The sequence below is a fragment of the Ambystoma mexicanum genome, chromosome 2p (assembly GCF_040938575.1).
Source record: "Ambystoma mexicanum isolate Mex_15411 chromosome 2p, UKY_AmexF1_1, whole genome shotgun sequence".
Classification (NCBI taxonomy): Eukaryota; Metazoa; Chordata; class Amphibia; order Caudata; family Ambystomatidae; genus Ambystoma; species Ambystoma mexicanum.
Genome location: NC_090923.1, coordinates 440853655 through 440997833, shown reverse-complemented (window position 1 = coordinate 440997833; position 144179 = coordinate 440853655).

The following is a 144179-nucleotide window of genomic DNA, read 5'->3' as shown; positions in this document are numbered from 1 at the left end:
TTTCTCACGTGGCACTTCATGACGATTGTGTCATGTGTTGTGCATATGGATTGATGTTCTGCCGTTGCATACCATGGCATGGTGTGGCAGATGGGGGTCATGGGGTTGGAAGGGTGTGGGTGGCATGCCAGTACTTTTATGCCCTGTTTGGCAGGGGGTGGGTGGGATATGCACCTTGCATGTGTTCCTTTTGGTCACACGGGATTGGTTGTGTTTAAATAGCTAAGGATGCAGACAATGTGGCACTTCCGTGGACACATTCTCAGGGTGGTAAGGTTGTGACAGTTAACTGTCCCTTTCTCATCATCGATTGTCACCTGGTATGTGCCAGACCTGTGTGCACTCCTCTGGGGTTGGAGTTTAGGTGAAAAATTGAGCCACAAGCTAGGTACGGCTTGCCACGCCACGTGCCCTTTCCCCTCCCATGCACAGCGCCTGTGCGTGTGGTTGGCGATGTGGGGGGCACCACCATGTCCACTGGTACGCCCACCGTATTGCAACGTTTCGCAGGACACATGCTGCCACAATGATCCTGCACACTACTGGGGGTGCATATAGTAGCTGTCTGCCAGAGCGGTCAAGGGAGCGGAAGCGTGACTTGAGCACTCCGAATGTGTGCTCCACTATGGCCCTGGTTGCAATATGGGTTTTGTCGTATCTTAGCTGGGGTGGTGTGGTGGGGTTCTGTATTGGCATCTTCATGTAGGTGCTCAGAGGGTAGGCACTATCCCCTGTTAAGGTGATAATGGTTGTCATTAGTTGGGCTTGTCTATTTGTCTGTGTGTGACATGCATGCATGTGCACAGGCATTTGTACTCACCTATGAGCCATGTGTTGCCATGCTTCCCAGCTTCCAGGGCCCGCCTCAGGGTGGGCATTCTGTATATGAAACGGTCATGGGTGGACCCTGGATAGTTTGCAGAGACAGTGGTGATGATGACCTTGGCATCGCATACAACCTGCACATTGATGGAATGCAAGTGCTTGCGGTTGTGGTAGATGTTCTCAGTGGCCCTAGGTGGACGTAGAGCCACATGGGTGCAATCTATGGCACCGAGTACTTTGGGGAAGTGTACCACCCTGTAGCAGTCCTGGACCATGGCCTGCCTTTCTGCAGGTGTTTGGGGCATGTATATGTACCTGCGGACTGAGGGGTGCGCTGTGATGATTGCCAACACCTGGTGTAGGCAACTTGACTGCATTGGTTGTGAGACGCCCCCCCACTACGGCAGCTGTCCGCTGAAATAACCCAGTGGCCAAAAAATGCAGTACGTTGAGCACCTTCTCCAAGGGGCCCAATGCTTGGGAGCACAGGGTGGGTGATGTGAGTTCATTCTCCCACTCAGTGATCAGGTCTAGGATGATATGAGGTGGCAACCTTTACCTGCCATAGGTTTTGTCATCAGGCATCCCAAAAGGCTGGTCCTGGGTAAAAAAATGTGGGGCCTGGCTATTCTCCTCCTGCGGTGTCCCACGATCACTGATGCGAGGAATGGGACATTCATCATAGCTGTATATGCTTGTTTGCTGTTTGCATGCACTTTTATGCTGTGCGGGGGCGCTTCCGCCTGCTTTTGTGGGACAGTCGTATGTGTGCAGGTGCGTACGTTTTGACGTGCACAGGTTTCCCCTATTCGATTCCATGAAGTTGTGCATTTGTAAAGTCGCAGTGATGTGTAAGGTAAGCGCCGATTTGGCTCACATCCCGGGAAAAACACACGCAGAGCCTTCCATGAATCGCACGCATGCGAATCGCACACGTGTGCTTGCTTTTTCATGCTTGCGCCACAAATTTCGGTGCACAATTATTCCATGAATTACCCTCATTATTATTATTCATTGTGGAGGGAAAAGTTTAGGGCATGTGTCTGGAATCTCCTTGCAGTTTGCAATGAAAGAAGGACTTGAGCAAGTCACGGACATGTTTCCAAACTCCCTAGTTATTTTTTATCGTATTGCGCAGAAACAAATGTGGCTGCATTCTTCTTCATTTGGTCCACAAATGGAGAAAGCGAGGTGCAATGTCAACAAGGTTGTTTGCACTTTTTTGAGAAATGTTGGTATGTCCTCTTTTCACAATTAAAATATGTTTCGTAGCACACACATTTGGCAGTATATCTTACGCATGCTGGGAATCTGATTTTTCTGCGAAATATACAAAATACATTGCAACCCTTTTTGTATAGCAATCCTTTTTCGAGTAGGTGTTGACCACGTGAACTTTTTGAAACACAAAAAAACACCACAAAAAGGCTATTTTCAGAGCCACCACTTACTCCCAGAGAAGAGTGCAATGGTTTTGGTAGTGCCATATCCCAAAAATGTCCACGGACTTCTAAAAATACACAAGGACATGCAGCATTTCATTGGCACTTATATTTTTAAACTGCGAAAGGTGGCTCTGAAAAGGGCCTTTTTTTGTCGTATTTTTTAACAAGACACACAAGGAAAGGAAGGGAAGGGAGGGTAAGGAAGGGGCAGCAACCACGGGGATAAGAAAGGGCAGGTGGGTAGAGTTAGATCTTGGGTGGTCCTTCATCAGGTAGGTGGCAGACGTTCTCATGCTCCCTGACCGTAGTCTCGAAAGCACTTCGAAGTGTCTTCCCTCTGCAGAGTACCGTATCACAGTACATACACAATACAGTGACCCTTGAAAGGTAAGGGTCTACTGTATCACCTATGGCCTGCGAGGCTGGTTCAGGGAGGCGCTGCCCCTCAGGTGTGTCTCTTGTGGTAGCAGGAGCAGACACAGAGCATGTTGTAGAGGTATGCAATCTACTACTTTCAATGAAGGGGACAACCCTTCAAACTGCCGCCTTGTGAAAAGGCCTTAGGTGTTGACGCATGGAAGTGATCCCGTAGCTGTACAGACCCGGTTTGCCACGACTGAGCACTAAGTCACACTCAGTGCAACGCATCTTGTCTGCAGGTGCCTTGGGTACCCTTCCAACGGTGGCAAAGAGCCTCCACACCCAAGACTCACGCTGCACCTCCACACCTGTTCCCCTCTCCAGGCCCTTGGGAAGGTGGTGAAGGGGGTGGAGGTGGTACTGAAGTCAAGGCAGCTGAAGAGGTGGAAGCCATGGTTACCATCTGGGATGTAGCACAGGAGGCAGAGGAATGGCACAGCAGACACAGCACAACAGGCAGGGGTCAGCAGCCAATGCAATCTAGCACACCAATATTGAGCAATGCTCTCTCTGGTAGCCAAAAACAGAATGAGGAGCAGCTCTAGGGTGTAGCCATTTATAGCAGTGCTGGAGCACACTTCGTGGACAGCAGATCTGTCCGCAAACAGTTTTGACACCAAAGAGGGCTCAAAAAGTACTAAAAAGTAACCAAATTGCTAGGGACACGGTCTGGAACATGTGCAAGGGTGAAGTTTCAGAGAAAAACACCTTGGATTGATCAAAAAAACACTTTTTTAGTGTCCGGTGGCCCAGACTGTGCTCACAGACAAGGGCCTACGCTCAGCATGGTAGCGGTCACATGATGACGTCACATACAAGTTTGCGAATGGGACGGCTGTCTATAGGACACCTATTCCGCGGGATCGGTTGTATGCATGCAGACGTGTGGTCTACGGACAGGGTTTGGGTCCCAAACTAATAAAGTGTGCCAACATGCGGCATACAGTTACAGACAAGCGCGATCTTTGTAGGACCCCGAGGGTGGGGTGCAATGCGCACGTGTCAGCTAGACAGGATTTGGGTCCCCGAACTGAACTAATTAAAGGTGCGTCACAACTTTGCGGACATGCAGACGGGTTATGCATTCTACGGACACCTCCATTTTAAAAAACATTTTATTGAACTCTTTGTCAGATATATTACATGGCCACGGTAGTGGCCATGTAGTTATGGTTAAGTTGCAGTTTCCATAGGAAGAGCACTTTTTGGGCGGCTTATAACTTCACTCCCCCTGGACGAATCCTCACCAAACTTTGCAAAAAAAGTACATGGCCCACTCTGAATTTTTTTGCAACGTTTGGTGAGGATTCGTCTAGGAGGGGGCAAAGTTATAGGGGGGTCCCAAAACTTTTTTTTTTCCCATAGACTGAAGGGGAAAAAATGTTTGCCTCGCGCCTACAGCCCAAACCGCTGGATGGACTTTCACCAAATTAGGACCAGGACCAGGAGCAGCGGCTTGGTCCCAAAAGCGTCCTTTTACAAATTTGGTGAAAATCTGTCCAGTAAATGACCAAAAAATAGGTAAAAAAAAATTAGTGATATCTGTGTTCGGTCCGCGGACACACTTCCCTGTTCGCTCCGCGGACAGTGTCCTGAATGGCCGAGCAGCTTATGTCATGTCCCCGGACATGCAGCATGTTCGCTGATTGGATGGTGTGAAGCATGAAGTGTGTCAGATTTTCAGTAGCGCCCGCCATCTTGGATTCGGGGACAGCGCAGTCAAAGTTTGTTCAAAATGTCTATTTAGTAGAGTGTGTTGTGTGTAGGAGTGTTTGGGGAGGATGGGAGGGTATGAGTTAGGTTAAATGTTGTGCTTTTTTTATGTGGTAGCGGTTCTTTTTGTGTTCGATTTGTCTGCGGACATCATGGGTGTTCTGAAATGTTCTAAATAAACTGAATGGGGGGTGTTCTGAGGACTCAATATGTGTCTGTTTTGTTCACAAGCAAGCTGAAACTGTTCTAAGAACACTCGCGGTGTCCTGAAATGTTTGCAAATAAACAAAATGGGGGTGTTCTGAGGATGCTGTCCGTATTGTTCTGTGGCAAGCTGAATGTGTTCTAAGAACACTCACGGTGTCCTGAAATGTTCGCAAATAAACAAAATGGGGGTGTTCTGAGGACGCTGTCCGTATTGTTCGTTGTCAAGTTGAAAGTGTTCTAAGAACTCTAGTGTTGTCCTGAAATGTTCGTAGGGGGTGTCCTGACGACGCTGTCCGTATTGTTGGTTGTCAAGTTGAAAATGTTCTAAGAACTCTTGCGGTGTCCTGAAATGTTCGTAGGGGGTGTCCTGAAGACGCTGTTCATATTGTTCGCTGGCAAGTTGAATGTGTTCGCAGAACACTCGTGGTGTCCTGAAATGTTCGCAAACAAACAAAATGGGGGTGTTCTGAGGACGCTGTCCGTATTGTTCGTTGTCAATTGAAAGTGTTCTAAGAACTCTCGCGTTGTCTTTAAATGTTCGTACGGGGTGTCCTGAAGATGCTGTCCGTATTGTTCGCTGGCAAGTTGAAAGTGTTCTAAGAACACTTGCGGTGTCCTAAAATGTTCGTAAATAAACAAAATGGGGGTGTTCTGAGGACGCTATCCGTATTGTTCTTTTTCAAGTTGAATGTGTTCTAAAAACACTTGTGGTGTCCTGAAATGTTTGCAAATAAACACAATGGGGGTGTTCTGAGGACGCTGTCTGTATCGTTCAATGGTAAGTTGAATGTGTTCTAAGAACACTCGTGGTGTCCTGAAATGTTCTTGGGGAGTGTCCTGAAGACGCTGTCCGTATTGTTCTTTGACAAGTTGAAAATGTTCTAAGTACTCTCGCGGTGTCCTGCAATGTCTGCAAATAAAGAAAATGGGGGTGTGTTCTAAGAACTCATGCATTGTCCTGAAATGTTCGTAGGGGGAGTCCTGAAGACGCTGTCCGTATTGTTGGCTAACAAGTTGAAAGTGTTCTAAGAACACACACGGTGTCCGTATTGTTCTTTTTCAAGTTGAATGTGTTCTAAGAACACTCGCGGTGTCCTAAAATGTTCGTAAATAAACAAAATGGGGGTGTTCTGAGGACGCTGTCTGTATTGTTCGTTGTCAAGTTCAATGTGTTCTAAGAACACTCGTGGTGTCCTGAAATGTTCGTAGGGGGTGTCCTGAAGACGCTCTCCATATTGTTCGATGGCAAGTTGAATGTGTTCTAAAAACACTTGTGGTGTCCTGAAATGTTTGCAAATAAACACAATGGGGGTGTTCTGAGGACGCTTTCCGTATTGTTCAATGGTAAGTTGAATGTGCTCTAAGAAATCTTGCGGTGTCCTGAAATGTTCGTAGGGGGTGTCCTGAAGACGCTGTCTGTATTGTTCACTGGCAAGTTGCAAGTGTTCTAAGAACACTGGTAATGTCCGCGGACATTACAAATTTCCATAAGCCATAGTTGAAATGTTTGACTCTATGGGTGTGATATGCTGCGGTGGTTGTGGCCAGGGCATTGAGTGTTGGGTGCATGACCACAACCACCGCAGCATACCACACTTATAGTTGTTTATAACTTTGGGTCAAAAACACATTTATAAGGAACAAAGTTATAAGATATTATGGGTGTGATATGCTGCGATGGTTGTGGCCATGGCATAGAGTGTATAATATACTTACTGTTTGGTTTAGTAACTGGAGTACATGTATTTCTTGTTAATTTCTGTGATAAAAGAAAATAGCATGTTAGTATTAGTATTTTTTAATGACTTATTGCATTGTATATTCAACCTTTTTTTTTTGGACACTCATATTTAGTAGATTAAAACCAGAGTACTGTGCAATTACCTCAGTTTCTGTGTTCGTTGCTAAAATAATTGGGTCTGTGGGAGAAAAAAAAATCCATGTTGGATTAAAAAAAAACCCTTTTTCTGTTATGCTACAGTTTATTTGTTTGTTTGTTTTCAGTGTTCACTTGTCGCTTCTGGCTAATGCTTTATACATTGGGTTGTTGCATTTTTTTGGAGCAGTAACATATTATTTATTTGTTTGGATATTATAAAATTTTGGAGCAGTTAGATACCAGTAGATGTATTCTAACTGTGTATTTTTTTGATATATTTTAGTGGTATTGATTTATCTGTTTGGATATTGTTACATTTTTGGGCAGTTAGATACCAACTGGTGTATTCTGTCTATTTTTTGATATATTTTAGTGGTATTGATTTATCTGTTTGGATATTGTTAAATTTTTGGACAGTTAGATACCAATTGGCCGTATTCTAACTGTCTATTTTTTGCTCTAATTTGATGGTATTCATTTATCTGATTAGTTGTTGTAGAATCTTTGGGCAGTTAGCTTTTGGAATATTCTAACACTTTATATTTTTTTTACTACAAGTTTACTTAGGGTTGAAGTACAGTTTAGTTATCAAATTTTGTTTTTGAGAACATTAAATAAGCGTTTGTAAGATTTGCTAGTAATCTCTGCTTTAGAGTAAATTACATTGAAACCATCCACATTTCTTTTTTATAAATGCAGTGTAGTGCCCTGAATTGGTTGTGGCTCCTGCTTGGTAGATTATACCTATTGTTGTGAAGGTTTTCTTACCAAGTGATATTTGACCATGTGTGAATCCAGTCAGCTTGCAGTTGTTTTTGGTACCATCTGCATTGTAAAGTAGTAGCATTAGTATTACGTATTTACTATGTGTTTGTATTACTAACGTGGAGCGATTATCTGAATTGCAGGTAGAACATAATCTACCATGGTTTGCATTTTGTACAAGTTGCTGAAATGGAATGGATTCACAATTAGGTATTGATATATATACGAAGCATTCATTGGGGATTTGTTCTTCTGTCACATTGTTGCAGAGAGTGCATTTATGTTTCCACATGTATGAAATCTGGAAGATTTCATTTATAGGTATGTTTTTGTTTTCCAGTACTTGTGGTAAGTACATTAGAAATTCTTGTGGATCTTCCTGTGAGTTTATAGTGAATTTCACCATTCCAGCAGAGTAGTCCAATTGTTGTCTTATTCCATAAAAACTATAAGTGTTGTCAGGATTGTTTGCTGCATTTTACTTTTTGTGGAACAGAATATGTGTTTAGATGGAGGGTGTATAGTGAGCAAACTCTATTGTATTCTAAAATGCAAGGAACATCAGCGTTCACTTTACTTGCATCAAAGTTGATTAGAAATAGACCGCCAAGTGTACGTAAGCGTGATAGTGCTACATAGCTCATGCCTTCTTTAAAGACTTTGTTACCAATATCTATCATTGCTTTGCCTAGGGTAAGACCTTGTGATTTATGAATTGTGACTGCGTATGCAAGAGTTAGAGAAATTTGTTCGCTGCATACATACACGTCTTTGAAGAGAAGGAATCGAGCCGTTGAGCGTCCTATCCTTTTTACTTCTGAAAGTGTGTCAAAGAGTATATTGATAAACTGAATTTTGTTGTCACGTGGGTATGTTTGAAAGCTAACAACTGTACCCAGTGCTCCATTAACTAGTCCTTGGGCCACGTCAAGGTTACTTTTAAACATTACTCTGCAATTTACGGATAATTTTAATAACTTTTCTAAGCCTGCTGTGTTTGAGATTGATTTTTCTAAACTATTTAGTCTTGTTGTGGCTTGGTCACACATAGGTAGTGTCATACTTTGTACATCTAGTTTGTCTGTGGCGCTAATTTCCATTATTTGTTACATTTCTTTACTTAACATTATTTCATTGAATTTGAAACAGCTTGCAAGAGTTGGCATTAAACCCATACAATTGACATTTTTGTGGGCTAATTGTTCCATAACATCTGTAGCACATGCATTATCACCATAAAGTGCATTAATGTGCCAGGTTTTCAATATTGTTTCTGCTTCTTTAGAAAGTATACCAACTCTGATACTTTTTAAGATGTTGGCATAAGTGAGATCTGCAGATTGCCGTATGTTTTCTGTTAATTCTCTGTATTGGAAATGTGGCCAAAGGTTTACATTTCCAATGGTGCCAACAGTTTTACGGCAGAGTTTGTGTCCTAATGTTTTATAAATAGGCTCACCTTTTACTGGTGTCAATTGAAGAAGATCTCCGAAAACAATGTGTTTTCCTGCAAAGAGCTCTTTATAGTTTGTTTTGAGTACTTCTTGTAATCTGAGGTGAATCAAAGCCAACATTAGGTTGGAGACCATGCTCACTTCATCTATTAGAAGCATTTACATTTGTTTCAATACTCTGCGTAGTTCCATTGCAGCTTCTGCAGAAAGTTTGTAATAGTCTAATTTGTTCTGGTGTTCTATTAGCAATAGGAGTAATCAGTGTAACATGACACCACCTATGTTGTAGGCAGCTAAACCTGTGGGGGCAGTGATAACAGCTGACAGTTTGTTATTTGTCAGTTGTTGAAGGAACTTACTGATGATTTTGATTAGGAATGTTTTGCCAGAACCAGCTTCACCACTGACGTACAGTAGTATAGGTTTATAATTATGGCAGGAACATTCTTCATTTTCATGTTGTACATGTGCAATTTGTTTTGTTACTTCTTGAAAAATATTACGTTGCTCATTGTTTAGTTTTGATTGTCGTATAGTTAAGTCTTCTTTATCTTCATACTGACACATGGTGTTTTCTACTTCTATCATAACTAATTCTCCCTCATTTATTATTAGTGGTTCTCCCAGTGGTTCTTGGCTTCCTGTCACAGAAGTTTGACTACTGTTTGGAGTTTCTTTATCTAGTTGGGCCTGGAGTTCTTCTTCGTGTTGCTGTTCATTGTGCAACATTGTTTTGTACCGTGTAAAGTTTACATCAGTTATAGTGCTTTCATTTGCTTTGAAAGCATCTTCATAAGAGTCATAGTTATCTAGTATTTCTTCTTCTTTTCTCCATGGTTTAAAGAGTTGTAGCAGGGACATGTAATATACTTCTTTATGTTGAGGAGTCTTTAATGACAATTTGATATGATTAATTAAATTTGGTTTAGTGAGTTTAACTAAGCTGCCTTCACAGTTTGTCACTCTGTATTTACCTTTTTTTCATCAGGTTTTATATTATTTTTGTATGTGTAGTTTTGGCCTATGTGGTATAGACACATGGTTCCAAAGTATTACTTCTGTTTGGGTAGTATGTGTCCAATAAATTGTTTTTTAAAATGTCTTGGCTATTGGGATCACGTTTGGCTATTGTTTCTATATATTCATATGATTTTATAACTCTTTTTCTAGATTTAGCTGGACCAAGACTTAGCCATACTATATATTCAGATTTACCATACAATGCAGTACCAGTTAAACAATCAGCTGCTTCATATGATCCACATTCTCTATGGGAGAGCATTTTTATGCCCAAGCTGTATAATTTCTGAGACACTGTTTTATCTGATGACAGGTCTTTCCAGAGGTCTTGAAGCTCTGTCTTTTCTGCTTTGGTTAAGTATGCCGTGACATATTGTGCAACTGCAGTAGAATTGTCTGCAATGTACTGCACATCTATGTTTGCATTCCATAAGTGGGCAATGATTGCATTATAATCATTGATATATTTTTCTTCTTCTTTTCTTTTTATGTAATATGTTTTTTTAGGTGACTTGCCTTTAACACTATGTCTAACTGAAGACATGAGGTTGTTCACTTGACCTGTATTTGTAACTGGTCTAGGGAAACCAAATCGGAATTTGGTGTAGTATTTCCCTTTGTTTTTGTATTTGCCACGACAATATTTTCCACATTTGTCTCTTTGAAATTGTACAATTTGTACATGAAGATCACTATGTGTGGCTTCTGATGGAATTCTACAAGTGACATATTTTTCACTAAACTGTAAAACAGTGGCATCACTGTCTTCACCAAATTTAGGAGCATCTTTAATCCACAAAAGCATGTGGATATGTGGTGCTCCTCTGGCTTGGTATTCTTTTCTCCAAAAGAAGTGTTGCACTTCTCCAAGGGGAGGAACAGTTTTATTACAAATAAAATGTAGCATAGCAATGAAGCAATGGTGAAAATATATTGAAACATTAACAGGATCCAAAGTACAAAGTTCTCCAGGTGTTAGTATATCTATGTTTGTTTTGTTTTTGTTTGATATGCGTGGGAAATCATGTTAATCTTCCCATGCATATTCTGCACAACTTAATGTAACAGACCAAGTGGGTGGGCTAAGGTTTCTGATCATACAACGTACATCTCCATGACATCGAAACCAGTACTCTTTAGTACCACACATATTTGCTAATAGATTTGTAATATTTGATTGTAAAACCTCGTCCTTTTGTTGCATTTTTTGTAATAATTGTGTAGCTATCATATTTTGAAAGTGTGGTCCTGATTTTAATATGTGTGCAACTCCGTAACATAAAGTTGCTAGTTCACTTTCAAAGAGTAGGTGGAATATGTATTCCACATTTTGTCTAAATCTGGGATCTTCAGAATACATCCGTAATGAGTGGTATTCTGATGATGATATTTGAATAGGTCTATCATCGTACCTTCCTCCTTTGCCAGTAGGAAAGAGTAGAGGAAAAGCACGTGCTTCTATACTTTTTTCCCATATGCTGATTGGTGATCCTTTTGTTTGACGCATTTGGTTCTTCCAGTGCATCTTCTATGGTGTCATTATAGTGCAAAGGATGAATTGTATAATGATGTAAAGTATTTGATATTGTAGCAGGATGTAGGAGCTCAGATTGACCACTTTCTTGTGTTTCTTAAATTATTTCTGTTGTATCCTTCTAGTTTTCTTCAATATTATTTCTTTGTAATATTCATTATTCTCTTTAAGATATTGCAAGGCTTGTCTAACTTTATGTAAATCTACCAGCTGTTGCCATATTTTTTTTAGGTACTCCATTTACTAAGATAATTAAGGATTGCTGCATTGGACGTTGCACTCCTAGAGTAAGCACATTTTCTTTTAGATCTAATGGTAAATGAACTACTTTTCCACTAATGCCTTTTACCAATTCAGAGGGAGGTAATTTTGCTGTTTTTGGTTGAAGGCATATTATTGCTTGAAATTGGTGCACTGTTTGAGTTATGATGCCCTCATATACATTAAGTTGTTGTAGGGGTTTTGGTAGTGGGTATAATTCCAAATTATTTGTGATAGCACATGAAGGAGTTTGATTGTTGTCAAGTTTTGTAGTGCAGTAGCTGCAAAGTATTAAGGGGTCAGTTATTTCGTATTTGTTTTCTGCTACAAGGTAGAGAGCTAATTCAAACCATTTAGAATCTTCATTGTCTTCTATTTTGTATGATAGGTCTACAATTTTTGTTTTCCTTTTATAAAAAGTTCTGCAGCAACATACACACACAATGGTTTGGTACTTCAGCTGATGTACTTTTAAATTGCATTATTTCTTTTTTGTATGTGTTTAGTAAAAGGTTGCCATGTGTAGAATTGTTGCTAATTTGGTTTAAAGCTATTTCATTCTGTAAGTGGCTTTCACTTCCAAAATATTTTTTCTGGATATAGTCAATGTCTTCAAGTAGGTCTTTTGCTGTACCATGTAGAAGAATGTTATTTAAATTTGCTAGTGCTAAAGCAGGACTTTTAGCATAGTACATTTTATAGACTAGATTTCTTATAGTTGAATGATGTGTTGATATCCTTTTGATATCATGGAAGGTGGTTTTACAAGTAGGTCCTGTAATGCAGGCCAATGAATGTTCGTGTAGTCCTGTGTACTTGCACACTGGACAGGTATCCATATTTTGCAGTAGTTTAATTTTGATTTTGTCTTTGCTTTTTACATATTGATTGAGGAATTGGCATAAGGACTTGAAAAATTGTTTTGGAATGTTACACATTGATGTGCATGGCCATTTGTACACTAGATGTTCTGATTCAGTTGAATGGAGGGGTAATTCTAAGTTTTCAGGGCATATTTTTGTAAGGAGTACTTCTTGTTCCATTATGGTATTCACTTTTTCATAACCTCGACCACTGCTATGTATGGCAATTGTATGTGTTTGCTTTTGTTTGAATGCTTCTTCGTTAAAGTATGGGTCTGTGCTCATAGTGTGATTCCATTCACCTCCGCATATACTTAAGAAGTTCTTTCTGTTGACATTTTGTTTATTGAGAAGTCTTTTTAGTAATTTAGTTATTAGTTTTGTTAGTGGTTTCATTTTGTTTAACATTGAAATAGATAACTTTCTGTTGAGAAGAATTGCACTGTCTATCAACGCTTCTAAGATTTATTTCCTACGATAGGTTTTAAGGGTTGAACCTGGTTTCTCTCCTGTTTTTATAAGATTTTGAAGGACTCTGTGACGGAACATTTTGGCTAAAATACTTTTCTTGGTATGCTTACTTTGAACATTATCAAGATTTATAGAAGCAGTTTTATCTGTAGTGATAGCTGATTTTTTGTTAATTGTTTTCTGGTTTGTTTTACATTTTGATAGAAGAGGCAACGTTTTTCCACTTGAAACTTCTTTTGTTTCACTAAATGATTGTATTAGCTGTTTTGTTTCAACTTCTTTTACAAATTCCGCTAGATCTGGATGCTTATTTTGGACACTTTTATTTTCATTTGCTCTACTTCTGCGTTGCTTTCTACGGACTTGACTTTTGGGAGGCATTCTTTACGGTCTGTTGAAAAAAATAAAGTAGGTATGGGTTGGGGTGTTCTGCAATGTATGTGTGCTGTGTGCATGAGTGTTTCAATAAGATTATAAAGATGTATGTAATGGTGTGTGATTGTGCATTGGGAACTACAACCAGTAGGGATGGGTATTCTTGAATTTATATGCTACTAAACTAGGGTTCAGATGACAGAAAAAAGTAAGCTAGTGGTGTGGAGAAGTACAAATAGTAAATCTAATGTATACAATTAAAATTGAGCCGGTCAAGTGGCACAGCGAGTAGAGCGCTCACTTTGATATCTGTGCAGAGCCTGCTAACGCAGGTTTGAATCCCGGCAGGGCCAAACTCAGCCTTTCATCCTTCCGAGATCGATAAATGAGAACCACACACCGTGGGTAATAATAAGCAGCGCTCAGATACCTGAGGGTTCGTAGCGCTATATAAATGCCAAATTATTATTATTATTATTATTATTATTAAAACAATTGCTTGTTCTATAATATCCAAATTGTAGCGGTTCAGTTGGGTAATTTGTGTGTCCAAAAATAGGAATTTGTGGCCATTCTGTCTGTAAATCGCTGTTTAAGACATGGGGATTTGCGGACAGAATGGTGCACAATCTCTATTTTTAGGCACAGAAATAGCATGAATTAACTTTACAGTGTGTTTCAGTAATAATACAAATATTATTGTGATATTCTACTTACTTTTTTTTCAAATGAACATGTTAATTCTTAGTTCTTCTTTGTTCTTCAAATTCGGTTGCTTCTTTTCAGGAGAATGGTCTTCACTGCAATTGTAAAAGAAGCAAATCAGTAATTTTGTTTGTATATAGTACTGTTTTTAATTTAGACATTGATTTTTTTAATTGAAATCCTCAAAACCATTAAAAAGCGCCTTCCACAAAACCATTAAAACTATCTTATTTACATAAGATACGTCGCACAAGTTCAATACACATGATATGTTCTTAATGAACAAATTGTATTGTAATGACTAACTTTAGCAAACAAAATATCTTTACTATGTTTGTGAAATTCACAACGTACCACTGAATACCACTATTTCTGTAACTAAGCTATTCCAGGTAATAGTGTCTCAATGTCATGCTTAAATTAAAGTAATTGAATAAATAAAGAAATAAAACAAAAATATTAAGTTAGTTTGAAAATGTGTTCATGTATTGTACAGAAAATATGCATACCTGTAGTTTGTGTTCATACATTTGGATATGTATGGAGATGCAAGTAGAAATCTTGGAGACTTGTACAGTATTTCTTGTAGATGGTGCTTGCCAATGATATGACACTTGTACTCAGAGAGATTCACAGTACATTTGCAGTGCTGATCTATGATGATGCAGTTAGATGTAGAGGTCTTGAATGTGATTGGTGGATGGTCATGTGACTTCTTAGCTACATCCATTGAGGGAATGGCACAGAGAGTGAAGTGGAAATGGTAGAAGGGTTGTTCATGTTACGATATGTCGGCGGACATGGCAGTAGTTCGCGGACATCGGGTGTTACATTCAGGGATGTTTGGGTTCAGAAGTCATGCACATGAGAATGAGCACTGAAAGGGATTGGTCAGGAAAGTTTAGTGGGTGTGTTGTGCCAGAAGAGAGTTTCTCAGATACTCTTTTTGCTGAGAGAACAACAGATAGCTATGGCTGTGTGTTTCAGAAAAAAGATTGTTTGGATTTTGCGAGATTCATGGATACATTGGTTGAAGGTGCATGCAGAAAGCTGTGGAGTAGCTGTAGATCTTGGATTTCCACATGTGGAAGTACACTGGCATGGAGTACGTGGAATGAAGTGGTTGGACTTGCTACCTCTTTGTGCTAGTTTGGAGACAGAGCAACATCCAGACATAATTGTAATTCATTGTGGAGGGAACAGTTTAGGACACGTGTCTGGAATTTCTTTGCAATGTTCTATGAAAGAAGGACTTGGGAAGATCATGGGCATGTTCCCTAATTCTCAAGTAATATTTTCACGGATTGCACAGAGACAAATGTAGCTTCGTTCTTCTTCATTTGGTCCACAAATGGAAAAAGCAAGGCGCAATGTTAATAAGGCTGTTTGTGCCTTTTTAAAAGATTTTGGCATGTCCTTTTTTCACAATGAAAATATTATGTTTCGTAGTACATACATTTTTCGCAGAGATGGAGTCCATCTTACTTATGCTGGCAATCAGATTGTTTTGAGTAATATACAAAATGCAATACGACCTTTTTTAGAATTACAGCATTCCTTTTTTAGAATGACAGCATCCATTTTGTAGTAGGTGTTAGGTATTTATAATTTTTGACATACAAACACCTCCCAAAGGCTCTTTTCAGAGCCACCACTTCCTACCAGAGAAAATTGCAATGGTTATGATAGGGTAGCAACCCAATTTTTTAGATGTCCACGGACTGTCCGCGGACTTCTATAAAATACAAAGGGCCCTGCTTCATTTATTTTCACTTCTATTTTTTAACTGTGAAAGGCGGCTCTGAAAAGAGCCTTATTTTTTTTTATTTTTGTAATTTTGTATTTTTTTTTTTGTTTTTTATAGACGACACACTAGGAGAGGAGGGACGAGGAGGGTAAAGGGGGGACACCAACCACAGGGATAAGAAGGGGAGAGCTGAGAGAGGAAGATGTAGAGTGGGTTTTATTTGGGTAGTGAGCAGGTCTTCTCATGCTCTGAGACAATAGTCTCAAAATCACTGCAAAGTCGCTCCCCCCTGCAGAGTACTGTGTCACAGTACATACATTTTATTGTGACCCTCGAAAGGTAAGGGTCATCAGAATTCTGTATGGCCTGTGAGGCAGCTTGAGGAAGACGCTGTCCCACAAAGGTGGTCCTTGTGGTGACAGGATCAGAAACAGAGGATGAAGTAGAGGAAATCAACCTACTACATTCTTCGAAAGGTACAACCTTGCAAATAGCCCCAGAGTGAAATGACCTCAGGTGTCGTTTCATGGTAGTGATCCCAAAGCTGTAAGAACCGTGCCTTCCGCGAGTATCATTTTGCACTCATTGCAGGTGACAAGGTTCGCACAAGCCTTAGGACCATTCCCATGAATTGTAAACAACCGCCACACCCAAGACTCACGCCTAGTGCGGGTAGTAGGGATTTCCTCTACCTCATTCTCCTCATCCTCTTCTTCCTCCTCTGCATCCTCACTCATGTTCCCCTCTTCAGGCCCTTGGGGAGGTGGTGGTGGTGGTGGAGGGGGTGGGGGTGGTGCTGAGGCAGACACAGCACCAGGTGGCAGCAGTGGAGCCACAGAAGCCATCAGGTTGAAGATGGAAATCTGCAGGTTGCAGCAAAAATCTCTGTGCTCTGTAGAATAGCCAGAAATACAATGAGAATAAGCTCTAGGGTGTGGTCTGTTATAGGGGTGCTTGTGCGCGGTCCACGGACCTGCGCGCTGTCCGCAGACAGATCGAACACAAAAAAAGGTTCAAAAGGTTTCAAAAAGTATGTATAAACTTATAATTAGTATGTGGGACTTGTGCTATGGTGAGTTTTTATTGGAAAATATTGTGGATTACTTGAAAATGTACTTTTAAATTGTTCGGGAACACAAACAGTGTCTGCATTCAGAACACGCGATCAGCGTGGGTGCGGTCACATGGTCGCTTTGCGAACATGTCCGCGAAGGAAGCGGCTGTCCGCAGGACACCAAATAAACGGGCATTGGTTTGGGCATGCGCGTTGATGTTCTACAGACGCTGTTCGGGTCCTGAAGTAACTAACAGTGCGTCAGACATCAAACCAACAATTACGGACAGGCGTTTGTCCTTAGAACAGTGTCAACTTGCTTGCGAACAATACGGACAGAAATTGCGTGCTCAGAACACCTCCATTTTCGTTTCTTTACGAACATTTCAGGCCACCGTGTGTGTTCTTAGAACAGTTTCAACTTGCTAACGAACAGTACGGACAGGTATAGTGTTATTCAGGACACCTCCATTTTTGTTTATTTACGAACATTTCAGAACACCAATTGTGTTCTTAGAACAGTTTCAACTTGCTAGCGAACAGTACGGACAGGTATAGTGTTCTTCAGGACACCTCCATTTTTGTTTATTTACGAACATTTCAGGACACCGCGTGGGTTCATAGAACAGTTTCAACTTGCTAGCGAACAGTACTGACAGGTATAGTGTTCTTCAGGGCAGCTCCATTTTTGATTAATCACGAACATTTCAGGACACCAATTGTGTTCTCTGAACAGTTTCAACTTGCTAGCGAACAGTATGGACAGGTATAGTGTTCTTCAGGACAGCTCCATTTTCGTTTATTTACGAACAATTCAGAACACCCGCGCTGTCTGCGGATACCCACATTGTTTTTATTTTTAAAAAACGGAAACTAATTACAACTCAATATAAAAATGTAACTTTCTTTAACATATATTAATAATTTATGACAGAGAAGGGGCGGCAGAAACGGAAACAAAAACAAGAGAATTAGGGGTTTCAACATGATTGGTATCAGGTGAAGAAGGAATGGAAGTCTCATCAAAACGGTTTGGGTTATGGAGAGGGTTTGGGGATAATTGACTGGAATATGGTGAGGGGGACAAATACATGTGGGGCAACGGTATGATGATTTTGTTTTAAAATGATCTTCAACAAAAGTTTTCAAATGATTAAAATTGGTCAACAATAAATCCATTTTTTCTTTTATGCATTCAAGCGTGTTTTCCATAACAGCTTCTTCAGAGGTATTTTCTATTTTGGTATGCTCTGTACAAAAGAAATATATATATGTTAAATGTATATAAAATAATAATAATTAACTGGTTTATATTGTAAAGTGTTTACCATTAGTTTCACTATCTTGTGACATTTCCCCATGTGGGAAATGCTCCTCTAGCCATTCCAGAGTACTAGACATTTCTGTGAGAAAAAAAAAGATATTATATTTTTTTTATCTAATACAGAAAGTTTATAAATATATGAGTAAAATGAAGTACACTTACTATTTCAGGTAGAATATGTTCTAAGTACTGTGTAGGTCTGGTGTTGTTCTTAGTTCTGTAGTGTCTGTGAGGTAATTATGTTGGAAGCCAATTTAACTTCTTCTGGTATATTTCATTTTAGAACATATTGTATTTAAATGAATGGTTAGTGTGTTACATATATGGGTTACATTTCTTATGTATTACTACATATAATGTGTATGTGTGTTGCTTTTTGAATTTGTTAAATGTTCCTATGTTATGATATAACAATCAAACATACCCCCTCCCACAGTTTTAAGGTAGTGGTACTGTTCTCCGAACATGTCCGCCGACATTAAAAGAGTTTGCGGACATCAAGTTCAGTAGAAGAGGTTCAGTATGTTCCATATTACATGTACATAAAGTCAAAGTTATTATTGTTAAGTTGTGCTACTAAAATCCTATGACATTCAGTGAAAAAACTTTGTTAAAGGATGTTATGGTTAAGTTGTGCTACTAAAAACCTATGAAATTCAGTGACGTTATGGTTCCAAGTAAAACCGAAAAACCCTTGAAATTTGCCAGTTATAGTAAGCTAAGCAACCATAACCTTGCGCCGCCACCGTGCACTACTAAGACTAACACCCAGGACATCAAAGATGACAAAGAGGGGTAATTAAGTACCTGAGGTAGGTCACTGTTGTTGCACGAGTCACAGAGACCGCTTGCATGTTGTGTTGTTATCTGATTCTGATGGTGTGATAATATATGGATCTATCAAAAAACATCCCAAGGAACACAGTGCCTACATAAGAAATGTAATGAATAGTAATGGAGCCGCACTTACCCCGAGGTAAGAACCAATGACTGGCCACTCATTTCCAGGTGCTGGCTCCCTGTAATCAAAAAGGATTGAGGCATGAGATGGATGCCTGGAACCCTGCCAAGGTGATTCCTAACGGGTGAAGCTGAAGGTGTAGTCCTAATTCAGTGGTGATCAATGCCATAAAGTACATGTTAGGATACACTAAGCATAGAGTACCCCTGTGGTGGGGCCGGCCGATGACTCAGATAGGAAATTCATGATACGAGCGCTAATGCTGAACAAACAAAAAGGAGCATTCAGACAAGAGTGAAGACATGCTGCAAGTGGAGCGTTATGTCAAGAGCATACTAAGATAAACTAAGCTAAAGTGACCCTTTGACCCAGCTGACAAGACTAAGACTGGAGCAGGCAGCCAAGAGTGGAGGCCCGCTGCAAGTGGAGTTCATTTGCAGGGGAAACAGAATCCATGTTCATGCAGAACAAGAAGGTTGGCTTTGTACAGACAAAATGCAATTCCTTAACAAGATACATCCCAAGAATACCCACCTTCTACATTCTTACAAAGGTGCATAAGAACTGCACAAACCCTCCTGGACAACTGATCGTATCAGCAGGTGACTCTTTACTTGAACCACTGTCACTGTACAAAGACCATTTTCTGGAACCTTTTTCCATGTGCATGACCTCCTACATGAAGGACAGCACCAATCCTTTGACCATTTTACAAGCCATTACCACAGAGGGGCCTTGCATTTTATTAACCCTTGATGTAGAGGCACTATACAAGTCCATCCCCAAGACCAACTGTCTACAGAAATTATGTGGGTTGAATCAAAGATTTACAACCAATACAGTACCTATTAACTTCATTTTTTTAATGTTTCAGGTTGGCGGTGACCAAAAATGTCTTCCTTTTGATATGATATGATATGGCATTTATTGTTTCAAGAAACTATATAAACAAAGGGCCTGATTCACAGAAGTATTTATAATGGTGCAATCCCATAGGAAAATGTTCTGTGAATCAGGCCCAAAATGTGTCAGCATGAGGGTGACTTTCGCTCCTGATGTCGCCAACTTATATATGGCCCACGACGATGAAGATCACATCTACACTGAAAGTAATCTTTACATTGATGAAGTACTACTGACATGGACTGGCACTGCAAGCCAACTTGTGTCATTCCACGCCTGGCTCAATTCGTGTGGCATCCACATTAAATTCACCATCAACTTGGATCACCACTTGATTGACTTCTTGGACCTTCATATGTGTATATCTGGTACAGAATTAAGAACACAACTATTCCGGGGGAGAAAATGGACCAGAACAGCTTGCTGCACTTTACTAGTTTCTATCCAGTGGGCCTGAAGAACGACTTACCATATGGAAAACTTGTGAGGATCCTTAGGAACTGAACCGATAAAGATAGATTCAAGAGACACTCAGAGGGGCTCCAAGAAAGGTTGATGCAAAGGGGATGTCCTAAAACAAACTGTGAGACACATGAGAAAAAGAGCAGCCAACACTCCCAGAAATGTCTGTCTAATGCCAAGCGTTAAAGAACCCCTGAATAGACTGGTTTGTGCCACCACATTCAGTCCCATCAGCAATATAGTAAAAAGTACAATTAACAAGAATTGGTACCTAACACAGAACAATGGGACCCTGTCCGAAAAACCTTTCTTCACGTTCATGAATAATCAATATCTATGTGAACATCTGGTTCATATCTACCAAGAACCAGTGATACACAAGTCCCTCGAGAGGACATGGGGACTTCCACCAGTTCAAGGACATTACAAATGTGGACTTTGGTAGTTTGTCAATTCACAGAAACCAAACTGACTATGGAAAATCCATTGACTCTTAAAGAAACACACAAACTGCAATAGCAAGATGGTCATCTACATTATAAAGTGTCCCTGCAAATTATATACGTGGGCAAGACCATACAATATGTCAAACAGCGTATCACAGAACACCACTCGTGCATGCGCAACAAAGTTTCAGACAAACCACTTGTGGAACATTTCACTCAAAAGAAACTTAAGGATTAGGATCTCAAATGGTTTGTCATACAGATAGGGGGTGATGGAGACAAACAATTTGGCAAGCTATAACAGATGTGGATATACCCGCTAGAAACTGCCATGAGAGGTCTCAACTTCTCTTTTGAATGGAATATCTTGATCACACAATAGGGTTGAAGCCACTCACATCTGATAACTAGGAATTTGACACTCAGGCCCCGATTCATGGAATTTTTTGCCGGGAACAAAGTGACATTGCACTGCTGAAAAGTGACTTTGCACTACCGACACAAACCCTGATTCATGGAACTGGGCAAAGTGTATTCTTGCAGTGCAAAGTCAGTACTAATAATTTTTTGCCATGCAAAGGCCGATGTTCTTAGATCACCCATCTGAAAAGGTGTCTCCAAGGAGCCAGAAGGGCCATTGCTCGAGGAAACAAACTCCAAAGAGAAAGCCTGGTACAGGTTCTTGTTAACCCCGGGAGTGTCGGAGGGCAGCAGACATACATCAAGCGATAATGAGAAATGCAGCCCGTGAGTTCCAAGCAGATGCAGAATCAGGCGACGGAAGCCTGAGAAAACTGTGCTTTGAGACATTGATATCAAAGCAGGTTAGGGAAGTCTGAGCAATCTGTATGCTGATGAACTGTGTGAGTTCTGAGCCAGGTAAAGGAAGCCTGGAAGGACTGTGCCTCTTTGAACTGTGTGAACTAGCCAAAAAAGCACCTAATCAACCTTTATTACAAAAGCTTGGCAAAGGGAGAGTTATTTAACTCCATTGCCATGCTGATATTATTTGACTCACTCTTGTTTTGACCTAACCCCGTACACATCATCATTGCAGAATTAAGTGAGGGCAAGATTAGTTTTGACACTGACACCTTTATTATTTTGACAGACTGACCTGGACATCCTTTAGTTAATTTGATGGTCAAGACTACTGCCATTATAGAGATAGGGCCATATAGGGAATCTACAACCCCTGTTAAAGTTAAATAAAGGTTTTAAAAACTGTTCATGTGTCTGTGTCTGCCTTCTGAGACCATGCCTACCTCACATGGCATAAAACCCTTCTCATAGAAAATCACATTTCTATGATTCTGTGCGCATTTTTACATTTTGACTGCACCTAGTACACTCAGTGGTTCTAAGGCATACACCACAATGTACATCCTGCTTCTCCAAACTGAAATCCATTATTTTTCCTAATCAAAAACTACTAGCAACTATTTTTAACTCTTTTGGCAAAGGGTGCACATCATTTTTGGATATTCAAAGGCACCAGTTTATTTTCAGAAATATCACCAAGATAGAAAAAAGAACTTGCTAAACCCCAGTCACATCATATTATCAATTAAAAGATTCAGAAAAAAACAATGAGAAAGAAGTAATAAATGTAATCAATTTTCTGTCACAGATAACCATAACATAACATGGAATGCTGCTGAATTACTCTCCTTCACTGGAAAACCCTTCATTTAAAATAAAACATAACTTTAACTAAATCAAAAGATGGAATTACTCAATATATCTCATTCACACCACACTGCATCCAATATAGTATTTACTATTATCTTCAACTTATCAAAACGATGCACAGATCTTCATATCAAGAAAGGACAGAACACAGTGTACTTTCTGCAATCAGATTGGCCAAGGTATTTAAAATAGAGCCTATGATACTTTGCAAGAATCAATGACACAAAATCAGGACTGTAGTAAGCAAAGTACTAAAATGGGCAACACATTTTCACTGCAACCTATCACAGGTAAGTATACAATTACAAAAGTAACACCAACCAATTACAAACACCAAAACACAGACATCATGCATGCCCCACTTCTACTATTAGGAGAAATTCAAAATGCAACGTGTTTTCATGGAAACTGAGAAGTAGTGCACATATCATGGCTGGGTTTAAAACAGTATGGTTCATTGGAGACAGTTGGCTCTTTTGGGCACTGATTTCTTGTGAGAAACTAAATATTAACATGGACCTGTTTTGGACTAGTTTTCTAATTAAATAGTTTGCATTGCGAAGAATGCAGTGGTCCCAAGTTCTTCCTAAATTGTTGTTGTAAATAATGTTTTTTCCTTGAATTTCAAAGGTTTTGTTACAACGTATTGCTCACCTTAAAGTCCCTGCAACTAAAGTTTTTCCTTGAATTTCAAGGTTGTTTAAATTCCATTTTTAGAATAATACTTTGCCAGTGCCCACTGTCCATTTTAAAACACTACCAGACAACTAGCCACTCTATATTTTAAAACAGTAGCAACCTTTCGCACAAAGATATTCATCAATCACAAACTGATTTTTGACATTATTTGACAGTGGTATTGTTATGTATAAAAGATTGCCTGCTTTGGGAACTCATAATGTTTTTAGTCAATGCGCAGTGGGATTAAATTACTTGCGGTGGATCACACACTCTGGATAAGCACTCTGCTACAAGCCCCTTGTTTTATGGCTGGTCTCTTGGGGACTGTTGTGATACATTGCGCAAACCCAACTAACCACATATAACCAGCACAGAAAAGAAAACAAAACGACTGGCTGCAAGAATAACATATGCCCAGGTACTTTTGCCCCCATAGCAAAAATCAAAAGTTGGCACCCATAAATGTATGCACAGTAAGTAATCGTATATCTTAAAGTGAAATATACAAATGTAGTTCATTTGACCTTCCCCTTAGAAGAATGTGCACAAGACAAAATAGCAAAAAAGTAATGAACACCAGAAAAGTAACATAAGAGAGGAATTGTTCCAATAAATATCCTGGCAAAGTATGAAAGCTAATCACATTTGAAACCCTGCAATCTGTCATGAATTATTCCCTGGTAAACCAAATCCCGACACAAAACAAGTGTTGGTTGTCTTGTGGATAAGAGTCTGCACTGGGAACATGAGAACCTTTGTAAAATCCTGGTAGCCAAATACTTGAGCAAGCTTGCCATTCTCAAAAAAAACCAAGGGGTTGCATCAGACCTCTGAAATAAAGGTACGCTCTTCACCCACATGTGTCCTTTATATGTGCCCTGAAAAGCAGCCACAATCTGGGGAGAATAATGGCACCAGGGTCCAGGATTACAAACTCTCTTACCCCATTGTGGGCAAATACTCATAACTTACTTGCCCTCTCATCATTTCCGCTCCTTACCATTATGTCAGGCTGTCAACAATACTCTACTTTATATTGTCACTCAAAAATGTAAATCCTTATTTGTGGCATTATTGCCCCATCTTGTCTGGGAGACTACAAATACCAGAATGCAATTCAACAAATAGTCTCTGAGTGCAATACTTTCAAAGACTGACAGTAACACAGTTTACAAAAAATAATGTGGATGCTGTGTGTTTTCTTAGTGTGTTATGAGATTTTTAAAACAAAGAAAACCTATAGCACCAGACTGTCTCCCATCCATCCATTAACCGGGTTGACCCTGCTTAGCTTCAAAGGGAAAAGGGGCTGGCCCCCTCAGGCCATGTTGCTGTAAGTGGTCTTGTAAATTGGGCTCACTTACTAGGCAAAATGACCTGAGGGCACCAGCTGCTACCTTCTTTTGAAGCTAAGCAGCATCAGTGAACTGCTACCTTCTATTGAAGCTAAGCAGTGTCAGTCCCGGTTACTTCCTGGATGGAAGTCCCCAATACTTATTGTGTCACCCCCAACGTCACTGTACGTGTCACAATATTTTTTTGTATGTTTGTTTTATTTTTTTATATAGCCGCGGGTACAGAACTACAGATAACCTTGGCCATCTTTGGTCATTTCATATATGAACTACAGATAACACGGTTATCTGTAGTTTATTATTGTTGTGAATATCAGAAAACAGCTGGAATAAATGTTTTCATTGACACCCCAGGCCCTCACCAAGTGTCCCCATCATCTGTGCCTGCTCACTCCACTCCCTGCACTCCCCAGATGGCCTCCTCACCTGCCCTCCCCATTCCCTTTCCCAGACAACACATACTGTTTCTGTGACTCAGTTTGCTTTGAGATGTGAACTATTCGAGGTTATAGCAGAGGTTACAGAATGGCTTTGTGTTGCAAACTCAGTGCCTAGACTCCCTCCAACTCCCAAATTTCACTTGGTGATTACTAGTCACCCCCTCACTTCTAGACTAATGACATTTGAAATGATTTTGACCTGTAAATGGCTTTGTCCCTGCTGTTCATTTTCAGATATCCTCGTCTATATCCGTGGCTATCTCTTGGATTGAGAAATAAAAGATAGCAGCTGTTTAATTTCTAAAAAGCCCCGGGTTTTGTAATACACCCAAGATTTAGACAGCTATTTTTGAGAAGGGGGCACCTCCTTCTTCGTCAAATATTTAAAATAAATTACACTACGGCATAACCCCAAATCACAAAAAGGTCTCCTTCAAATGCTTTTTGCTCAAGTTGTTTTGGTTGGACCTGGTCCAAATCCCTCCAGTGATTTCGGCTGCACGGTCTGGCAAAAACGGACCTTGTTTGTCTATGGGAAAATTAATGGAAGTATACTGCATTTTGGAGAAAAACATGTTTGTCTTCTTAATAACCTTTTATATTTTTTAATGATTCTTTATGAAACTTTGCAGTCTGTAGGGGCTTATGCATCCCTAACCAATTTCAAAATGTCATCCTAATCTGTCAAACAAATCAAATGTTATTAACAATATACTTTTTTGAGGTTCCTATGGGAGTCTGACTTACCTTAACTATATTGCCACCCTATAATAATTCTTTTAACTTAATTTCATAACCGTGGCTTCAGACATCATCAAATAGGCTCACTGGGGTCATAGAACCTTATTAATGCCCGGTTATAGAAAAATATTACATATATGGCACTTTTCGAACTCAAACTATATTAAATGGATGATATAACAATTATTCATCCATTTAAACAGTTTATGTTGTCTAATGTCTATTATTTAAACTTAGAAGGTGGCCCTTAAAAGGGCCTTTTGGACTAGGGAAAGAAGAGAGAGGGACTGTGAAAGAAAGAACATAATGATGCACCATAAACTTAAAATTGTACTAAAAAATCTTTTATTCATTTTCTTTCACCAAACATCAAATAACCCAAACTACGTACGAAAACTACATCCACAACTCTTACAGATACATACTCTGTCAAAAAAGACTTCTAGAGTTCCATGGTGACTGCAGAAACAGGTACTTAGCCAATGCTTCTCCCATACTTCCCCAATTTCCTCAACTTCACTTTTTGCTAGTTTCGTGATAACATATTTCCTCATAATTATATAATGAAGGAGATTCATCACCTGAAAAATCAGTACATGAAATGACATATACAGGCTTACAACTTTCTTCACCTTTTCCCAAAAATAATATATACCTCCAATGTCCTCCAATAAGAGTCGGTATGAACAATTCAGACCCAAAAGCTGCTAATGACACAGTTCTTTACCATTAGAATGTAAAATAAATACCACCACCCAACACCGTAACACCTTTCGGTATGTAGCTTGGAACAATCATTGAAATAATCCCTTCAAACTACTAGTGTGACAGGAGACAAATTGCAAACTTATAACTTACCTGTATAGCTTCCGCTATTCTGTACCTACGGCTGCCATGACATTTATAGCCATGTCTAGACCATCTCGCTAAAATACACAACATCCCATTCACTTGCCGGTAGCCATGAGTATTAAGTCAGAGCATGCATAGTTGTGGCTACCACAAGAGAATATACCTGCAGCCGCAAGCTTGAGGATAAGGTGCAGTGAAACTGCATCACAGAAATGGTCACATAAGAGCTATTGTTCAGAATTGCCATATAAGGCTTTACCTGTTAAACGGTCTACAGCTTCATAGCACCCACATTCTCTATATGAGAGCATTTTTATACTTAGGATGTACAATTTTTGTCATAGTGTTTTGTAAGATGATATGTCATCCCACAGGTATTTTAGCTCTGTTTTCTCAGCTTTGGTGAGATAGGCTGGGACATATCTAGCAACTGCAGTTGCATTGTCTGCAATGCATTATATTTCTATGTTTGCATTCCACAAGAGGTCAATGATTGCAGTGTAATAATTGATGTACTTGGATATTTTGTCCCTTTAATGTTGTATGTATTTTTAGGGGATTTGCCTTTTACGCTGTGTCTAACAGAAGACATCAAGGCATTTACTTGTCCTTTTGTGCAAACTGGTCTTTAGAAGCCAAGCAATATTTGCCACAGATACATTTTAGGAAGATTAAGATTTGTTTATGTAGCTCACTATCTGGTGTTTCTGAAGGGATTTGCAGGATATATCACTATCATGGCCAAATTTAGGCACATCTTTTATCCACAAAAGCATGTTGATATGTGGTGCTCTTCTGGATCAATATTCTTTTCTCCAAAAGAAATGTTTCACTTCTCTTAGCGGAGGGGTAGATTTATTGCAGGTAAAGTGCAGAATGGCAATGAAGCTATGGTGAAAGTACCTTCATACATTGACAGAATCAAGAGAACAGAGTTCTTCTTGCATTTTAATATCTATTCTGTCTTTATTTTGGTTTGCACTGCATAAAAAGTCTGCAATTCATCACATGTGTAGTCTGCACAACTTAAATTAACAAACCATGTGCTATGATATGATATGGCATTTAGAATGAGCCTGTACACAAGTGTTTCTAGGCACGACAAGACAAGTAGGAGGAAACAGAGGGCGGACAAAATAACAATCATACTTGGCCTTGTGTCATTCAGATCCTGCAAGTGCAGGGAAGTTGGTGGGGAGAAGTGCCAAAAGTGGTGGGGTAGGGAAGTGCAGGTAATCAAAAGTGCAGCCAATGGGTGCTCAGTTTAGGTAATAGAAAGTGCAGCCAACGGGTGGCTCATTAGTGCAGGGAGAGAAGGACTGTAGGGTTACAGATACAGACCACAAGTGCTGGGGGAGCCAAAAGGTAGTGGGAGATGCAACTGGACATGCAGAGGCTGGTCAGGTGACCAGCGTACAGACCAGACAGGTCCTCAGCATCTGATAGGAAGTGAGAAAGTTGAAGTGAAGAGGAAGGTCTTGAGTTGCTTCAGGAACCAGAGGTGGCTCTGCTCAAGTTTGAGAGAGGCAGGGAGGTTGTTCCTAAGGGAGGCCACAGCCAAAGAAAGAGATATGCCCAAAACTCTCTGCTTGGAAAAGCGACTGACCCTCAGAAAGTTGGAGGTGGGTGATTGGAGAGCTCGAGAAGGGAGATGTTTAGGAAGAGAGCATTGGAAGTAGTGTGGGCCCAGGTCCCAAAAAGCCATGTGGACATTACAGTGGGTCTTGAACTTGATCCTTGCCTGTTCTGGATAAGTTGTAGAGGACAGAGAGTAGAGGCAGGAAGATTTATAAAGAGGCTGTTGCAGTAGGTCCAACCTAGAGAGGACCAGAGCTCTGGAGACAGTGAGCTTATGAAGTACTACTGACATGGACTGGCACTGCAAGCCAACTTGTGTCATTCCACGCCTGGCTCAATTCGTGTGGCATCCACATTAAATTCACCATCAACTTGGATCACCACTTGATTGACTTCTTGGACCTTCATATGTGTATATCTGGTACAGAATTAAGAACACAACTATTCCGGGGGAGAAAATGGACCAGAACAGCTTGCTGCACTTTACTAGTTTCTATCCAGTGGGCCTGAAGAACGACTTACCATATGGAAAACTTGTGAGGATCCTTAGGAACTGAACCGATAAAGATAGATTCAAGAGACACTCAGAGGGGCTCCAAGAAAGGTTGATGCAAAGGGGATGTCCTAAAACAAACTGTGAGACACATGAGAAAAAGAGCAGCCAACACTCCCAGAAATGTCTGTCTAATGCCAAGCGTTAAAGAACCCCTGAATAGACTGGTTTGTGCCACCACATTCAGTCCCATCAGCAATATAGTAAAAAGTACAATTAACAAGAATTGGTACCTAACACAGAACAATGGGACCCTGTCCGAAAAACCTTTCTTCACGTTCATGAATAATCAATATCTATGTGAACATCTGGTTCATATCTACCAAGAACCAGTGATACACAAGTCCCTCGAGAGGACATGGGGACTTCCACCAGTTCAAGGACATTACAAATGTGGACTTTGGTAGTTTGTCAATTCACAGAAACCAAACTGACTATGGAAAATCCATTGACTCTTAAAGAAACACACAAACTGCAATAGCAAGATGGTCATCTACATTATAAAGTGTCCCTGCAAATTATATACGTGGGCAAGACCATACAATATGTCAAACAGCGTATCACAGAACACCACTCGTGCATGCGCAACAAAGTTTCAGACAAACCACTTGTGGAACATTTCACTCAAAAGAAACTTAAGGATTAGGATCTCAAATGGTTTGTCATACAGATAGGGGGTGATGGAGACAAACAACTTGGCAAGCTATAACAGATGTGGATATACCCGCTAGAAACTGCCATGAGAGGTCCAACTTCTCTTTTGAATGGAATATCTTGATCACACAATAGGGTTGAAGCCACTCACATCTGATAACTAGGAATTTGACATTCAGGCCCCGATTCATGGAATTTTTTGCCGGGAACAAAGTGACATTGCACTGCTGAAAAGTGACTTTGCACTACCGACACAAACCCTGATTCATGGAACTGGGCAAAGTGTATTCTTGCAGTGCAAAGTCAGTACTAATAATTTTCTGCCATGCAAAGGCCGATGTTCTTAGATCACCCATCTGAAAAGGTGTCTCCAAGGAGCCAGAAGGGCCATTGCTCGAGGAAACAAACTCCAAAGAGAAAGCCTGGTACAGGTTCTTGTTAACCCCGGGAGTGTCGGAGGGCAGCAGACATACATCAAGCGATAATGAGAAATGCAGCCCGTGAGTTCCAAGCAGATGCAGAATCAGGCGACGGAAGCCTGAGAAAACTGTGCTTTGAGACATTGATATCAAAGCAGGTTAGGGAAGTCTGAGCAATCTGTATGCTGATGAACTGTGTGAGTTCTGAGCCAGGTAAAGGAAGCCTGGAAGGACTGTGCCTCTTTGAACTGTGTGAACTAGCCAAAAAAGCACCTAATCAACCTTTATTACAAAAGCTTGGCAAAGGGAGAGTTATTTAACTCCATTGCCATGCTGATATTATTTGACTCACTCTTGTTTTGACCTAACCCCGTACACATCATCATTGCAGAATTAAGTGAGGGCAAGATTAGTTTTGACACTGACACCTTTATTATTTTGACAGACTGACCTGGACATCCTTTAGTTAATTTGATGGTCAAGACTACTGCCATTATAGAGATAGGGCCATATAGGGAATCTACAACCCCTGTTAAAGTTAAATAAAGGTTTTAAAAACTGTTCATGTGTCTGTGTCTGCCTTCTGAGACCATGCCTACCTCACATGGCATAAAACCCTTCTCATAGAAAATCACATTTCTATGATTCTGTGCGCATTTTTACATTTTGACTGCACCTAGTACACTCAGTGGTTCTAAGGCATACACCACAATGTACATCCTGCTTCTCCAAACTGAAATCCATTATTTTTCCTAATCAAAAACTACTAGCAACTATTTTTAACTCTTTTGGCAAAGGGTGCACATCATTTTTGGATATTCAAAGGCACCAGTATATTTTCAGAAATATCACCAAGATAGAAAAAAGAACTTGCTAAACCCCAGTCACATCATATTATCAATTAAAAGATTCAGAAAAAAACAATGAGAAAGAAGTAATAAATGTAATCAATTTTCTGTCACAGATAACCATAACATAACATGGAATGCTGCTGAATTACTCTCCTTCACTGGAAAACCCTTCATTTAAAATAAAACATAACTTTAACTAAATCAAAAGATGGAATTACTCAATATATCTCATACACACCACACTGCATCCAATATAGTATTTACTATTATCTTCAACTTATCAAAACGATGCACAGATCTTCATATCAAGAAAGGACAGAACACAGTGTACTTTCTGCAATCAGATTGGCCAATGTATTTAAAATAGAGCCTATGATACTTTGCAAGAATCAATGACACAAAATCAGGACTGTAGTAAGCAAAGTACTAAAATGGGCAACACATTTTCACTGCAACCTATCACAGGTAAGTATACAATTACAAAAGTAACACCAACCAATTACAAACACCAAAACACAGACATCATGCATGCCCCACTTCTACTATTAGGAGAAATTCAAAATGCAACGTGTTTTCATGGAAACTGAGAAGTAGTGCACATATCATGGCTGGGTTTAAAACAGTATGGTTCATTGGAGACAGTTGGCTCTTTTGGGCACTGATTTCTTGTGAGAAACTAAATATTAACATGGACCTGTTTTGGACTAGTTTTCTAATTAAATAGTTTGCATTGCGAAGAATGCAGTGGTCCCAAGTTCTTCCTAAATTGTTGTTGTAAATAATGTTTTTTCCTTGAATTTCAAAGGTTTTGTTACAACGTATTGCTCACCTTAAAGTCCCTGCAACTAAAGTTTTTCCTTGAATTTCAAGGTTGTTTAAATTCCATTTTTAGAATAATACTTTGCCAGTGCCCACTGTCCATTTTAAAACACTACCAGACAACTAGCCACTCTATATTTTAAAACAGTAGCAACCTTTCGCACAAAGATATTCATCAATCACAAACTGATTTTTGACATTATTTGACAGTGGTATTGTTATGTATAAAAGATTGCCTGCTATGGGAACTCATAATGTTTTTAGTCAATGCGCAGTGGGATTAAATTACTTGCGGTGGATCACACACTCTGGATAAGCACTCTGCTACAAGCCCCTTGTTTTATGGCTGGTCTCTTGGGGACTGTTGTGATACATTGCGCAAACCCAACTAACCACATATAACCAGCACAGAAAAGAAAACAAAACGACTGGCTGCAAGAATAACATATGCCCAGGTACTTTTGCCCCCATAGCAAAAATCAAAAGTTGGCACCCATAAATGTATGCACAGTAAGTAATCGTATATCTTAAAGTGAAATATACAAATGTAGTTCATTTGACCTTCCCCTTAGAAGAATGTGCACAAGACAAAATAGCAAAAAAGTAATGAACACCAGAAAAGTAACATAAGAGAGGAATTGTTCCAATAAATATCCTGGCAAAGTATGAAAGCTAATCACATTTGAAACCCTGCAATCTGTCATTAATTATTCCCTGGTAAACCAAATCCCGACACAAAACAAGTGTTGGTTGTCTTGTGGATAAGAGTCTGCACTGGGAACATGAGAACCTTTGTAAAATCCTGGTAGCCAAATACTTGAGCAAGCTTGCCATTCTCAAAAAAAAACAAGGGGTTGCATCAGACCTCTGAAATAAAGGTACGCTCTTCACCCACATGTGTCCTTTATATGTGCCCTGAAAAGCAGCCACAATCTGGGGAGAATAATGGCACCAGGGTCCAGGATTACAAACTCTCTTACCCCATTGTGGGCAAATACTCATAACTTACTTGCCCTCTCATCATTTCCGCTCCTTACCATTATGTCAGGCTTTCAACAATACTCTACTTTATATTGTCACTCAAAAATGTAAATCCTTATTTGTGGCATTATTGCCCCATCTTGTCTGGGAGACTACAAATACCAGAATGCAATTCAACAAATCGTCTCTGAGTGCAATACTTTCAAAGACTGACAGTAACACAGTTTACAAAAAATAATGTGGATGCTGTGTGTTTTCTTAGTGTGTTATGAGATTTTTAAAACAAAGAAAACCTATAGCACCAGACTGTCTCCCATCCATCCATTAACCGGGTTGACCCTGCTTAGCTTCAAAGGGAAAAGGGGCTGGCCCCCTCAGGCCATGTTGCTGTAAGTGGTCTTGTAAATTGGGCTCACTTACTAGGCAAAATGACCTGAGGGCACCAGCTGCTACCTTCTTTTGAAGCTAAGCAGCATCAGTGAACTGCTACCTTCTATTGAAGCTAAGTAGTGTCAGTCCCGGTTACTTCCTGGATGGAAGTCCCCAATACTTATTGTGTCACCCCCAACGTCACTGTACGTGTCACAATATTTTTTTGTATGTTTGTTTTATTTTTTTATATAGCCGCGGGTACAGAACTACAGATAACCTTGGCCATCTTTGGTCATTTCATATATGAACTACAGATAACACGGTTATCTGTAGTTTATTATTGTTGTGAATATCAGAAAACAGCTGGAATAAATGTTTTCATTGACACCCCAGGCCCTCACCAAGTGTCCCCATCATCTGTGCCTGCTCACTCCACTCCCTGCACTCCCCAGATGGCCTCCTCACCTGCCCTCCCCATTCCCTTTCCCAGACAACACATACTGTTTCTGTGACTCAGTTTGCTTTGAGATGTGAACTATTCGAGGTTATAGTAGAGGTTACAGAATGGCTTTGTGTTGCAAACTCAGTGCCTAGACTCCCTCCAACTCCCAAATTTCACTTGGTGATTACTAGTCACCCCCTCACTTCTAGACTAATGACATTTGAAATGATTTTGACCTGTAAATGGCTTTGTCCCTGCTGTTCATTTTCAGATATCCTCGTCTATATCCGTGGCTATCTCTTGGATTGAGAAATAAAAGATAGCAGCTGTTTAATTTCTAAAAAGCCCCGGGTTTTGTAATACACCCAAGATTTAGACAGCTATTTTTGAGAAGGGGGCACCTCCTTCTTCGTCAAATATTTAAAATAAACTACACTACGGCATAACCCCAAATCACAAAAAGGTCTCCTTCAAATGCTTTTTGCTCAAGTTGTTTTGGTTGGACCTGGTCCAAATCCCTCCAGTGATTTCGGCTGCACGGTCTGGCAAAAACGGACCTTGTTTGTCTATGGGAAAATTAATGGAAGTATACTGCATTTTGGAGAAAAACATGTTTGTCTTCTTAATAACCTTTTATATTTTTTAATGATTCTTTATGAAACTTTGCAGTCTGTAGGGGCTTATGCATCCCTAACCAATTTCAAAATGTCATCCTAATCTGTCAAACAAATCAAATGTTATTAACAATATACTTTTTTGAGGTTCCTATGGGAGTCTGACTTACCTCAACTATATTGCCACCCTATAATAATTCTTTTAACTTAATTTCATAACCGTGGCTTCAGACATCATCAAATAGGCTAACTGGGGTCATAGAACCTTATTAATGCCCGGTTATAGAAAAATATTACATATATGGCACTTTTCGAACTCAAACTATATTAAATGGATGATATAACAATTATTCATCCATTTAAACAGTTTATGTTGTCTAATGTCTATTATTTAAACTTAGAAGGTGGCCCTTAAAAGGGCCTTTTGGACTAGGGAAAGAAGAGAGAGGGACTGTGAAAGAAAGAACATAATGATGCACCATAAACTTAAAATTGTACTAAAAAATCTTTTATTCATTTTCTTTCACCAAACATCAAATAACCCAAACTACGTACGAAAACTACATCCACAACTCTTACAGATACATACTCTGTCAAAAAAGACTTCTAGAGTTCCATGGTGACTGCAGAAACAGGTACTTAGCCAATGCTTCTCCCATACTTCCCCAATTTCCTCAACTTCACTTTTTGCTAGTTTCGTGATAACATATTTCCTCATAATTATATAATGAAGGAGATTCATCACCTGAAAAATCAGTACATGAAATGACATATACAGGCTTACAACTTTCTTCACCTTTTCCCAAAAATAATATATACCTCCAATGTCCTCCAATAAGAGTCGGTATGAACAATTCAGACCCAAAAGCTGCTAATGACACAGTTCTTTACCATTAGAATGTAAAATAAATACCACCACCCAACACCGTAACACCTTTCGGTATGTAGCTTGGAACAATCATTGAAATAATCCCTTCAAACTACTAGTGTGACAGGAGACAAATTGCAAACTTATAACTTACCTGTATAGCTTCCGCTATTCTGTACCTACGGCTGCCATGACATTTATAGCCATGTCTAGACCATCTCGCTAAAATACACAACATCCCATTCACTTGCCGGTAGCCATGAGTATTAAGTCAGAGCATGCATAGTTGTGGCTACCACAAGAGAATATACCTGCAGCCGCAAGCTTGAGGATAAGGTGCAGTGAAACTGCATCACAGAAATGGTCACATAAGAGCTATTGTTCAGAATTGCCATATAAGGCTTTACCTGTTAAACGGTCTACAGCTTCATAGCACCCACATTCTCTATATGAGAGCATTTTTATACTTAGGATGTACAATTTTTGTCATAGTGTTTTGTAAGATGATATGTCATCCCACAGGTATTTTAGCTCTGTTTTCTCAGCTTTGGTGAGATAGGCTGGGACATATCTAGCAACTGCAGTTGCATTGTCTGCAATGCATTATATTTCTATGTTTGCATTCCACAAGAGGTCAATGATTGCAGTGTAATAATTGATGTACTTGGATATTTTGTCCCTTTAATGTTGTATGTATTTTTAGGGGATTTGCCTTTTACGCTGTGTCTAACAGAAGACATCAAGGCATGTACTTGTCCTTTTGTGCAAACTGGTCTTTAGAAGCCAAGCAATATTTGCCACAGATACATTTTAGGAAGATTAAGATTTGTTTATGTAGCTCACTATCTGGTGTTTCTGAAGGGATTTGCAGGATATATCACTATCATGGCCAAATTTAGGCACATCTTTTATCCACAAAAGCATGTTGATATGTGGTGCTCTTCTGGATCAATATTCTTTTCTCCAAAAGAAATGTTTCACTTCTCTTAGCGGAGGGGTAGATTTATTGCAGGTAAAGTGCAGAATGGCAATGAAGCTATGGTGAAAGTACCTTCATACATTGACAGAATCAAGAGAACAGAGTTCTTCTTGCATTTTAATATCTATTCTGTCTTTATTTTGGTTTGCACTGCATAAAAAGTCTGCAATTCATCACATGTGTAGTCTGCACAACTTAAATTAACAAACCATGTGCTATGATATGATATGGCATTTAGAATGAGCCTGTACACAAGTGTTTCTAGGCACGACAAGACAAGTAGGAGGAAACAGAGGGCGGACAAAATAACAATCATACTTGGCCTTGTGTCATTCAGATCCTGCAAGTGCAGGGAAGTTGGTGGGGAGAAGTGCCAAAAGTGGTGGGGTAGGGAAGTGCAGGTAATCAAAAGTGCAGCCAATGGGTGCTCAGTTTAGGTAATAGAAAGTGCAGCCAACGGGTGGCTCATTAGTGCAGGGAGAGAAGGACTGTAGGGTTACAGATACAGACCACAAGTGCTGGGGGAGCCAAAAGGTAGTGGGAGATGCAACTGGACATGCAGAGGCTGGTCAGGTGACCAGCGTACAGACCAGACAGGTCCTCAGCATCTGATAGGAAGTGAGAAAGTTGAAGTGAAGAGGAAGGTCTTGAGTTGCTTCAGGAACCAGAGGTGGCTCTGCTCAAGTTTGAGAGAGGCAGGGAGGTTGTTCCTAAGGGAGGCCACAGCCAAAGAAAGAGATATGCCCAAAACTCTCTGCTTGGAAAAGCGACTGACCCTCAGAAAGTTGGAGGTGGGTGATTGGAGAGCTCGAGAAGGGAGATGTTTAGGAAGAGAGCATTGGAAGTAGTGTGGGCCCAGGTCCCAAAAAGCCATGTGGACGTTACAGTGGGTCTTGAACTTGATCCTTGCCTGTTCTGGATAAGTTGTAGAGGACAGAGAGTAGAGGCAGGAAGATTTATAAAGAGGCTGTTGCAGTAGGTCCAACCTAGAGAGGACCAGAGCTCTGGAGACAGTGAGCTTATGGGGGAAAGTGAGGAAAGGAAACATACCTCTGAGAAGGTGCAGCTGATAGTTTTACTTTTTAGAGACGCCAGAGATGTGAGAAGAGAAGGAGATGGTGGAGTCAGATATGACCCCAAGGTTCTTAGCCTCACAGGTAGGAGTAGAAAGAGACCCCAGGATGGTCGGCCAGAGAGAGAGAAGAAAGGAGGTAGTTGGTGTCATTCTCAGTCTTACTGGCATTATGACAGCGATCATTGGTGGCACACCGCTCCTAGATTGTGGACAGACAGTCTGCAATGAGAGAAGGAGTAGAGGCAACCGAGGGGACGCTGAATTGGCCCTGGGTGTCATCCGCATAACACTGTGAGTTGGAGCAGAGAGCAGCGATTCTGTGGGCAAGATGTGCCAGGTATTGGTTGAACAGCCAGGCAGAAAAGTTAGACCCTTTGGGTACACCACAGGTAGAGAGATGGAAGAGAGGAAAGACCCCAGATGGACCTGGGAGGGTCCATCAGTGAGAAAGGAGGTGCACCAGGCAAAGGACTGATCAGTGATACCCAGGTTATCACAGAGGCAATTGAATAGGATGTCATGATTAACTGTATCAAAAGCAGAAGATCGAGCAGAATGAGGATAGAAAGAAGGTTAGAAGCAAGGTTATAGTGTAGGTCTTCACAGATGTTCATGATAGCAATTTCCATGCTTCTGACTGCTCTGAAGCCAGACTGGTGGTCATGGAGACAGCCAGATACAGTGTCAAGATTAAGCTGGGAGATGGTCATCCTTTCCAAGAGTTTGCCCAGGAAAGGAGTCATGGCCATCAGGTGATAGTTAGCTGGAGAGGAAGGATCGGCAGAGGGATTCTTAAGGAGGGATGCACAAGGGAGTGCTTAAGGGGAGGGAAACATTTCAGTGGCAAATGAGTGATTGCAGAAATCTGCCAAGGCTGGAGCAAGGGTGTCGATGTGGTCCTTGATGGTTCTGTATGAACAGTGAAGAACCTGCTTTGATGAGACTTTCATAGATCGTAATTGTCTAGAAACGCCATTGGGGTGAACAGGGGAAAAGAAGAGAAGGGAGGAGAAGAGGAGGAAACAGGCAGGCCAGGAGTGGAGAAGGAGGAGGGAGATGAAGAGGAAGAGAGGGTGGACAGGATGTTCTGAGTTTTAGTGATGAAATGAGAACCAAAGGCCGTACAGAGGGACTGGGAGCGAACAGGAGAGGTAGAGACTGTAGCAGGATTGGCCAGCTCCTTGCAGATTTTGAAGTGTTCAGCTGAGTTGTTAGATGCCACAGGGAGGCAGGGTTGGATGTGTGCTCTCATCTTGGTGAGGACATAGAGTCTTACTGCCTTTGGAGGAGGCAGCAGGCCAGTTTGTCAAATGGTGCAACTGTAGCCCTCCACTTCCTCTTAGCCACTCTGCACTTACGTTTGAGTGTGGCGAAGTTGGAGTCATAGTAAGAGTTGCATTTGGATTTGGGCTTCAAGCAAATCCTCATGACAGGTGCAAGTACATTAAGTTTGTCAGAGATAGGAAGATGGAGGTTAGAAAGGGCTGTGTCAGGATGTGAGTTAGCCAAAGGTACAGAAGGAGGAGAAAAAGTTGTGGTGAATGCCTCAATTGACACATGCTTCATGGATTTTGGGACCGAGAAGGTAGGTGGCATTGTTGGATTTGGCTTGGCCTAAGGGGTAGAGAGAGAGAGAGATGGGTAATGGAGAAAGTGAACCCTCCAGGAGAGAGGAGTGGTGAGAGGGTTGGAGAGAGGGAGGTCTGAGGAGATCAGAATATCAAGGGTATGCCCTGCAGAGTTAGTCTGGCCAGAGAGAAGAATATATATAGTGAAAGAGAGTCAGAAATGTTGCAAAAGAGTTCTGCGGAAGGACTTGAAGCATCCAAGTGGGTGTTAAGGCCTCAGAGGAGGAGAGCTTGAGTGGTATAGGCAAGGAGGGAGGAGGAGAGATCCACCCACTCAGAGAGGAAGGAGGCTACCTGGCCGGACAGCCGGTAGATGGAGGCCACAGTGAGAGAAAGGCCAGGAGAGATAGATAGCCTGCAGACCAGGCATTCAAAGGAGGAGTAGTCCTGCATAGGAATGATAAAAGCAGGTATCCACTCCGGAAGATCAAGGCTACACCCCCGTCGGAATGGTTGGTTCTGACCACGGGGAGGATTGTGTAACCATCAGAAAGGAGAGTGTCAAAGCTTGTGACAGAGCTGGCTGTGAACCACGTTTCAGACAGAACAAGTACATCTAGATTGAGTTCTTCAAGGAGACGGAAGATGTCAGAGGAGTGTTTGACCGCTGAGTGAGAGTTGAGAGTACCAATGTGGTTGCCCCCTTTGAAGGACTTCCGTGGAGGGTAACAGGTCAGAGGTACACCCTGCAAGTGTTGTTGGAACCCAAAGTTGGGTAGCGAAGGAAGGAGGAGAGGGCAGGGTAGCCAAGGAGGACGAGGCAGGTGCCAGAGTGGTGGCGGTGGAAAGAGGCAGCAGGGTAGCTGGAGGAGCTGCAGAGACAGCTGTAGAGGTGCCAGAGGATGGAGGAGGCAGAGGAGCCAGAGAGGGAAGAGAAGGGACAGCAGAAGAATCAAGGAAGTTGATAAGTCATACGAAGCATCTATCAAAAAGGAGGAGGTTGGTCTGAGGGCCATGGATCAAGACGGTGTCATTTAGGTAAACATTAATGATGGTCTTGGAGGAGTGGAAGGGGTTCAAGAGGGCCTCCCAGCAGGTGCCCCCGTTAATTAAGAGTGAAAAAGAGAGAGAACATAGACCATATGGGGTCCATAGGAATGGAGAGGTAACAACAAAGAGGATGTTGGTAAGGGTCTGTCTGGAGGAAACACTGGTGTAGGTATTAGTGATAGGGAGGCTTGGGTTGGAGACCAGGATATCCCTTTTGAACTTATTCCTGCCAGACTTAGTGAGAATGATGGGATAGTTGATAGAAAAGCAGTTAGAGAAGATAGGAGAGACAGAGAGTACCATAGAGGGTGCAGAGCGACGGGTGGGGGGAAGGGAGAGTGGAGAGTGGGGGGTGAGCTAGGGTGACGGTAGGTGGTGGAGAATACTAGGGCTGAGCGACACAATGGAACCCAGAAGTAAAGAATGGACAAAGCAGGGATGCAGGCAGTACAATGTACTTCCAAAAAACAGAACAATTGAAAAGCTTCACGATCAGAGACTGAACCTTGCACACTGACTTTTTGCTGACTACAGAACGTACTGCGACACAGAGTTGCAGCACTAGCAACGCGATATCGACCTAACTTAAGGATCGGGTACTGGCGCCCAACTCTCACTCAAGTAACAGCACTCCACCTAATTCAACTGCCACTCTGAGAAGGAGGGACGCTGATATAATAGACTCCATAATTGACTACACTGAGTCTAGATTTATGAAGGTGTGATTGGCAGACAGAGCACCTTTTTCGGTCCTAATGCTTCCGAATGCGGAGAACGGTGTTATCATGAATGGACACTTTTGCCAGATTGGGACATTACTTGATCTTCAGTCCCCAGCCACCATACAGCTATGGTGATGTCACTGGTTACTGGCATATGAGAGCCAAACTGATGGATGTACAATAACCCCTTTCACTATTCCGGGTTACGAGGTGCCAAACCATCACAGAGCTAATACAATTTTAAGTACTGTTCTTCTTACACTTTTTTTTTTTATTTTTTATTTTTTTATTTTTTATTGAAGCGTCAGCCTAAAATACCACATTGTAAACAACGTGGCATCAGACTTTTGCACCAATGTAACAACATTCATTAAAAATTCGTCAAAATTCGTCAGAATTCATCTAACCAAAAAAACCAGTTCACGGTATTACATAGGATAATCTGAAGGATTCAGTTTCGTGAGGTCAGTCACAGGACGTCAAGTTTTAGAGCATCTATGTAGTCTATTACCGCACAGCTTAATTTTATGCTGTGACCGGCTGCTACGTAGGACCACCAGTCTCGGGTGTTGCAATCTGCTGGGGTAAATTCTCCCAGATGCTGAGTCCTCTTTGAGGTGGTCTTTATGCATTTGGTGATGAGATGCTCTAAGGATTCTATTTCGCTGTTACAGAAGCGACACAGATTATCCGTAGCTTCTTTGAAGTGGCGACCCCACATCATTTCCTTTGTTTTGATTGCATTTAGTCGTAATCTTAGAAACTGCTCACGGTGATGACGGGATGGACAATGCGTTAGGTATCTACTTGTTACATTTAGTTTGTGTTCTCCGATTCCAGAGTCTAGGGTGGTTTTCAACTGCAGACGTCGCTCGTTATTCTTTGTCCAGCACCATTGTTCAAATTTTGTTTTTGTGGATTGTGGTCTCGTCAGCAGGTCATGCAAGGTCAGATCGGCATTCGTTAAGGTAGATATCATTAATAGTTTCCATTCGTCTAACAGTTTCAAGCTTCCTGGGATTTTTTCCCCAGTAAAGATTTCAAATGCTGGCGCTATAGGTATCAAATTCATTTTGCGTAGTGCCGTTAGTGATTTCCACATTACATGGGTATGTAGGGAATTTAGGGAGAGTTCATGTCTTATGTGGATCATCGAGATGTGTGCAGGAAGCTTCAGCACACGCCGCCAATAGATGCCTTCAAGTTTTTGCCAATACAAGGCGTCGATGTTCCAACCAGACTCCGAGCCAAAGGTAATTGCAGGGATCACCTTTTGATTATAAAAGGTCAGGACTGGTGCTAGACTGAATTTTCCAAAGTTTTTGTTCAGCAGCTGGGCTTGAATGCTATATTGAATCATTCTGTTGACCATCTCAACCTTCCAGTGATGTTCGTGCACTGAGTTATTGAATGTTATTCCCAGGTATCTAATCGAATTGACTACGTCAAGTCGATTATCGTCAATTTTCCACACAAAGGCTTTTTGTTTGTTGGTACATCGTTGACCAATGATGACAATCTTGGATTTTTCGATGTTTAGTTCCAGGTCGTTTTTTTTTAAATAATTGTGAAGATTTGTTAGCTGGCGTTGCAGGCCTATCTGTGTTTGGTCCAACAAGACCACGTCGTCAGCATAGATTATACATCCTATTTCGTTGTTGTTCAGCTTCGGTGGAAAACAGCGAACATCTTTACGATATGATGGGAGGTCAGAAATAAATAATTTAAAGAGTTCAGCTGCTAGAGGGCATCCCTGTTTCACACCAGAATTTGTTGCAATCGGCTTGGATAGTAAGCCTTGATTATTCAATCTTATTTTGATGGTGGTTTCTGAGTATAAGGCTCTTATTGGAGCAACCAGTTCAATTGGACATTTCCAGTTTATTAATTTTTGCCACAGTTTACTGCGGTTTACACTATCAAAGGCACCCTTCAGGTCGATGAATGCCAAGTATAATCTCGACTTTGCTTTTAGGCATTCAAGTTTTAGTATGTTTATTAGCAGCAGGTTTACCTCCACACCTACGCCTTTTGTAAAACCTGTTCCCCGGATGTCAATTATTTGCTCTTGTATGGACCATGCGGTTAGCCTTTGGCGTAAGAAAGAGGCGAAGATTTTTCCTATAGTGTCCAACAGGGCAGGAATCAGGTATCATCATTGATTTGGACAGGCGTGCGAATAGTTGTTCGATAAAGATAGCCCATTGTTGTTCATTTTTTTTCAACATCATATTGGATATTAGATCTGGACCTGATGCATGCGAGCTTTTTAGGGCCCGTATTGCAACTCTGATCTCTTCCGCAGTTTTTTGGAAATTCCAAGATGTTGGCTCTTTTGTGGATATTCGTGACTCTTCGTGAGATGGTTTATTGAAGATGCTAGTGAAATGTTGTTCCCATGTATCTGCATCAATCGTATTAGATGGTATTTGGTGATGCCTTGAATTGCCAGTATTCAGAATTATCCAGATTTCTCGTGTGTTCTTCTGGATTAGATGTTTCATCAGATGTTCGGCTTTGTCTTGCTCAATTATTAGTTTCTGCGATTTCAACCAGTTGCGGTATGCTTGGCGACGCGCACGTATTGCAACTTTAATTGCAATTGTTGCGGTGGCTGTCTTACAAGATTTCTTTATGGCGCTAATGTCACGTCGCATGGCTTGTTTTGCCTGAGTCAGGATTGAGGACGAAAGATGTTTGTGAGATACGCCCATTATACGATTGGCAACTTTTGATGTGGTAAAATCCAGAAGCAAGGGAGCATAGTTTACAGACAGATCACTGTCCTGACAAAATTGCTGGCGTAGTTTTTCAATCTTAGGACTGTCGATTCTAAGACGATTTCCGCCGGTGTTCACAGAGATAGTAGGTTCAAAAGATCTCTGTTCGAATGACCATTCTACCGTGCAAGCCAGTCTGAGAAGCTTGTGATCACTACTTGGCATGGTTTTAGTTGACAATGTCAGATCGTTTTCGAATAGATGTTGAGATATCCAAAAGTAATCAATTATTGACTGCGCTTTCTGTGATGACCATGTTGACTGAGGGGGTTGATCCCCTGTAGCTTGGCCATTTACCATAAAGCAGTTTCGATTCCGTAATGCCTGTCTCCACTTGAACTCTCGACTTTTTTCTTCATCGCAAAGTAGTTGTTTAAACGTCTTTGTGGCGAGATCGTGTTTAAACCATGAGCAGTTTAGATCGCCTGCACAGATTATGGATAAGTTCTTATTAGCAGTTAGTGATTTGTCAATGCAAGATGTTATAGCGTTTATAAAGTTTTTGGTGCTGATTTTATTCGGATTCCAATATCCATTCAAGACAAGCAAATGTTTCCTTGTGTCTAAATTTTCATCTGTTGTCTGAAGCAGTGCACATTGCACAAAAGGATTAGGATTAGAGGACTCAACAAGGCGCCACCTAGTGTTTATTTTGATCATCATTAGTAAACCTGAGGAAGGTCGCCCCTTTGGATTTTTGATTGCTGGATTTAGTAGTGTCAAAAAGCCATCTCGTGACGGAGGGTCACGTAACCAGGTCTCTTGCAGACAGATGACAAAGACATTTTCTAAGTCAACATCAAATTTGTTAAATAGGTGGACAAATCCTCGAGTGTTCCAAGAGATGAATTCGCGAGTACACTTGTTTCCAGGCCCTAATGGCTAGCGTCGCTCACCATCCTTTTTGTGGTTTGTGAATCTGGCAGAGTATTTGGTGTTTGACCTTGGATTCTCCTTTGTGATCATGGCTCTGCGTAACTCAGCACCTCTTTGCTTTTGCATTTCTGGAGAGGTTTTATTGCCACTTATGTTTGACCATTCAAGTCTTGAGCTCATAGGTTCCACTGACATGTCGAACCCAAACGCTAACAGCTCCTCTGAGGCTTTCATAATAGTATTTCGAACTGAGACCGAGGTAATGTGTAATAGCACCTGGTCACAGCATTTTTCTGTTGCATACTCAACAATTCGTATGTCTTCCGACAGGATCGTTCGTAAAGATGGGATACAGGCAAATAATTTCAGAACATTATTACGATTCAGGTTCAAATCTCGATCTTCGCGATTTAAATTTTGAAGTCTCAATTTACAGATTGTAGGCCTTGAGCCATTCCTTAAAGATGAGGAGGCATGGGAAATGTAACGAGCTTCTTTCTTTTCCTGGAAGCGTGTGTTTTTGGGGTTCAGCCGAGCTTGCCAGATGGATGGCTTCAAGTTCGGTAGCCCATTGTTATGATTCCTATCTTCGTCCACTTCAGAAATTATTCTGTGTGGGTTTTCACAATGAGCATCGTCAGGCACCACAGTAGGGACAGAAATGGGGTTTTTGGCGGCAGCATCATCAGAGTAGGTTGAAAGATTGCAGAGATCAATTTCTTCTTCCGATGATTTACTCATACGGCTTTCACAATCTGATTCCACTCTTTGTCGTTTGCTCGCTGGAGCATTAAAGCACCCATGACCTCCAAGGTCTTTGTCTGTGTGAGCAGTAATTCCTTTGCTGGACTTTGGCAAGTCTGTTCGGCTAGATGGAACTGACCTATTTTCTGGCATAGCATTTCTAATGAATTTCTGTGACTTCGCGTTGCTAGCGCGTTTGTTAGTGACGTATGTTCTCTTCCCAACGGCTGATTGTCGGCCCTGTATTAGCAAGGATTTTTGGTCGAAAATGGTGGAGGTCTTTATGGCTTTTGCCGCACCTTCGAATATTCCAAAGGAAGATAAAGGCAAATCGGGTTGCGCATTTGTGACTGCACAAAGTGCTTGATCGCTCAGCGTTGACACGGCATCAAGTGCTAACAAGGGCGCAGCCAAGTTCCTCTCTCCACCATTAACAGTCGCGGCATTGGAGTTTGTTTCTGCGGCTGTTGACTTCAAGGGTAAAACAGGATCATTTATGTTTTGTGGTCGTGATTGCGATAATTTTGAGGCCTTAGTTGGTCGTAGGGATGCTTGAGAGCTTGTTGAGACGGTGTTTGAACTCATCATAGTTGATGAGTGTCTCATCCATTTCACAGCTTCAAGTAACCCATCAGATAAAGTGTCATTTTGACAATGATGCCGTGCTGCAAGGTCGCTTAGGCGTTCTTGCCAACGCATCGTATGTTCAGCTTCTTGGGACAATTGTAATTTTAAAAAGTTTGTCACACTGTCAAATTTGTCCATCTTTTCCTTGAGAGATATAATCAGTGATGTCTGATCTTTGTAAGCCTCCTGCAGTGACTCGTACATCTTCAAAAACGGAAGCAGGGCTGCAGAAGAAGCTGCTAGTACGTTGTTGTAAATCTGCATTGCTGCAGCTGAAGAAAGACTTGGTTTTGGGTCAGTAGTGGTTTTGTCCACCGAGGATGAATGGGAGTGGCTTATGTTTTCTATTTGGTGCTCACTCGAAGACGACGTATTCTCGGCTGCAGTAACAGAAATATTCAATGGAGGTTGTGACGATTTTGGCCGAGGATTCACAATTCTAGGAGTACTAAAAGAGGCCATGTTGGAAGTGTGAAGTCTCTTCGTAAGATGAGATGTGTTGGTGGTATTATCGTCTGTGCCACCAATGTTACTTTTGTTGCATGATGTTGGGCATATTTGATTTCTTTTCCCCATCAGACCACGATCGAGAGGATCACGCGATCTGTGCAAGTAAACCCCTGAAATGTCAGGATTGCGACTCGGTTGATGAGTTACTTGACTTTGATTAGCACTAAAGTTTACGAGCCCATCAGGGGACAGAGTGCTTCCTGGCATCACATATTCCTTTGCTTGTTCTGTCAGTGTCCAGTCCGGGAGACTATGCAGCGTCGTTTCTTTCCTCGTCCTGGGATTGACAGATAGATGTTTGGATTCTAATGAGATACTCGAATGAGTTTTATGTATATGATGAATTTCAATTTCAGCAAGCAGAAGATCGTTTTTCACAGCCTCAGAGTCTTTGATCAAAGGTAACGCAGTTTGCGTCGGCCTATCAAGTGCAGTCGGGTTGTTAATTCCTTCCTCCTCTTGCGAGGCTTCCATGATTTCTGCATCAGTAATTTCGAATGGCGTAAAAAATTCCTCAGTGTTTTCTAATGCATTTAACATTGGCTGGAATGTGTAATTAGGCTGAGATGCTCGTGAGGAATCTAGGGGGATTGGAAGTAAATTGGTTAAAGTTAGTAATGGTCGTTGTGAGAGAACGTCTGAATGCCCGACCTCATTCGTCGGGGGGACACTCACTTCTGAGTCGTCAGGCACGGACACCGCCGCAAGCATTGTTTCCTTTGCATTAGCTTTGGGCGTGATTTGTGCCGCCACGGGAGCTGTTTGATTAGTCATACGATCAAACAAAAGTACGGATTGCTCACAATCATTGGAGTCTTTGTGGGCATAATTGGATTGTGTGTTAGTGCTCACAGACTCAGCAAAAGTCACGTCGCAGACTTTCTTTGTCCGTTCCGTGCTCTTCGCTCTATCGTTTGAGCACGACGGGCTTGTGATCAGAGTCTCAGGATCAGCAAGGGGGGAGGTGGTCGCTACGGTCACCGTAGACTCAAACGGGGTCACAGTGATAGGCGTGGGAGACACAAGAAGCACCGGAGTAGCTATTTGGTGCATATCAACGGTTTCTACAGTTTCAATTTCAAATGTTACTTTGGGCGCAGGTCTCTTTAAAGTAGAGCTTACCTTTGAAGACACGGGGGCAGAGTCAGCTTTTAAGGCTGTCCACGGGTTCTGCATCCGCCGTTGTTGTATTGTTTTGTGTCTTGTTTGGGGCCCCCCTTGGCTGGTTTGAGCAGTCATATCGCAGAATTCTTGCGCTCTGCGGCCAGTCGCGGACTGACGCAGACTGACTCTGCGCACGACTCCGCGCGCGCTCCGCGCTTGACGTGGAATTAAGTAGTCACCGCCCTTGGCCCGCAGCTGGCAGGTTTAAAGCGGCAGTACTTCAATCTGGTGTTCGTAGCAAAACACACAGTAAACAGTTGGTCTCACACGTAGCTGCAGCTCCTCGCAACACTGAAAAGGCAAGTGGACTGACGCAGACTGACTCTGCGCACGACTCCGCGCGCGCTCCGCGCTTGACGTGGAATTAAGTAGTCACCGCCCTTGGCCCGCAGCCGGCAGGTTTAAAGCGGCAGTACTTCAATCTGGTGTTCGTAGCAAAACACACAGTAAACAGTTGGTCTCACACGTAGCTGCAGCTCCTCGCAACACTGAAAAGGCAAGTGGAATGACGCAGACTGACTCTGCGCACGACTCCGCGCGCGCTCCGCGCTTGACGTGGAATTAAGTAGTCACCGCCCTTGGCCCGCAGCCGGCAGGTTTAAAGCGGCAGTACTTCAATCTGGTGTTCGTAGCAAAACACACAGTAAACAGTTGGTCTCACACGTAGCTGCAGCTCCTCGCAACACTGAAAAGGCAAGTGGACTGACGCAGACTGACTCTGCGCACGACTCCGCGCGCGCTCCGCGCTTGACGTGGAATTAAGTAGTCACCGCCCTTGGCCCGCAGCCGGCAGGTTTAAAGCGGCAGTACTTCAATCTGGTGTTCGTAGCAAAACACACAGTAAACAGTTGGTCTCACACGTAGCTGCAGCTCCTCGCAACACTGAAAAGGCAAGTGGACTGACGCAGACTGACTCTGCGCACGACTCCGCGCGCGCTCCGCGCTTGACGTGGAATTAAGTAGTCACCGCCCTTGGCCCGCAGCCGGCAGGTTTAAAGCGGCAGTACTTCAATCTGGTGTTCGTAGCAAAACACACAGTAAACAGTTGGTCTCACACGTAGCTGCAGCTCCTCGCAACACTGAAAAGGCAAGTGGACTGACGCAGACTGACTCTGCGCACGACTCCGCCCGTTACACTTTTGGTTGTGTTTGTAGTCATTTATTTTCTGTACTCAGTGCTTTTAGTGGCCCACAGACAGTCCCTGATGAATTTCCAATGAAACTTTGCACACATAGACCTGAAAAGAAACATGTTGGAAGAATCTGATGAGAGTATGAATGAATGACGATCAGTACGAATGAAGTGTTGGATGAATGTGATTCGTGAAATTTGCACGGCACAAGACACTTTCTCCAGAAATACAGCATAGGATTGGACATTAGAAGCAATATGCAACGCTGTCTTTAATATTGCTGTACTGTGTTTTGTTTTTTTACTGATTATTTAATAATAGTTGTATATTTAAATGTGTTTTTGGGACAATTTGATTGCACTTTTTAAACTTGTTAATGTTGGAACTGATAAAATATTTACAATGCATCATGAGGTTGATTGAGGTATTTTTTGCCCCTCTTAATCATTTCTCTTTCGTTAGCCTCTACCCACATGCAATAGAGTGAGTTGCCCCCTAACCTTATTTTGTTTGCTGACAAAGGTTTGTGAATCTAATTTGAGGGTTGGTTAGAATCGGGCCTTGTTTCCCTTGCACTTCTTTGTGTTTTTGACAATCGAACAGGGGACCTAGAGGAAAAGAATGAACACGGCAGGATGAAGGCAATAACAACCATGGATAACCAAAATGCCAACAAACAGAACAATCAACCAGGGAACCTTGAAGAAAACAATGAAAATAGCAGGAATGCAGGCAATGCAAAAATAGCCAACAACCGTGGAGAACAAGACCTCAGAAACAGTAAACAATAGGTCAGGGGATGTGGGGCTAGGACAGGGGGAATGAGAGGGCCAGTGGGGAATGTGGGGGGTGTGTAGCTGAGTGGAGAGAGACCAGCCTAAAATTGCGAGAGGGTGCACGCAGCCTAGGATGCGATTGAGTGCACGCAATCTAGGATTGTAAGGGACTGCACGCAGCCTAGGATGTGAAGGAGCACATGCAATCAAGGATTGGAAGGGAACACACGCAGCACATGATGCAAGGAAATGAACGCAATCTAGGATTGCGAGGGAATGCATGCAGCCTAGGATGCGAGGGTGCACATGCAATCTACGATTGCAAGGGAACATGTGCAGCCTACGATGCGACCGAGCAAACACAATCAAGAATTGTGAAGGAACGTATGAAGTCCAAGATGCAAGGGAGCGCATGTAATCTAGAATTGCGAGAGAACACACACATCCTAGGATGCAAGGGAGCACACACAATCTAGGATTGTGAGAGGAATACATGCGCCCTAGGATGCAAGGGAGCACACGCAATCTAGAATTGTGAGGGGAACATACTTGGCCTAGAATGCGAGGGAGTGTAAGTGAGCAGGTGGAGGGGGGCTGGAGGTCAGGTCATGGGGGAAAACAAGGCGTGTGAAGGAGTGTGGAGGGGACCAGGTCAGGGGGTTTGTGTGGAGCAAAGCAAGCTAACTCTCCCTGCAACTTCTTAGCTAGCGGCTGCAGATAGGAGGATGAGGTCATCCACACTCACTGTCTATGCTGTAACACCATCGCCGCCAAACACCTGCCTCGATCAACACTGCGGCCTTGTCCTGCGAGGGCTTGCTGCAAAGAGTCTGTGCCTCAGTTCTTATAGGCACGGAACTCTGGGCATAGCGAAGCGTGCTATTTGTAGTCAGGCAGCATCTCATGCGCACATGATTCACTCAACACTGCGTCCTTGTCCTGCGAGGGCTTTACTGCAGAGGGTACCTGCCTCGGTTCTTATAGACCTGGAAGCGTGGAGGTAGTGAATCGTGCTACGTGTAGTTGGGCAGTGTCTCCTGCACACCTGCATCACTCAACATCGAGGCCTTGGGTGGCCCCAGGCTCCTTAGCATACAATGTAAATCAGTGTGAAGTTGGAACCAGTATTATTTCGCACTACACATGTTTGCCAAGAGATTTGTGATACTTGACTGCAAAACTTCATCTTTGTCTTTTATGTTTTTAAGTAGTTGGGTAGCAGATATGTTTAAAAAAAGGTTAGAGACTGTTTTTAATGTGTGTGCAACTCCAGAACATAGAGTTGCTGCTTCACTTTCGAAGAGGAGGAGGAAAATGTATTTGACATTTTGTCTGAATATGGGGTCTTCAGAATACGATCTTAAAGAGTGGAAAGAGTAGAGGAAAAGAATGTGCTTCTTCACTTTTTTCCCATATGCTCATTGGGGATCCTGTGGCTTGATGCATTTGATATGTTTCTAATGCATCGTCAATTGTGTCTTTGGAGTATAGTGGATAAATTGTATATTGGTCTAAAATGTTGGCTAAAAGGATCTAAACATTCAAATTGGCCAGTTGCTGGTAAGTCTTGAATAATTTCGGTGGTTTCTCTTAAGTTTTCCTTTATGTTTATATCTTTGTTGTATTCATTTTTTTCTTTTAGATATTGTAGGGCTTGTCTAACTTTGCTTAAGTCAACTTGTTGTGCCAAATTATTTTGTCTTTTGTTGGTACACCATTACCTAGTATAATCAAAGATTGATCTATTGGTCATTGTACTCCTAGAGCTTGTTCATTTTCTTTTATATTTAATGGCAAATATACTTCTTTGCCACAGATGCCCTTTAGTAACACAGATGGAAATAATTGGCTGATTGTGATTGAAGCTGTATTATAGATTGAAATGGGCGCACTGTTTGTATTATAATGCTCTCGTACAAGTCAAACTGTTCAAGAGCTTTCAGATGTGGGAATAACTAAGGTTATTAGTGATAGTACATGATGCCATTTGGTTATTGTCAAGCTTTGTGTTGCAGCACATGCAAACTGTTGAGGGGTCAGTTATTTCTGCTGTTACATATGAAGCTAACTAGAGATCTAGTCATCTTAAAAGCTGGCTATAAGTAGTGAATAGCCTGCAGGCGAGGCCGCCATTATCTAGAGGCGGACATCGGTGTCAAAAATTTAGTAAGCAAAGACCCATCAAGAAAGGAGTCGAAAACTGTGTTGCAGCATGAATTAGCTAAGATCGTGGAAGATGCTGGAAGGGCTGTCTGACCTGGTGTCATAGCTAAAGCAGCCAAGACGTGTTATCAATTCTTGAAGGCATTGAACGGGAGATGCTGAATCATCCCTTGTTAAGGTGCAACGAAAATAAATAATGCATGCCAAGTTTTATTCGTTAAAGACAATTACATTTTGGAAAATGGACCCACTCGGGGTCTCCTGTCACTTGAGCCAAGGATGAAAATAGAGTTTCAGGGATGGAGGGGCAGAACAACGATAGTGCGTGCTCTCACTCCCTTAGATTCCCAGACACAGGGATACTTTGGAAGGCCAAGTACAAAGACAATCTTCATGGCAGAAGGCATGGGTGATGAGAGATTATGGGCTATTTGGGTTGGAAGGTAAAGTCAAGGCCACCTCCTGGCACCTTGGGTTATGTGCTGCTAAGTGAGCTGAATTTTCCAGAAGGGCATGAGCCTGCAAACCAATTATAGAGGGCCATATAACAGAGGGCCTTATAGTTTATGAGCCAATGATATACTGTGTACTTAATAAGTGTTGAAGATGACTTGCACTAGGGCTGGGCATAAATTGTCCACCTGACAGCAGAGATCCAATCACAACCTAGCCCCTTATAGAAAGTATACTTAGATGTTCTCCGCGATCCTATCACAACCCCTCATAGGTTTCTCTTATTTGCCACATAGTATGATGCCACCTATGTCACATTTTAGTATAAAATTGTTGTTTTCTATGAAATGCACTGAGTGAGTTGATGAGAGCTTCAGTGAACGTCCGTTGATGTCCATTGTTACTTCCTTGTTATTAAATCATAACTTTTGCCATCTTTCTGAGTTGGTTCAATTATTTGGTCTAAGCGTTACTCTGTCTCCCATCCACTGCTACCCAAAGTGCCTTACGTTCATTTCCATTCAGTTTGAGGCTGTTTTTGGCCATCCGAATTGAGACTGCTGATAGACAGTTCTTAAGATTAGAGGAGGAACCTCAGGGATGCGGGTCAAGATGGAAAAACAGTTGAGTATCATCCCTGTAGGTGTAGAAATGGATACCAAAAGATGTTATAAGATCAGCCAAAGGATGGAAATACAGATTAAAAAGCAGAGGCGAGAGAGATGAACCCTGGGGAACACTGCAGGTGACTGCGTAATAAGCAGAAGAAAGGGGATAAAGTGAAACAGTTTGCTGAAGATAAGATATAAAGGAAATAAACCATTCAAGAGGCTTGCCTCTGAAGCCAACCGGGACCAGCCGCTGGACCATAATGTTGTGATCTATTGCTTCGAAGGCCAAAAAGGTTTCCAGAAGAATCAAGACACCTACCTCTCTGCATTCTTGACACAGTGCTAAGTCATCAAGAACTGAAATCATTACTGATTTGGTTCCTATGGTTGATCTAAGGCCCACCTGGGAGCCATGAAAAAGGTCATTGGTTTCAAGGAAAATTGTCAGCTGAGGTGTAGCAATGGCTTTCATAATTTTCATGATAGCAGGAATAATGATATCAGGTGGTAGTTGTCTGGACGGGATGGATCCAGATGAGGCTTCTTCAGAAGTGGAGACACAACAGCATGCTTAAGTGAGGAAGGGATAACAACATGAGAGGAGTGATTGATGGCTGCTGTGAGTAAAGAAATGCAGTCTGAGGAAAGAGATTACAAAATATGAAGAGGAATAGGATCCACAGGTGAAGCAGATTACAAATGGAGAAGAGCTTTGGTGATCATCTGGTCTGAAACTGCCTTAAAATGGAACAAGGATTTAGGGGTTTCTAAAGATTTGCCCACGGAAAAAAGATCTTCAGTAGATTTGCTAGAGCAACTGGCCAGAAGGGAGGTCCAAATTTTAATAATTTTCTCCTGGAAGAAGGTACCAATGTCATTGCACTTTGCTTGAGAGCGAGTCAGATCAAGTAATGGATGGGGGAGGAACAATTTTGAACAATTCACGGAACTGGTGGGTGTTAAAATATGTTCTGCGTAGTGAGAGGATTTATCTAACTTGAGAGCTTTGTGCTAAAGTTGAGAAGCAGCTGTGTACAGCGCACCTGATTCAGTCATATTTTAGCCTCCATTTCTGTTCGGCACAATGTGCTTCTTGTTTGAGGCTCAAAAGGTGAGGTGAGTACCATTGCGCTGAAGGCCTGGAGCAGTTAAGGCCAGATTCCAAAGGTGCTAAAGTATCCACTGTAATAGTCATTGCCTTAAAAAAAAAAAAGGTGCAAGGGTCGGGGTAGTCTCCATTATGGTTATCAAGATCGCCAATGGTAGTTCAAAGGCAGGCAGCAACTTGATCTGGAGTGTTTCGGAACCAGCAGTACCTACAGGGCATAGTGGGCCCCACTGGGTGATAGGAGCACTGGGTAATGACATTAAAAATGGTACGATGAAGTGATCAGACCAGAAGACAGGTAAAGTTGAAAAAGAAATAGATAAATCTTTCAATGAGAAGACAATATACAAAGTATTCCCCTTATTATGAGTGGGAAGCTGATTACACTGAAGCTGCTCCTGGCTCCCCACGTGAGCAATGGTGATCATTAGATAAAAGCCACTGTGCTCCATCAAAGGTATATCTGCCGTCAGCAAGCCACACTCTCCAAATGAATATTCCTCAAGTACCCATTTGCTCTTCAAGGCTTGAAAGGAGAGCCAACATCCTCCTTCAAATAGATCAATTTTCCTAAAACCCTCCAAATAACAATTTGGCCAAAATAGGGTTTTGTTTTTGATTTTAATCAAAAGATTCAACCATAAAGATGCAGAGCTCATCAAACCTGGTTCCATTTTTAAGACAATTTTTTTATTTTATATTTATTGTGTGTACACAGTTCTTAAAACATCCATAATAACATTACACAGACAACACAAACACAAATGAATAAACAATGGAAGAAAGGGAAAAACAAAAAGAGGAAGAAAAAGGAAATAATTGAGTTATTTCAAAACAGAAACCACCTCAAGCGTAAGGAACTCTTTATTTCCTGATATTAATCTGTCCCAAAACATATCTGAAGAAAGAAAAACAGATTCATGGACAAAACGCTGAAGTCTTAGTGCTCTGAGGGGCCAAGTTCCAAAACATTCAATCAGAAGATGACAAATAGTCTGGGTTGCATTTGCATTACATTTGTCACAGATGTCAGTTGGATAGATATCACCATGTCGAGCATGGAGAATTTCCAGGGTTGGTAACAGATTTAGTCTTAACCTTAGGAATTCCATCCGTGTCACCAGATACAGACATTTCTTTAGGTATCGAGGCAGAGAAGATCTGGGTTTATCAATCAACTGTGAAGATGATGATAGTTGTGATCTCCTATTTTTTTCAATAGTCCTAATGCAATCCATGCGGGCAGTTTTTCCTTTGTTTTCAATGGATTTTGGGTGAGGGTATCAATGTCAGTATCTGAGAGAGCAAGTAACTCATAACATCTAGATCTCTAGACAGGGGTTTGTTAACTTATACATGAGAAATGCAAATTCCTCATAAAGAGAAGGTTTGGGAGGATCTAGGATGAGTCTATTGATCGAGATCCAATACCACTCCATCCAACCATTTAGTGAATTGAGACCCAATTCAAACCTTATGCAGGAAATATGGATACAGTCAGCAAGCCCTAAAGATCTTTTCCAAATTTTACTTTCAATTTTACCCCAATCAATGTCAAAAGCCAACAGATTACACGCCATACCAATAGTAATCACCAGGACCACCTTCCCAACGTAGAGTTTTAAGAGAGGCAACAGGGAAACCGATTTTCTTCATTTTACCAACCAAATTAACAACTTTCAGGTCAATGGTTGCAAGAAGATCGGCCCTGGTGGGAAAAGCTATTATTTTGGAGCCCCAGTATATAACCTCTTTAGAGGTGAGGATCAGAGAGTTATCCAACTGCCATACAAAAGCTTTCAGCTTTCTAAAGGGGTGTTTAAAAGCGTTAATTTTGAATTTATTCAGATTGATTTTTAAATAGTTTTCCTTGGCATACTCAGAAAGAGCAGTCAGTAAGCGTTGCAGACTAACTTGTGTGTGGTCAAAGACTACAATATCGTCAGCATACGCCAACCAATTGATTTTCATGTCTCTCAATTTTGGTGCGACCAGTCCAGATTTCCTCAACCAGTGCACAAGATCAGAGAGATATAAAATAGAGAGAAGGGGTGCAATCAGGCATCCTTTACGCACTCATATCCCTATTTGAATGGACTGTGAGAGGACCCCTGATTTAGAAAAACTCTTAGTGAGGATCTTTCGTGTAACTTCATCAAGATGGACAATAAGCTATCTGAGAGCCCCCACAATTTTAATTGGGTCAATAGTCTATTTCTATTCATGGAGTTGAAAGCCTGGGAAAGATCAACCCAGGCTCCGAATAAGGGAGTCCCTCCCTTTTTGAGAGAGTCTGAGCTCAATCAACCAAGAATCAAGGTGTTAAGAGACATGGAATGTCTTCTCCTAAAACCCGTCTGTTGCTTGGGGATGATGCCTTTATCCTCCGACCATTTTTCTAACTTTGACAATGTAATGCTGAAAAACCTCTTCCTGACAGCATTTATATATGGGAATAATGATTGAATTTCTCCATGACTCTGGGATTGTGTGACTCAAAATAATGTTATCAAACAGAATCTTTAGAATTTTAGACCACAGTTCAGGATTTAATTTTAAGGACTGCATTACTCAAACTGTTAAGTCCGGCAGCCCTAGAGTGGACTTTTTTTAATTAAGATTTCGATGCCCTCATGTGTGTAATTTAGAGACTACACTGGGCACAGTCCTAATTTAATTCCCTGTGAGTCTATGGAGCCATATACAATAGAGAACTGTTCAATCCAAGCATGCTACTGAACTAAGGTATCTTGGTGATATGTGTATGGTACGTTTATCGCACTCATGATAGACCAAAGGTTTCACGAATTTCTTGCGCAAACAGACTTCAACAATCTATACATGTTTCCTCATGAAATTATAAGACCTTAGCCAATTACTATGGATGGTATTTAGGGATCTCAATTCGATCTCCAGTGATTTGGAGTCCATTATAGTTTGCTTTAGGAGCGATCTTTAGTTCTATTGACTTGTTTCCTTTGATAGGTTTTGATAGAGTCAAAATGATATTAATGGACCTTAATCGAAGTAATAGGACCAGGGAAGGGGGAGTTTAATTCCCAAAGAAATTCACTAAACCTTGTAGGTACTCATTGTCTCCCAAGTTGTTTCATCGAGAGATCATTAGTAGTTATTTCTAGTTGATTATTGAGAGTACGACCTCTTTTTTCAAACCTTACCTGGCAATTACCAGCTGTATTTACGGTCAAATCCTGGAGAGAGACAAGAGCCTGCTTTCAGTGGCTCAGCACGAAAGTGCCCTCTAGCATACATTGATCATCTGGATTTCCCTCTGTTATCCTAAATTCACTGCAAAATTGCTTTAGAGGCAAAGGTGTAATCGATCGTTGAATATGAAAGACCTCTTTACCAGGTATGTCTGCTCTGAATATTGCCATGAATACTACCATTGAGCATTCCAGATCCCAAAATGACATAAAATTACACCATACATGGCCATTGGAGTTTTGTTCCTTATTGAAAAGACTATTTATTGACGTCTTAATACACTGATAGTTTAAGTCACCCATCATAATGATGTCATCATCTGGGAATCACATTGAAAACCATACCAGAAGATCAGATAGGTTTCCTAGGAAATCGGCCAACGAAGAGGACACTGGGTTCCAGTACAGATAAAAAATGTTCCAACTGGAAGCCATCTCCTCCTCTCTTTTTCCCATTCATGTCACCAAAATACCATTGCGGCTGAAAGGCCAGCAAAGATTTTAATGACTCTAGAACTCTCAAGTGGATCATCACACAAGCTACAGGGATCTAAGAAGTACAGAACCCAACTTCTCTAAAAAACAAAGAAAAGACCTGTCAGAACTGGCGTTTTGTTACATAGCACGCAGACTCTCAAGTTTTCTTCTCAGTATCGGGTTACAAACTGAATAAAGTGAGGAGTGAAGGGCTGACAAGGAGAGCTGTTGGGCTGTGGCGAGTGCCTATTCTGTGCTGCTGTTCGGCATTTGCTGCGGAAAAACATCGGAGGACCATCGGACCTGACGGGAGGTGCGTGTGCCTACCCCTTTAACCCCATAGCTGCCTGGTCAGGTGGTCAGCTGGGTCAGGGGTTAAGAGGTCGCCTCCGCCGCCCTTGCGGCGCTAATCCCTGAGGAGCGAAGGGCTGACAAGGAGAGCTGTTGGGCACAACGGTTCCCATCATGAGTGTGGCAGAGAAAACACAACAAACGCAAGTAAAAGGTACGCCCTGCCACTTAATGTTGAAAACACGGGCACAAAAGAGACGCGAGGTTCACGCAGACAGCACTAAAACTCTCGAGTCACAGCATACCCACGCAAGAAAAGAAAGTAATTATCACTCGTGTACCTCTACATGTGAGGTCACAAGTGAACTGACTGCTCCCCTTTTCATCCAAAATACACACAATTCTTTGACCACACTGTCACCATTGCAACAGTCAGATTTGGCTAATATGGCCAACGATGTGTTTGTTAGAGTGCCTACGGCTTTAAATGATAATCTTGCTGTCTTACATGACTCCCCGACAAAAAGCAACGATAGATGCACACAAAATAAGATCACACAATTTGAGTTTGATGAAGTTACGCTTAGTCTTTATAATAATATTTATAAGACAGCATACGGGGACGTGGCATCGGGTATGTGCGGAACTTTAAATCCATCACAAAATCCAATTAAGTCCCCATCCGAAACTTCACAATCACCGGTAATCTTACCTCTGGACTGTGTCGGTGCTGAGGTGGTGGCGGTGAGTGTGGACTGCCCTGTGGTGCCCGGAGGGTTGCCGTGGGAGGCCGTGGAAGTCGCGGAGCCCGGAGAGACTCTGTGCGTCGGGAATGTGCCGGCTGACGCTGATGACGGATCTTTGTCGACGCCGTATGAGCTACCTAGGTGCGTAGTTGGGGGCGTCAACCGAGACGGTTTGAGGACTGAGACCAGAGCTGCCGAGTGCAGCAAAATCGATGGAGACTCCTGCGTCGAGCTTCCGTTGGAGACGAGTTCTCCTGGAGTCAACTGTCGATTGGTCCCACGGCCCCCAGCTGCCCCGATGACATCCGTTGGTTCACCATTAGACTTGTTAAGAACCTCTAAGCCCAATGATAATACCAATACTGGTGAAGAGTGGTGTGCAGACATGGTCGCCGGCTTAAATAAAGAGATGGTATCTGATTTGTTAACATCTCCAAAACTAACATCAAAACCCAATATGCAACGCGATTCATTGGAAATCGCAAACAATGTTTTGAAAACTCTATTTAGCCTGACTAAGGGCAACAACAAAAATTCTGCGAGTGCGGCCACACCTCCTATTGATGAGGAAGCTCAAAAGCTCTTTTGAAAAGGTCTAATAACGTGTTACTTGATCCATGTGAGATGACCCTGGTGGATGTTCCCTTCAAACGTGCAAAAATGTCGAAAAATGAAACATTGTCTGCATATGCTCACGACACTTCAGGCTTACCATTATCATCGCAGAAAAGACTGCATAGTGGCAAACATTGTGCCCATCGCAGAAATCAAAGTACAAGTAACGCTAATGGATCTGTGGTTTCTAATACTGATGACTCTGATGGAGACGAGACAACAAACTCGTCGTTTATGGAACGACCATTCCCTAAAATTAGGAGAAAAAGATGTAATTTTGACCTTTTACCCAAGTGTACAAAAAGATTGACACTGGGTCCCGAAACAAGTAATGCTATGCCCTCTTCAGATTTACAATCATTGATTTTGTCCTCACTAGCTATCTCCTTGGCCCCATTTACAAAGTTGTATGAACATTTATACGATGCTACAAGAGATTTAACTACAGTAGTGGCTTTGCTAAATTCGAAAGTTGTAGAATTGGAACAAATTTGTGCCAACACTAACCGCTCAATGCATGAGGGTTTTGGAAAGTGCAACGAATGGCATAAGCTGTTACAAGAGCAAAAAAAGAATGATACAATTGACAAAAAATTGTTTGCGGAGGTCGCTAAAGAAGCTCTTGCCTTGTTTAAAAAAGATACACGTGGCCTTCAAAACGGCGAGTTGAGTGAGAAATCTGTGGCCAGTGTACATCCTGCCCTAACCTGTAACACGAAAGCAATAGAGACTCCGAATCCTATAAACAAAGTACCCAATCCTGAAATACATTCTGAACAAACCCTACTAAAAGTTAACATCAAGGCTCCCAACAAATGTGTACCTAACGTCGTTCTACAGACTGCAAACATGGTGACTCAGGATAATCGTGTAAAGTCTGACGGTGTAAAACTTAATCTTCAAGAGTCGTCTACCCGGCAGTCAGATCTGATTTCAATTATAGATAAACCAGAGAATAGTGCAGCAAGAGGCTCTATAAGGTTGTCGAGTGCAGGAAATTTGGGCTCGGTTATACTGCCGATTGAGGAAATCGTCGATGTGTCTTTTCACACTGCGTTTGTGCAAGCACGCAGCTCAGCAAATCCGGCACTTGAATTTACTCGAGACGAATCTACGTCTAATAGTAATATTGAACAGAATAAAGTTGGCTTAGGTGAGGAAATAGCGATCTCAAAGTTATTTCCATTATTTGAAAAACAAGTTGCGAAACCACTTAGTATGGAACCTGTAAAAAATCAGATAATTCAGCAGTGCAAAAAAACAAAAAATCAACCAGCAAAAAAGAAAAAAAAAATGCACGGTGCAAGAAAATTTTTAAGGAATATTAAAGTGGTACACGTACTTGCCAATGGAAAGATTGAGTCTATTTCGACTGAATCAAAAAAATCCCTCATTCTACCCACGAATGAAAGCGCAACGAAAGAAGGCTCAAGCGATGAAATCATAGAGGTGTCTGAAATATCATCGGAATTGCTAAATATGTCAACTTATAATGAGCCAGAATATGAAGATCTTGAAGAGCCAACTGTTCTTGTCGATAAAGTCCAAAGCAACAACAAAGAGAGTCCCAAAGCCTTCTTCCTGGAGAAAGACTGCATAGACGGCAGATTTGTCGTTTTACAAAAAGTAAAACGGAAGGTACAGCCTACTGCAGCAAGTCAGGTTGCAATAGTTCAGTGTCCTGACAGTGACCTTTATACCAACGAAACGACAATACAATCAGCGCATATGACCGAGAAGGAAAAAAGTCCAATGTTTTTGACTCTACAAGAAAAACGTAACAAGCTACACGGAACCTGCTTAAAGTACATGCCGGACGTCATGATAAAGCCAGTGCAGCCGTTTGAAAGGTTGGCTAGAAACCACGAAGTGAAAACAGCATTAACTCCGATAAACGGAAATTTAAACAACCAGACCCTCCGGACCACGCAGGAAAAAAGGGATAAGAAGCTTGGTTCCTGTATTACTAATCCTGGAAGGAGGGGGCCCGAAGACCTGACTGAGATTGAACTATACGGAAAACAATCATGTAGATATGTTAAATTGCAAGAAATGCAGCTTTTAACGCAAAATGACAGACACAGGCTCGATCGGGCTAAACACACCACTAACGAATGTGACACGGGTGTAAGGAACAAAGCCCTTACGGCCAATGGTCTAGCGCCTCAGGTCAGATTGATGGTTGAGAGATTAAACTCATCTGACAGGTTGATTTTAAACAGGCGTAACATTATTAAGCTACTTCATCATGTACCGAGTTTACGTGCAGTTACCACTGAGGATCTAAAGATTGTGGAATTTCCAAATGAGCAAAAGAACGATAAAGTGATTTTACACATCACTTCGTCCTTAATAGCTACCTCCATTTTGGAGGCGAATGTATCACTTTTTTCATTGGGTTTTGATGTCTATAAATTTGACGATGGGTATTCTGGAGCCTATCGTGAGCCCAAGATGGCGACAGAGCCCCAAGCCTCAAGTACCTCTATCCTATTAAATCCGGCAGTATTATCAACTGAATTAGCCAATACACGACTGATTGGGCCAACTACGACAAGACATAACATGCCTGGCGAACACAGTGATCAGAACAAGGCCTCAAATTATGAAAAAAAAGGGGTCTTGATGGACGAAGATAAAAATTCTGGCGAAAACATGGCTCAAAACAAGACCATAAAACACGGAAAAAAACAGGTCTTGTCGGACGAAGTTAAAAAATCGGTACCTGAAAGTGAAAGCGAGAAACTCACTATAACAATACAAGGTAAAATGCGACAAGGTGTCGCAGAGCCCAATTCACCTACAAATACCTGCATTCAGGGTGAAATATTTGAATGGCAATGGTTGGCCGGCACGCTAGATAATAGCTGTGAACGATAACGCCAGGATGCTGACGCCGTGAAGCACTGTGTACTAGGCTCTTGGAATTCACGGGGCTTCACACATTTGATGAATACTGAGTGGTTGGGAGGTTTGGACATAGTATGCTTGCAAGAGACATGGTTAAGCAGTAGCCTTGTCGCATCAGACTTTGAGATAGCTATAAATCCAGGTATAAAAGCAGTGAAAGGCCGTCCTATGGCTGGTCTTATAACTTTAGTAAGACGATCATCCGGATATAGCATCGAAAAATCGATTAATCACTCACCTTTCATCCAAGAGTCCACGATTGTCAAATTGGCCAAACATTCGAGTAATAAAGAACAAATAACTATCTTGAACTTATATTGGAATCATGTGAGGGCTGGAACCAATGTGTTTATTGACGAGGTCACATGTCTCATCAATCGCCTACTGGTTGAGCAAGAAGGAGCCAATATAGTCCTTTGTGGCGATCTGAATATAGACTGCTTTCAATCTAAATCTCGTCAGACAAAGAATTTGGCAACTAAATGGATGAAAGAATTGGGCATAAGAAATTTGCAGGTGCTTAATGGCTGCACGCTAGGCGACATACCGCCGGCTTTGACGTGGAACCGTGGAAATCAGGGTTCTACCATTGACTATATATTTGTCACTGCCGATTTCCATCAATTGGTAACTTCATTAAAAGTGCAACGAAATTCAAACAGCGACCATGGAATATTAAAGATGGAATTCATAAGTACAAATGTACGTGCTAAAACAAAATGGCAGGTGAAAGTCGATGTGGGAGCAAGTAGAGTTCGCCTGTGTTTAGCTGAAAAGGACGTTGAACTCATACAAACAAATTCAATAGCGATACTGCGACATTAGAATATGCTCAGCTACTGGCAAACTTTAGAACCAAGAATGGTGGCTCTAAACATACTATGTTGAACCGAACCCATTGCTTTGATTTGGCCGTATTACAACAGAAACGGGGTATGAGAAGGATAATACGGCAGGCACGCTGTGACGCCCCAGAGACACGTTGCATGAAGATAAGAAAGGCGAAGCAACACTTCAAAAACTGGCTTAAATCTTACAAAGTGATTATGACCCAAGGCGACTCAGAATGTATGTTAAGAAATCTGCATAACAAGAAATCCCGTGATTTTTGGAAGCTCATTAACAACACACAGGCATCCCAGTCAGCGTTACAAGCTTCCATGGTATCTGAAACAACATGGATTTCACACTTCAAAGAACTATATAAAGACTCTGGAGGTGACGCTAACCTGGACGATCACTGTGCTGCAGGTTGGTCATTAACTTTCCCGAGAGAGGAGATCATGAGTATAATTAAGAAAGCCAAAAATTCCAGGGCTCCTGGTCCTGACGGTTTGACTAACTTCACGATCAAGCAACATCCAGAGCTATGGGCAGACTTTTGTGTGGATCTCTTTGTGAGAATGAATCTCCAAAGAAAGACACCGCAATCCTGGAAATCAGCGGTGATTGTCCCATATTTAAAAAAGGGGACAGAACATGCCCTAAAAATTACCGGCCGATCGCCTTGCTTGACGTCTTAGGGAAGGTGTACGCGACCATGTTGCAGCATAAGTTAGTCAAATGGGCAACACTTTCGAAACACGTAGATGTTAGACAAACTGGTTTTGTCAAGCAAGTTGGATGCTCGTTGAATCTATTGTTGTTAAATATACTTAAAATGGAAGCAATTAGAACCCAAACAATGGTGTATCTTGCTTTCATTGATTTTTCTCATGCATTTGATACAATAGATTGAGCACGGCTATGGAACAAAATGAGAGAATGGGGCTGCCCGAAAGACCTAGTTGCCGCAATAAAAGATTTACACACTGGAACCTCTATAAGGGTTCGTCTGGATCAAACTGGTACGCTGTCTCAACCAATTAACACCTTTAAGGGAGCCAAGCAAGGCTGCCCGCTGGCGGCGGCATTATTTGGGTTGTTCATTTCTGATATTGGCTACTCCTTTGAAGGCTTAAACATCTTTCCGCCGAAGATCCATAAATCCCGGTTGAGCTGGATGTTGTATGCGGACGATCTTATATTGCTGGATTTAACACCGATTGGTTTACAGAGGAAAATTAATGCAATCCAGAAATATGTGATCGAAAACCACCTGTCTATCAACACAAAGAAGTGTGAAATACTGGTTATGAAAGACTTAAAAAGTGGCAAAACTAGGCTTGCAAAAAATCTAACATGGTCATTAAACCAAGAAAAGCTAACTATCTCGCCTAATGTGAAATACCTTGGAATGATGCTCAGTTCCAGCCTCAGTGACGAACCATGGAAAATTGAGATTAAACGTAAATGCAAACAATTGGCGTGTCAAGCGCAGGTGATAAACAATAAATATGGGACATTTTCTATGAAAGCAGTCTTACGTTTTTATGAGCAAAAGGTGATACCTATACTTACATATGGGGCAGAAAATACGTTGGGTTGTACTTGGGAGATATGGTCTACTCTTGAGAACATCTTTTGGACCAAAGTCCTTAAGTTGCCAAAAGGAACGGCTACGTACTCGATAAGATACAAACTATCATTGATCTCAATTCATGCGAGAGTTTGTTGGAATCTGTTATCACTTTATCGGAAAACGAGAACTAGTGAACAGATTCCGCAATTTGGCGTACTCCATGGTGCGACCTCCTCCGGACCTGGGATCCTGGCATTATGGATGAAACGCTGTGAAGCTCTTATGTCTGAATATGACATTAAGATAGATACTCTCCAAGGAAACCCGAATGCAGCAAAAATAAAAATATGGCGAGAGGATTGGGAACTAACATGTTCAAAAAGAACATCCTCTAAAATAATGTATGAGGTTCCTACTGAAGCTCGGGCATAAAACAACCCACAATAATACGTTGAACTGTTTCCAGACCCGCACGCCCGAAGACTGTTCATGTGGTTCAGGCTAAATGGGTTTAAAACAAAAGAGCGGCTACGGGCCTGGTCAACATATGCAAATTTAGATCCAACCTGTCGCTGTTGTCTTCAAGCACCTGAAACTTTGAAACATTTGATGCTCTTCTGCGTTGGGCTGCGAACGGAAAGAACTCGTCTCTTGGGCCCTTGGAGTGACTCCCATCCGTCAATGGATGCTGAAGATTGGTGGCAACAAATGTTTAATGGAAGGGATATGAAACTAGTCTTGCCTGTAACACATCTTTTAGCAATAATTGAAGATCGATTGCTGACCCCTAATGTAGCCATAAATAACGGCTGAGGATGTGTTACATCTCTCCTGGGACAGTGGGAAATGATACTTCTGTAGAACAATGAGGGAAAGGGAAATGGATGAATGTTGTTTGTCTGTTTTGTAACATTTATGTATTTTAAAGGTTTAATTTACAAACCAATAAAATTATTTTAAAAAAAAATACCATTGATATCATTAGAAAGAATAGTGGAGGCAACAAAATTCACGTTATTGCACAATGTAAGTAGGCCTCCACTGGGACACCCTTTGGGACCACTTAGTGACATCTGCCGGTATGTAGAAAACCCATCAATACCCAAAACATCAGAACACAGAGTTTCCTGGAAAGAAATCAAGTGGAAATTCTCCAAAATGTAATGTTTTTGGCATCCGTCACTATCGTTTCTGCTCGGGTATTCCTAATTTAAGGAAAACCTGAGATATAATTTCTGGGACATGTTCCATATGCTTGAAAGTGACGAGGATACATTTTCACAATTAAGCTGAGCAATTGGAGCTTGTTTAGGGGTGGACTGGTCATCCTTAAGTTTATTCAGTACTGTTAGCCAGTCTTCCTCCGCTCCCAGGATTGTGTCAAAAGCCAATTTGAAGTTCATCCGAATCTCTGCAGTACTGATATCCGGACAAACAGGAAAGCTCAATTACAGGATATCTCTTGTTGAGAGAAATTTTAAGGCGGGAATGGTGCTAATTTCTTTTAAAACTCTTGACCGATTTAGGGGTTGAAGACACCCAGAGTTCTTAGTTTTTTTGAGAGGAAAATTGTGAGCCCTGAATGCGTGTCCAACTGAGCCTCATTTGATTGGAGCAAATGTGGGGTTTTTATCATAAGAAAAGATTGATGGAAAGAGATACACTCTTTTTCCCTGGCTCCAGCTCTTCCCCTCACGTAGCTTTATCCTCCAGCAATAGATCTCTTGTAGGAAGATCTGAGTGAGATTGAAAGTCTAGCAGGATCTCAGCAGGAGATAGGATGGACTTCTTTTCGATTGAGACTGAAGATTTTAAATACAATGTAATATCCTTCCAAGTAGAACTTAAATGCTCAGTTTAAAGCAATTTCTAACCTCTCTCTTTGCTTGTGGCGGAAAGCAATTCCGTTGGCCCCAGTGGACCATCTACACTCGTTTCAGCGACAGACCAATCATCAAATGGTTCTCTTAGAAATGAAAAAAAGGTTTCTCATCATAAATGCCAGGTGATATCTTGAAGAATTCGATATGCGTAGACCCCCTCTCTCATCCTTGAGCTGTAGTTTCCAAAGTTTCAATCTCAGAGCTTTGTGTTCCAACATAAATGATTGAAGCATACTATACAGCTTTTTCATCATCAGTTTACTTGGTGGAGGAGGTATCATGCTCACAACATTCCCAATCTTTGGTGCTGCTGTGATTTTTAGTGCAATCACTTTGCCTCCTAATAATAATTTGAGTGATTCCCAAGGCTTCAGATGTGCTGATAAGTTTTCTATCGCTAATCTAAGGTTCAAGTTCAACATAAGGCTTACATCTCCCGTAAGCCTTTTCCCCAGATACTTCATCCTCGTTTGGCACCATTTGAAACCAAGGCCTGTTAGAACTAAGCTATTGCTGACTTGCGAGCATGGCAATGCTTCTGATTTTGACCAATTGATTTTATAGTTTGATACTCTACCGTACTCAATTAGGTCCATCATTGCTGGGGTAACCTCTGTCAAGTCCTTTAATACCAAGAGTAAATGCTCTGCATAGACCCATTATTTCAGTGTATCCCGACTATCTTCTCCTCTGATCTGATTGCAACAGCCAATGACTCTAGAGACAGGACAAACAATAGAGGTGATGATGGACATTCTTGATGTGTTCCATGCTGTAAATCTGTCCTTGCTGAAATTGTGCCATTAGTTAACATTTCCGCTGTCAGGTTTGTATATAGTAACTTCACCCAATTCATAAATTAGCTACCAAAATTATTTTTTTCTAAAGACCTAAACAGGAAATCCCAGCACACTCTGTCAAATGCTTACTCTGCGTCCAGTGAGATAGCAGCCACCCCTACATCTAGCTTCCTGGATTCAGACAATGTCAACAAACGTTTTCTCATATTACTTGTTGAGCATCTCCCACTTACGAATCCTGCCTGATACCAGATTTGCTAAAACTCTGTCCAATTTGTTTGCTAGTACATTTGATAGAAATTTAGAATTCAAATGTACTAAGCTGATTGACCTATAGCTTATGGCCTCTAAGGGAGACTTTCCTTGCTTACGAAGGACCAATATAGTAGCATGTCCAATAGAGGGTGGAAGCCTACCAATGCATTTGCAATATGTGTATGTTGTTTTTAATTGATTAAAGACCCCCTCAGACATTGCCCTATACAATTCTGCAGGCAACCCATTAGGACTGTGGCACTTTCCCATATTCAAAGCATACACCGCTCTTTTGATGGTAAAGAGTAATAAAATCACAGCAAAAATGTCGCCGGTAAAACAAATCGTGGCAGAAATGCTGTGGTTTGACCTGGTAAAGGTGTACCCATTATACCATTTAAGGGGAGTGGGGTATGCGGGGGTGTCCTCTGCTCCCCTAAATGGTATAATGGGTTCGGGGGCTGTGGGGGTGTCCCCTGCAATCACACCATTTTTGCCGCAATATTTTGTATCCACAGCCATTTTTGCAGCAATTTTAGGACATGGAACCCTCTTGATCTCATCCAGCGACAGCTCTCCCTGAAGTAACATGCTACCCTCTCTGTCAGACAAACCAGTCATTGACTTCTCAAAAAAATCATCAATTGGCTCTCTATTATCTAATGATGTTTCCTGATAAAGCATAATAGTCTGTGAACTCATTGTTAATCTCAACAGGATCATATGTAACACAACCTCCACCTTTCCAATTGCAAATATAGCCTTACTTCCAGCAATCACTATTAGCTGATGCGCCAGTAGACAACCACATTTCTTATAACCTTCAGAATCACTGCACCTCGATTTAAAAAGAGCAAGTTCTGTGAATTCACTTAGGTTTTTATTTAATTTGTATTACATTTTCTTTAACTTACATCGCTTCCTCTCATCATATCCATTTCCAAGTAATTCACAGATGCTCTCAATGCAGTTAACTCGTCACTCTTCTTCTTTCGTTTCTCTCCTGTGAGTCTCATAATAACGCCCCTCGTCACACACTTGAATACTTCCCATAGAATATCCACATTCAGTTCACCATTCATATTAAATCCAATGTACTCCTCTGCTTCTTTTGGGAGCTCCTCCCTCATTGCCTCATCCTCTAATATAGAAGTGTTCATCTTCCATGAATGTGATCTAAAGGAGGAATATTCTAATGATAAAATAATTCCCATCAGTGCATGATCTGAAATCACAATGTTCTCAATCTCACATGTTTTTTTAATTCTGTGATACTAATCCCAATGTCAAAATGTTATCCATTCTTGAGTAAATGTCATGAACCCCTGAGTGAAAAGTGTATTTTTGCCCTGATTGATGTTCTAGCCTCCATACGACCAATAAACTAAAAATATTAATGAGGACGCCTAACGTCTCCATGTCTTTTTTTCCTCCCATCCTGAAATCTCTGACTATTTCTATCCAGAAAAGGGTCCATCACCACATTACCACCCAATAAGATATTGTGTTGTTGTGTATCATGCAAATGCCGTCCACATCATCGAAAAAAACTCCACTGATATTACTGGTGCATACATATTACACACGAACACATTCATGCCCTCGATCTGCAATGTCAATGAAACCAGCCACCGTTCTTACCGTTCTTTTCACTATGGGAAGCCAGAATCACTCCTAGGAATTGCGTTCATTACAGTTCTAGAACTGGAGAAATACAAAGAATGAAACACCTGCCCTACCCAGCCCTTGTACATGTGTTCTGCTTCTGCAGGGATTCCGTGTCTCTTGGAGGAGAGCAACATCTGCCTTTAAGTGGTGTAAATTAGACAAAACCTTTTTTCTTTAAACAGGGACATTAATACCATTCGCATTCCAAGACACTAGGTTTATACAATCCCTAAATCCAGCCGCTGGAGCTGCCATTGCTTCTATTTCTTCCTCCTCATAAACTGTCAGCCTATACCCAACTGAACCTGGAGATTGAACCCTCTTTACATTTAATAAAAAGTATAATATAAAAAATGTATTTGCAAAATAAAGAAAAATGTCAACAAAAATAAGAAACTCCACCTCAGAGCTGTAACTGAGTATTTAGATGGCAGCTCAATCTTAGTTGATAGACCACCATCTGAGCTGTCTCCCCTGAATCCTTAAAGACTTCCTACTTTTAAACTTCCCCAGTTACATCTGAATCATATCCTCCCACTATGACTCTACCCCACTCAAATGCCTCTATTTATAACTTGCACTTCTCTGTTTTCCTCCTACAATAAATCCATGTAATTGCTTCCCCCGAAACATAGTAATCCATTAATTACCATGCCGCCCAACTATCATTACCTGTATACATTTTCACTGCGCCGAGTTCACATCAAAAGAGTATTCTTTGTCAGTTAAATCTGGTTCGATGGGTTGTACTTATCGGGCACACAAACACTTTCTTGACAACATTTTAATCTATCAGTTATACATGAACATTAGCATAATTTCCAACACACTGCTTGGTGCTTTAAATACAGAGTACCCATCAGCAATCCAATGGATAAATACCCATTTATGTTTTTCCAGTGTACATTAAGCTCCATTCTGGGGGTAATGGTAGTTCAGCAAATATTTATGTATTCTGAGCAAAAGCATTAGTGGCTTTTCTCCCTGTGCCACTTTCTCCAGATAATAGACCCCCTCCACATTAACTTTCCGTTCCTAAACTGCAATCTAGCCCATTATACAAATAACCGAAATAAAAGCTGTCCTAGAAGTTTGCCTCCGATATAGAATTGTGTATATATTTATCCCATTGCAATTATAATAGTTGTTATTTCCCCATGTGGTAAGTAGTGCAATTACTGACTAGTTCTCTGAAATAGGTACTCACTTTAATGAGCTTTTGTTGTTTCAATAAACACATGTTATAGGCAATCGTACTGTGCATACGCTAAGGTGCTATCATGCCATTTCTACATCAAGCGCTCTGCTTATTTCTCTGCCTCTGGATCATTTTGGATTGGTTTCCAAAAATGGATCGGGACATGGAGCGGGAAGTACACAGTTTCTCCCCCTAGGTGCACGGAAATCAACAGCATCTCGCTCCACTGTGTTTGCTGCATACAAAGAGCGATATAAAAGCTAAGACTGCTATGCCAGTCAAAGACAGTCCCGTAGGTTGCTCAAAATACCTTCTTTAAATGTTCACTCTCGTATCACAGCACACTAACCTTGCTGCCAAGGATTTATCACCCCCCTTGTTATGTCCTGCCTCCTCGGCTCTGCGCGCAGGGAGATAGAACTGGTAGGCTGTGCTACGCGGCCTCAACGTCGCAGCTCCGGCGGGAGCGAAATGAAATGAAAGGACGCCACACACAAGTCGCTGTCTTGCCCGGAGCTGCTCCCTGTTCTCGGGGGCGGGGCTTTTATTAAGACGCCCTGCATCACCGCTATGCGGGACGCAGGGCGGATGTAACATTCCTTCTTTATTTCAACTTAATTCAACATCAAAACAAAACATGTCCAAACCATTATACAGACAACTAAACTATCTGGGCCACTGGGGTCCTCCCCTCTTACAGTCTGAAAAGGGCCAGCTACCAGTCTGACCACCTCTGCTGCAGTGGATTCTACCACCTCGACTTCGGGATATCGGGAGTGATCGTCGATGGCCACCAGGAGGTAGAGGCCTGCTTGTAGTGTGCAGAAATCGAAGCTGATAGCATCCCATCTGCTAACACCATGTTCCGCTGACTGGATGGGTTCTGGTTCCGGTGGAGCTCCAGTTATCTGGCAAGGTAAGCAGGTGTTGATTAGTCTCTCGACCTTCTCGTCAATCTGCGGAAACCACACTCTGTGCCTGATTCGAGCCTTTGTCCGAGCCATCCCTTGGTGGCCTTCATGGGCTAGTGCCACTATTCTGTCTTGGATGCTCGGCAGGATGACGATGCAATTACCCCTGATCAACAGTCCCTGCTCTGTGATCGACAGGTTCTGTTTTACAGTGAATATCCCCACGAGGAACGCCTTCGCTTCCACTGTCCTGTTGTGTGTGTTCTTTATGTAGGACTTCCAGTGGCCTGAGATAATGGCAACCTTCACCAGGTTGCAGCACAGGTCCTTGTGTGTCTCTAACTCAATGTCCTCGATGCTGACAGCCTTTGGCCTCATGGCCCGCACTACCTGGCATATGTGCTCCTCAGTCAGATGTTCTGCCCTGTCTTGAGCATGGATCAGGATGTCGTTGCTCACATTGATGACACCAGGTATGCCCCGGATGATCTCCTGAATTGTCTGTTGGAAAACTTTGGCTGCCGATGAGATCCCGAAGCTTAGACGCTTATATCTTCGTAGACCCATGTGAGTCGAGAACGTGGTAATATATTGAGAGTCTCTGTGAAGCTTCAGCTGGTGGTAACCTGCTTTCAGATCAACTTTGGAGAAGACTCGCAACCCGGTGAGATCAGCCACGATTTCGTCGAGCGTCGGTGTGATGTGGCGCTCCCGCTTGATAGCGGTATTCGGATGACGCATGTCTATGCAATCCGGACTTTCCCGGGCTGTTTGGGTTTTTTTGTGACCACCATCGGAGAGACCCATGGTGTTGGCCCAGTCACCTCCTCTATTATTCCGGCTTCTTCCAGCGCTTTAAGTTCTTTTTCTACTTGCTTGCACATGTGGAATGGGGTCCTCCTGTGTCTCACGGCCTTTGGCTAGACCGACTCGTCTATTTGGAGCTTGATTGTCTTTCCTTTCAAACACCCTATCCCCTTTAGCAGATTGGGATAATGTTCCAGGATCTTCTCAACTTCTTGCACTTCATCCATCTGACAGACGAACCTGACTAACCCCAAGTCTTCAGCCACGTCCCCGCTTAGAAGGCATTCGATCCCTGCATTTACGACTTAGATTTTTGATGGTAGTTTGTTTTCACTGTGACTCAGGGTGGTGCGGAACCTGACGACTACCGGTAGGGGTTTCCGGCAGCCATACGCAAACAGTAGAGTGTCTGTGCTCTTCAGATCTGGTTGTGGTTTCAGTGTCTGGAACGTGCTTGTCGGCATGACATTTACAGAGGCACCCGTGTCTATGGTCATCCACACTTGCTGGTTTTGGAGAGTGACCAGGCATTTACGCCTCCGGAGGCCCTTTTTCTGTGTTGCCTGTCCATGGTCCAGGGCTGATACCAGGTAGACCTTCCTCCCTTTCTTCCATTGTTCCTTTCCGGATTCATGTTGGGTCCCTGTGACATCATCCCCTTCTTCCTCGGTCGATGAGTTTGCGGTTTCGACTCGCCTTGCATTGGCCTGCTTCTTCTTCTTAGTCCCGCTCTTGTCTTGGGGATTTTGCGGGAGCGGCAATGGGGTGCCTGCCAACTGGCATACTTTTGCATAGTGGTCCTTTCTGCCATGTTGTTCCTTGCGCGGGGCAGTTATGCCGTCCATATCGCGGTCCACCACACCATCCACACTCCGTGGGACCCGGGCCTCGTGGCTGCCACCTAGCTTGTGCGTAGTTGCCGTCAGTCTCATCCCTCGTGAATTGTCTGTTGGTGACATGGGACACCATGGCTGTCGTGAGGGCGGGCTGTAGTTTTTGCAGTGTCGCCCCCATGTTGGCGGCCCTGGTATGTGCCAGTTCTCTTTGTTGCCCCAATTTGAGGATGCGTGTTAGAGAGATGCCTTTCTCACCGAGTACCATCGTCTAAGTTTCTCCGATTGGATGCCGTTGATGAGTTGCCTCCGGATTTCTTTTTCGACATCTGTGAACTCACACGATATTGCCAGCTTCCTCAGCCATGTGTGGTAGGCATCCAAAGTCTCTTCTTCTGCCTGAATGGTGGTGCAGAAAATGAAGGTTTCATAGTCAGGGTTGAGTTGTGGGAGGAAATGAGCCGTCAGGGCATCTTTTGCTTGTTGGTAGATGTCCTGGCCATCATCAATGGTTAGTGAGTTAAATATGCGTAATACCTCATCCCACACGTTTAACAGCAGGTGCGACCTCATCTTCCTGGCGGTGGTTATATCCTTGCAGTCCATCGCCATTTCGAATTTCTGGATCCACAGCTGCCATCGGGGGCCAACTGATGATGGGTCCGTAAACGGATCAAAAGGCTGGATCATTACCGAGGAGTTACCCTGTGGGCGAGCCTATGGTGATGATATCGACAGATTGGCCGCAAGTCTTGAAGGTGTGCCGGGCCTGGGGGTGGACGTGCCGCTTGCCATGGCTGGGCCTCACTGGAGTACACTCGCCTCACCTTGGTGCTGGTTCCTGGGTGGTTTTGTATTTTTTTTTTTTTGTGGGTGAGAACAGGGGTCTCACGCTGTGGTAGATGGGCTGCAGTGTCGATTCAGGCGCTCACCTTGTGCATCGGTTTTGATCCCATGGGTGTGAAACAGGGGTGGGGCCTTCTGCATTGTGGCACTGGCACCTCCGACCCCTGAATGGCACTGAAATGGATGTGGCACTTCAAGAATGGAGGTTTGTGAGGGGCATGGTCCTTCCATCCAGCAGCACCCCGTGTTGAGGATCAATCAAGGAGGAGTTGTTGGTTTTTTTGTTTTTTTTTTGTGGGTGGGGGGAATTTGTGTGCCCCCCCCACCGGGTGTCCAAAAATGTGCTCTGTTGCTGTGAATCAGCAACAGCTTGTCGAGCGCTGAGTGTGTGTGCTTGGTTCTATTCCCTTCGTCGCCATTGTTATGTCCTGCCTCCTCGGCTCTGCGCGCGGGGAGACAGAACTGATAGGCCGTGCTACGCGGCCTCAACGTCGCAGCTCCGGCGGGAGCGAAATGAAAGTACACCACACACAAGTCGCTGTCTTGCCCGGAACTGCTCCCCGTTCTCGGGGGCGGGGCTTTTATTAAGACGCCCTGCGTCACCGCGTTGCGGGACGCAGGGCGGATGTAACACCCCTCTGCCCAGGACCCGAGACGCTCCAAACAACAGTTCCTACATTTCGAGAAAGGCACCCTCGTACGTGACGCGCATCAGCAATCTACCTATCAGAGGGCGCCTCCGACTGCCGAGCTCGGAAGCAAGACATAACAAAACTGTGAGTTCTTTCAAAACATGAGAAAAAACTTGTTAACCTTCTGTTTCAGCCAGCGCTATCTTAAGCCCATTAACTCTAATGTTAACTGACTCCAATTTTTATAAACGGGCTTGCCAACCAATTTGTATATGTATATCCAATATAAATGCTGCAAATAAGTGCAAATTTCTCTAGTAAATTCAATTGAGTTCCAATATTCACACATCATCAAGATCAATCTCTCCTCATCTAACACAAGGACCCATACTAGGGCAATTCCTGCAGGCATAAACGAGGGAAAAATCCAAATAAATTAAATCAGCTCTATGAACACTACACTAATTTATTACATATGCAAACCACCAGGCATCTCACCCCTCTTTAACTGTACTATGACTGTATCTCAGGTTACTGGTGAAAACTGTATAGGGTATGCAAAGGGAAGACCTATGTATTCAGTACATGGATGTCCCTAGGTCTCTAATCCATTGCTTACCCTCCTCTGGGTCTTCAGTGGATTTGGTACCCAAAGGCATGTATAGTTTTTGGATGGCCGGTTTAACCAGGGTGGTTTTCAAATTGTTATCTCTTGCTTATTTCGTAGCTTCAACAAAAGCAATCCTCTTTTCCACCAAATCCTTTGGAAAGTCTGGGAAAATGGCAATGTGTTCCTCAGTAGCGTAACATAAAATGTGGGGGCCCCCTTGTGAGCCATGCTGAGGGGGCCCCCCCAACTCAGCAACAAATAACTGGCCGCGCCAAGCTCTGGGCTGGCATAGATTATCACGCTTGCGAAATACGCACAAACGTGCTGCTGGAGGGATATGCCACACACTGCACTAGGAGAAAGATATACATATGTGTTTTAATGCAGTATACAGCACACCTTCTGAGAAAAATTGCCTAAAAAGCCAGAGTGTTTGCAATTATGTTATAGGGTAACACCAATCCAATAGATGCAAGTCACCAACAGTGCACAGGAACATTAATACTTTGCTATTAAAAATGCCATGCTACAATGAAAACATGTCCAACTGGCTACACATTGTAGACCAGTGTAGACATGTAATATTGTTACAGTAAAGCAGGCCAGGCCACATTTAGGCATACCTAGACTGGTTACGCCAAAATGTCAGTGGAAGCATTAACACTCATCAAGAAGAGAACACACATTCGAGCCTGTGGCCTCTAACAATATGGCCAAACTCTTTAAAATCTGCAAGGAACTGATCAATCCTGTTGCAGTCTTTACCTCTCCTGTTCCCTCCCAGACTCTCTGTCATCTCACTTCTCTGCTAAATCTCCTGTCCTTCGTCTCCTCTTCCTCTCCCTCTTCCTCTCGTGGCCCCCCTTTGGCCATCTCTACCTCTCTTCCTCCTTTCTCCTCTTTCTCTCTGAAAACACCTGAGAGAGGTTTTTAGACAAGTCTGATCTATGAAAGTGTCATCCAAACAGGTGCTCCCCTGCTCCTCCAAAACCATCAAGGACCATATTGACACCCTCGTTCTATCCTTGGCTGATTCCTGTAATCACTCTTTTGCCACTGTAATGTTCCCCTCTCCCCTTAACCACTCCCTTATGCACCCACTCCTCAAGAAGCAATCTGCTGATCTTGCCTCTCAGGCAAACTATCGCCCAATCTCCATCACCCCTTTCCTGGCCAACCTGTTGGAAAAGCTGGCCATGTCCCAGCTTACTCTCCACACAGAATCTGTTGGTTGTCTCCATGACCTTCAGTCTGGCTTCAGAGCTGCCAGAGGCATGGAAACTGCTCTCCTGAACACCTGTAAAGATCTGCTCTCTAACCTTGATTCCAGCATTCCTTCTGTCCTTATCCTCCTTGATCTTTCCTCTGCTTTCGACACAGTCAACCATGCCATCCTGATCAATCCTGATCAATCGACGCCATGAGAACGTGGACATCACGGATCAGGCCCTTGAGTGATTGACCTCCTTCCTCTTGTACAGCCCCTCCCAGGACCAACTTGGTCCCTTTCTCTCTGCTCCATCCTCTCACCATGGTTTTTCAACCTCTACTTGGCCCCTTTGGCCCACCTGAACTCTACCTTCTCCTCTAACTTTCAGTTTTATGCAGCTGACACTCTGCTTTCCTTCAGGCTCCCCTCAGACTTCTCTACTCTCTTGCTCGTTCCTGACTGTCTATCCACGATTCAGGATTGGTGTGCCTCCAACGATCTCTGCCTTAATGTCAGTAACATGGCGACCCTTCTCAATTGGACTCCTGCCCCTGATTTCCCTCTCTCTCTGGCTGCCCAACTTGGGCCCTTCCTATGAGGCAAACAACCTTGGTGTCATCTTTGAATCCACTCTCTCTTTCTCTTTCTCTGCTCACATCTCGGACGTCGCCGAGAAGTCCCACTACCAGCTGCTCCTACTCAAAGGAACTCTTTCCTTTCTCACTTTCCCCCAGAAGCTCACGGTCTCCAGAGCCCTGGTTCTCTCTAGGCTGGCCTAGTGCAACGGCCTCGTTCTCAATCTGCCTTCCACTACTCTCCACCCTCTGCCACTAATCCAGAACAGGACAGCAAGACTTATCCTTGGCCTCAAGCCCAGGGATCGTATCTCTCCAGCCCTGAAATCTCTCCACTGGCTCCCAGTTGCTGCAAGGATCGAGTTCAACACCCTTTGCATTGTCCACAAGGCTTTCTGGGCCTGGGGTCCGCACTACATCCAACGCTCTCTTCCAAAATATCTTCCTTCTCAAGCCTTTCGCTCAGCTACCTACAACTCTCTAAGAGTTAGACACTTCTCCAGGCAGAGAGTGGGGATAGATCTCTCTCCTCTACAGGTACCTCCCTCTGTAATAGCCTCCCTGCCCCTCTCAAACTTGAGCTGAACCACATGAAGTTCTGGAAGCAGCTCTGCCTACCTGACCTACCTGTCCGCTGTACCGACTGGATGCTTGGCAACCCTCAGAGTCTCACTGAGTGCAGACTCTTTCTTGATCAGTCACCCTTGCACTGCCTCTGGGCCTACCAAGCACTTAGGAGCTGTAAATGTAACCCTGCAGTCCCTTGTTCGCCTTGCAATACCCAGAGCCACGCTGCCCTGGCTGCACTTACTCCGAGCATTGCTGCCCTGTTTTTCCCTCCCCTCTCCCTTGCACTTCCCTCCTCCCTTTGTCCTTGCACTTTTCGTTCTCGCACTTGCATGATCTGAATGACACAAGGCTTAGTAAGATAGTTTGTCTTGTCCTTCCTCTATCTTCCCTCCCTTTTCTGGTCGCGCCTAGAAACACTTGTGTACCGTTGCGTTATAAATGACTTATATCATATCATTTGATCACAGATGCCCAGAAAAATATACAATGCCGCAGTAAGAAATGGCTAGACTGGCAGCACCCAAATGGCAGTCTAGCCAGGTAATTCACTTAGCAGAACTGCTTTATCAGAAATGCCCAGTTAAAAAAAAGTCATACCAAACTGAGGAATGACTATACTGGCTGCACCAACATACCTCTCTAGCCACTAATACCACATATCATGCCTGCTTAACCTGGACATGGACAGCATTGTGATTTGTTGCACAATCCTGCCCCCCCCACACTTCCACTCTCGCTACCACCCCTACCCCAACATCCAAAATCAGCTCCTTGGCCCAGAATTACCTCCATGCCACTCTTCCTCATCCCAGTACTTACCTATGAGGCAGAGGAAGAGTGGGACTAGGAGTAATGAAGAATACAGGTAGCTAAGTCAGGCATTACCTCCATGTACCTCTACCTCATCCCAGTACTTGTGTATGAGGCAGAGTGCCTTATACACAAGTACTTTCTCATACACACCACTGGGACGAGGAAGAATAGGGTTAGGAGTAATGAGCAAGTATTGGTGCAACACCATTGAGTTGACTGGGATTCAGAACTCCCCCTGAAACTTTGGGCTATGTCTGTTGATTTGACCTGGCTGACCTTTAGAGCAGTTGCCAGACAGAACAGGGCACAGATGTTAAATGGCACCTGGGTTTCCCTGATAACAAGAGCCCCCCTAATACTAACATAAAGCATTTCACTGTTAGTACCTGCTTTCAAATGCCAAATGTTTTATGCAATTGAAATCGTGATGTGGGTTTAATACTTGCATGCCAGGGGAGTGATTGGACGGGTAGAGAGGGAACAGGAGACCACTCATTCTCACAGCAGTCCATAAGTGGGTGCTTTCAACCTTAAAGGAGAGAGTTAACTGCTTGTAACATTGAAGATACACAAGAATAGTCTCATTAAAATGAGTAAAGAAATTAGATGCCCCCAAACAAATAAGTTTGCCCCTCCCCCACCACCTATGAAGTTAGCGCCTCCGCCAACATTTGAAGGGTTAGCCCCCCCGAAATGTAGGTTTTGTTGCACCCCTGAACGCAAACACACACACCAATCACCATATACACACACGCACACCCATCCATCCATACATTTAAGTGTGCATTATTTCACCATACCAGCACACCCAGACAGCCATCCATACATTTAAGTGTGCACCCTTTCACCATACATTCACACCCAGGCAGCCATCCGTACATTTAAGTGTGCACCCTTTCACCATACAGGCACACACACCCAGGCACCCACCCATACATTTAAGTGTGCACCCTTTCACCATACACTCACAGAGGCAGCCACCTATACTTTTAAGTGTGCACCCGTTCACCATACACTCACACACGCGCACATCATGGGGTTAAGGGGAGCTCTAATACTTCAAAATGAAATTGGGCCTCATTAGATATAATATCCCCGTCTGGAAACAACGGTGCCGGTAAACTTACCAGCACTGTTGTTTCCGGACAGGCATATTACAGCTCTGCGGGCATTTGCCGTCCCACCCGGCAGGTCAGACCTGCTGGGCAGAATGGCACCCATACGCAGAGTTTTCATGGAAGCACCGGCACCGTTGTTAACGGTGCCGGTGCTTCCGTGGTCCCCATTCCCATCGAGTCCAATAGGACTTGATGGGAATTGGGACTTACCATTTGCTGGCGCCTGACTTCCCGGACCGCTGGGGTTGTACTCCCTTGTTGTTACTGGTAGGTTGGGCACCAGTAAATCATTACGGATCCAGCGGCAACCTGCCGGTAGCACCGGCATGGTTACCACCAAACCCATAATGAGGCCCTCTGACTTCATAAAGAATGATTTCCGTCAAGGACCAAACCATAACGGAAATAATTTGTTTGTGAAGGCAGAGTGACTTCAAAAATTAACAATTTCTTTTTGAAGTCATAGGGCTCCCACCGCCCCATGACATGGGGGCCTCAAGCCTAGCGTCTGCCATGCCATGGGGAGGGTGGAGCCCTCAGACTTCAAAATAAATGTTCTTTTTTTCTTTTTGTAGTCACTCTGCCTTCATAAAGAATTATTTCTGTCCAGTGGGGCCCCCTCATAGGAGAAGGCAAGAGCATTAATGTCTAGAGGAGCAAGTCAATGAAAATGTACAGATAGAGACTTGTGTAATTAGTAAAGTGGATTGGCGGACTAGAGAAAGTAACCCTGGTAAGGAGGTTGGTAAGGATCCCAATCCTTGGTGCACTGTTGTGTTTTGAACTGTGTAATTATCTTGAACTTGGGGAAGGGAACCCCAAGACTTTGTGGAACTGTCTTGAACTTGGGGCAGGGAACCCTGAGAGACTTTGTGGAGCTCTATTGAGCTTGGAGAAGTGGAGCTGGAAAGTAAGACAGGAGTCAGAAGAAGCTCAGCACTTTATTTGGCACTTTATTTGGAACACTATTTATGTAATTAGTGCCATCCCTACACATTGTTTAGCTTTCGTTGTGAGGGTGAGTATAGGTTCTGGACACAGACAGACTTTTAAGTTGAACTTCCTGACTCAGACTGGCCTTAGTTTCATTAGGTAAGGAAATCCCAGCTTAGCATAGGGCAAGTTAGGCCTGCAACCATCCTGACATTTAAGTTAATTAAACTTTTCTGTTTGAATTTTGAATCTGTTGTCTGTGTCTTGCTTCATGATGCCTTCATAATGGGTACTCATTTTTTTTATTTTTTTTATTTTTGTTTTAATTGTGTTACAATTTTTACAAAAATATGGCATGAGTAGTCTTCATACATCATACATCAAGCGTCCAGATTCCTTTTAATAAGCTTAGGCTTGAGGAAATTCCTCCTGCTCGAGCTTCAAGGATTTAAGGAAGAGTGTTACTCCTATAACACATCTGATATTGTTCCCGTTCGTCAGGAGTGTCCAGAGGTTTTCCTCGTCGAGGGTGAGGTGGTTTTCCAGTGGATCTGCAAGGTATTTGTCTCTTTTTGTTTTGAGCCCGGAACATTCCATTAGCAGGTGTTTTGTGCTTTCTATGGCATTTATAGATTGACAGAAGCGACAGGAACTCAATGGTACTTGGTTGCGAATTGCCAAAATTTCGTTGGTTTTTATTTGGTTCAGCTTGAATCTTAGAAACAGACGACTTAGGTTCTTGTCTGGAAACCTCAGTAGGTAGCCACGCGTAGTATTTCTTTTTGTGTCTTGCCACATGTTCCATAAGGTTCCAATGTTTGTTGTTTCTGGTGAAAGCTAATTCACCTCATTCACGACTTGAGGCTCGGTTTTTTTTGTATGTTGGGTTCCTTTCTGGTCCACTGATGTTTGTGTGACCCTTTGGCACTTGCTTGTCAGTGTTGATATGCTCACACTTATCACAGGCATGGCTCATTGGCATGAGGGACGTAGAGGAGGAATGTGCCCTTACTCTGGTTCACCAGGCTAAGCACATCTCATATGCACTATGCCACATGTACATCACGGGACCAAAGTGTAGCTGCTATAATAGTATGGTTCTTTGTTGGCTATTGATGTGCAGCTGTTATGAATGAAATTAGTCGTTGATTAAATGTTTTATGGAGACATATAATTAATTGTCGATAGTATGTAATTTGCAAAAAGTTTTTTACTAAATGCATTAATAAAAACATTAAAAAAGATATGTAGAAGACCCCCAGGGGGCACACAGGTAAGGGCAGCCTGAGTGCGGTGCTCCTCCAAGCTGTGCCTTAAAGGGAATTGAGTCCCCCTTGAAACCCTCCCAAGACTCCAGAGTGGGTGACCAGAAGGGGGACCACCCAAGGCAGCCCCAGAGAGAAAGTCTGACGTTGCCGGACCCCCACAACCCGGAGAACGTGCCCCCACCATCCCTGACCCGCAGAGAGGGGGAAACTACTTGGAACATACAGGGTGGGAAATCCGGCGCTGGTACTACGCGGTGGTGACAGCGGCATCCTGAGGCTGTTGCGGCCCCTCCAAAGGTAACACATCTGGGACCGGGCGCCCAAACCCCCCCTGCCCTCCCTCCCGCAGGAGACACAAAGGGGGGAGACAAGAGAAGTTAAGAAAACAGGGCCTGGGACAAGGTCCCCCGGCCAGAGAATCAGTTGGGCTGGAGAGGGTGCGCGAGCCCGCTATCGCCAAGAGATGGCGCTCCCCCAAGCACAGTGCGGAGACCCACATAGAACAATGACCAGAGTGGGAAGAGTTCCGAGGGGGTGCATCTAACCTCCAGATACGGAATGAAGTGTGACCAGAGTGAGGGATCGGCTGGAATTGTACAATCATACCGAAAACAAAGGTCCGACCGTACAAATCGTCCGAAAAATGCTACCACCAAAGTTCGAACAACAAAAGTTCCAACCTTTGGTGGTAGTATTGTAGGTAAGTATGGATACAAAAAAAGACTGCAGGGGTTCCAAAAAAACCCAAAAAAATAGAAAAGAGCCCTGCGGCACCGGTTCCCAATCACAGAAGTTTATTTTAGTTTAGTTTAGTTTGTTTATTTAGTTAACACAGCCAAACCCTGGGGTAACTGGGCACATCAGTCTTGAGGAGCAACAAAAGTTACAGATAGGTTGCACAAGCGACATACATAAGAGGAGTAATACAGTGGGTAGCATGAGGACCAGGTTACAATGTTGTCCGTGACATGGTTACAGAATGCTGTACATAGTACATTACATGTATGTAGGAATATTATTCTTACTGCGATGTGAGCCAGGTTTTCACCTTGGCTCTGAATAACCAGAATGATTCTTCAGCCCTGATTATCATGGGGAGTGCGTTCCAGCATTTTGCTGCTAGCATGTGGAAACTAGATCCACCTGCTGTTTTCAGATTGATTTTGGCAATGTTCAATTGGTGCATGTAAAGGGTTCTAGTAGGTCTGGATGAACTGTGTCTGGGGAATTTGTCAGATAGGTAGCGTGGAGCAGTCAGCGAGAGGCATTTGGGTGTAATGATGAGCAATCTGAGTTTGATTCTATCCCGGATAGGGAGCCAGTGGATTTCCTTACTGATGGTGGGGATGTGGGCCTTGCGAGCAAGGTTAAGGGCACATCAAAGGGCATTGTTCTGTAGGACTTGAAGTCTGTTCAAATTGTGATTAGTGGAACCTAGGAAGAGTGTATTACAATAGTCAAATCTGGACAGTATCAATGCTCTGGATAGTGTGAGGCAATTGGTAGTTGAGAGAAATGGCTTACAGGCATTAATTAGTTTTTTAGTACAGGCCGTGGTGGAGATGGTGGCATGTATTTGTTCTTTGAGCAATAGTGTGGAGTCAAGTTATACGCCCAGCGTTTTGACTTCTTTTGATACTTTTATGATATTACCATCAATGGTAAATGATTGGTACATAGGGTCCACTTTGTTAAGGCAGGCCTGGGATCCTACTATGAGCAGTTCTGTCTCGTCATCGTTCAAGCAGAGGCTGTGGGTGGCCATCCATGCTTGAATTTCAAGGTAGATTTCATTAAGTTTTGGAGCATCTTTCTCATAACTCCCAGTGAATGTGATGAGGACCTGGGTATCATCTGCGTAATTGGTATTTCTGACATTCAGTTCGTCCACTCGGTCAAAGAGGAGCTTGTTAAACATGTTGTAAAGCATGGGGGAAATACAGGTACCTTGGGGTACTCCACATTGGATTGGGACAGGGTCAGCTGCAGGCGAAGGTGCAAAGACCCTAGTCAACATATCGGACAGAAGGACCAAATCCAATTGGTGGCATTCTGTGAGAATAGGAGTTGGGTGAGAATTTGGTGGTCAAGTTGAAAGCTGCGGAGAGATCCAACAGGAACAACATGCAACGGAACTGGGGACTGGTGCCGCAGGGACACAGTTTGTAAAAAAGGTAAGTAGGGTTTGTTTATGTTGGGGGTGTGGGTGGGGGTGTGTTGAGGGTGTGGCTGGGAGAGTGTTGTGGGTATGTTGTGGGTGGGGGTGGGGGTGTGGGTATGTAGGGGTTTTGAATGCGTGTTTGCATGGGAAATGTGCCAACCTTTTGTGGTTCGCACATTTCTCATGCAAACTTTTCCGTCGCGGACCAAACAGTGGACAAAGTAGAGGACAGGCTACTCCAGCTCGAGACTAAGCAATCGACATCCACTAGCCAGAAAACACAGACATATATGAGACTGGCGGCACTGGAGAAGAGAGATGAGGAGAGAGCCTGGCTAATGGACGATTTTGAGAAAAGAGAGAGGAGGAATAATCTCAGATTTTTGGCAGAGGAGACAGAAATAGACATACGTAGAGTGGTCAGAGAATTGATCTTTCTTCTCTTCAGGAATGAAGCAACTACAGAACCCAAGATAGACAGAGCACACATGGCAGGGGGCAGAGCGGGAGGCTCCCACTCCATCCTAGTCCGCTTTCACTACTACACAGAAAAAACAGAGGTGCTAGAGAAAGCCAGGAAAGCTCAGGACATCACATACAACAATGCAAAGATTACAATATTCCAAGACCTTTTTGCATAAACTCTGGCTAAACTGAGACTGTGCCGCCCCCTGATCCAATGCCTGTGGGAGAAGGGGGTGAGATACTGATGAGGGTAACCATTCTCCCTATCATTTGAATGCATGGGGACAAAGAACAACCCTTAGCAAAGAGGAGGATATTAGAGGAGCGATCCAAGCTTACGTAGAGGACCCGGACACCCAGAGAAGACCCATAGGGGAAGCGACAGGAGCGAATGGAACAGAGAGGCCGAGAGACAGGAGGAGGATCCCAGGATCCAGAACAATTAAGAAACTGAACACTCCGTCCTGACAAGGGAGAGATGACGAGGTGGCCCTGAAAGATGAGAGAACCCTGGCCTGGCCTGGAAAAGGAGTCCAGGAAATGGGGGGAAGACACGACAATGCTCCATGAGAACGGCAAGTATGGGGGTCCATTATTGGGAGAACTAACCACTGAGGAAGGCGGGGGGACAGAGGGTGCTCAATGAAAATAGTAGATTAACCAGTAGCCCGCTGTGGTGAGCATGTTGGTGGTCCGGCCAAGTACCAGGAATGGTTGAACTGACTGGCTGGGTGCCGGGGAAGGATGGAGGGGGGACAAAGGAAGTTTCAGATGATAGAGTGGTAGGTAAGAAGGGGGCAGTTGAGGTTGCGATCCACCCAATGTGGGATGTAGGGGGGAAGGGTTTAAGCTCAATTCAGGGGGGAGGTGCTGGGGGAGTGGAGAGGGAGAAGAAGGGGGGACCCAACAGTTTGCAGAGGAACTTGGCCGATCGAAGTTTCACTAAGGAGGAACGATGGCAATGGGGAAAGGGACAAACTGGTGCTCTGAGGAACACAAACAAAGGAAACACTGACTACAACAATGGTTGATCAACTTCCAGTGCAGGAAGTTTGCATCCTGAATGATAGAGGACTTAGCACCCTTACCAAGAGATCCCTAATGTGTAGGGAGCTCTGAAGGGCACAATTGGATGTTCTATTTCTGCAAGACACACATTGGGCTAGAGGAAAAGAACCAAACATAAGAGAGGGGAAAGGAGAGGTCCTCCACGCCTCACACAAATCTAAAAGAGAGGGGTGGAAATATTGTTGGGTAGGGATACAAGGATAAAAATGGAGGCCTCTCTCAAAGACCAAGACTGCCAATATTCGCAAAGGGCACACTCCAAGGAACCCCGTTGAGTCTGGCAGTGGTTCAAGGGCCAAATGAAGCCCAGGCACAATTCTGGGAGAAAGTGAGAGATTAGCTCCAAATCTTTATGCACAATTTCTTGATAGTGGGAGGGGACTTCAGTATGGTCCTAGACCCCTCAAGAGATAGAAAGAAATTAAACCCCCATGCAACCCAGGTGCCCAATGTCCCCACTTCACAAAGCTTCCGTAGGGACAATACCGAAGATACGATTCTGAGCACAATCAAGAGAGACCCACCATTGACATATTATTCAGATATACAAGTCTTTTTCCAGGATCGAGTACATCTTGACAGATAACTTCCTTCTTCCATATGTCTGGTTCCCTGGTCTGACCATGACCTGGTGAGAATCACCTTATTGGGGGGTGGGGTTGACAAAGAAAGGGGAGGTGGAAGTGTAACAATGCCCTACTTAAGGACGAGGTGATAGCAAGAATGGTCCTAGACAACATAGTGGAGCACTTTGCCCTGAACGACAACGGGGAGGTCAGCCTGCACACCCTGTGAAACGCATTTAAGGCGACAATATGGGGAGTCCTCATCAAAACGGGTGCTCAAAACAAAGGGAAAGGGAGGCACAATAAAAAATCCTATGTGAGAAGATAGCAGAACTACAACCGGGCCGCACCCCGGACAGTCACATCTCCCCCGAACAGGTGACAGTCCTTGAGCAATATAGGACCCAGCTGAAAGAACTTATGCTGAACAAAATGGAGAGAAGGCTTCAGCTGCTTAAACAAAAATATTACGAGAAGGGGGACCGAGCAGATAAAATTCTAGCGTGGAAGCTTAGGGTGGCCCCGAAAAGCAAGATGGTGAGAGCTACGAAAACAGAGACAGGGACATTAAGCTATGATACCCCGAGTATGGGAATAGCCTTTTGAAGGTACAATGAGAAATTATATGAGTTGGAATTTGAAGGTGAGGATGCCCAGGTCAAAGAGTTCCTTAAGACTATCCCAGTCCCAGGATTGGCGAGAGAGGTAGCCGAGAATTTAGAAGCCCCAATAGAGGAGGAGGAGATAGTCCTGGGAATCAAGGGAATGAAAGGGGCACCTCTCCAGGTGAAGATGGGTTTTCTGTGAAATTGTATGAAATGTTTCACTCCACACTAGCTCCCCACCTGGCCAATATATTTAATGCAGTCCTGGCAGGTGACATCCTACCTGACACTATGATGGGGGCAATCATAATGGTCATACCCAAGGAAGGGAAGGACCACACCGAATGCTCCTCCTACAGACCGATATCGTTACTGAATACGGATTTTAAAATCCTGGCGAAGGTACTAGGTAAGAGGATGGAGGGTATTATGCCATCGCTTGTCCACGGGGATCAGGTGGGGTTCATACGGGGACTATCTATGTGTCTGCCACTGTCCGATGAAATTCTATAGACTTTAATGAGCTTTCTCCGTCAGGCAGGTGCAAGTCTGTTTCTTAAAAGACTGGAGAGTGTACATTATATTCTCCAGTAAGTTCCGCTTTTGCATCTGAGCATTGAAGAATCTTGTAGGGCCCTTGATATTTGTTTTTTAGGGTCCTAGTAAGGAAGACCCTGCCTGTGCTTGTTTCTTGAGCACTAGGTCAGGTCTCCCAGTGGCCAACCGTGTTCTGTGGTATTCAGTGGGTAGACCACATTCCTCAGGGCTTAAGGAGGCATCAAAATGGGTGCCTCCTAGTTTACAGTGGCAGCGTCGTCTGCATTATTCAAAGTCCTCTCCCTGTAGGGGTGACAGGAGGGATGGGGAGAAAAAGAAGGGGGCCAGATTACTTGATAATTAATATTCATATCCACCTTACTGGCCTTATATATAGTGCAGCTTAAACACACTGCACATTTTACAGTTCAAAAAATGGAAGGGGAGTCTTACCCTTTCCATGTAGTTAGTAGTTCTATGCACAGAAGGGTGAGGCAGCCTGAGACCTAGGGGCCAAAACAGTTATGAACTGGTCAGAGTGCATACATTTGCATATGTAAGTCAAGACACAATGTATACTGGCATCGTGTTCACTCGTTTTAAACTAGTTGATTAACCAAAAATTGCACAAAATTTGCTGTGCGAGTGGCCGCACAGAGGTGTACCATTTCCCATGGCAAGTATCCGACAAGAGCCGGGATCCGATCGCTCGGTCCCGTCTCCCTTTTATTAGCATCTCTCCCGAGGCCGGGCACGTAGCGTGTGTGCCCGCTGTTCAGAGATGAGTCTGGGAGCGTATCATAATAGCCCTGTGAAGCAGGGGCTTACCTGCTGCTTTCGTCCGAGAAGTGGTCTGGCGGGCCGTGCGCGATTGGTTTTCTACGCCGCCGCTCAGCAGACCTCTTTGTTTATAGTTGTCATGGTGCCGCCGCGCGGAGGACGCGCGCTCTGCGACATGGCTGCTTGGGGGTGTCCTTAGGCGACCATCTTGGGGTCAGGCTCTGCATCTGTTTACAACAGTATGCTCTAAGTGGTACTAACATAGTTACCAGTGGCAAATTTGCACACAGTTCAAGACACTTTTCAAAGAGACAAACTCACACACACACACAAAGGCAGGGTATTTCTTCCAGGATCGAGTCCAAGTAGCTAGATGCCACATTGTTCCAATTGGCCAACTGGTTACGTTGTTGTTCACATTGTAGCAAGTGTTTGCCAACTGGTTGGTTCATTGAGTCCAATCCTGTCGGTTTTCAACCGGAAGATCCAGAGTTGTTCTCTTCTATAAAGGAGGTCATGAATATTGCCGCCCCTAGTGGGTATTGCCATCTTCTCGATGATGGAGCAGGTGAAATCCGCTGGGTTGTGTTGATATTCAAGAAAATGTTCGACCATAGGTGCAGTCAACTTTTTAGTTTGTATGCATGATTAATGTTCTGCAAGTCGTGTTCTGATGGGTCTCTTTGTCATTCCTACATAGCGCTTATTACAGGGGCAGGTTATGATGTAAATTACATTGCAGCTGTTGCAGTTTGTAAGGTTCTTTTGTGTCCAGGGAAAATGCCAGCCAATCTCAATGCTGGTTGATCTTTTAGTGCTAGAGCATGCACTACATGATCCACAGGGTGTGTGGCATGTTGCTTGGGATGTGCCCCAGAGGGTGTTGGCTCTGGGTGTTGGATCCTTGTATGAATGGACAAGGGAATCCCTCAGGTTTTTCCGTCTTTTGATGGCAAATCTAGGGGTGTCCAGCCCTTGGGAGCCGACATTCAGGATGGGCCAGGGTCTTAGGACCTCCTTCTTGATTTATTGGTAAGGGGTGAGAAGCTTAGCACAGCTGTGATTTGTTCAGCAGATGCGTTTTCCTTTGCATGGTGTTCCAGAGTTGTTTCTCTCGGGATGTTCCTAGCTCTTTTTCTAGCTTGTTTTACCAGGTGATTTGGGTAGCCTCTGTTTCTTAATTTTGTAGCCAGGGCAGTTGACTGACGATTGTAGTCGGTAACTTGTGTGAAATTTCGGCGATATCGAAGGAACTGGCCAAAGGGTAAGTTCTTTCTGAGACTCGGCGGGTGGTAGCTTTTGTAGGTGAGTAACGAGTTCCTGTCTGTAGGTTTGTTGTAAACGGTGCTCATTATGCTCCCGTTGTTTATGTTTAAGGTCAGATCCAAGAAATGTACTGCGACAGTGCTGTGGGTTTCAGAAAATCTGAGGAAAGGGTTTTGCATGTTGAGACATTCCATAAAGGAGAAAAGGTCTGTTTTGTTGCCTATGAAGATGAGTAATACGTCATCAATATTCCTTGACCAGAGTTCTATTCAATTCCGCCAGGGAATATTGAGGTGATAGATTTTTTTCTTCCTCAAAGTTTGCAACATAGAGGTTGGCAAGACTTGGGGCGAAGGTGGCTCCCATCGCCGTTCCTGAAACTTGTTCGTAGTAGATGTTATTGTAGGTAAAGACATTTTTTGTTAGTGCAATCTCTGCTAGCTGCATCACGAAGGTTACCGGAATCGGGAGAGGTTGTTCCCTTTCTTGTAGAATCTTCTCTATGACTCTTAGAGTTGCCGTCTGTGGGTTTCTGGTATATAATGATTCAATGTCCAGTGTGACTAGTAGATTGTTGGTTGAGTTGAAAGGTCGATCTTGAAGCAATTTGATGACTGCTGTCGTGTCCTTCAGGTATGACCTCAACTTGGTTACTTCGGGTTTCAAGAAAAAGTCCCAAACTGTGACAGTGGTTCCAAGATGGCGCCAATCCCGGATACTATAGGTCTCCCAGGTGGTGGAGAGATTCCTTTGTGCACTTTCGGAAGTGCGTAGAAAGCCGGTTTCTTTGGAGTTTTTGGGTTGAGGAAGTCATATTCTTTGTTGCTGATCACTTCTTTGGCACTTGCTTCTTCCAAAATTGGTATTATTAGCTGTCTGATTGCCTCTGTAGTGTCATCCCCTAGTTGTTTGTAGCTTGAGTGCTCCTGTAGGAGATTCTGTACCATCTGGTCATAGGCTACAGTGTCCATAATGACGGCTGCTCCACCCTTACCCGCTGGTTTGATGGTTATAAGTTCATTGGATGCTAGAGATTGAGTGCTAGCTTGTTTTTGTTTGAGAAGTTCTTATAGCCAAGCACAAATTCAGCTTCTAATTTCTCTAGTTGTCTCAGCAGTGCTTTTTCAAAGGTAATTGACTGAGGGGAAATCCCATTGGGTGGGGGATGAAAGGTGGACTTGCCCTTGAGTTTGGTCGCACTTTTTTCTCTTGACGTGGTGGTCATAGAACCAAAATACTGTTCCAAGCGTATTTTTCTGATTAGTTGTGCCACTTCTATACGAGTCTGGAACAGGTCATGGTCGGCTGATGGAATATCCGGGTGGATAGCTCAGCGGCAGTGTGCGTGTCTTGGAAGCAAGACAACACGAAGCAACACAGGTTCGATCCCCGGGTCCGCGCTTAGAAACCTCTGGGTGTTTAAGCGCATTATAAATACATAACTAAGACAAAAAAAAACAATTACGCAACTAAGAAGAAAAAAAATAAAAACAATTCCTGTAACAGCGCCTCGATGCCCACGGGCTGTGTGAGCACTTTAAAAATGTAAAAAAAAGAACAAACGAGAGACCCTATTCAAGAAGGTCTAGCTCATCTGTAGTCAGGTTGTGTTTGGATAAGTTCATCACTAGGCTTTGTGGATTGAGCACTACAGATTCTGCATCTGCATCAAGGTTATCTGTATCTGTATTTATTGAGTCTGTTCGGCTGATGGTCCTGGTTGTGGTTGCCCTTGGCCTCGGCTGCGGCTCACAATTGGTGACTGGTTCTGCCAGTGGACCCATGGTTGCCAGCTGCCTCTGCCCTTGTTCTTTGCCTTTCCTTGCCCACCTCGAAAAAAAGGCTTTGATGGGTAGTTGGGGTTGTGGGGGCCAGAGTTGCTCATAGAGCTGTTAGAACCTGATGTATTGGAACCACTTCCCGAGCTCCCACTCGAGAAGGACCAGTTGTTTGATCTGGACCTGTTGTTCTGAATCCTCTTCCTATTGTGTTGGTTGAGCTGTTGGCCTGCTGCTGATGGGTTGTTACCACTCATGTCTTCATAATAGGTGTTCGTGATGTAGGGATATATTCTTTCTTGAGAAAAAGCTGCTAGGTCTTTCTTTAGTTTGGTTATTTTCTTATTCAAGTTAAAGTCTCTGAATTCCTTCATTGCTGCATCCAGGTCTTCCAAACTTTTTTTATATTGGGCAAGTACACTGGAGGAATAGAATAGAACTCTGGTCAAGGTATATTGACGGCGTATTACTCATCTTCATAGGCAACGAAACAGACCTTGTCTCCTTTATGGAATGGCTCAACATGCAAAACCCTTTCCTCAGATTTTCTGAAACCCACAGCACTGTTGCAGTACATTTCTTGGATCTGACCTTAAAGATAAACAACAGGAGCATAATGAGCACCGTTTACAACAAACCTACAGACAGGAACTCGTTACTCACCTACAAAAGCTACCACCCGCCGAGTCTCAGAAAGAACTTACCCTTTGGCCAGTTCCTTCGATACCGCCAAAATTGCACACAAGTTACCAACTACAATCGTCAGTCAACTGCCCTGGCTACAAAATTAAGAAATAGAGGCTACCCAAATCACCTGGTAAAACAAGCTAGAAAAAGAGCTAGGAACATCCCGAGAGAAACAACTCTGGAACACCATGCAAAGGAAAACGCATCTGCTGAAAAAATCACAGCCGTGCTAAGCTTCTCACCCCTTACCAATGAAATTAAGAAGGAGGTCCTAAGACTCTGGCCCATCCTGAATGTCGGCTCCCAAGGGCTGGACACCCCTAGATTTGCCATCAAAAGACTGAAAAACCTGAGGGATTCCCTTGTCCATTCATACAAGGATCCAACACCCAGAGCCAACACCCTCTGGGGCACATCTCAAGCAACAGGCCACACACCCTGTGGATCATGTAGTGCATGCTCTAGCACTAAAAGATCAACCAGCATTGAGATTGGCTGGCATTTTCCCAGGACACAAAAGAACCTTACAAACTGCAACAGCTGCAATGTAATTTACATCATAACATGCCCCTGTACTAAGCGCTATGTAGGAATGACAACGAGACCCATTAGAACACGACTTGCAGAACATCGATCATGCATACGAACTAAAAAGCTGACCGCACCTATGGTGGAACATTTTCTTTAATATCAACACAACCCAGCGGATTTTACCTGGTCCATCATCGAGAAGATGGCAATACCCACTAGGGGCGGCAATATTCATGACCTCCTTTATAGAAGAGAACAACTCTGGATCTTCCGGTTGAAAACCGACAGGATTGGACTCAATGAACCAACCAGTTGGCAAACACTCGCTACAATGTGAACAACAACGTAACCAGTTGGCCAATTGTAACAATGTGGCATCTAGCTACTTGGACTCGATCCTGGAAGAAATACCCTGCCTTTGTGTGTGTCTCTTTGAAAAGTGTCTTGAACTGTGTGCAAATTTGCCACTGGTAACTCTGGCAGTACCACTTAGAGCATACTGTTGTAATCAGATGCAGAGCCTGACCCCAAGATGGCTGCCTAAGGACACCCCCAGGCGGCCATGTCGCAGAGTGCGCGTCCTCCGCGCGGCAGCACCATGACAACTATAAACAAAGAGGTCTGGCGAGCCGCGACGTAGAAAACCCATCGCGCGCGGCCCGCCAGACCTATTCTCGGTCGAAACCAGCAGGTAAGCCCCTGCTTCACAGAGCTATTATGATACGCTCCCAGACTCATCTCTGAACAGCGGGCACACACGCTACGTGCCCGGCCTCGGGAGAGATGCTAATGAAAGGGAGACGGGACTGAGCGATCGGATCCCGGCTCTTGTGAAATTTTGGTTAATCAACTAGTTTAAAACGAGTGAACACGATGCCAGTATACATTGTGTCTTGACTTACATATGCGAATGTATGCACTCTGACCAGTTATTCATAACTGTTTTGGCCCCTAGGTCTCAGGCTGCCTCACCCTTCTGTGCATAGAACTAATAACTACATGGAAAGGGTAAGACTCCCCTTCCATTTTTTGAACTGTAAAATGTGCAGTGTGTTTAAGTTGCACTTTATATAAGACCAGTAAGTGGATATGAATATTAATTATCGAGTAATCTGCCCCCTTCTTTTTCTCCCCCATCCCTCCTGTCACCCCTACAGGGAGAGGACTTTGAATAATGCAGCCGACGCTGCCACTGTAAACTAAGAGGCACCCATTTTGATGCCCCCTTAAGCCCTGAGGAATGTGGTCTACCCACTGAATACCACAGAAACTGGTCGGCTACTGGGAGACCTGACCTAGTGCTCAAGAAACAAGCACAGGCAGGGTCTTCCTTACTAGGACCCTGAAAAACAAACATCAAGGGCCCTACAAGATTCTTCAATGCTCAGATGCAAAAGAGGAACTTACTGGAGAATATAATGTACACTCTTCAGTCTTTTAAGAAACAGACTTGCACCTGCCTGACGAAGAAAGCTCATTAAAGTCTATAGAATGTCATCCGGACAGTGGCAGACACATAGATAGCCCAGAATGGCTTAATATGTGTGTTTTTAGCACGACAGAGTGCACCAACTTACAATTTTAAGTCCAGTAAAAGATATGTACCCATCCTAACCCACCCTAATAAAGAAACTGTGAGTTCCAGAGTGCGATCATAGTATTGGGCAACCCACAGTAGGAATACCCACAACAGTCCCTTGTGTTTTACATAGTTCGTACGGGGACAACAAGGCTCGGATAATATCCGGAAGACAACAGTTTTTTTCCATCATGCACACGTGTCGGACCTCGATGCAAGCTTGATCTCTATAGATTCGGAGAAAGCTTTCGGCAGAGTCGAATGGCGATACATGATGCTACTCTTCAGAAAGTTGGGATATGGGGAACACTTGAGAAAGTTGATAGCAGCATTGTACAGGGCCCCCACAGCAGATGTGCAGGTGAACGAGAGCTCTCAACCCCACTGAGCCTCTCGAGGGGTACAAGGCAGGGGTGCCCCCTCTCTCCATTAATATATGCCCTTACAATGGAACCCCTCGCCATAGCTGTGAGAACACACCCAGATGTTAGGTTTATTCAGAGAGGCGAGGTAGAATTCAAGCTCTCATTGTTTGCGACGACATCCTAGGATAGCTGGTGCAGCCTCACCAATCGCCGCCCCGCTACTCTCTTTAATAGAAACCTTTGGGAAATTCTCTGGGCTGAAAATGAATAAATCAAAATCCACGTTACTCGCCATCAGAGCTCAGGACCCAATACTAGACCCCTTAAACAAGTTCCTGGGGATTAACATAGAGAAAACCTTGATCCGCTATTAGGAAATTCATCTTACTAGGGACCTCACAAAACTGGCATCGGCCAACTATGACCCTATAGTGTCCGAGATCAAGACGGATATGAAGCAATGGGGCAACATGATTCTGTCATGGTACGGATGCATGACAGCAGTGAAAATGAACATCCTGCCGAGACTCCTCTATCTCTTCACCTCCCACCCATCAAGAGTCCCTGACCAGACCTTTAGTGAACTCCAGAAAGCAATTCAAGCCTTTATCTGGCAGTGGAAAACTCTGAGGACTAAGAGAATGACCCTTACTCTACCGAGGGAGGAAGGGGGCTTTGGTTTACCTGACTTCCGGCTTTTCTATTGGGCAGCCCAGCTACGGGTACTCCTTGAACACATGCAAGCCAGTGCAAACACATATTCGAGCTATCTGGAGGACATGGACACGCATCCTGTCAAGGCGCAAGACCTTCTCTGGGCACCATGAAAAACCATTCTGAGTAGATTATTGGACCACCCGGCCCTAGCGGTACTCTGGTCCATTTGGAGGGTGGGGAAACACACTGACCATCTCACATCATGGCCCTCCCCACTGGTATCCCTATGGGGCCCGGTAATCGGCTTGGAAACAAGGGATTCAGAAACACTCAGCACTGGTCAGACAAAGGCATGGAGAGGGTGGGCCAACTGTTTAGGGAAGACGATTTCTTGTCATATAAGGAAGTGGTAGAGGCCCTGGGTCCCGGAATGTTCTTTATATTTGAATATCTCCAGCTGAAGGGCATTCTATACGACCAGAAATGGGAGAAAAAGTTCATTAGAACGTTAATTCCTTTCGAGAAAGCATTCGATTCAATCAACTCTAGGAAGAGAGTATAAATTGTATAAAATACTGAACACTAACAACCTCAAAGAGAGGAGAGGGTTCCGTCATTATTGGAATGAACTGGCGGGGGAGGTCCTCACTGAAGAGGCGTGGAAGAAGGTTTACAAATAGCCTTCCATGGAAACCTATTCACGGCAGACATGCAACACAACCTGAAAGTCCAACAGGGATGACATCGAAAACCGCTAAAGTTATCAAAGATGTTTGCAGGGGTCTCAACAAAGTGCCCGAAGGGATGCGGCCAGGTAGGTACAAGGGGACACAAGTGGTGGCACTGTCCGCTGATAAAAATGTACTGGGGGACCTGAGGGGATGGATGGAAGAGATCACCGGGGAACTACATGCACATGACCCACTAACTTGGTTACTCGGCCTCCCACCAAAGGACTCGGTTATGTATAGATGCCCCAGGATGTGGGAAAAAATCTCACGGGCAGGGAGGGTACCCTTGGCACAAAAATGAAAGAGCTTGGAGACACCTACTAAAAAAAATAATGGCAGAACAAACTGAAACACATGTTTCTAATGTACAAACTGACGGCGATGGTCAATGATGACCCAGAAACCTTTCGAACAGCCTGGGATGGGGTGAGGCAATCTTGGGGATGGGAAGTACATTGAAACCTAGGATCTAATACAGGTCCGAAGAGGAAGAGGGGTAGTCTGTAGCAGGGACTAAGGTGGAGTGGAAAGGAAAGAGAGGACACCAGGAGGGAGGGGAGTGACAATCCAGCACAAGGTAAACAAATTAAGTGACCGCCTGTTAAGATGGATTTCTGAACTCTGACCTGGTAGGCAGAAGTTCAGAAGGCCAGCCTAGTTTCTTGGAACAGGGTAACCTCTGGACAAGCCAGACCAATTAAGGTAGCTATAGCAGGCGGTCAAGACTAAGGGGGTCATTATGAGGTTGGAGGTAAGTAACAGTCCTTACTGGCATGGAGGAAATGCTGTGTCTGTGTAGTAAAGAGCCCGCTAATAGAAGGCAATTACGAGTTCGCGTGCACAAACTTTGCGGCATGCTGGTAACGACATTACCGGCATGTCGCTAAAGTCCAAAAAATGGCCCTTAGCGGCATTGTGGAAACCGCAGACAGCACTACCGGAATCAATGGATACGGCTTTAGCGGGCACCTCTATCACAGGATATGGATCCTGTTTCTGCCTACAGAAATGCACCAGCATCATGCCCAAGGCAGTAAAAAAAGACGCTTCCCGGCAGTGTAAAGTGCGCTTCAATGAGGATGAACTAACTATGCTGGCAGAGACACTGGCAGACAAGGCAGAGGTTGTTTTTGCAAACAGCCTCAAGAGGGAGGCACAGATAAAGAAGAAATTGATCTGGCAACTCGTTGCCCAAAAAGTCAGTGCCGTAGGTAACTCCCCCCGCATGATCAAGGATGTCCGCAAGCGATGGGATGACCTGCGCCTGAGAGTCAGGAACATCCTGTCCGCAAACCAGAGCCATGCCATGGCTACTGGCGGTGGTCCTAGCTCACCCATCAAGCTGAGCCAGTAGGAGGAGATCTGTGCCAGTACGATTGGCACCAAGGCCATAGAAGGAGTCAGCGAGATGAAACATGGCACCACCTCATCAGTGGATGGAGGTGAGTGTCCTAAGAAAACACTGTAATGCAAAGTATGATGATAGTCCACCAATTTTCCCATCCAAAGAGGAAATGCATTGCCCTATACATACACATTTGACACATCCCTGCCTAGATGTCGTCCGCAGCACAGACACATGCATGTGCATGCAGCATGGCAATGCCATACCTGACACACACCACACAAATATGAAAATTGCATAAGTCACACTGCACGCAGTCCACAACAGAAATGCATGTCAAATAGCATACGCCAGCTCCAACATGAGTGACCCTGATGGATGCCTGCATGCTTCACCCATATAGCAAGCAACGTGATAACCAAAACTCCACTGCCTAAACCCCTCTAATGTGTAGAAGAGCAATAATACCAATGTAAGCTTGATGCTTGTCAAACCATCACTCATGCCGTCCCTCTCTTGGTCCCCCACAGGCTCAGATCCTAACAGAGAGTCCCGGGACTCTCCCCCACAGGCAACAACTCCCTGGAAGAGGGCAAGGGAAGAAGGCAACAGGCCTTCCACATCAAAAGCCCTATCCAAGCCACGACAGGCACTGAAGTTGCTAACAGCACAGGATGCCACAGCACTTGTGCCGCTAAGGCCCATTGTCACAGTCCCCACAACACCTGTTTCACCTGCCCAGGAGACAGTGGGCGATGGGGCACATTCAGCAGAGAACAGCTCTGTTGGGGAGGCGGCAGCTATGGCACCCCAGACAGACGATGATGCGCAGGTCCAGGTGCGTGTTTCTATCGAGGACGACTCCTCGGACCTCTGTGCAACACCCAGTCCTCCATCATCCCCCCAGGTCACACCTGTGTACTCCGACCATGACACCACACCGGAGCAGTCTGGAGGGGAGGACGTACAGAGGAGCCACATGGATTTGAGGATGTCACACATGCACCCTCCACCTCCACTGGTGTACAGGCAGGGGTGCAGCAGATAGGACATGCAGTGCAGCGCCAAGGGGAGCTCACTGCCCTAGAGGCAGTTTGTTGCAGACGGTGCCCAGGCAAGGCAGGAGGGGTGCGACAACACTGCTTCCCTGAGGCAGGCCATTGAGGCAAGCACCACAAGAATATGCGAGGAGGTGTCTGCACTGAGGCAGGTCCTCCCCTGCATAGCAGATTCCCTGGAGGCTGAGCGTCCGGCCCCCAGACTGGAGCAAGTGGCCACCCCTTCTTCATCCAGATCCACCCAAACCAGCCCCCTACGCAGGTCAGCGCGCACCTTGCGCAGATCGGACATGCTGCCACCAGGTGCAGGAAGTTGAAGGATGTAGATGGGGCAGACTGATTAAGGCAATAGATGACACATGAAGCATTTGCTTGGACATCATGTGTGGGGGAGGGGGAGGGGACGAGGGTGTGTGGGGGAGTTATGGGGAGGCGGAGGGGGGAAAAGGTGTGTGGGGGAGTTGTGGGGGGAAGGAGGAGAGAGTGTGTGGGGGGAGGGGGATGGGGCGAGGGTGTGTAAGGTGGGGGGTTTGAGCACTTAATTCCATTGGACAGTTTAATACATCCATTGTGTAAAAATAAATCTTAAGTGAACATTCCTTATTGCATAGGTGTCATTTATTGATATACAGTGCATAGTGTACATGTACTCCCACACCCAGTGCCTTCTGTCCCACATTCATGCCACCCTCTGCACCCATGTGTGTTAGAAATATTGTGCAATCACTGACTGACGCACAGCACGTCCCTCCTGTGCATCGGCACCACAATGATGTGCTCCCATCCTCTTCATCATCACCAGGTGGTTGCAGTTCAATGTCAGGGGCAGGGGCACATTCCGTTGGATACACCTGTTGTGCAGCATGACACATGCCATGATGATCTTGGCCATATTCTCATGGCTGTAGAGGAGTGCCCCACCCGACCGGCTAAGGCAGCAAAACCGTGCCTTCAACAGGCCAAAGGTCTGCTCGATGACCACACGGGTACGGGTATGGGAACAATTGCAATCCTCCTCGTGCCTGTTTTGCGGGTTTCGGAAGGGGTGAGGAGCCACGGCTTCAAGGGATAGCCACTATCACTATCGCGCATCCAAGTGTCACCAAGTGTGCTGTTTGGCGTTTGGAAGGGACTCTGCCGGTGACCCACCTATCTGTCTGAACTTACACTCGCCCTTATCTGAAAGAGGCTGTATGCGCAAGAGGAAGCATTGTTTGTTCTTCTAAGGCGAAACGCTGTTACCTGGACACGCTCTCAAGGACTACCACTTCAAGAATGCATTGCGTATCATAGACACACCCACCACCTCCAGCTGCTCCCAGAATTGCCATAGAAACTGCTGTTCGGGTGGGCGGGTGAGGTGTGGTGAGTGTGCTATTTACTCTTAACAAACACAGTCTCGATTGATTTGTTTCTCGAATTGCAGCTGACGTATGCTTTCCTACTTTTCGTGTGGCACATAATATATGTCAAAGTGTGTTCCTATTATTTCTTGCATTTTAGACCTCTCCTCTTGTGCCCGCCCCCAGCCACAGCCCCTTCTTGATAAGTGCTACCGGAAGTGTGGCAGTTGGCTGGTTTGGTGGTGTAGAGATGAGGTGGGGCACTTCATAGGGGAAAAAAGAAAAAATAGGAAGGAGAAAAAGGGGAAAAGTTTGAGATGAAAAAAGAAAAAAAAAAAAAAAAGGGGAAAAGTTTTGTTATACATCTCTGGTCTTTACATTTGTTAGTAAGGCATCATGTATTGAATTTGCTTTAGGCAAATAAAAGTATTTTTTCAAGATGGCTACATTACTAAGAAATGGGAAAATATGTCTCCCGACCCCAATACCAAAAAAACCTAATGCTGATCCCTCAAATGAGGGCCAATGCTCCACCGTATTAAATAATGAAAATGACATAGTTGAACTCGAGGATAACCCAGAGAATGTAGGGTTAGGGGGAGAAACAAATGAGCAAAAAGAGAGCTCTGTGGACATGAATCGGAAGGTGGCAGTGGACAATGATCTTTTAAATAATATGGCGGAAAATGGAAAAAAACCATAAAAAAACTGATATCATACAGGAAGTGGAATTATCTCATATGATTGCTCAGGTACATGCAAGGGACACGGGAAATATGTCTGAGGATGAGGATGACAAATTTACTCCAGTGGGTTTATCATTTGACTCACAGGTTCCCATTCAGACTAGTTTCTTGAGTATCCACGAGATTTTGCCTGAACAACAGTCGGTGGAGCAACTTGTGGAGTCAGAGGATCAGAGGATACAAAAGTGGATGTCTCGATGATGTCACAAACTGTGAAATTAGAACTGAGAAAACGTGTAATCCTCTCACGAGGACCCTCTACCCCTGTCAACACAGCACGTAATGGTGTTGACAAGGTCCACCTCTTCAATACTCTTCCCCGTACGCAGACTTTAACACCGCTTTAACACTGCCAATGCGAAATGTCCTCTCCCGTCAGCCTCTATATTTTCTGAGGCCGGGCGACAAAAGTGGGCACTAGAGGAAAATCTGGATCTGCCTTTGCATGAGGGTGAAATGGGTCCAAGGGTGCAAAATAAAATGTTTACATCGGAGCCTGGAGTTCATTCACCGCCCCTAGCGGCTCCTTGACCAGTTCCCCAAAACCTGAAAATAATGAGCACTTCGAGGAATCACTGGCAGTAATTTCTAGGATATTAAATCTCCTGGGTAAGGGACATGAGCTCACCCATTGGGAAATCAGAGACCTGAAACGGGTTGTAATAGATACACAATCCAAACTTAATAGGGTGGAAGGAATCTTAATGGGTAAAATCTGTACTAACACCCCAGGAGCAGGAAAGATAACTTTACCCCTCGATGTGACTGCTAAATCCCAGGGCTCTCAGACTAGTGAACATCGAAATAATTGTCCAAGTTTTAGTCAAGCTGTAATTACAGTTAGCAAATCGACAATTACTGATTTTTCTTATGATTAACACTTCAAAAATACTTGATGAAGGGGATAAACAAATTCTTACGGTAATAAAAGAACTACACCAAAAAATGACCAAAGTGGAACAGGGAGTGTCAACTTTGATTTTGTCTTCTTCCCTTAAAACAACTGGAGGGGAGGGGGAAATGACCATGGTGACAACAAAATCTCCCCCAGATCCTCTAGATAGTCCGTCAGCCTTGATAGATCTCTTGGAAAAGTCCAAAAATGTAAATAATTCAGTTGCGGGCTCCCAAAACACAGATGATGTGTCTATGAAAGAATGTGAGGGATATTCTCCCTCAAGACACCAAAAAACGTTTGGCACTGAAAGCAAAAAAAAGGCAGTTAAAGAAAAAACAGATTCCGGACAAGGTTCAAACTAAAAGTAAAGAATGCAAAGTCTTGACAAATGAGGTTGCATTGTCAGACCTGATACAGCTGAATGAAGAAAGTAGAGTGGCTCTGCAGGTACATAATGTCATCCCTGATTTAAATCCTCCCTGCCCAGTCTTGGAAAATAAAAAAATAAAAAATCACAAAAAACAAAAAATATAAAGACAGAACAAGAGGGGGAGAAGATCGCCACGGGTGGAAATATAACTCCAGGACCCGAGAACAGATTCCTTTCACTCAGTATGAAGGCAGAGGATATTAAAGAAGTAAAACAGCTCCAATCATCCAACTTCTATAAAGTACTAGAAAAATCAACCTCAAGCCAAATCTTACCGCCAGAGACCCTAAATCAGAAAGAGGAAGCCCTGATGACATCATTGGAATCTAATAGATTGGGCTTTACCTCACAACCATTGGTTGGTAATCGGGACCCCTTACATACAAGGGAAGTGGTATCCTGGCTTTTGCCGGATAAGACGCCCACTTTAAAAACGGAATTGGCTGACACTAAGAAAAGGGATGATATTGACTACACATTACCAGGGTTAAAAACTGCTCCACAACACCTAACAGAGGAAACGGGGAAACACAATAATGACCTTCCAATGATCGTTAGGGAAATCCTATTGGATTTATTACCAGATGCATCAGGACCAATGGGAAAATTTAGAGGAAGGAAATATAAATTTCCATCAGGACCACGAGGAGGACCCCACTAATATTAACATGCATGGCGAGCAGTTCCTGAAACAACATAATTGGATAACCCCGCCAAGCATATGGGAAAACTCACAAAGAGTACAAGGGAATTCACTGGAACAGCCATTTAATCCCAGAATCACCCAAACTAAACATAACCAGGATGCTGATGCTAGGTCTAGCCAACACTCAATAACACCAATTCACATTAAAGATAGTGATTTGCGCAATATGACTTGGCAGCAACCGGCCCTCCCAGATTACCCTAGTATTTTGCTAGATAACCTATGTGATATTGGTGGCCCCCCTTCTTTAAATAGATCATGTGTCCTCTCACTGTTTAATGAGATTCCAAAATTGAGACTGATCTCCTCGGCGGACATTAGTTTGGTGGACTTTATTCACCCTTCACACTTGATCACGTGAGAATAGTCCCGAGGTCCCAAAACATCTTTGACCTCATAACACAGGAGACGGACCATTTTAATAAGATGGGGTACGACATTCTTGTTTTCAGCTGTGGTTGGGTTAGCGATAGGGATGAGAAACCCAACGCGCCACCACTGCAGGAGGAGGGTCGTATGAACAATGATGCCAATACTCCTAGGAGGGGTGGTGAGGATCAAGAATGGAGATGGTTAGTGCTATCTTTGAGAGAATCTATATCTCAAATCCAGACCATGCAAAAGAAACTTTAGTTGTACAGATTTTACGATATTTTGGCAAATCCTTTCATGGAACTCTAGGGGCCATTCAACCTTGATGACCTCCAATGTGGTAGGCACTAAATTTAAATCCATGGATGTAATTTGTATCCAAGAAACTTGGCTGAGCGTCCTGCTTCATTTGAACGGTTTTGAATGTGGATAACAATTTGCTACGATAGGGTCCAGTGGTCGATCATCTGGGGGTCTTTTTACAGCAGTCAAAATAGCAAATGGTTCTCGAATAATGGAATCTTTCACTATGGCGAGTGGTGTTTTGGTAATTGTATTGGAATATAGGAATTTACAATGTTTGAGTCTTATGCTAGTAATGAACATTTACTATAACCCAAAAAAAAATGCAATGTACAACATCGTTCCGTCCATAAATACTTGCCTTCTGAACATGTTGCTCAAATACAGAGGTCTTGATATTATTATATTGGGTGACCTTAATTCGGAAATTATATATGGTGCGGGAATGCACAAGAGGATGGGTTCCATTTCTATTAGATCTATGGGTAACTCTGGACTGATAGATGGGGCACCATATTCGACCTCTCGTAAGACTATGCAGGGGCACATCTGGTCTAAACTCTTCCATTCTTGGGGACTCACCCATATGAATCCTGTCTTCGATACCTCTGTTGATGAGCATACATGGTCGAATGGCACACAAAAATCGGCTATAGATCATATGTTCTTTTCAGATAGACTCGCAGCTCGCTTCGTTGATTTTTGTGTGGGGGAATTTTATGCGAGCGATCATAGAATTTTAGAGGCTAAACTGAATTGGAATTGCGCAAAACAGACTCAGGACTCCTTTTCAACGACTTTGAGAGCGTCATGCAGGGGGAATCGAATTGGATGGCATGAAGGCAACATAGATAAACTAAATGCCATCTTTCTTTATGAACATCAGTGTACACCACTGTCCGTAAGACTAACACTGTTTACAGTCCCCTTTTTCTGCGAATACGTTAAATGCCTAATTGACAGATCTGTAAAAATTCAAAAAAAGTGGGAATTAAAAATTAAAAAAAACAAGGCCCCAACATGTACACATTTACGATCCCATGATAAGGACGAAAAAAAACGAAACAAATCATCAGATTAGAGCAATCCAAAAATCTAATCAACATCAGGACATAAAGGATAAGGCAATCCATCTTATCAAACAAGCAAAAAAGAATTGGCTGAAAACCCATAGGATGTATATGCTGGAGAAAGATAATACAGCAATGTTAACGGCATTAAGAGACTCATCTGCCCGCCAATTTTGGACGCTAATAAATTAGTTGGAAAAAACACAGGTAATGTTACAAACTGTATGTGTACAAGAGGATGTCTGGGCTACTCACTTCTCTACCTTATATGAAGGAAAGTTTGCTTTGACAAATAGCTTAGAAACAATCAAAATGGGAAACTGGCTATGTAACTTCGATGTTGAGGATATAGAAAAACAGATCAAGGTGGCTAATACCTCTCGAGCTGCAGGCCCAAATGGGCTCACTAATAGTACATTGAAGAGAAACCCAGAATTATGGGCTTACGCCCTCTATATATTATTCTCTGACATTATCCTGACTCGTTCTATTTCTTTTTACTGGAGGATCTCCTATATTGTTCCCATATATAAAAAAGGGGACAGAAGTTGCCCATATAATTACCGTCCGATATCGATCATGGACGTGGACTCGAAAATATTTGCAGGAATAGTCCTTTGAAAAATCGAGGAATGCGCAGAAGCAAATCGGATACTCAACAATCAACAATTTGGTTTTCGAAAAGGGATGGGCACTGAAATAGGGGGCCTAATTTTTACTCTCTTTTTGGAGAAGGCGTGTAAGAAAGCTGCCACCCCCATATATCTAGCCTCAATCGATCTTTCTCTTGCGTTTGACAAGGTGGATCGGGTAAAACTATGGCCTAAGTTGGCTTTAATGGGTATCTCATCTGGACTTCTGACCATTCTCATTCATTTACATGAAGATTTTGCCATTCAAGTTCGATTAAACCTGTCAGGGGATTTGTCACAGCTTATCCAAACAGGTAATGGTCTGAGACAGGGGTGCTTGTTTGGACCCACCTTTTTCAATCTATATTTAATGGATGTTGATGGGGCCTTAACAGCAGCATCGCTTGTCTCACCAAGGATCGAGGGTGGGAAAATATCATGGACAGCCTATGCCGATGACATCCTTTTGATCGATGCTACCCCTGTGGGTTTCCAGCGGAAATTGGTCACCCTCTCAAAATATGTGGAGAATAATGGTCTGATTATTAATGGGAAGAAATCTGTTGTAATTTCCCTAACAAATCGGAGGAAACTCCCCAACTTCAAATGGAAGGTAGAGGGATATTCACTGCTTAAAGTTAGATCACTCTGTTATCTGGGCTTTCCGATATTCAGTGGCGCTACTATTCATATGTACAGGAATTACTATTTTGACAAAGCTGACAAACTGATTTACCAAATGCAAAAGGTAGCGACTAAATATTGTAAGTACTCAGTGACACTGGTAATTAGGTTCTATAACCTTAAAGTTCTACCTAAACTTTTATATGGCTTTGAAATTCTTCCCTTTCGAACTCATCGATTGGCCACCAAATTGGAGTCTAAAATTTGGCGGAAAATACTCTATTTTCTACCGAGGGGTGTTCCAATCTCAGCTATTTGTTTTGAGCTGGGGCTTCTCTCACTAGACGATAAAATCAGGTGGAAAAGACTAACCCTGTACCGGAATCTTATTATTGACAAAGACAATACCTTATATGCACTGATGGGTTGCAGACTGAGAACTGGTTCCTCGACATTGAAGTGGTTACTGAACCTTCAAATAGATTGCTTGAATTGTCTTGATTCTGTTTGTTTAACATTGGAAACCCTGATACTTAACCCTATGAGAGTTAAGGAAAAACTTCAATCCCTGGACTGGGTGCAATCCATGGAAAGGGTGGAGGTCTCCAGGATCTATAAACAGATCATCTATGATGGAAAGGAAATGGGTACTCCGGAGTCATATCTAGTTAAATTCCCTGACCCTAAAAAGAGGGCTGCATATATGAGATTTCGCTTCAATGTTTTGTTGACAGGGGACATTTTAGAAATTCGCTCTGGTGTTACACAGAGAATCCCCTATCGTTTTTGTCATTGGGCCTCATTACGACCCTGGCGGTACGGAGTGAACGGCGCCGTAAAAGGTGCCGGCGCTGTTCACTCTATACCGCTGCATTACGAGTTCCCCACGCGGGACACGGTAAGCACGCCTGGGAAAACCAGGCGTGCTTACCGGGTCCCGCGAGGGGAAGAGCGAGCAAAGAACGGGCCATCTCGCAATGGCCCGTTGTTTGCTCCCTCTCCCATTCACATTCAGCCCTATGGGGGCTGAAATGGGAATGGGGAAGGACCTTGTCCGGGTCCTTGGAGGGAGGAATTACCGGGCCTTCCGAACTCGGAATGGATCGATAAGTCCTCATTCCGTGGTCCCGGACCACGACACGATTTTGCCAGCAGCCATGCCGCCAATAGCGGCATGGTTACCGCTGAACTCGTAATGAGGGCCATTGTAATGAAACATCTGAAACATTGAAGCACCTACTATTGAAATGTCAGGCATTAGTAATCCAACGTCTGGAAATTTTTGGTAAATTTGTTCATGAACCATCAAGAGTAGATATCGAAAGATATCGAAGATCTTTGGTGGAATATGCTTTATGGCAAATTGAATGCACTAAAATTGGCTGTTGTGAAATTGTTGCATGAAGTTTGTAATCTACCTGCAGCCATATAACTTTTCCAACAGAATAGTGTAAAAAGGTAAACGTATGTATGTTCTTGTTGGGAAAGTAACTTGTCCAATAATTTAAAACTGCTGTTTCTAGGACTGATGATTTAATATCTGTTCTGATGCTGTATATATTGTATATAAAATATGGTTTTAATTTTTTGTTTATCTTACCCCTTTTTAATTGAGTGTAAAAACTCTTCTTTTTGTATAAAAAATTTATTTTGTGTTTTCTCTTGTAAAGGTTTATATTTTGTAAACCAAACGCAAAAAAAAAAAAATTAAAAAACACTATCACCTGCATGAGAAGAAATTAAAGGTATATGTTATTCGATTCGTGATGGACAGCTGTACTTGTCACACATGCCTGCTGATAATTGATGGTCACATGCACATGTCCCTGGTTGTATGCATGCATTTCTCATGCCCTCAATGTGTTCTGTGCCATGGATTTATGGTGTGGGTTGCATCTTCAAGATGATACACGGTGTACACGCCTTGATGTTGATCATGCATTGTGGATGCATACTGCTGTGTTTGTGTTGCATATGTGATGTGTAGTGTTCTGTATGATTTTCTGACTGGCAGCGTTAGCAGTACTCTCTGCATTATTTGCCATTCAGCACTGGTTATTCCCATGGTGACATGCCTCACTTCTGTAGTGGTGGCGGCCCGTGACAAGCAGTGGATTCCCTTGTTGGTTTTGTACAGTGCACCCCCATGGATGCTTGTCCTGTGTGGTGATTTGCTGAAGACATTTACATAGTGTATATTCACAGCATGTTGCTGGATTGTGTTATGGAGGGTGAGGTACGATAATGGGTGGTGCATGTGTTGTGGGATGTGGGGTGGTTTTACGTTTGGCATGTTGTGATAGGTGTGCAGCTTACTTCATTGCTATGGGATTTGGTTGTCATGTTCAGTTTAGGATGCTTTGGGGCACAGTGTTTTGGTATGTGCACATTGTGCTGTAACAACTACAATGACACCATGGTGGTGTGTGCATATATCCCCTCATTTCACTGCCATGTGCATGTCATGCAATTTACCAAGCAGCCAGTCACGTTGTCCTGCATGTCGCTCCATGTCGCATGGTAGCGTGGAGTTGCGCTGGACCATTGAGTCATGAGTTGATCCGGGATATCGGGCACAACAATGTGTGATGATCTTGCTGGCGTCACATACCATCTGCACATTGATGGAGTGATATTGCTTGCGATTGCGGTACGCCAACTCCATGGCATGCAGGACCATCAACTCCACATGGATGCAGTCGAGGGCACCAATACAATTTGGCAGGCCTGCCAGTGCATGGAAGCCAACTTTTGTATCATAAATCTCCTGGGGAGTCTGTGGTAGGGATATGTAGTCCCTTGTGTGCTTCAGGAGGGCATCCAGCACTTGGTTCAGCATGCGAGAAAATAAGGGTTTTAATATGTCATACATGTGTCCCACTGTGTGCTGGTAGATGCCTGTGGCAAGGAAGTGGAGCACCGACACTACCTTCAGTAGAGGGGGGATGGCAGTGTGTATTTCAATGAGGCTGACAATGTCATTGTGTATCATGTCCACAATGGTGGTGATGTTGTCCCAGTCCAGACGGTACAGGGTGTGGATCTGCTCAGGGGTTAGGTTGAATGGACTGGCTCTGATGCGAAGGATTGGGGGCTGCCTGCGTGGTACCACTGGCTGCACTGGTGGGGCATGCTGAACCTGTCTCACCCTCCTTCTCCTCCTGCGTCTCCTCTGTGGTGCCTGCTGCTGTTGTTGTTGATGTTGCTGGTGTAGCAATGCAAGCATGTCCTCCAGCCCAGGTATTGCTACTACTAGTGGTATCATTAAGGTGTGGGAAGGGGTGTGGTGTGTGGGTGTGATATGATGATATGATAGTTTATTTATATAGCGCCTATACACAATGTGTTTCTTTTGTGCTGGCCCAGACTCCATTGCCTCCACCTGTGCTGATTGTGTGCACCCGTGGCACTTGGGAACACTGCACATTTACGGGTGCTTCGCGATGCAGGTATTGCGGGCATGCCAGTATCCCGTATTAGCACCATCATGATGCCGGTATTTGCATGTCCGCCTCACTTGTGATGTCCTCCTGTTAGCGGTATCCCGGTATTGCTGGCCTGAAGGACCACGTGCCCGCACCCATGCTGCTATTAGCGGCACTGTTATTAGCAGCCCCTCTAATACTGGGTTCTTGGGTCAGAATAGCCCGGAGCAGTATGCGATGCCTGTAATCCTTTACCGGCATCATTTTTACATTACCTCCAACCTCGTAATGACCCCCTAAATCTCAGGAGGGGTGAGGGTGACTGAAAGACCTCAATGAGCACACAGAGCAAGGACACTTACAAATTACTCCCAGGCTGGTGTATATATATATATATATATGTATATATATATAACTCAGAAGTACCTGCTTTTGGAACCAAACCACTGGGCTGGACCAAGGACTACTAGAGGGTTTAATCACCCCAAGATCCAACATTTTGTTGACCTCTGTCTTAATGTAAGACCTTACTTTGTCTGACATTCTGTATCCCCTACTTTTGGTCTCTTGTGTCAATGTCATGTTTGCACCAAGGTGTAAAACCAGGGGACTGTGAGAACAAGGAGGAAAATTGCCTAAGCAAACTTTTCACTTCCGCTTGCTGTTCAGAAGTCAGGTGGGGCCCATTTGGACACCTTCAATGGAGCTGTCTGAAGGACTGCCTTGTAACATGTCAGGGAGAGGTGCTGACTCCTTTTCCTCAACATCTAAAGCCAGTAGCAATGCACCAATTTCAACTCTTGGGATGAAAGCCTTCAGTCTATTCACATGGAACACTTTTGGAGCCTGACCAGCCCTTCCAAGGTCCACTAAATAGTTGACCTCACCCAGTGACTCCACAACTGTGTAAGGGCCTGACCATTTTGTCCTGCAACACTCTAGGCCTTATAGGACTCATGATCAGAACTTTCTGACCAGGTGTGAAAGTGATGAGGGAAGCCTTCTGGTCATACCAATGTTTCTCACTAGCCAGACCCATCAGGAGTACCATCCTTTTTCTGAGCCCTAGCACATAGTGAAATACATTGGTAGTAATGGGGGAGTGGGCATCTCCCATCCCTCCTTGACTATGGCCAAGGGTCACCTTAAAGGGTGACCAAACCGATGTTCAAAGGGGCTGATACCAACACCCTATTGTGGTACCTCTCTGTAGGCAAACAGTAAGCATGGTAACCGAAGATCCCATTTTCTTCTTTGGGGTTCTTGTAGAGCCCTAATCATTCTTTTCAAGGTCCTGTTAAACCTTTCCACTAGACCATTAGTTTGTGAGTGGTATGCAGATGAAAACTTATAGGTGACACCACATTCATTCCACATGGCCTGCATATACTTTGACATAAAGTTGCTGCCCCTATCAGACACAACTTCTTTAGGGAAGTCAACCCTAGTAAAGATGCCAAGTAAAGCTTTTGCAACTGACTTGGCAGTCACCGTTTTTAACGGTATGTCCTCAGGATACCTGGTGGCATTGTGGACCAGCACCACTAGAAACCTATTTCTTGAGGATGTTTGGGGATCAAGAGGACCAACAATGTCAATCCCTACCCTCTCAAATGGTACACCCACAACCGGGAGTTGTACCAATGGAGCTTGGATTGTTGAGCCACATTTACCAGATAACTGGTAGGTGGCAAAACTCCTGCAGTGATGTTCTACTTGCACCCCCATCTTGGGCCAGTAGAAGTGCATGGATAACCTTTGCTTGGTTCTCTTGATTCCAAGATGACCAGCAAGGGACACTTCATTCGCCAGCTGCAGGAGGAAGGGTCTTACAGCAAGGGGAACCACCAACCTCCTATGGTCTCCTTCTGTAGACTCTGTAGGCTCACTGTACAGGAGACCACCTTCCCAATAAATCCTATGTGTCCCAGGAGGTTCACCCTCAAGCTGGGCACAGGCCTGTCACCTTAGGCCTTCCAGAGATGGGCACTCACGTTGGCCTTTACTGAATTCTTCTCTGTCAGGACCACCTTCTACTAACAAATCTTTTAGTTCAGGATGGTCATTTGGATCAAATATTTCAGGCAACACCTCTACCTCTTCAGGTTCTGGTATTTGGCCAACTACCTCCACCTCAGTGGTAGGTGAGTTAGGGGGAATATTCTCTTTCCCTCTTTTGGTTTTTCTGACTCCTTTAGCATTGTGTTTCCCCTTTGGCTTGACCACTGCAGTGGTCTTGGCTAGTACTGCCCTTGTTTGAGACCTTGTGCAGGACCTTTCAGCTGTATCTCCCACAAGCCCTAAAGATCTGAGATCATTTCCCAGCAAGACCTTTCCTGGGACATCTCTGTGAACGCTCACTGGAATCCTGACTACTGTACCATTTATATTAAGATTTACAGGTATTACTTGGAACTGGAGAGGACGGCCATGAGCCAACCTAGTGGACATCAGAGGAGCTCTTGCAACTTCTTCTGGGTCCACCAAGGTAGAGTCCACTACAGTTCGACTGTACCCACTATCCCTAAGAGCTGGAGTATATACTCCATTGATCAGCACACTGTCTTTAAAGTAGTGCTTGGTATTGTCTGGAATCCTAGCATACGCCTCTGAGATTTCAGGATTCCAGGAACCCAGGGAAACTAAAACTACCTCAGAATCTATACCACTGGGGAAGGAATCTGAGGAGAAGGATGCTCCTGTAATCTCTTCTTCCTCATAGTAGGAGAAGGGCAGATGGAGCCCCAAGGTTTTGACCTTACATCTGGGATCCCCCTTCACATGGTCACTTGATCTACTGGGTCTGGTGACATAGGAAGGCTTACTGTAACCTGTCTTCTGTTTTGGAGCATAACCTCCCTGTGAGTTCTCTTGTGACTTACCCTTATTTTTCCTTTTTTGGCCCTGCTGGAGGAAGTTTTATCAGATCCCCCGCCCTCTTTATCTTTGGGCTTTTTCCCCTCCCCATGCTTACCAGGATGAGTCTTGTCCTTATGGAACACCCACAAATCTGCTGCTATAGCTAGCTTCTTAGACGCTAAAATATGTTCAAGCATGACAAGACAGATTATACCCTCAAAGGTGGGAGACCTTATAACCTTCAACCCATCCAGTCAAGGTTTTTAAGGACTCAGTCACATAAGATACCCAAGTACCTCCTTCTTTCTTTTTGTACTCTCTGAATCTCTTTTGGGCAGGAGTCTTTCCAAACTTTAAGATGAGAGTTTGCTTCAAAATTGCAAAATGTGCTCTCTCAGCTTTTGACATTTCCATAATGGCACTGCAGCCATAATGGGACAGTCTACTAAGTACCCATGTAGTTTTATCAGCATTGTCAACCTGTTGAACTTCACATGCATACTCAAAAGTATTCAGCCAGTCCATAATGTAATTCTTTTTATCATACAAACTGGGTAGATCTTTGGGAAACCTTGGATGAGAGGAGGACCCAGACCCATGTCCAGGACCCTTAGATCCATTGGAAATTTGAAGCTTGGCCAGTTCCAACTGGTGATTCCTGCCCTTCTGTATTTCTGCCTGCTCTATCTTCAGCTCGGCCATGTTAAATTCAAGCTCCTTCTGCCTAAACAGCAGTTCTTGTTTCTTGAATTCAGTCATGGCCTCAGCATCAGAACTGGCAGAGGAAACATTGGCCATTACATCATTTAAATACTCATGGGTTCCATGGAGAAGTACAACAACAGACTTGTCAGTACTGCCAGTGAGAACAGCCCCACCACCTTCTGCACTTTCCTCAGGAGCTATGGCACCAAGTTGTGACTCTTGCCATTCCTTGATTCTTCGACTCATTTCCATTTTTGTGCCTTGAGCAGGTAAACCCCTCTCAGCACACATCGTTCTTATTGTTTCAGATTTAGAAGCATTTAAGGTTAACAAGGTAATTATTTCCATTTTGTAAGTAGGTCTATGGCCTTTTTCAGTTATGCTACAACAATTCACTATGTGTCCTGGGTAGGAATAACTCAAAATGCCTTCACTAGTGTGAAACACTGGATACCTTCAGTTTTATCCCAATTTGTCAAGACGGATTTGTGAACTCCGGCCTGGTGGGCAGAGGTTCAGAAGGCCAGCCCAGTTTCTTGGACCAGGGTAACCTCTGGACAAGCCAGACCAAACAAGGTAGCTATGGCCGGCGGTCAAGACTATGGGCCTCATTACATGGTAGGCAGTAACCATGGCGCTGTTAGCGCCATGGTTGCCCTCGTGATTTTACTGTGTCCGCCTTGGTGGATTGATGAATTACCGCCCTACTCCAAGGTGAGTGGGGGCGGTAATTCCCCATTCACCAAGGCACTTCCCCATTCCCATTTTTGCCCCCATAGGGCATAATGGGAAAGGGGAAGGCGCTAATTACGGTACCGCAAATTGCGTACCGTAATTAGCACCAAGGTCCCTTTGCGGCCCCTACTTTAACGGCTGGTAAAACCAGCCGTTAAGGTCGGGTCCCGCAATGGGAACTCGTAGTAAGGCGGTAAGGGTTTACCGGTACCGGTGCCCTTACTGGTACTGGCAAACCCTTACCGCCTACCGTGTAATGAGGCCCTAAGTCTCAGGAGGGGTGAGGGTGACTGAAAGTCTTCAATGAGCACACAGAGCAAGGACACTTACAAATTACTCCCAGAAGGTGTATATATCAAAAATATAAACACATTTATTACAAGGCCTTTGTAACTCAACATACAGTAAAAGAATCACAGCAATATTATCAAACCAACACAACACAATCAATACAAGATATATACAAGACCATTGGGGTCTAAAGGCTTAAAGGCATGAAATATGTTCACAACCTAGAGGGGGAGGAAAATAGGCAGTGGAGATAGTCTTTAGTCCCATTCAACATCTAACACACACCTAAGAGGCAGTCCAAACCCTAAGAAGAGAGGAGCCTTATGCTCAATAGTACATGTAGTGCAAGCACACTGGATTTTTCCAATGAGCAAAATGTTCAAAATTTGGTGTGAGAGTGCGGGGGATAGGGAGTTAGCAGTATATCAAGTTTGAAGGGCCTCCTCGAAACAACGGTGGAAACAGAGCAAAGGTCCTGCGTGAACTGGTCCGCCCACTGGTTGGCCCAGGGACACTTCCGAGAAGGCTTACTTGCAGGTTTTGTTGAAGGTGCCGAGAATAGTTGGTCCCACTATTCTAACGGGTTGAAGCATCTTTGCAGACCTTCTATGATGACCAGATGCAGAGGGGTCCCATGGGACGACAGCAGGCTGAGGGTGCCAAACCTTCCAGCGGTTCACCAGCGGTTGTCTTCTTAGTTTCAGGATACTTGGATCCTATCTTTCGTTCAGTGAGAACTCCAGAGATTGACATGGTATGGGTGTTTTTGACCTCCTCTTATCCAAAGTTCCCTTTGCACCAAAAGGGAGAGGACCCAATGGGAGATCTGCTCACAAACAACACTCCATAAGTGGACCAATCACAGACAACAGTGGTCCCAGGCATTCACAGCACTCCAGACTCTCTGGCACCCAGGATGTGTATTGGGGACAGACACCCCAGCCCACATCCTGGAAGTGCACACACAAGGCATGTAGAAGCCTGCAAAAGCACAGCATTTCACAGGAAACTGCAGGACCAAATCAGGACTGACCTGGGTCGGCTCGACCTGGGGAAGGCAAAGGGGCAAGATGGCCAAAGGTGTTAGAATCATATGCAGTACTCTTTGGGAACACCAAACACAATTAAGACTACAAGTGTAAGTACAAATTCACCTTTGGTACAAGCCTGTACTACACAGTAAATTGGTAGCGATGGCTGAGCAACCAGACTTATCTCAAGAGTAAAAGTGAGCAGTATCAGAAATTACACAAAGGACAACAATTACTATGGTTCAAACAAACACTGATTCAGGGTTTCTGAGTAAAAGAATATACATTTATTTACACATCAGTTATAAAACAGTTCACTATTAATAAGCAGCAGAAAATCACAATCTTATTACACTACACACCGCCCAATCAATTCTGGACAAGTTAAGCTCAAAATGAAGTGTGAGCAAAATGGCACTCCAGCAATTTAAAAATGGAGGGAAAGACAAGGTTATTCCGAAATCAAGCAGCACCAACAAGTAATAGGCAGGGCAATCTAAAAAAGCCTTAGTACAACTAGGATTCAAATCAATAGGCCTGGGCCAATGTTAATGGTTCAGAGTCTTTGCAGAGGATCACGCAGTTCAGAGTAGTTCTCGATTAAGTATCGGTTAATTCTTTGCCAAGAGTTCAAAATGAAGTTGGTTGGAAGAAAAGTCATTTAAAAGAGTAGAGAAGGACAATGAACAGTACCTTAGTAGAAGAAGAATGATATAGCTGAGGGAGAAGTACCTGGCAGGTCCTGCAGGCTCACGGTTCCTGAAGTGACTGTCGGACTGACAAGAAGGAGGAAGACTGGAGGGTCCTGCACTGCCCAGGGAAGAAACCAGCAGCAGAGCAGAGCAAAGCGACAAATAAAAGGTGCGCTCCTTAAAACCCAAAGAGGGTCCGGTCCTCCTGGATATCCGGTTCAATGCAGCGATGTACAGCAAATTCGACCAGGGGAGGGAGGCCTTGCTGGGTGTTTGGTGAACTGGTTGGTCCCACCAGCTCAAGGGGAGAAGATTCCTTGCAGATCTTCCCTGTCGTTGAAGTTTCAGGCGATTTGTTCCCGCAGCAGGGCTTCACCGGGAGGTGCAGTAGATGCAGTAGTCCTCTTCTGGGGGCTTCTCTTTGGTTCTCTCGATCCAGTGGCTACTCTGCCTTCCAAGTCCCAGAGACCTGCTTTTTATGCAGTTTTCCCCCATTCACACAGCCTGGCTGTCAATCACACAGCAGGGTGGTTGTCCTGGCAGGACAGCCACCTAGCCAATCAAACTAGAGTGTGACTTGGGTCTCCAAGGGGACCCTGTACAGGAGGCCTCAAAGCCCTCTCTTACATCCTGTCCACCCAGACACTCAGGCGCCTAAGGAGGGCGCCAAAGGACAGTGAAGGACAGTGAACAAAGGAACCAAACCTGGTTTGGCGGACAGAGTAAAACTCAAGAAAGACCTTTACAAAAAGAAATGGCGATTAAACCCAACCGGAACAAATACAATTAAAAAGAGGTCCAGCGGATTAAAGTTAGAGGCTACCACCGTAGCCTCTAACAGTACCAAGGCTATTTCATAGTTCGCGGGATGAAAAAATGGTAGATACCACTGCCACCAGCCAAATCTGAAAGGGGATTGAAATGATGTTCCATGAGAAACAGACACAAAGGGATAACTATTAACCCTTTCCAGTAATTTATGGAAGATAGTTTGTAATGGGTCTGTAAATTTAAAAAGATCTAGTAAAGACAATTGCAACTTTACATGTTCTGGCAGAGAGTGGTCAGTCCCAGAAAATTGAGTTTAAAATGGGAAGTCTAAAAAGACAACCCTGTGTCACTGCACTAAAGGTGCTGTTTGAGACACAGTAATAAGATGATGCATATGGAGTAGGTGAGACTCCACAGTCTATAAACACAGAAATGTAAAACACACAGCAAAACACATGTAAGAGTTGGAAAAAAAGGCTCACCCTCTTACCAGGTGAACAAAATAAAATCCTAGAAATCCAGCAAAGCTGTTGAGGGACTCAGTAGGTAAGGGAAATTAGCCATTCTGGAGAATTCTCCCTAACAAAAGGACAGGACAAAGAACCTTGTGGCATGGCGATTTTGGAGCCAGGCCACCTAATCATGCCAAACGTGGTAAGCACAGTTAAAATGGCAGGAAATGGTTGAAATTACATGAAAAGATAAGCTGCCACCAGCCCCGTCCATGACACATCTGGACACCTCCCAAAAAGTTCTACGAGAGTATCTGGGGTCTTTGGAAATGACTACGAGACCCAAGTCTATGTACTGTAAGGTACATTGTGCACTGGTCACTTGTTGCAGAAAAGTTGCAACATTGGAAAAGGACTAAGGGAAACAAAGTCTCCCAGTACTGACTGCCTTAAGGGCATGTCAGTTTCCCCATAAAAAGTGAGCGAAAGCCCAGAGGAGTGCAGCAGAAGGCTGTGCTCCCCTGGCAAAGTCAGACTAAGGTGTTTAAACAGCAGTAAAAAGTTTGGGGGTGTTCAACTGGAGGGAAAATTACATATAAAATTAAAAATTTCCTTACACCGCCGAGAAACACCATTACGCAAGGACCCAAGCACCAGAAGAGACAACAGTGAACACTAAGCAACATATTGCCTAAAGGCAAGTTCAGAGTTCTCCGAGGCCCTGGATTCCTCATTTTTTGAGAATTGATTGAGGGTGGGGGAGGGGATCGGGAAAGAGGGGAAGAGTTGAAGTTGAAGTAGTCAGTCATGTGGCTGTGCCAATAGTTCTTGTTCAAGATTTTGCAAATTGTCAACAAAAAATAAAGTTTAAAAATAAAAGATATGAAGATGAGTGTGATACAACAGGGGGCCATGGAAGCGGTTACGGTTGTGTTTTCAACGGCACTTCTCCCAGGTGTTCATGATGGAGGTGGCTGTCAGGCAGGTGTACTTCATGGTGGACCCAGGCCAGAGGAGTTGCCGTTGGCACACAGATCAGTGGGGGGATTGGGATGAGGGTAGCCTTGTGGGTGCCACCTAAGGTTTATGGGTTGGGGCACAGGTCAGTGGGGGAACTGAGATTGGGTGGACTTGTGGGTGCCTCCTTAGGTTCAGGGGTGGTTGGGTCATAGGTCAGTGGGGGCCCTGGAACAAGGGAAAACTTGTGGGTGACACCTTCTTTTTAGGGGTTGGGGCACAGGTGAGTGAGTGGACTGGGGCAGACTTGTGGGTGTCACCTTAGGTTCAGGGGTTGGGGCATGGTCAGTGGGGGGACTGGGACAGGGCAGTCTTGTGGGAACCACCTTGGGTTCTGTGGTTGGGTCCCAGGACATCTGTGGGGGACTGGGAGGAGGACGAACTTGTGGGTGCCACCTCTTGCACAGGGGTCAGGGCACAGGTCAGTGGCATACTGGGATAGGACAGAATATTTCTGCCTTGGGTTCAGGGGTTGGGACGCAGGTCAGCGGTGTGTCAGGGATGAGGGTGGACTTGTGGGTGCTGCCTTATGTTAAGGGGCTGAGGAGCATTTTAGTGGGGGTACACAGGTGCTGTGTTAAGTTAGGGGGCTGAGGCACAGTTTAGTGGGGGTACATGGGTGCTGCCTTAAATTAGTGGACCGATGCCCAGTTTAGTGGGGGAATGCAGGTGCTGCCCAGGCACAGTTTAGTGCGGATGCACTGGTTCTGCCTTAAATTAGGGGCCGAGGCACAGTTTAGTGGGGGTACACAGGTGCTTAAGTTAGGGGGCCAGGGTGTAATTTAGTGGGGGGTATGCAGGTGTTGCCTTAATTTAGGGGGCAGAGGTGCAGTTTACCGGGGGTACGCGGAAGCTGACTTAAGTAAGGTGGATGAGGTGCAGTTCAATGTGGGTGCTGCCTTAAGTTTGGGGGCCGCAATGCAGTTTAGTGGTATTGCTGAGACAAGGACTTGACGGTCGCAGGAGTGGAGTGGGAGTAATAGTGATTGCTGGTAAGGAATCTTTGATTACTTTTTTCCATGAATCGGGCGCACAGATTATTCAATGCTGCTATGTTCTGTTCATAATGGGCTCATGTTGGGGTGTTCTGGGTTCTACTTGTTGTTCTTTGCCCTGCAGGTTTCTGCATGCATTTAAATCCAAGAATTGGCCGCCCCAGCTAATCTTTTCATCCGTGCAAGTATTTTCTCATGCTAACTACTTTGCATGAATTTAGCATTTTATTTGAAAATGAGTCGCCCTACCTCATTTGATCAGACTATGGGACATGGTTTAGATGCCACAAATCCAACATATTTGTTTTTAATAATTTTTAGTGATTTTACATGTACACATATATACAGCACTCCAGAAACCAATAAGGAAGGAATCATGTAAAAGCAAGCTTTTCATAATATACTGTTGCATTTATAACATAAAACAGTGACCAGTTTAACCAATTTAATCCCAACATACCCTCCTCATTCAAAACTCCCTCCCTCCCTGTTGCCTGTAATGCAGATATTTAATTCACTACTCCAATGTAATACTAGAGTTATGCCGTTTGTGTGGTCGTTTAGGGTACCTGTCCGTCTCCGTTTCTAATGTTACTGATGAAAACAGTGATTGGGTGAGCTTGTACCATGTCGCTATATCTACATTGGTGTACAGGAGGCTTACATGCGCTGCTCGCCGCCATGCTGTTGTCTCAGCCAATGCTAATTCTTGGAGATCACACCACCAGTCTTCTATGTGGGGACCCGTTGGGGACTTCCATGTCATCGCTATCCTCCGTTTAGCTAATACAAACACCAGGCCTTTCATTGACTAAACATGAATGATCAGGGGGTGTGAACCGGCCAAGCATGCAGGCCACGGGTTATAGTGGGTATATATTAAGGCTCCCTTTTTTCATTCTGTCCGCTATGCTCTCCCAGTACTGCCGTATTTTAGGACAGGACCAGAAAATCTGCAATATGCCTGCATCCAAGGCCGCACATCTGGGGAAGGGTTGTGAAAACTGCTCTAGGGAATTTGGATAGCCTGAGAGTCAAGTATGCTTGGTGGGTTACATACAATCAGATCCATTGCAATCTCATCTTCCGGGACACCTTCTTGTGGTTGCGCAGTATTTGTGCCCAACACGTGTCCTTGATTGGGGTTCCCAACTCTTCCTCCCACCTGGCTCTTATAGTTGCCTCAGCTATGGATCTGTTCATAAGGAGAAATGCATAAAACCTAGAGATTGTCTGTGTGCCCTCAGCAATGTCGTACAAGATATCTATTACAGAGTATGCTTCTGTTATTTCCGCGAACGTAGAGCATATGCATACAATCAAGATTTTAATGGTTCAGTGTAGCGGAAATTGGCTGTGATGTAGGCCTGTGTTGTTGACTAGCTCATGGAAGGGTGTAAGGCAGTATTTGTGAGCAGGTCCCCTACTGTGGCAACTCCCTTAAGCTCCCATTGTGTCTGAATGCCCAGGTATACTTGCGTTGCATCTGAGACTAACTAGTCCAAGGGAATCTTTACCGAGAATGGGTCTTTCAGTTTAAGTAGTGCCATTGCACTGTCCCACAGTTGAATGCCCAGTGTTGCTAAGTAAGGGTGACAGCCTGCTCGTGGCTGCTTGTTCCACACTTCTTTCAGAAAGATGTGCGGCTCTGCTGTTAGGAGTAACCCAGTATCTAAGGTGGGTTTGTCCAGCAGCCATCCAATTACAAACTGCATTTGCCCTGTGTAGAGATGTCCTTGGAATGTTGGGGCACGCAAACCAATCTCCTTGTATTCCTTCGGAGCTTGGTTCGCGTGACCCAGTTAACCGTTGGAGGCTAAGTTGAGTGGATGGGCACGGCGGGCCCCAGTGAAATAAACTTACCTTGTGCCACTCCATATGCCTCCCGTCATCCTTATATTGGCGACGAGATGAGGGGGCCCGCCACAGCACTCAGACAGCCCGTGGTCCACGGCGAGCGAGAAGCCGACTTGCTGTAAGCGGCCTCAGTGCCACTCCAGCCCCTCCAGCCCCTCCCTTCAGGGCCTCGCCAGTGCGGATGGCTGGAGGCCCGGGGCTGTGTGAAGCAGCGGCGCTGCTGGAGCCGCCGGAGCCGAAATTGAAGCCGCGCAGGGCTTTGCTGCGCTCCCCTGGCTGCACACGAGAGAGGTGAGGAGGGGAGGCAGGGGCGGACACAGGGTGGCGGCTCAAGAGGAGTAGCAGATCCGCCCTGGGCAGGAAGGGAAAACAAGCCCAACCTACCCGAACAAAAAAAGGGATTTGAAGCCAGGGAGCTTTATGCGAGCATTTTCCCGGCACATGAACGTGTAGGAAAGTGCATAGAGGAGGAACAGTGCTGTGAACATTGGTCAGCAAGCCTGAAGTGAAGGCAATTTGGAGACAATTGCAAAGTGGGACTAATAAGTAAGCTTAAGGTGCTGGGTGGAGCAAGTGACATTATCCATCCATCATGGCTGCAGCTAGAATGGCCCCGGCCCCGCCTTTCTTACCTGAGCCGGGAGCACCATCCATAAGGTGGGACAGGTGGAAGAAGATCTTTGATACCTACCTGGTGGCAATTGGGGGCGACAAATTTGCTGCAGGGAGGAAAGAAGCAATTCTCCTACACAACCTGGGCACTGAAGGTCGTAGTGTCTATGATGGCTTGCCTCAGCCCCCACTGGAGGGGCAAGTGGATATGGACCAGTACAATATAGCTGAAAGAAAACTGGAAATCCACTTTGAGGCTAAAAGGGACACAACATTTGAGAGACACAAATTCTTTCAGAGGGTTCAAGAACCACAGGAGCCAGTGGAAAACTTTGTGGCAGCGCTAAGATCCTTAAGTCACACCTGTGAATTCGGGGAGCTGACTGACTCATTGATATGGGATCAAGTAGTACGTTGCACTAGCAACATGAAGATACAAGAAAGGCTGTTGACCAAGGATGTGTCTCTGGAAGTAGCAATTGAAATTGCCCGGAGCATGGAGCAGACCCACAAATACATGTCCACGATGAAGAGTGAGAAGCCAGAGGGTGAAGTAGCGGCTGTCAGAGCATTCAAGAAAATGAATTTGAGTAGGGAGGTCAAATGCTACAAATGTGGCAGCAATCACCATATCTCTACGAGCACTTTTTGTCCTGCAAAGAATATTTTCTGCTTGAAGTGCAAGAAGAAAGGGCATTTCGCCAGAGTGTGTAGAGAATCAGGACAAGTGCAGTACATTGGGTCTGGTGCAAGAATCTCGGAGCAGGAGGAAAGCTCAGATGTTGCTCAACTAACTCAGGCCAAACATGTGCTGGACGTCTCAGAAGTGTCCAGCAAACGTAGTGCGCCAACCGATGTATTTATGATGAACGGAAGAGTGGTGGCATTGAAAGTGGATAGTTGCTCTCCATGGACTTTGATTTCGAGGAAGACATATGAAGTTTGTTTGCAAAGAAGAGTGGGCGAATTGAAGGAGCACGGCACAGAGCCATATGCCTATGGAAATGTCAAGATAGATGTGTTAGGCAAATTCCAAGCAGTAATTAAGTATAAAGGCAGGAGTTGTGATTCAGAGGTATTTGTCACACAGGAAGGCTCGTCTTTGTTAGGCTGGGAGGAACAGCGCAAACTCAGAATCAGGATACAAGCAAGTGCCAAAGAGCCAGTTTCAGTGGCTGAGATTCGTGACAAGTGGGAGGAAGAGTTCCCGACAGTTTTTAAGGGAGGATTGGGGATGGTAAGAGATTTTGAACATGAGATTCGCTTGAAAGCAGGAGCAGTCTCCAAAGTGCATGAAGTAAGGCCAATACCTCATAACCTGAGAGAGAGACTAAAGACTGAGATTGAGTCCTTATTACAGAAAGGGATTATTGAAGAAAGTGATAGTTCAGAATGGTTATCACCAGTCGTTGTGGCAGCCACGGCAAATGGTGATATAAGACTTTGGCCCTCATTACGACCCTGGCGGAAATGGGAAAACGATGGCGGAAATGCAATACCGCCATCGAATAGCGCTCGGTGCGACTACGACCCGTCACCGCAAAGTACGAAGCCATTAGCGACACCGTAGTGAACGCCAACGCTAACTGCACTAAGCACGCGCGCGCGCGCCATGCCAAACCGCAAACACCACCATGGTGCAACGGTACGCCAATTCCGACCCCAGCGGACATGTACCTAACGCCATCAGGCATGGCGGAATGGACCATTCCGCCATGGCGAGAAGTACGGCATCGCGAATCAACCGTAAACGGCCCCACTGAGTGCCTGTACACCGCTCCCTGCCCACAAAGTACAACTCCCTGTAGGTGCAATGAAGTCACAATGCAACCAGTGAAATGTACAAAGCACCCATGCATGCCAACGAACAAAAGCAACACAAGAGGGGCCAATGGGAGCTGCAGGTCACAGATGGCACGAATACAGAAGCCATCCCAATGGACATGACCACAGTCCCCCACCAAGAAACGCACGCAAACACAGGCACCTGTGACCAGCAACATTCCGAAAATCACATCATTCCACCAGTCCACCTGGCTGACCGCCATCTGTCACACAAAATCCAATCCCCCGCCCCTGAGCATGACAACATCCAAACTGTCATATAGGCAGCCCCCATCCCTGACCTCACGGGCTCAGTAGGCAAACGCGCCCAGCACAGTACCACGCAACTAAACCCCGAAGCAGGAACCCAATGCAGATCTCCTCACAATACATCGCCCCACATATAGGCACATGCCACATCACTTGCAAAGAAAAACGCTACACGGGCCAAATCAGAATAGAAATTTAATGCACAACAAAATCACCAAGCCCATACAGCCATCAGGCCATGAACTCCAAAACACATTTCACCATTGTGGGCTGCATCCGCAAGAAATGACCAGCCACTACTTGTGTGACGCCCTGTCCCATCATGGTACACAGAGCCACAATCACGTACGAAAAGGCAAAAAGGAAGCGCACACAACCGCAGGGCCGTCCCAATGGGGAGGCACTAGTCCAGCTGAAAGGCCGAAATGTTGCTCCGAGCCACCAGTACTGCGTAAGGGCATGTGGGCCACTGGCGATCGTCCCATAAGATCGTAATGCTGCTCCACCGATTAACACGAAGCAGCAGGTGTCGGGAGTAAAATCCATCTGCAGGAGTGGCATACAGATGGCAGTGGCAAAAGGGGAGGAGATACCTGTCAACCAAAAGAAAAGAACAAGAACAGAATGGCCATCAGAACTACATTCGAACAACTCACTTCAATGAGCACACGAAATCCACAGCCATATGCATGCTAGCCCACTCCAAAGGATCATCACCACCCCAAAGCCACTTGCGACTCATAACCATCTATACCTAGGTGTAAACACCATCACGAACGAGTGTACCTGTGCATGCGTCTGCCAAAACAGAACCCATCAGATGGGAATGTTAACGTGCATGGACACAAGTGTCTGAGGGCGCGTCGAGACAGGGAGGGCTCAACAAGGCCAGATAGACGATGGTCCCACTATGGCAGCCCTGCATCACATAGCGTAGGGGAGGCGGATAGATCCCAAGAAGCCCTGTACATGGCAAACTCTGCATCAAATCACCTGCCCATGCATCCATTCATCATTCCCTCATCCCGGGATCAAAACGCCTGAATAATTACTCACATGACATTAGAAACGTCCATTGAGTCTGTGCGTAATGCAGCCTGCTAAATCCACAGTGCCCCAGCCCGTAAATCCAGTGTTGTGAAGTAACATGTATTTGGGAATGGCCGGCCTCATCGCCCACGTAGCTATTGCGCATCCCAAACTATTCATATCAATCATTGCTCCCTCGCCATGGGCCCTGTCTCAAGGACATAGAACAATAGAACGTTATATTTGCAGTCAGACCTGTGGGCATCTCCTCGCCGCTAGCTGGAAGCCGAAAGCGCCGCCCTTCGAATTCCTCATTTGCAACATCACGTCGAGAAGGCATCTGTGGCCGTTTGAAATCACTAATTATTCCATCGAGTGCGGCTGTGTGTGAAAATGGCAACTGCCTTCACCCACAAATGGGACGCCCCGCCCGTCGTTGCAACTCGGTACAGTGATGCATGAGGGCCCACCGTTACTCGAGTACTACGTTCCACTGACCCTTCACAAGTCCGTTCGCGACTGCACAGATAGTATGGGAAACAATGGGACCACAGCAGAATGAACATATCAACCAATCTTACACGCCCATCGGGTACAAATACATGATTGCAATAGCAAGATACCATTCCCCGAATTGCAGCGTAGTGCGCGGGACGTGCTCGGCCAAAGGGGAGAGCAGTTTGCACAGGTGGAATCAATCACCACAGGTGGAGGCCATACAGCCTGGAAACACATAAATTGCACACCCAGTCTCCTCCCACAACCACAGCGAAATGCTACCGGCAGGACTCGCGATGTTGGCCCTGGGGGACCTGATAGCACTGCAAGTGCTCCGACTCCAAGAAGAAGACGAACAACAACTACAACCAGCCGCACGGAGGAGACGCAGGAGGAGGAGGAGGCCAAGGCAGGGCCAGCAAGGCCCAGCAGCACAGCCACTACCACCACGCAGGCAGCCCGCAATCCCACGCCTCCGAGCACATCCGTTCAACCTCACTGATGAGCAGATCCACACCCTCTACCGTCTGGACCGGGACACCATAGCCGCCATTGTGGACATGGCACAGGCTGACCTAGTCAGCATGATAGATAGCCCAACCGCAATCCCACCCCTACTGAAGGTGGTGTCTGTACTCCACTTCCTGGCCACAGGCACCTACCAGCACACAGTCGGACAGTTGCATGGCATTTCTCAGCCACTGTTCTCACGGACACTATTCCAAGTGCTCGATGCCCTCCTGCAGCACGCAGACGACTACATCTCCCTACCACGCTCGGAGCAGGAAATAACCAACACATAAGTGGGATTCCATGCACTTGCCGGCATACCGGGTTGCATTGGTGCCATCGATGCACCCATGTTGAATTGGTCGTGCCACATGCCATGGAGGCCCAGTACCGCAACCGAAAACAATTTCATTCCCTGAATGTACAAATGGTGTGTGACTCCAACAGGATCTTTACGCATTGTTGTGCCCGATTCCCTGGATCAGCCCATGATTCCATGGTCTTGAGGAACTCTACCATACCACGCTACATGGAGCGACACGCAGGGAACAGATCCTGGCTACTCGGTGAGTCTCATTGCATGCATGATGATGTGGGGTATGTGATTTGGCAATGTACTGGCAGGAAGGGGGGGGGGTGTGCGTACGTATCAATGGCATCCCACATCCTACGTTTCTCGTCCACATACAGGTGATGCTGGATATCCACTGAAGAGATGGCTCCTCACACCAGTCCGGAACCCACGGGACCAGCATGAGGAGGACTACAACCATGCCCACTCACGTACCCGTGTAGTCATTGAGCAGGCATTCGGCCTACTGAAGGGCCGTTTCCGCTGCCTCAGCAGGTCTGGCGGGGCACTCCTGTACCGCCATGAGAAGGTTGCAAAGATGGTGATGGCATGTGTCATGCTCCACAACATGTGCGTACGTAGAAATGTGCCCATGCCCCCTGACGCAGAACTGCAAGCACCGGATGGTGGTCATGATGAGGGTGGGGATGTGGCAGCACCTCAAGGAGTCTGCGAGGCACAGGAGGCCCGTGACATTCGTCAGCATCTCATTGATGTATGCTTCTAGCACTCATGCCTGGTGGCTGATACATGGACACGGGACTCGTGGCACTGCGTGTGTCTGGGACATGCACAATATGGACTGTACGCCTATGATGGCCTAGTACACAAAGATCATTGTCCACACATCTCATTGGTTGATCGTGCACTGTTTATGGCATATGTGATATCATGTTGAACACCCTATCGACCCGCCACCCAAGTGAGCCCAACACACCCCCTCCACCCTCCTACCTCCCCCCCGAACACCAGTGTCCAAAGATGCTCATTGTCAGTGGGCTGTCGCTATTGCAAGCCCCCTCTGCGGGTATCAGGGGCACCCCTGCCTGTGGAGCGCAGGTTCCTCCCAGATCTACGTTGGGGGCTGCCCTGGACGGAATTTGCAACGGATGATGTCTCTGCCTGCTCACGTCCATGCATGTCCCTAAGGGTTTGTGAGAGCTCAGTGAGCACACGGCGCACTGCGGCAAGTTCGGCACATACGTCTTTGGACGTCGCATGCAGTTCCCCCCTCAGGCTCTCGGTGCTTCTCTCCATTTGGACTCTCAGGCTCTCGGTGCCACTCTCCATTTGTACTCTCAGGCTCTCGGTGCTACTCTCCATTTGTGCCCTTAGTGTCTCTGTACTTCTCTCCATTTCTGCCCTAAGTGTCTCAGTTGATGTTTCTATGTCTGCCTTAGTGCCCCCACATTCATCGGCATGGTCCTTGAGGAGCGTGGCCAGTTGCTGCTGTTGCACGATTAACTGGTCGAGGGACTGTTGCCTCTGCTGGGCCATGGCCATTTGCGGGGGTGTCACAGAGGGGCTGTTGACCTCATGTTGCCTTGCCACAGGGCTTGTGGGGGATGGCCAGTCGTCGTCTTGTGGGTGCCCCTGCGTGGTATCCTCATGTTGTACGGGATGGGACAGACAGGGGGATTGGGACAGGTCATGGATGGATCTGACTTCGACATCCCCGTCTTCTGTGTCGGAGCATGCTGCCATCAATGGGGTGTCACCTATGGTGCTGCTGCCACCAGAGGCAGTGCCTTCTGTGGCATCCGTTGGGGGGACCTGTGGTGGTGGTGTTGTGGGCATGCTGGCTGCTGGGGTGCCTGTTGATGTTCCCTCCTCTGTGCTGCCACCTGATTTGGTCTGCTGCCGTGTCTTGATGCGTGCAGCTGAGGTGGAGGGTCTTTGGCCGTTGGTCTTGGCCCTCTTTGCAGGTGTGCTGGTAGGGGTGTCCTGATGCTCGTCGTTTGGATCGGACCCTGTGGTGGAGTAAAGGAGGGCGAGGGTTATTAATGGGTCTGTGGGTATTGGAATGGCATTGTATCACATGCATTGGGGTGGTACCTGAGGGTGATTTGGGTCGGGGCCTTGGAGGTGCTTTCATTTGTGTGTGGAGTGAGGGTGCAGTTGTTTGGCAGCCTGCAGTTAGGGTGTGCCTGCTGCACATGTAGTGGGTGTTTTAGGGGTTTTTAATTATTTATGTATTTATTGTGGGTTTTAACGTGCGCTATCAGGCCGATGTGTGTGGACGTTCTCCTGGACATGTGTTTCTGTTGCACTATGTGGACGCATGGTACTTCACATGGATGGACTGTGTGGATTGTTTTATCTGGCCCACCTACCTGAATCTTCGGATGTCTGCACTCCTTTCTCCATCCCTCCGACTCCCTCAATGCTCTCCATTCCGATGGTGGAGGCACAGATTTCTTCCCAGGGGGTCAACTTGATGGGTGATTCAGGACCTCCCCCGGTGGCTGTGGCAATGTTGCGGTTGGCAGAGAGTATGCTGCGGACGCGTATCCGCAGGTCGTCCCATCGCTTGCGGCATTGCTGTGGGGTGCGGGGTGCGGTCCCCGCCGCACTTACCCGCTGTGCAACCAGAGCCCATATGGCCTTCTTGTTTGCAAGTGCCGTCCTGGTCATTTGCGTGGAGAAGACCACGGCAGCATTCTCCTGGAGGGTCTCTGTTTGCACGGTGAGTTCCTCACGGGAGAAGTGGACCTGCCGCTTGCGGTCGCACGCTTTCTTCGCTGCTTTTCCCATTTTTCTTGGTTTCGCTAGGGTGGTTGACGGGGTGGGGTGTGTCTCAGGGTAGTGTTTTTAGTGGTTGTGTGGTTTTAGTGTATTTATAGGTGTACGCCGGGATGTTTCCCGTTCCGGGCCCGTGTTTTAACTCCCGTTTCCGTATATTTCCGGCCACCGTACTTTCCGGTAGGCGCACACTGCGGTGACCGCTAAGAGGGGTGGCGGTATTGCACCTGGGGCGCCGTACGGCGGCGGTGTGGGCCGTTTTGGGGTCTTTTCCGCCATCGCGGACTTTGCACTTCCGCCATGCCGTGGTGCTCGTGCCCGATGGGTCGGAATGGGCCGCACTTTGCTCCTTCGTGCAATGGCGGAAACGCTATTTACGCTGTGGCGCTCCGGTCAGTCGATTTCCGCAAGGGTCGTAATGAGGGCCTTTGTGTTGATATGAGGGACATCGACAGGAACATTCTTGTAGACAGGCACCCCTTGCCGATAATCAATGACAAGTTGTCGACTCTCGATAAGGCCAGAATATTCTCTGTGATTGACCTCTCTCAGGCTTATCACCAGATCCCCTTGAAGGAAGAGTGCCAGCATTTGACGGCGTTCATTACAGTTTTTGGAACTTTCAAGTATCGAAGGATGCCATTCGGTCTTGCCTCGGCAGCGGCCATATTTCAGAGAGTGATGGACAAAGTTATGGAGGCTGTGAGGAATGTTGTAGTGTTCCAAGATGACATGCTGGTGTTTGCAAATTCTAAGTCTGAACATGATGAGGTTTTGAAGCAAGTGTTGGGAAGGTTGTCAAAAGCCGGTATGACTGTGAGAAGGGACAAGTGTAAGATTGCGGTGGGGAAGGTGGAGTATCTCGGACATGAGATTGATGAACTGGGTGTGAGACCAAAAAAATGTTTGATAGAAGCTGTGGAAAAAGCCCTGTGCCAACGGACAAGGACCAAGTGAGGTCTTTTTTAGGCCTTGCAGAATATTACCATCGTTTTGTGAAAGATTTTGCAGTAGTGTCGGCCCCCATAAGAATGATTCTTAAAAAAGGGTCGAAGTTTGAGTGGACTCCGGGATGTGGTAGGGCATTTGAAAGCATCAAGGAAGCAATCAGTAAAGCACCGTCTATTGGGAGGTTTAATCCCATGGATAAAACTGTTCTGATTGTAGATGCTAGTTTGATGGGGTTGGGAGCCACATTGGTACAATTGGATAAAGAGAATAAGGAGAGAGTTATTGCCTTTTCTTCAAGAGCATTGAGGTGGGCAGAGTCCAAGTATTCTGTGATCAAGAGAGAGGCTTTGGCCATGTTCTGGGCTGTATTACATTTTAAATTTTTCTTGTGGGGCAGGCAATTTGTAGTTTGCTCTGATCATTAGCCATTAGTACAGTTGTTTGAGAGTGGAAGGTGGGCTCTAGGTTCGCCAAGGATAAGCAGGTGGGGTTTAAGTCTTCAAGGGTATAATTTTGACCTGAGCCTGGGAAGAAGAATGTTGTGGCAGATTGCCTATCGAGGATGCCTTTAAGCAAAACTGAGATGGTGGAGGATGAGACAGTGGAAGAATCGGTGGTAGCTGAAATTAATGAGGCAGTTGCTCAAGAAAAGTGGTTGCCGGGAGAAGATACTGATGAAGAGCTCAAGTTGATCAAAGAATGGACAGTGAAGGGATGGCCCCACAAGAATAGTTTGGATAGGAGATTTGACATATGGTGGGAAGTCAAGGAGGAGCTGAACATACTTGAGGGCAGACTGTGGAGAGGACGATGTGTTGTACCTCCGTTGTCGATCAGGCAGACTCTTTTGGAACTGGCTCATGAGGGTCACCCAGGGGAAGGTGCAATGAAGAGGAAACAACGGCAACATTTCTGGTGGCCGCGCATAGACAAGATGGCAGAAAGGTGGGTGAAGGAATGCATGGAGTGTCAAATGAGTGATAAAACTAAGGTGACAAGAGAGACCCCGTTGTGTCCTAACACGGTGCCAGAGCAGCCGTGGTCTAAGGTTGCTGTAGATATTATGGGACCCATTATGGGTTTGGGAGATGGATTGAGGTTTTTGTTTGTGCTGGTGGATTTCCACACCAAATGGATTGAATGGAAAGCAGTGAGAGAGGTCACAGCTAGAGAGCTCATAGCGTTCTTAGAGAAAGTATTCTTTAGAGAGGGGGTGCCCACTGAACTTGTTTCGGACAATGGGGTTCAATTTGTCTCGTTGGCAATGAAGAAATTCCTCAGCAGTTATGGCATTCCACATGTTAGAACTGCACTATATCACCCAAGGGCCAATGGCCTAGTGGAGAGAGTCAACCGTTTTTTGAAATAAGGCTTGCAATTAGCCATGAGGGTAAAGCAGTCATGGAAGCAGATGTTAAAGATAATGACGTGGAATTATCTCACTACCCCGCATTCAATGACAAAGATATCACCATTTGTTTCTCTCAAGGGAAGGGAACCAGGAACTAAATTGTGTCCAGGGTGGTTGGCAGTAGCAGGAGTAGTTCAAGTGGATAGAGAACAGATAATGAAATGCATCAGGAAGAGCCAAGAGAGAAATAAAGTGTATTTTGATGCTCGTGAGAAAGTGAAGGAGCGTGAGTGGAAGGTAGGAGATATGATATATATAAAAAATCCTAGACTGGTGAACAAATGTTTGGACAGCAGATGTGTGGGTCCTAAGAAAATTTCTGCAGTAAGGAAGAGTGTGGTTATATTAGAAGGAGGAGAGGTCTGGTCTAAAGGAAAAATTGCAAAGGCACATGGCTTGGTTAGGAGAGTGGGAACTAATGAGTCTGATCATGACAGCAAAGAGGAAAGTGTTGAAGAGGGTGGAAGTGTTCAAAGTGGGGTTGAAAGTGCCCATGGTGGAGGTGTTCATGACAGTTCCGGTGAAAGAGATCAAGGTGGAGGTGCTCAGGACAGTTCCGGTAGTGATCAGAGATCCAGGTCTAAACCTGTGTGGATGAAAGATTATGCATCTTATTGAAAGAATGTGTGAGTCATCCGTGCTTATATTGTAAATTGTTTTGGTGTTGACAAAGGTTTTTTATATCACCTTGATACAATTGTAGGAGCTATATGTGTGTTTAACTGTTCACATGTGGTTGTTCTCTATTCTACGTTTATAGTAGTAATGTTAATTTTAGCTTCTTTAATTTTATTGAAAAGGTTTCTTGTTTTCTTTAAGGAGGGAGGTGTGTAGAGATGTCCTTGGAATGTTGGGGCACGCAAACCAATCTCCTTGTATTCCTTCGGAGCATGATTCGCGTGACCCAGTTAACCGTTGGAGGCTAAATTGAGTGGATGGGCACGGCGGGCCCCAGTGAAATAAACTTACCTTATGCCACTCCATATGCCTCCCGTCATCCTTATACCCTGCTATATAATACAGCTCGAAATGCAGCGCCATGATGCCTCCTTCTTCATAGAGTCTTTATAGTGAAGCCAGTGCTATCCTGCACCTGCCTTTATGCCACAAGAATTCCCTGCACAATGAGTCCATAGTCTTCAAGAAGGCTTTGGGTATATTATATGGGACATTAACAAAGTCATGGAAGGGCAACCATTTAGAACAGTGCCACCCTACCCATCAAAGAAAGAGGCAATTTGGTCCAGAATGCCATAGAGTTATTGACTCCCACTAGAGCTTTTTGCGTGTTATCATCATGGTCCCAGGCTGGATCGTGGTATATGACGACCCCTAAATACCTAAATGTGGTGGTGCTCCATTTTAGAGCCGACACAGGGAGTTTGTTAGGTTAGGTATAGCTAGTCCAGCCAATGGAAAAATGATTTCTATACTGACTGTAATGCCTGAGATCGGAGAGAAGCAAGCAAGTGCTTCAATTATAAGTTCTAGGTTGTCTTCAGGGTTATGCACATATGTGAGATTGTCGTCTGCATAAATGGAGATCAGATTCATCCCTAGGACCGGTATGCACGCTTTCATGTATTCCTTCTGCAAATATGTAGCCACCGGTTCCATTGCCCAGATGTACAGCAGTGGCAATAATGGCCAACCCTGTCTAGTACTCTTTTCCAGCACGCAGGGCTTTGAAAAGTGCCTGCCTGTCCTGACTCTCGCCACCGGATCTTTGTATATTATTTCCACCCACCATAAATAGTAGGGGCTGAAGCCCAGCCTACGGAAGATGGCGTGTAGCCAGTCCCATTTAATGCAATCAAAAGCTTTTATGGAGTCCAGAGCTGCTATGGCACACAGTGCATCCATGGAGGCTGTGCTGTATATAATATGGTGTAAACGTCTCATGTTCCAGGACATATTCCTGCCTGGCACATATCCTGTTTGGTAGGGGTGCACTAGCATGCGTATTACCTTCTTCAGTCTATTGGCCAGCGTTGCCATAAGGATTTTTCTGTCCTGATTGAGCACAGACAAGGGTCTATATGAGCTGGAATCCTGTGGCGGCTTATTAGGTTTCAGTAGGGGTACTATTATGGATTCTCTGAGGCTAAGCGGGAGAATGCCAGAATCATACGCCTCTTTCAGAGCACACAGAAGCTGGGTGGCCACTTCTGTAGCAAGCTCTTTATAAAACTCACTTGGCAGACAGTCTGAGTCCAGAGTTTTCCCTGTGGGTAGTGACCTTATAGTGTTTATGATTTCCTCTGCCGTGATAGGTGTGTCTAGGTAATGTACTGCCTCCTCCCTCAATCTAGGAAGAACTATTTTGCTCAAGGCATCTTTTGTGGTTACAGATGTGTGTGTCCATGTATCTTGTTATAGACTACGGTAGAAGTCATAAAAAACAGCGTTGATGCCCTCCTGGGTGTTACATATAGTGCCAGGTTGTCTTTGTATTGAGTCCATGGGTGTGCGCTGTTCTTCTTTTTTACATAGCCATGCCAGAAGTCTACCTAGCTTGTCCTCCTCCATGTGTTGCCTCTCTTTGTATTTGGTATAGCTAGGTATGCCCAAGCGTTTCCAGCAGCTCAGGCATTGTTGCAGCAAAACTGTTTCCTTTGCCTCCCTGTCCCCCTGGTCAGCATGGGATTGTGTCAGTGCTTGCAGTGTGTCTTCAGCGGAGGACAATTCCCTACAAAGTGTAGCTCAGATGCTCTCTGCCCTGGCGATTGCATTGCCTCTAGTAACCACTTTTAGGGCTTCCCACAGGGTACCTGTGCTGTTCACACTTTCGTTATTATGCAGAAGGTATTTCTCAATGCCATCTTTAAAGTGATCCCAGAAAACGGTATCCTGTAGGGCCTCACCTCTCAGCTTCCAAGTTGGGATAGGGGGCCTTGAGGGTGTATACTGCCATTACAGCAGCAAGAGGACATGGTCGGACAGTACTGTAAACTTATATTCTACAGTAATTGAGCCGTCCATCAGGTTTATCCCCACGAACAAGTAGTCAAGCCTAGTTTGAACAGCGTGTGAGGAGGAGATGTGGGAGTAATTTCTAGTGTACGGGTGGAGCGTCCTCCAAATAATAATAATAATAATAATAATAATAATAATAATAATAATAATAATAATAATAATTTGGCATTTATATAGCGCTACGAACCCTCAGGTATCTGAGCGCTGCTTATTATTACCCACGGTGTGTGGTGCTCAAACAGCTTGAATGATGTTAACATCATCTGTGAGGATCTGGCTGGTGGGGATGGTCTCAGAGTTCTAGAGTCTGACTTGTCCATGCAAGGATTCATGACCCAATTAAAGTCTCCCCCCAATATAACATTATCATTTCTGTATGGGCCCAACCTTGGATACAAAGTCTGGAAGAAAGCCACCATGTTGTCATTAGGTACATATGTATTTACCGGACAGGTGACCACATTCCCTAAAAGTACCTTTATGAGCACCAGTCTGCCCTCGTTGTCCACTTTGAACTGGGTTTCCTTAAACTGCACTGTGGGTGCAATCCATGTCAGTGCTCTGCGAGCATACACAGAGTACATGGAGTCTATGATCAGTCCACCCAATTTTCTTGCAAGTAACGCTTGCTTTTCTTCCGTAAAATGAGTCTCCTGTAGCAGGGCTACATAAATAGAGTGTACTCTTATCTTTGGGGACACCATATTTCTATTCCCATAATTGTTCAGGCCCTGTACATTCCAGGTCAACAGTTGTATCCCTTTAGCTGCCATTGGACACTTTCAGCAAATGTGACATGTCACTTAGCCCTTCCGACCTTCTGGTCATTGTACTCCCTGAGGAGTGCTCTAGCTCCATGGAAATGTTTTGCAACATCATGTTAGGTACAGGCAACCCCAATTCCCTTCTAGCTTCCCCACCTTCTCTAACTAACAACAATCGTCCAGTGTAGTTGACCATGCTCAGGCATATCTGCTCTTTGCAACTGCCTTCGAGAGCTCGCCCCAAAGTTCGTGCACAGCCGGTGTGCACTGAAACAATCGCCCAATAAAGGAAAGGAAGAAAACTTTGTGGGTGGGTTTGCAGCAGCCCTAAGAGAGGTCTCCTCGTTCGGGAGTACAGAGTGAAACTAGGGTATGGATCCTGCCACTTGGACAAACTAGGCAAACACTGTGAATCCAGAGGGGTATCAGCCACTGCAAGTTCCATCCTTGGACCAGGGGACAAAAGACATTCCATCGTGGTCCTCATATGGTTTCTGTGCGCTCAGCCCCCACTCGATCATTCTGTTGTGATTGCATCCGCGTTCAAGTGTCTTTGTGCTTAGTAGGGGTGACACAGTCCTCCATCCCTGGGTTGATCCTCTCCCTGTCCATCCATTCTTGAGCCTCTTCGGGATGGTCAAAGAACAGGGTGCGGTTTGTGTACAGGACCTTGAGGTGGGCAGGGTACATTAATAGGTACTTCAAGCCTGCATTGTTTTGGCTGATGCAAATTGTGCCCTGTTTTTCAGGACTTGACAGGTATAACCCGGGTACACCGCTAAGTTTGCAGAAGCTCTTCGTATCATGCCTCCTTGCCTTGAGAAGGATAAGATCTTCTCCCTATCTCTATAATTCAGGTTTTTTGCAATTATAGGTCATGGGGGGGGGGGCTCCAGACACTGGTTTTCTGGTGAGAGCCCTGTGCACCCTCTCTATTGTGAAACCCTGTGAGAGGTTCCCTGTCCCAATGTCTTTCAAGAACATGTTTTCAATATATATTGTGGGATCCATTCCTTCCTCCCCTTCAGGTAGGCCGACGATGCAGACATTGTTCCGTCAAACTCTCCCTTTGGCATCCTTGGCCCTGCTTTCTAGTAGCTTGACCTTTTGTGGCAAGATGTGGATTTGGGTACCATGTTCCTGTGTTGTTGCAGTATTTTCCTTTAGTTGTTTTTCCACAGCGGCAGTACTCTTGAGTAGTTTCCTAATGTCCCGACGCAGCAGTCCCACATCAGTTATGATGGCATCTATCTTGGAGCCTAGCGAGGCCTTCAGCTCTGCAATGGCCAGTAGGATCTGGCTGTCTGCAACCCCCACTTCCTTGGTCTTTTCACGTGCCGTTGCCATATTGTCCATAGGCATTTGTGGGTGGATTGTGGTGTAGCTGTCAAGCGTCGACAGATTTGTCTTCGCTTTTGACGGCTTGGGAGGCATTCAGTTTATTTATCACGCTATGGTACTAAGACTTAATATCAGACTATTCAGCTAGGGCTCTGATAATGGCATTCTAGAAGTATCATGAAGTGGCGATGTGCCCCACTGTTCCCCCTATGGCCGCACTTCCACTGCCTTGTCTTCATTGTGGAACATGAAAAGAAGGATGCAAGCATGGAGTGTCCAGGGGATGCTCTCTTTTGGTGGAATCAGGTGCACTCCTAGTGAACCAGCAAACCCGGGGGACACACCCTTGTTCCTTGTATTGTAGCTCAGTGCACGGGTATCAACATTCCAATGGGTGGCGCTCTTATAAATTGCAGTGGGAGGAGGTAATGCTGCCAGGGAAGAGGCGCCTTATTTTGTGTACCAGCCGACCTCTCGTCATTTCCTTTCACCTCTTGCATGCATCTGCTAGTTGTCTACATGGGTCTGCAGGCTTTCTGTTAATGACAGGTGCTGTATGAAGGGGAACGTCCACCTCACGATTCAAACTATTGCCGCATTGGGGTAGTCTCAGTATTTTTTTGGAGCTGCACTCTGTTCTTGTAGCAGCATGAGGTGGCCGAGGCTGTCCTATACTGGCAGTCCTCGTGGGTTTAGGGTCTGTGCATTTCTTGTAATGATAGTATTACATCTCGGAGTATTCAGTTTGCCTTATAGGGCGCTTACACTCTATCCCCACCATTGAGGGCGCATGTGGTACAAGTGGGGGTGCTGGCACCGGGAAGTCTACGTGCCCACCATACATTTTTTGCATTGCACTTCACACTTGTTCTCCTCACGAGCGTAGGTGGCTGGCTCACCTTTGTATTTTCCTTCCCCTACCGGCTGCCATGTGCTCATGGGCCGCACTCCTCCGGCATGCCCCTTGTGCGACCTCAGCCTCGGGACAGTGACATCTCCTTGCTCCACTGGATGAATCACTGCTCCGATGCCACTGCCATCATAATCTCGCTCCGGCAGCACTTCTACAATTCCCGTCAGGCTCTGTCGCTCAGGTCAGTCGTTTCAAAGCATTACTGACCCCAGTTAGAACAAAGTACAAAGACCTTGTGGAGGCAGCTTGATTGTGTGGGCTGTGATATACCCTTACAATGGCTGTGGTGTGTTGGAATGGTCATGTGGGCAGGATGTGTAGGGCTGATAGCACTTTGACCTGACACAGCCTGTGATCACAGGTGGGTGATACCTGGTCATTCTCCTACTCCCTGACTGGGTCTAGGATGACTTGGGAAAGAAGCAGTATCTTGCATGCACGTCCTCATCTCATATCTCCAATAATGTTGTTCATTGATGGAATAATCTGGAATAATCTGGGCCTCCGCCTCATCCTCCATCTTCCATGTAAAAGTATCAGTGCTAGAAATGCAGGATCTGGCATTGTGGCAATCTATGTTCATTGGGGTTGCATTGCACTTTTATGTGTGTGCTTTCATTGCGCTTTGTGTGCTTTGCGACGTGAAATGGGTGTCAGTAAGATCGCGAGGTGTGCACTCTCCTTTGGACTCCAAACAATTGCCTGATAGCTTCTGTGAATAGGGTTTCTTAGCATTTGATTCCATGGGGCTTGTTTCTTATTTGCACACTGCCTCCCTCCCCACGTTCTTCCTCATTTTCCACCTTGAATTGGGATTTTGCATGTTCCGCCCGCTATAGAGTTATTTGCACTGGCCCTTCTGGGCCCTTCCAGAACTTTGCACTCTGTGTCATGTACAGTGAGAATCGGAAATTCATTTTTGCGCAGAGCAAAGTGTACTTTTATGGCGATGAGTCACTTTGCAACAGGCAAAACAATTTGGTTATCTGTTAGACAATCATAAGGCTTTTGTTCTTCCGTTTATAATTTATATTGTATTTTGTGGCCACATGTAACCAAAAAAACAAACATTTCCAGTCATTTCCGTATAGACAAATCATTTTTAGTCACGGCCTGCTTCTGGACCACATTTTTGCATTGTGGAAAAGCTAATGATTTTTTCTAGCACGTTAACGTTGAAGTTAATATCAAACAATGGTTTGATACATAGGCCTAATTATATCATTTCATGGCATAATTGCTTACAATGACCAACAGATCTAAAATGTTGGCATCGGTCCTGGAACGAGCGTATTGTTCTTCAGCTACCTCTCTTCCTGCTTATTCATATGCTTTTCTTAATGTAGTACATAGCCTCCCTCCGACCTGATACCATTCTAAACGACAACATAATGGAAGTCTGCAGTACAGACAAGTTGCTGTTCAGTATATTACAAAGAGTTCATTAACGTGCTTGAAAAATAAGACCTTTGGGACTGTTAGTCCTATCAGTCACAGGCTCTGCTTCTATGAGTCACTGCACAAAAAGCCAATCTTCTGCAGATGCGATTACTAGTATAACATATGCGATGCGAATTCAGCTTTATAAATGCATTGGAAACCGCAAACATTATGGATAATATTTGGGGAATCTTTGAAGTACCGCAATGCATTTTAACATACGAGTTATCTGTTGCTTGTTTATGTAAAGCAATCCAAATCTTTATTTATTAAAGTACTGTCTAACATATTTTTGGAAGCTAGCTAGTATGCTGATAGAGAAAGGGGAGATAGCGTTATGTGCAGCTAAGGAGTCCGATATAATCGCTGAAATATAATTTTAAAATATCTACATTCCTTTCCATAAAACACTGATTGTGAATAATAAGTGGCAAATATTAACAGGATTTAGTGTACTCTGTACTGTGTGTGTTGTTTGGTTAAATTTAAACGGGAGCACCGCCATTGTCCTTCAACTGACAAATCGTTGCACTGACCTGTTCACTGCATCCGAACATTGCGTTGATTGTATGGTAGAATGGATTTAGCATTTACAAAGATGCAGTCAAGGAGGTGTTATTCGAATTTGTCATTTAGAAAGTTGTATGCGACCTTGGGGAAAGGCACTTGGTAATGTATTTGTTTTTCCTATATGTAACATGTACATTTTCCTAGGCTATTCTTCGTTACATATGTTTAGACAAACACAGACTTATTTTGCGTTTCTAGTTACTGCATTCAATTTGCATAACATCCCGGGTCAGCACTTTCCTAGATTGAATAAACAGCAGGCTGCAGTTTATTTATTTTTAGCAGGTTTGATCAAAGAAATTAAACTTGTCTGTTTCTTGTACAGTCCCATTTTCTAACTGTCCTAAGTTTTAAATCATTTATATATTCTGATTAAAATCAGTTCCTGAATTCAGAAGGGGGGAAGGCAGTGATAGAATTATATCGAATTGAATGTTGTCTGAATCAAGCATACATTGTTCAAGTTCCTGATTAACAGATATTCAAAATATTTCATAAGTTTGAAAAGTCACAACGCTTTTAAGGAATTAACATCTTGCAGATGTACAAACATGGATAACTAAAAATATCCCAGCTGTGTAAGTGTGCTACTTCACTACTGAATTAGGTCTATACTTGCTTCCTGGTTCGGTGTAGGTGAAACAATCACAACCACACTCTATCATATTGGGAGGCTCAGCAGAAGGGCAGGTACCATGTGTTTGACAACACTAGTGATTGATTAGATAGGTATCAGTGCTGCACATGAGAATAGAGATCCATGTAGCTGGAGGTAAACACAATTATGCACTAGTTGTCTATAGACAATGTACAAGGTGAAGAAATGGGCTTCCTCTGGAACTCAGTACTGGAAATAAACATCCTACAAAAATTCAATAACATATCCCTGTAGGGTGGCTCAATTCGGTGACATCTAGTTTAGGGGAATGTGCTACTCACCCGAAATCAAGCATGCACATATTTCATTTATTAAAGAAAGTTATTTTTTATGAACCTTGGATAAGCCAGTTAACATTATTGTTTCCTTACGGCCTCCCTCCGATTTGGGACAAGAAATACAACGCGTTACACATAAGGTCTATTTATTAAAAATTAGAAATAATCAAACCAATTTAAAATTTAAACAAAGTGATACTCTTTTCAATATTTTATGAAATCTCCATGTCAATGATTACTACAATGATGACTGATCATATTCTGGCCAATTGAATTGTCAAAGCTGCATTTAACCTGAATATTGTTTATCATAGTGCACATTCACCATTAGGTGAGCAGTGAACGAGGATTCAGGAGACAGCTTTCGTGTTATAGAAAACACAATTAAATTGGAATATCCATTCCTAACTAAATCACTCTACTTCTCATAAATACCTTATCTTTTCTCAATGGATGTGTCGGTTTTGCAAACAGCACTTTAGAAATCTCAGTTTAAAGGAAGGATACTCAAGAAAACTGCATGTAGCTCACTTGCAAAAATAAACATTTCTTTTTAACATGTGTTTTTGCAAGATTCCCTTCAATGGTATTTCTATTTCATTAGGTTGTAAAAAGTGCACTTTTGTCATTTTTCAATGGGCAATTTAAAATGGGAAAATGAGCAGCAGTCAAAACCCCTTTTCCTTTCTTTTCTTGAGTAACTAAGAGCCAGTAACAACACTCTGCTGGGTGATATAACCAGCAATTACCTCTGTTACATTATTTCCATAGGCACATGCAAATGGAAATACTATTGGGCTCCTAGTTTGTACATGCCATTTCAAAGAAAAAGAATCATGGTTCTCCCAATATGCACACACTTTGCATCTATTCTATCAAATCAAACATTTCCAGAAGCATTTAAACTTCTGAAATATTTACTATTTTCCCAGGAGGTACAGTACATTGATATAACCGCTCAGTTATTTCAAAAATAAGAGGGTCTGGATTGTAATATATTGCCCTTCAGTGTATTTCTCCCCATATAATTATATTTCCCATAAGCATTACACTTACATAGGCATTCTTTTGGCCCCCTCACAGACAGTTTAGTACGCTCTGAAGTACTGTTTACATTCCCCGCCACTAGTAAAAGTTGGCGATTGTTCTGCAAGATTGCTCAGCTTCCCTCTACTGCCTGGTTTTTCTCCTTCTGCATTGGGCCTGTCTGCTTCTTTTTCCAAAGATGAAGGCCTGGGGTTGAATTCAATTTAAACCTCTAACAATTATCTGTCAGTAACCCAACATGTGTGGAACAGAAAGCAGGCAATTCTCCTTTATGATGATGTAAGTTTTCCTTTCTATCGTTCTTCGGGCCAGTCTGTTCACCAGTCAGTCCATCAGGCAAACAATATGGGTTTGGATTTATATAGATTAGAAACCACTCTCTTAAAAGTGTGCATAATTTCTCTATTTTAATTGGTCAGCACATGTGATTGGACAGTGTTCTGTGACATCAAACTACACCACATCATATGCTACTTTGCTATATTATTGAAGAGTACATTACATTGGGAGTAACCTTCGAACTGAGTTTCTCTCCCATTTGATTTGATGTGATAATGGATATTTTACATTAAAACATTGTGATTTTCTAAAACATTGTGTTTCAAACAGGTGCTTAGGTTACTATTTAGTTTGCTAGATTGCTCTCACTCAAATGATGCAGCACATCATGTAAGGTCCTGTAAAAGATGCTTGCTTTTTATTATCTGATACTTTCACATAAAAAAAGATTTCCCAACTCAGAATATCAGCCTAACTAGCACTGATACAATGATATATGAGCAACTGACATGTGACATTTCTGTGCACAAACATCTACATTAATATAACTTGCATAATTAAACAAATACAATGATAATGTCATGTTACATTCGACTGATAGGTAAGGTAATACTTTATTTTTGGCTTTCACCATTTACAGAGAAAACACATGTTATACAGATTACAGAAATAAAACCTTATTAAAAACATATTTACTACAAATAGAAAATTGTGTACATTTATAATCATCTAGAATTCAAAAATATAATTAAAATGCCCTTTCCAAGCACTTAAAAAAGAAAGGCAACAGTGTACTTGTACAAATCATTAACAAAACCTGTATCATCGCAAGAAAAAACAAAATTGATTGCCTCCAATACAGTTCCAATATTGTTACCGACAAAATTTCTTTTAAGCCATTGGCGACTTAGATCGACGAATTTTGTACAGATATGCAAGAAATGCTGTAACTCTTCTATTACACCGCTAACACAGGTACAGAGCTTAGATCTAAACTGCCACGACATATGGCTCCTGAGTGGTAAAACATTTAATCTCACCATTGCAAATATGCGTATATGAATGGGAGATCGAATAGTGCTCAGCATGCAGAACTCCTGCTTTGAACACCTTGCGATTGCCAAATAGCACAATGAGCGGAGAATTAACATACTGTTTGTTGCAAGATTGGATTCTAGCTTTCTTGCTTTCTTTTTCAAATCACGCATGGACACACGACCCTCATTTAACTTTTTAAAATCGATGTCCCACTTTTTTACATAATACACAACATTTCTTGTACCAGGGTTATTCACTGTAGATGATGGCTTTTGTGAATTCAGCCAGGACATTACTGATATTTGGATTTTTGGACCAGCCTGCATGTATTTTACCAAAGTGCTCAAGCACACCAAATTCGGCATGCACGCCAATATTTAAAACACCAACTTCAAAGGCAAGAGCCAATCCTGGGGTGATTTGTTCCATGCCAAGTAACTTCCCCAGCTATATGTGCAAGATATGATTGAGGGCAATCCACGACAAGCTAGGCCCGATTTCGCTACAATACAAAACAAATGAAAACACCTTTGCTTCCAACACCTGGATACATTTATCTAAATGGAGGCTGCCATATTTATAATAAAATCTAAGAAGACGACCCAAGCCAGTACGCAGCTGGTTTTCCAAAAACTGTAGATTTGCAGACTATAAACAATTACTCAAGAAAAGCACACCTAAATAGGAGTATGAGTATGTTGTATTAATATTTGCATTATTTATGGCCCCATTTTATTTATTTTTGTTGCCACCAAAATGCACTATCTTAGTTTTATTTAAAAGTAAACTCAATCCATTAGCCACAAAGTATTTGGTTTCAACTGATAAAGTTTTTCATTCTGAACAATTAAAAAAGTAAGTTGCTATGACATTCCTATCAAAGGATATTCTTGAACATGTGCCTGATATGTAAGATTTAAAAATGTGCTTATGTTCCTATGCATGTAATGTGTTTGACAAAATATTAAATAGCATTACCTTCCCTGACCTGGTAATGGCCGGATGTCTGTGAAATATCTAGAAATAAAATAATGAAGTACAAATTACTGAGTTTTTTTGGTGAAAGAACTAAAACTATATACTTCCTATAGAAATGTGCAAACATATTGAAAAAATTTGAACAGAATTCAAACAAAAAATCTTATAATTTCTACTTTGTTATTTTTGAAGTCCTTTTTTTTACAGATACTGTAATGGCCATATGGTGTCGGTCTTTTGACGCTCAGAGCTGGTCATTTATGACCCCTGAGAGGCCTTGTTGTCATGGCAACATATCTTTGAAGTTCAGTTACTCAGAGCCATTTGCTGAGTGATTACAGCAACTTGCTGTCACAAATGTCAGACTTCAGGTTTGAGTAAGCGGGAATGCCATCTTTCAATGGAACACATGCTTGAAGAAACTTTCCGATTGCTTGGACAATTCATTGCAAGCCACTTTCCAAGATATAGTTCACTGCATTTTTAGGGAATTGTTGGATAGATCAAGTGAAACATGGAAAATGTTAAAGGGCCTAATTTGTTTTGCTCTGCTACGAATGCCTGCTTCTGAGAACAAAGAGAACATTTGGCCCACTAGAGAACCAAGGCAGTATCATGACGTTTTTAGCCTAGGCTCAAAGGATTGATTGTGTCTCCTTTGAGCAAACATCTCCTCAGAACTGTTGTCAGAATCAGAGAACATGCAATTCTGCTTTCTGGCCCAAGGATGATGGTTTAATTCACAATGTGGCATTTAAGGCACATTTGTTTCTAGATTTTCATATTTTAATCCGTTCTTTTAAAAGGTGAATTATACACGTTTTGCAATGAGATTCCTGTGGGATAAAATCTATACTACAAGTATCTGTAGGTTCCATAAAGAAAGCAGAAATAGTGGAGGCCTCAACTAGATTTTCCATTTTCTATAAAATGCTGAGCCTTATCATGCCAAATTGACACTTCCCCAATTAATAAAGATTGCAGTATATCTCCATATAACTGAACAGATTTATGTTGGGCCTTCTAATTGTCTGTGGACCAATACACTTTTATTGTAAATGAGCTGCTCATATCACAACATGTCCTAGCATGTGTTTTTTTCAAGTGTGTTGTGCAGAAGCAGTTCATATATTTATTTGACAATGTGAAGTTATAATTTGCCTCCCTTCCTTTTGTATAGGTTTCCCTACAACCTGTCCCTCCTTCTCTTTCGGCATAAAAAGCGTGAGGACAAGGGATTCTTCTGCAGGACTCTTTCTGGGTGTTAAGGGATGAGTCTTTCTTCCACTGTCTCTTCTTCTTTTTTAGGGAACAATGGAGGTTGATTTTGTGAGTACTCCTCCTGCTTGGATTTATCTTGGGGAGGATCATTCCCTGTCCCCCTGTTCTTCAGCCCTGGAAACAATTTGTTGATTATTGACTTCATAGAGGAGTAGATAGGCTGCTTTAGTAACACACAGAGACACAGATTTATGGAAAAAGTGCATCCAATCGTGAGATTTGTAAATAAAATGTGATCCTCAATTTTCATAATACTGATATTTTCATCCAACCATTCACTGCACTCTAATTTTGATACTTGTACATTTTCCCTTTCTGTTCTCTGGGTTTCATTCTTTAGGATGTTCTTCAACCCTGACATCAGATGGTTCCTCAATCATTCTTAAAGCTAGACGATGGTGACAGCTTTTTAATTGGTTGATGTCCTTTTGGTTTTCGGACCTTACATGTACCAGGAGAAATCTTATCAATAATTACAAACTTGTCTTGCCAATATGGTAAAAACTGTTTTCGTTGGATTGGGTTCTCTGAAAGTTATAGAGATAAACCATATAATTTACCCTACCTTGTAAATGTACTATGTATTCATGAGTTGTTGAGGCATTAATCAACATCTGCTCCTGAGTTTGGTAATGCAGGTGTTGAAATAACGCAATGTTTTTTCCAGTCATTAATGCAAATTGAGATATCTTGGTTGCAGAAATAGGTATAGCTTTGAGTCCCATCAGGACAAGTGGCAATGGGATGTCCACACTTGATCCAACATCAATCACACATTTCTTCAAGGTACTCACAAATATCTTGTTGTATCCCCCCCTTGATGCTGGGTGGTTTCCAGTATGGAGTTTTCTTTTCACTCCTAAGATTTCCCAAATCCTAGCCATCAACTCAGCAGCAAAATGACTACCTCTGTCATACTACATCTTTTGAGGAAGAATGAATATAAACAATATGTTGTTGATCATTAAAGTGTTTGCTGTCCCTCCTTACAATTTGGGTCAGAAAGGAAATCAATCTTTGTGGCAATCAATCAATCTTAACTTTGTGAACAGTCACACCACCATCAACATGTATTTGTTTCCTCAAGAAGAACTAGTTACTGGTCCAATGAACTCAACTTGCAAATCAGACCATGGTGAGGCCATTCCACTTTCCTGTGTGTGAGAGAACTTGGTTGGTATTGAGCACACACGTGATACCCCTTTTTAATATGTATTGAGATCCTCACCCATATGTTGCCAGTACGCAACTTCTTGGTGTATTTCTGGAGTCTTTTGGAATTCTCTATGACTGGCCATAGCTGCTTCATGGGCATTGTTTAATATCAGACTCCAGAATCATGTAGGCACCACCCACTGGTCATGCCAAGATTGGGGATTCCTCACCAACAGTCCCTCTTGAATCTTAAATACAGTATGAAATTTGATCAGAACTCAGGGTTCTTTTTTCTTTGATAATCTAGTTATCTCAGATGAAAACGGATTGGGTCTTCTAAATAGTGATAGAATTTCCAATTGATGAGATCCTCCTTTTGAGCAATGGTCAAGTGTGTATCAGGAGCATCTCTACTCCACTGAGCAGCTGAAATTTCACTGTAATGAC